This window comes from Anopheles moucheti, chromosome 3, assembly GCF_943734755.1.
Source record: "Anopheles moucheti chromosome 3, idAnoMoucSN_F20_07, whole genome shotgun sequence".
In the NCBI taxonomy this organism is placed as follows: Eukaryota; Metazoa; Arthropoda; class Insecta; order Diptera; family Culicidae; genus Anopheles; species Anopheles moucheti.
In genome coordinates, this window is record NC_069141.1 from 60,892,547 (window position 1) to 61,014,442 (window position 121,896).

The following is a 121,896-nucleotide window of genomic DNA, read 5'->3' on the forward strand; positions in this document are numbered from 1 at the left end:
TTATTTTCCGTTCCTGGTGGCAATATCGTATCGGGTGCAAGAAATAAGAATTTATTCCCCGCGAAACTGTTCCCATAAACGTGTGATAGTGATTCAGCTTATTACGCAGGCAGGGTGCTCACTCTATTGCAGAGGGTTCTTTTAGGGATGAGGGTAAAATAAGCAACACAAATTTGTTTGATCGGATAACGCAGTGCAATTCTTCAAATACAAACAAATGGGTTTTATGTTTGTGTTCAGAAAGTAAGCTGTCAACGATTAATATAATGAACTGACAAATCCATGGTTTCTTTCGTACGTGTTGCATCAGATTCATTGGCTTCTCTTTTAATTAATGCTCCAGTTGGACGATCAATATCTCGCAGTGGGTAATTGAGTTCCCATGATGTCCATCTGGGAAGTCGTACCTTCCTTGTTGGAATGAAGTTTTCATGTTTTTTTTTACCAGTTTTGGTCAATATTTAAATTATCCTAGAAATAAAATAGTTGCTTTTAAGCCATTGATGTTGCCATTGATTGAGCCATTGATTGAATAAAAAGTATGTTTTTATTAATTAAAGAAATTTTGAACCATTGTAGAGGTAAATATATGACTCATCATCAAGTATGAGGTCTTGCAACCAAATAACAATAAAATTAATAAGAATTATGAACATAAGAGTTTTATATTCACTGTAGAAATTTTGAAACTTTGAGCTCTCGTCGATGTAACTAATTCCTACATCTTCTAACTACTGTAACTAATCTAACTGTAACTAACTAACTTGTAACTAATCTTCTAATTCTTAATGCTTAATAAACCATATTTATTTACTTGTATTTTTTTTAATATTTTTGAGCTAGCAAATATTCTATTTTTCCATCGATAAACTTGGTAATTTGCATGATCGATATGCATGATTTGAATATCCCAAAATAACAACCCAAACAACTTTGACGAGTTGTCAAAGTGATGAAGAGTTGTCAATGGGCTCGGTTCTCCATACGAAACCCCGGAAATGGAAAACCCACCCTTTATCAGAACTTAATGAAATGCCAAATCATGCCCATAACCATGAAAAAAAAACACAACATAACACTGGAGCAAGTTCAACGATTTCGGATGAATTATAATCACATTTCGCTGCCCGACTCTCCCCCAAACTTCGCGCACTGCCAGTAAACGAGGGTACAAAGGCCGAAAAAATAACAACCTGCCCCAAACGACGACCGACCGCAAAGCAAAAACATGGACACGACGTTACGGGCGTTACCATAAATGGCCCACTCCCCCTCCCTGTTCGAATGGAAATTCACGACCTCGCGTCCATTCCCGCTCTTTATGATAGGTCCCGGTTGTTTTTTTTTTGACTGAGGAAGGACTTGCGTATCGGAGTGTTTGTGAGTTCTTTGGCGCGTTTCTTACCGTTCTCGTAAAGGGTCAAGGTTCCGGAGGTATTCTTCCTGCCAACGATTCGTCATCGTTCTCTGTTGCTCCCGGGAAGGAGTGGGACCTATGGGGGGTGGGTTGGTGTCAGGGAGGGAAATTATATTTTGCCCAACATGCGAACGAATCACGTGTAACGAGCCTAACGCACGCCAACAATCCGGTGCTAGTGGTGCGGAAAATCGGTGGTTATAAGAGATGCTAAAGGTGAGCCATGGTGGCAACCAGGCGCCAAATGCCCGGGAAGGTGTTAAGGGTAGGTTGATCGATGTGGTGGATTTACGGGGCCGGGAGGATTATTCCCTTATTGGGAGACATTCTGCTATAATTTGCGTGGCCTTGCGTGGTAGAGTGGAAAATTGTTGCTACACTCTAGTCTTACGTTGCAACGCTAGTTTTAAAATCACGAAAAAAAAATGAATAAAATTCCCCTTTACATGCGATAGCTTATCCCGAGACCAAATTTACCAAACTACCAGGGTAAAGGCATTTTGGACAAATAACCATCGAGAAAGAAGAAATGGAAAGCTGACATAAGGGAGGGACAAAATAAACCATTTCGTGGAAAAGCAAACAGCTGACGTAGCGTTGCGTTTGCTTTATAACGATTTTTCATACCGAGCGCCACACAGTCGCCCGCTAAAATCCATCAATTGAGTCAAACGGTTTGGGGAGAAGGAAGTTGGCCCCGAGTAGCTAAATGGTTGAATTTTCCATTGGAAAAAAACGGTATCAGAAGAACGGAAAAGACACCAGTGAAAAGTTCACAATTTGCCAGTGAAGTGCAACGGTGAGGTGCATTTTATTCGTCATTCATTCACCCGGGACCGTGCCCTTTTTGTTTTTATTTCGGACGTTAAATAATAAAAATAACATTCACCCATCCTTGCTGATCGATACAGAAATGCAACGCTTTGTGACTTCGAATATGGTTTTCGTTTTATTTTTCGAGCTATCGAATGAAGGATTCGTTATTGATGTTTTTTTCCTAGCAATTTCCTAATCAGCACAAGCAACAGTTTTCCTTGGCGTCCACGGGGTATTTTGGGGGCCGCTTCAATTTACAAGTTTTCAATTTCAGTACCGGTCCGTGCTGTCATACAAATTGGTGGGAATTAAATTTGACTACCTGCCAATCAGAAAGCTAATCGACGGTTCGTGCAAAAGTTTCCGCCATCGGGCTGGATCGGCAACTGGGGGCCGCAACATTTAATGTGGCCAGCGGGCGGCGCAACGGTGTGCCTTATAAATCAATCAGGTTCAAAATAAATAGCTATTGGTTGTTGGAACGCTGCATATGAAGGGAAATTGTAAAAAGAAATGTTCCCCAATTCAAATTAAAGAGTAGGGCATTGGCTAGGCCAATATGTTTGTTACTGGGAAGAAACATTTATTTGTTCTGCATTGTGACACGTAGCTATTAAAAAGAATATTATCAAAGGTAGATCTTCAGTACATATCTCTCTAGAATATCTCAAAAACACCGAACCATTAAGTTATGGACTGTATAATAAATACAATTTTCCAATCAAAGCTGCATAATGCACTATTCACAAACTGCACTTAAACCTTCCAACCGATCGACGTAAAACAAATACGCAGACGATAGCAATTACCTTAATCGTTAGTGTTAACCGCTTACAATAACACCAAGCGGATAACAATACATGCGCCAATTTCGTGTGTCTGTCGGTGGCGACACACTTTATCATCCGGAAGCGTGTGTCCGCTTTGTCCGCTGTTACGTGCCGCATTTGCGGTGGCCGGTTGCAAAATTTTCTCACCGCTCACGGTGGGAATGGTTTCGTTGTGGGATTTTCTCGGTTTTTTTTTTGCTTTACTTGCAAAATGGTACATGGATTTTATCATTCGCTACGTATCCTTTTTCCTGTTTCAACAAAATCGAACTGCACAGGATGTGGCAATCAAGAAACAGTGCTACTCGCTTGCCGCTTTACCGCCGGTGCGACGGAGGACTTAATTTAATAACACACGTTAACATTTGTCCGTCCCACCGTCTACACCGCACCGAACTCAAGCACGGTGCTCGAGAACGCTCCAAAGCAATTAAAAGTCCCAGCGTTGTCAAAATCGATATTTATTTTGGGACCAGCGTTCGTACGCTTCCGTACGCCATGGGATGAAAGCTCCGGGTCTGTGATCTGGGATGGGATTAGGATTTTTTTTGGTATTTATTTTAAGATAGATCTAAACCCCAACATGCATGAACACATTCGTCGGTAGATCGCTCAGTTGGTTGGCTGGAATGGATGAAACTGAATAGAACTGTTCGCATGGTTTATTGCCCTCTCTTCTAATACTCCCTTTTGACAGACGAGTCCACTGCTTATTGAAGATGTAAATTTAAAATTCGATTTGTAGTCACGTACGTACACGTACGACTAGTTGCAATTATTTTGTAGCCTCTAGCTCAAAACCTTGAAGTTCGAAACAATACTAGGGAAATGTGTAACTTTCTCACACAAATCAAGTAGACAAAGAGAAGAGAAAAGGAGCGACCATTTAATCAATCACTTTGAACCAGATTTGATTTAAAGCACGAGGAACTGAGGCAACCGTAGTGCAAAATGTTCGTGTGACGCTCTGGGGTGTAAATTATTGCTCACAGAAACGAAAACTTTCATGCCGGTGCTCACAGTACAAACGCAAATTTGTTCACCTGCGATGTAGCTGGGATGGCGTTTGAAGGGATATTAATCCGTGAAAGCAACACATAGACCAGAGGGCATCCAATATTCGCTTTAAGCGTGAGGTGAGAGTGAATTAAGGGTGGTTAATTAAAATGCATAGTGGATGAATATTTTGCTGGGGATTTCATTAATGGATGTAAATGTTTACAAATAGGCTGGGCTCTTTTTAAGGAGATTTATTTGAGTTACAAACATTTTTTTATTGTAAAAAATCTCTGATAATACTTGTAAATAAAAATACCCGATGAAGAATATTCCGAAGGGTAAAACAATTGTCAAAATACAAAGCATTATTTTATTTACGTTTAAATCATGTTTACTACAATTCAACTGTTGTTCTCATATTAAAAAATATGTTAAAACTTTTTAGATTTGCTTTGAAATGAATATTTTAAATTCAATCCCATTCAAATTCACTGAATCGATTTTTTTTACCAACAACGATATCTTTTAAAAAATTCGAACCAAAAATAAAATAGAAGAATTCTTTTTGCAACCTTCACAGATGGTAACACACACCCGTACACACTGAAAAACAGTTCCTGTAACGTTGAAAGGAACGCATTAAGCAACATTTGAAACGTTACAAACGTCAAAGTTGTTCTACTTCTTGCCCAAGTTTCCATCCCAATTTCCGAAAGTAAAACAGCAGGAAAAAAACCGTTTCCACACGGGCGAATGAATAGATGGAACGATAAAACTGAACCCCCCAGCTGCACCCTTCCATGGTTGCCACGGGGCCAGAAAGGACAGGCGTTGATAGTTTGTGTTACTTTTCAATAGTTTTTACACCAACGGACCGATCCTTCCTTACGACCGAACCGATTCGCAAAATGTTTCCGCTTTTATGTGCCTTTCCCCACCGTCATCCCGTTCGGGCTCCATCGTCCGCACACGCATACGGGACGGGGGAAGTGCGAAAAAAACCGGGTTCTGTTTTATCGAATCGATTCTAGAAGATGCAACTGCGCGAACGTTTACAGTTCGATATTCCACTCTTTGTAACATGTGCTGAACTCGAACAGGGTTGTTTTTTCTGGTGTTATTTCCTTCATTCGCGATTGTTTTCTCTCCTGTGAATCGTTAATATTTTATAGCTGCGCTGCTAGAAGACAAATAACGTTGCCGGTAAAAACAGAACAAAACACCAAACGCACACCAGCCACCACTCCGCCCAGTGGGGTAGTGGAAAAGCTTTAGCAGATGCAAAAAGCTTCCTTAGCCTGACACCAAAGTCACTTTTCTTTCTGCAACGGTACGGCACGGACAACAATCAACAAGCCGTGCCGCTTCCCCAGCCGCGAAGTAGTCGCCGCGTGTCGCACATTTTTCCGATTCACTCTCTTTCACGGTGCACCGGAATGCCGGTTGCCTGCATGTGTATCGGTGTGCTTTCGGCAACAATCATATGCGGCAGATCGGTTCACTTGTGCTGCTCACCGTTTAACCCTTGCCCCATCCAGGGCCTCGTATATGGGGCTGGGAACAGGGAAGTAGGAGTGAAAGCAAGTGGGGAGGGGGTATCATCACACTGGGGTGCATGCGCCATGTTGTCGCAATTCGCATTTTTCCGACGGCGCGTGCTGTAATGTCAAACAGTGAGTGATTTTCTCCCCTCGATAACGAATCTCGCACACATTCGCTCACATTCTCCTCACAGCGATGGCTCTCATTTTCACCGGTGAGTTACCCTTTGTTTCGATTTTCCACTAGTCTGCCGATGATCAGTGAAGGTACGGTGCGGTGAGAAATGCGAGAGACGTACAAACAGATGAAGTACAATTCTCTCCACTGCATACAGCGCCCTCTGCACGCAATGGGGAGAAGCAATAGACAGAAAATGTTTGGCATGAAGCTAATTTCGCGACACATTTTATTTGCTTCCCCATCATGTTTCACCCGTACGCTATACACTCTCTGCGCCACTCACCACGTGCCACTCACCACGTGAGTGAGAGAAGGGATGAGTGCATGTTCGTCTCGATCGAGCGCCGCAGAACTCTTTTCGCGATCTCGTCATTTTTTGCAGTTACTTGCCAGCGCATTCGACCGTTACCCTCAGTGCGTTGCGGATTTTCACCGGAAAAACATCCACCGTCCGTGCTGGTACACGCGGAACATTAGTCGCTGTCGAAGTTGGTCGAATGTTTCCGTGTGAGTAAAAGGCTATTCTGCATGTACAACGTTCGCGCTGTTTTTTCCAACGGTGTGGCAATACTGTGGGCTAGTACTAAATCTATCATGTTTTTTTTGCGGTGAAATGTGTCGAGCACAGTGTTGTAGTGCATCGTAATTTTTTCCCCACCGAAATCGGCTACTCCTCCATCAAACATCCTGTGTTTTTCGTGGGTTACCATCGGCATTTGTCGGTGAAAACCCGAGGCAAGGACCCGCTACCAACGGCCAAAACCTTTGGATGTTACTGGCTCGTTACTGACCGACACTCGCTCAGTCGGCCGAAGGAACTCGTTGCAGGCGTTCGTAGTATGCGCAACCAACGGTAGCCAACGTGTCCTACTGGCGGTGGGAAAACGCGTGTGTACGTGTGGTTTTGTGTGTTTGTGTGTGTGTACACGGTGCATGAAAAGAATGAAACGGGAGAACAAAGATCTACCGATCCAGAACCAGTTATGCAGCATTGTAGTGGTTCTTGTCTAAAAGCACTTTTTCTTGCTATTGTTGTTTGAAGTGAAAGCTAAGGAACCTCGGCCACAGTGAAGCACGAAAATTGGGGATACAATGTGATCGGAATTGGAATAAAAATTGTCCCTTGTGCCCTAAGGAGACGATTATTTTAACCAGCACATTCGGGGTACCTGATCGAGTAACTTCAAAATGACAGCAAGACTGATACTGCTACGGTATTGTGTGTTTGTGAGGGGAAACGAGTTTCAAGAATTACATAATTTGCTGCAAGAAGATGTGTGAACGAGACACAAATAACTGCAATTTGATACTTGTGGCACTGGTCAGAGACGTAGAACGTTGCTTGTTTTTTATAAACATTATGAATAGTGCATAAAATAGACAAACATTATTCTAATTTACGACAATAGTATAATTTTTTAGAAATGTCGTTAATGTTCATACGCAATGAGCACAGCAATTGTTTTCTGTATATCAGCTTCGCGAATTGTACAATTTTATGTATTTGCTTTACAAAATGGTTCACAAGTTTTCATATGTTTTAGCTTATAAACTAAGGAATTAAGCAAATGTACAAAATTTATAACTTTCTTATACATTTCAAACAATTTGTGCATTAAATTTGTGGAACAAATTCGATGTTTTTTTTTTATATTTGTTGATCGTAGTTTTTATTCCTTTTCGAAACCGTTAATAGATATTTATAGCAAAGTAATAAAAAATGGAAACGTACTACTGTACTACTTCTTAATTATCTGTAATACCACAAATACCTCTTAATTTGATTACAAATGACTGGAAATTGCTATGAAGACTACTTTATATAAAGATAAAGTTTACATTTTTGTATAAGGTTTATTCTAGGATAAATTAGCCGACTATTTGTATAGTATAATTTAGATTTCAAACGTTTTAAATTGAATTGCATAGCTTTTTGGCTTCTTTATTTCGTTATACGATTTATGTATTTTTTCATTAAATGTTTGGTGAATGAATCAGAGAATAAAAAGTGATTTGAATACTTTTTTTTGCTAAAATTTCAATTTTTAAACCATCATTCAATCATTCGTGCATTTGCAGTACATTAAACACAATCCTCACTGTATGGTAGCGTCAAGGATCGTGCAGGGTGATACAATTCCAAGTTAGACATTTGGTCACACGCTTCAACCAACAACTCCGTTCCGTGTGTTCTCTTTGGGGGGCCAGCGACGACAAACGCAGCCGAACAACAGCAACGACAGTAAAGGGGGGCATTGCAAATCGAAAAGTTGGGAAGAAAATTGAAAAGCCGCAAACCACAGCGGTCGAAGTTGGCCTTTGCTTTTCGCAACTGCAACAAAAAAACACCTCCCGTGCAGCCGAATGTGAATTTTCGGCAGATACCGGTGTGTGACTAGTGTGTGACGATCTGTGCATGTGTTTGTGTAGCTGTGTGCGAGTGTACGTGCGCACGGTGCATATGTGTGTAGGTATGTTTCAAAGCATCCGTTTTGGTCGTGCCTTCTGGATGGCCAACACTGTGTGAGTGTGCGTGTGTGTTTGTGTGTGCGTCCCTGCTCGGTTGGGGGTATTTGTTGTGTAAGGCTTCGGTTGTAGTGAATTTTTCTCGGTGATTGCTCAGTATCGGAAGCCGAAAAAGTTCGCACCACCAGCAAGCGTGTGAGACACCGAGATCCAAGCGGTTTAACGAATTAGAAGACGAGTGATAGTTTCCCTTAAAAAGTGAAATATTTGCAATTCAGCTTATGTGTGTGCATGCACGATCACGAACGAAATCGTAAATAAAATGTCCTAACCGTTAACCGATCGCGTATGTGAGTGAACGAGAGAGAGAGCAAGAGCGTTAGTGCAAAGTGGCGTAGAAAAATATTCTAAGTAAAACGCACTTAGAACGGAAACGGGCAGTAGCATCCGGTATAAATCGATACGCTAGGTACGCTCAGTTGGAGCAAGCGAGACAGCAAACGATCCCGCTCACGAAAGTTTGGAAAGGTTTTCCCAACATCAGGCGCACCGGTGCGAGTGTGTGAACTTGGTTAAAAGCGAGAGAGCGGAAACGAGTAAGAAAACAGAGCCAACTAGGATTGCACTTTTTCCCATGCCGATGTGCAGCTAGTGGAAGAATAGTTTTGGGAAGGCGAGTCCTTTTATTTTTCTTTGGTCCGCTGTTTGTGTTTCTGTTTGTGATTGTGGACAGTGTTTAGTGGTTGCCCTTGCGAAGTTGCGACCGTGCAGGTTCCGTTTCCGGGCCATTTGTGTGTGTATGTGTTTTGGTGTTTTGCAATTGCTAGAGGGTTGACCATTGAGAATTAGAAAGAAGAGTTGTAAGCCCGCTTGGAAGTAGACACGGCTGTCGGGGTAACGAACTGTGGCGCTTTGACACGACACCTAAGGGGACCAATTTGAAGTCCGATCGAATGCAGAACACGTAAGTATTAAAGTTGTTTTAGTGTTCTAAATAAATGATAAAAACGAGATGATAAAGATTGCTATATTCGACTAAATCATGGTACCTTAAATAACCCTCAATTTACCCTTAAACTCCAAAGGTGGTTGCTTCACATTGAGTTGTATGGTTTTGTTAAGGTTTTTAATTTAGCTTCACTTTGCTTCACCGTATATCCCTCTCAACCAAAAAGGGAAATGAGAACCTTATTTTAATGAGAATCATGAAAATTAACAAATGTATGAAAGCACCGAAGTAACGATCGTGCTTTACATGTACAACCTCTTCCCTTCTCTCAACACCCGTCACTCAGGTATTTAAGCATCACAATAAAATAAGAATGGGTGACATTTAGATTCCCCCCCCCCCCCCCAACCGACTTTCGATTCCCCTGCCCAATATTCATATTCACGACCACGAAGCAGGGGCTGTAATGAAAAACCCAACGTCCAACGTGTGACGGGATTGGCGAAGCCGTACGCCATTAAAATGTCGCATCGCAGCTACTTCGCGTGCGACACCACACCATGCCACGCATGTGAATGTCAATAATTAAAAAAAAACATCAACAACAAAAATAACATACAACCAGTGAAATGGGAGTATTTCCTCCCGTGGTGCCTGGTGCGTCTCACACACCTAGCGCTAATGTTCGCTTGCACGTATGTGCGAATTTTCCGCTAAGCTGTGTGTGGTGAGCGTTGCAACATCCCGAAGAAAAAGAGAGGAGGAGCAAAATGACAGAGAAAACAAGCTAGCTGACGGAAAATAAATAAAATCAAATTAACTCATACACTTAATCCGATTTGTCGAGTTTGGAAGTTGGATCTCTTCTTTTTGGGGGATGAACATACGGGTTGGATGTTTCCGTGTACGTCGGTACCATCGAAAACTAACAGCACGGTGTGTGCATTATGGTGCAACCAACACGATTGAGGTGTGTGAAGCGGATGTCAACGTTGCTTTCGATGGAACGAGGGACAAATTGGAAGTTTGTTTAAAAAGCGGGGCTGTATTGTTTAACTGTATTTTACAGAAAACGAGAAGAAAATACGAAGTGTTCAAAAATTTCACAAAGACATCCTGATCAGAGCTTTAAAACTAAGAGGAAAAACATTCAAATATACACTGCTGACAATGGACAGTAAGTCTAATGCAAACAATTTGCTTACTGCCACCCAAGAAAATCCCTGAGAATCGTTTAAAGCTTGGAGAATCCTAGTCAGTGGAGAGGGTGAAAACAAATGTAGAACAGTTGTTTCGATGCCCCCAAGGATTAGGCATTGTATCGATTTAACTGCATTTAGATGTCAGCCGCACCTGCTTAAGTTGCACTCACACTACCCCGTCACCTGGGTTCAATTGCTAGCGTGTGTCAAGGGATTAGGGTAAAGGTACGGTCTAGGGTGGACATGCTTTCACCTTCGCAAATCGGATTAGTTCCAGGTGATTTATGAAAGAGTCTTACACGCTTCTTATCTTACGGATCAGTTCGGATTGGATGCAATTGAATTAAATCGTTCGACTGTGCACTTTGCTTACCCGGTGGCAGTAGAACTGCACCGGTGGTTGCCCGAGTTTAAGCTGGCCCTGGGGGAAAGGCGAGTCGATTACTTGCATTGATCATCACCACAAGGGGCTTTGGCTTGTTCATCATTCCGTATCTTTCGAACAGCGATTTAGCTAATGTAATGGAAAAAAAGCCCTCGCTTTAGTACAATCTTCACCCACCGTCTCTGCTCAGCACGCCTCACTTGGGTTGGCATTCGGGCTCCCGGTTTGGCAGTGGTTTGGCAGCAACAGTTACCGTGGCACGAGATGGCACCAACGCAACGCAACAGTTATTTATGTTTATTTTAACCACGCAACAAACGCCGGCCCTGGCACGAACCATCCCCCGTTCGGATGCATTCAGACGACGCCTTTTGTTCACACTACAGGCTTGCGCGCTCGTATATGTGTGTGTTTTGGGTGAGTGTTTTGCGCTGTTGCACCAAATGCACACTATTTTTGCATACACGCCCGGTGCATAACGTGTCGAAACTATCAAGGGCGAGTTTCGTTGTAAGGTGGGAAAGAATGCTAAGGTCCTTTTCTTCCACCGGGCTTTTCACGGCCACGCCAACGACCAACGACGGCGATGAGCGGTGCATGTGGCACGGTAGAGAGCGGGGGCAGGCAGAAAGAAAGTACGTTTCGAAACAGTGACCGTATTCACAAACCGCTGCCCTAGGCAGGAAGGGATTACAACATATTAAAGCGTTGTTTTATTCTCGACCGCAGTTAGCGATGCCAAGGGCCAAATTTGAGACGCCCGGTAGACGGATTTGTTTTAGGTGAAGGACGGTGCAGGTGGTGCATTGAGGGAGGAAGCAGGAGAGCGGGTAAAGGGGAGGAATCTTACAGCAATTAAAATAAGTGCATAATGATGGTACAAAGTGCGGTTAAGCTATTTGAAATGAATGGATTGGAGAGGGTGCTTTATGGGTTATGTAGTGTTTAAGATAAGACACGGTTTAATAGAAGATAGCATAAAGAGCCCCCCCGTTCACCGTTTGGAGAAGGAAGTGTCTTCAAACGAACGTGAATAAGCAATACGGCCTGGCCGTTTTTCTTGAACTAAATAAATAAATGTCACGATTTGTTGTCCCTAATCCACACAAAATTCGAATAAAGGGAACTTGTTTTCATATACAAGCGAAAATTCATTTTTTAATAACAAAAATATGTGACATCGCGACAAAAATTGATGACGTAGAGACAACATTTAACGGCAACGACTGTAAAGCGTATTTGTACCACAAAGTTAAAGGGAAACAGGGGAAAAAATAAATGTCTTTTTTATTTGATATAGTTATACGAAGTTCCCTAGGTTTGGCTCAGCATATCAGCTGATTTTGAAACTATTTTGTAAGCTGCTAAATTCAAATCAAACGGCATACGTTCGTTGCATCGATATTGGAATAAAAAGCCAGGAGTGATTAGAAGTGTTTCCCAGATTTCACGATCCACTGGGAACACACGGAAACAACACACATAACGTGTATTATGTATTGTCATTGGCCAATATTCTCAGGACAAAATCTCAACAAATAAAAGCACTCAATTCATTTGCCGTGTAGCCTGAAATAAATATTTATTATTTAAGACATAATCAAATGGGTTGTGAAAAGAAATGCTTCTTAGACGAAACCAAATACCAGCAGGGAGCATTTCTTCGCAGTGCGCTTCAAAGCGTACACAAAGGATACTATTACTCAAACACTTTATTTCTCTCCGTCTCACAATAATCCGTACGAGCATTTGATAGTTTATGTACCCGTCGAATGTTCTGCCGGTGGGACACACGAATGCGAAAACAGTTCAAATTTCGCTTCCTTGAAGCAATAAAAAAGTAAGCACACACACACACACATACACACGCGCGCATACACTTTGGTTCCATCGCTGAAAGCTCGCTATGCACCGAAATGGGATCAAATTTTCGAGTGGAAAAGCTTTTCGAGCGCGTTTTGCTCTTCCGATACGCAACCATGTGCGACCGCGGGTAAAATCAATGTGCGCGATACGGGATACGGCGGCTGTGTCGACAGCCAGCTGCGACCGTATGAAATATTCAAAGCCGAAACTCGTCTGATGCTTCGCGTTCGAACGTCTCAGAATGTTTACACCATTAAGCGGATTTTCTTCGCAAACGCCAACCATTGCGCTGGGCCGGACGGCGGGATAGTGTGAATGTGGTGCAAAAATGAGCGGGCAGTGTGATGGTTGGCTGGAAGAAGAGCTGGAAGCGGCAGGATAAAATAGTCCTTTGTCGCCTGCCGATCCGAATCGTCTTTACATCCGCGTCGTCTGTATGTTTCCCGACGGTACGGTGGCGATGTTTGAAAAGGAAAGGGCAAGCATGAACGCCCCGAAATCACAGCACTTCCCGAGCACAACAGCATCCTTTTATGCATTTAAATGGGCCATGGTAAAGGCATGATAGTATTTGGTCCGGAGCGATTCCGACAATACAGGGGTCATCAAGTGGCGTTTTTCTTACTGGAAAAAGTTGTGATAAACTTTAGCTGCTGGTGTGGTAGCCTCAATGTGCCAATCTCAAGTCAAGCGTTCTGCGAAACTTTGTGAAAATTTGTTCATTTAACTCAGTTTCTTTTATTTCAGTTTTAATTTGTACAATAGATTGAACGGTACCTTTTTATGCCTCTGTTGGGTTTTTTACATTTTAAAGTTCATTGATGCCAAGAGTTTTGATTAAATAGATGATTTTAGGAGTGAGAATGTATTATCAACATTAGAAAGACGCTTTTTATTTATGGATACTTTATACGTAATTTCAACGAGAGATCTACTTACGGACAGGTATGTTTTAATATTTATTCAAGTTCATACTTAAAAGTAGATGTGTTACAGTCTTCCATCAGTAATAAAAAATAATTGTTTAACATCAATAATTAACAGGATTAAAATAAAGCAAACCAGTAGAAATGGCTGGACCCATCGATATGGTGTTCAATTTGATTAAACCCACGACATTCAAACTTTATTTTTGGAACTAAATCGAATGGATCCATCATTTATATCTTTCTGGTCTTTCAATTAAATTAAGAAGAACTTTAATAAAACATTGACACTAGATTCAGCTCTTTGATATCGTTTTTTAGAGTAGCCATCAATAAAAATCTGATCAAAATCAATTAAATTTCTATGAATCTATGAAAGCGGCTCAGGACACGGTCAAACCCAACGGTCACTCGGTTATGATTTGGTCTTCTACAGCTTTACAGGCTTCTTACCATGATCTAGAACCGCCAAAACCGAGCAAATAATTCAGCATTACCGATACAGATACACGCATCGCCTTCTTCCCACTAGCTGGTATGCGCGAAAATATGCGTTTCAAAAATGCCGTAACAGAGCGGCTGCAAGCACACCGTTATCTACCCTCACACCAACAGACAGGCAAACCTAGGACAAATGTCCGGGTGTGGAGGGACAATCGAAATCGGCTTGAAGTTGACATATTTCCGTTTGTTTAACCATTTTGCTAAGCTATTTGATCTTGGCTGTAGTGGTCTTGGCATCGCTGGTCGATACGGGCGGACCGATGGTTGTGTGTTTTTTTTCTATGCCTACCTTTTTCCCCTTCTTTTTCGACCACTGACACCAACGTGCGGCGAAACAAGGCTTAGATTTATTTTTATATACACTTGGTTACGTTTCGTTTCGCGCGCTCCACGTTGTTTTTATTAGCGGCTATATATTTCTCGCTCGCTCTATTTCTCTCGCACTCTCTTATTATTATACTTACTGGCTAAGTTAATGGTAGAAAAAGTAAGTCAATTTGCTACACCAGACCGATGAGACGGTGCACGAAACGGGTGGCAAAATGAAACATTTATTCTAATGGAGACGCATGGTACCGTTCGCTTCTGCACCGAACGATGGAGACGCCTGGTATTTCAGCTGGCAGGCTATGAGTGTTACACTTACACGATCCACATGGCTTGGAAGAGCAAGAAGAAAAAACAACCCCACGTTTGAACAAATTCATGTCTAGCCTGTGGTGCGAATGTGGATGGAAAGGGAGATACAGCAGCACCATGACAGTGGATATGGTTTTCTGACTGGGGCCGACTTCGAGACCCGGTGTAATCATAATTCATCGATAATGATACTTATTTTCGGTGCAATACCGTCCACCGTCTGCGTTGCGCCATGGACGAAATGTGGCGAAAAATAATGATTCCGAGACATAACGTAAAATACAACGACCCTGCCCGTCCAATTGATGTCTAGCAAACGGTGTTTTCACGAAACATCACAAATTTTGGCAATGTTTTCCATTTGCTTCGTTGAATGAAACTAAGAGGAATCGAAATGCTATCCGTTCGTATGATTCGCTTTTGAATGATTTTAGTTTCACACATATCATGTTAAATTGGGTTCATTAAACATTTTTTTGTAAAGGGAAAATAAATTTCTTTACATATATTTCTACTTATTTTAACATATTCTTTCAAAGTATATCCTTTAAAGGTTTTGCGTTTTTTGGTTACTGACGATGTTAATCTTTACTGTTTTCTAAGAAAGAAAAACCAGCTCCGGAAGAGCAAAACATTTTCTCGGTTTCGTCGAATGCGTTTGAATGTTTAACATTGTGGAACGAAAATTGTAAAATAATACATTGAACCGGAAATGCTTATCCGATTCCGCTTGAGCTCTGAGAAGATGAATATGGAAACGAGACCTTCGTTCGTTCGTGTTTTTCTTTTTATAACGAACGACATTTGACTGACAGTGTTTTATCCTTCGGATCAAATTGGGGAAAACGTTCCTTGACTGTTCATTTGTGGGTTTTTTTTGCCCCCCTTTCGATTTCATCTCGCCTTTGTGTGCAATTTGAATAAAAACGAGCCACAACATTAGTTTACATGTTTATGTTTCAGACAGCCCGCTCGTGTGAACACAAATACACACTCAAAGCGCCACGTAATTCAATATCTTTTTTTCTTGCATTCGTATCAGTATGTGGAATACGGTCGAATCGAATTACATACCAATTCCCGAGCGCAGAAAGCGAGCCTCCGAAAATTCGTTTCGGTAGTTTGCATTCTAAAATCGGTAGGAACAAAGGAGCAGCAAAAATGTCCATTTTCCAAGAATCGCTTGCGTAACAGTTGCGTCGTGAACCGTGGCGTGTTGAGTGGCTCGTTGTTCGGAGGCACGAACCCACACGCGAACAAATGCAACGGATGGACCACTGTAGGACATCATCAACCGCTCGTGCTGCTGGTAGTTGTAAGTCTAGGGCCCACACTCACGTTCACGTGCGGCCATCCAGCGTCCATTGTGTGCAACCCTGAACGAAAGGACCATGAATTGCTATGTAACGATGCAAAGGGTGTATGAGAAACCCACCAGCGGTGAGGCACTCCAACCATCGAGTTGGCGGGCATGTGCGGGTGACTCTATAAAATTCCATCACCAACTTCGGAGATTGAGTTGCCAACGTTTCGACAGGGATGATGTGGAAAGCTTGCCCGCCGGAAGAACAAAGAGCATTAAAACTAGGGAGCGTTGCTTGAAAGCGTCACCGGCCAACCGAGAACGTCCGATGTGCTCCCAAAGCTCATGGATGACTCATGGTTTCGCTATCTGCACAACTCCATCACGGGAGTACATTTCCGAGATCCGGTTGGCATCGGGGTCCGGGTTGTTGTAGCGAATTTTTGGCCACATACTTTCGAAACCGGCCCGACCCTTCCGATGCTTGTTGCGTTTGTTGGGGCCCATCGTGCACCATAAACCGTACCCATGGCCATTGGTGCTGAGTATGTGAAAATGATTTCAGTGTTTCGGGCAACGGTGGATGGATGGATGGATGCGGAAATTATTTGAACAAAGAAGTTTTTTTTTTGCCGGGCGCTGCATTTATCAGTCAACGAATCAGCAAGCCAATCGACGGTTTGCTGCTCGTCAGTGAAACAAAGCGCTCGAAAGTTTTCTTTTTGGCGTAGCTTAGTCCACTTAACCTTAACTGATTATTATGGAATTAAGTTTTCAGCGCGAAGTAGTAACGGTTGATTGTGAGTATATGTTTGGAAAGGGGGTAGTTTGAGCCAACCATAAAATGATCTGGAACAGTGATATTGGAGAGAAAACGGTCATTTGCATTGTAACTTTCAACGATGATTCGAAAATGCTGGAAGCATTCCTAGGAAAGATAAATGTTATATAAAGAAACAAATATTTGGAATCCGAATTTGACTTTGAATTTTGATTTATGAATTCCAAATTTGAATTTTATTTGATTGCAAAAGTTTAGTTGAAGAGATTTGCGATAATGTGATTAACCTCAAACGGATAATTATTACAAAGGGCCTGTTTTTCAAATAAACTTTTTAAAACTGAGAAACAAATGATCATGAGATATTAAAGTTTAGCAACTTTTTTCGTACATTAAATTCACAAATATCCTTCACTGAGTTTCCTGAATAACTGACAACACATACATAACAAATATTACATTTATATTGAAAACTAGATGTACACACAGTTCCCGAAATACATTGTACCTTTTACAAGCGAAATTGGCGTTACACGGATCGCGGAATTCGTAAAATAAATTAGATTATTAGAACTGAAACCTCAGGAATCAAGGTAAACAATTGGTCATAACTATTTCGAATTCCATTAGCTACATGGAAAGCTTAACAAATATAACTTATTCTATTTCGTACTAAGGCTTATATGAGGCTCATTTCAATAGGAGAAAAAAATGGATACGACTGACTATCCAGCTACAAAGCCACAGAAAGCCCGAAAGGGCTGTACTAAACCTCTTGAGGTTTTTGCGTCGATAAAGAAGAAGAAGAAGAAGTCGCATATTTAATTACTAGACTCGCAAGACAACAATACAAAGAATTTGATCCATATTCTGTTTAAAATCCAACGTTCTGTCGGAGGGGTTGTAATTTTGGTATATTGAAGCCTTGCAATGGGAAAATAATGTAAGTTGAAATTGCCTGCTGTTATGGTGAAAAAATATTGTTTTGAATATGTGTGTATTGTTTTGTTACAAAAAGTCGTTTGAAATGTTGAATAATGTAAGGAGAAAGCCAACTATGTAGCATTGAAATATAAACCAGATGTGCCGATGCTACATGGAGACGCCTGGTGTTTCGTACTACCGAACGAGAAAAAGTTGGAAGAAAATCAATTACGAATGGGACGTATGGAACTGATGTTGTGTTTTAAATTAAATTTGTTTTTTTGAAACAATTTCCGTAGCATGTACGCATTATACTACCATTGAAACCATCGTGAAGCACGAGGATTCGTCATTATCGGAAATTCTAGATATTTGGTTAAAAATACGCGTGTATTTCGGGCACAATTTTGCAAATTCGCGCAATTTGAGTTTTGGATTTAGATATCACAAAACAACGTTCGGTTCAGTTAACTTTAATAAGCTAATAATTTAAGCGCTTCATTATATGCCATAAAATTGCTTCAACCCCTTTTTAGACGCTGCCAGTCGCATTGCAATAACTAAGGCAACTTTATTGTTCATTAAGCGTAACCTTATGCCTTTTCGTTAATCCGTGTTGAAAAGCAAATTTAAAGCCGGTATGACATATTTCCTGGAATTATTACAAAATTCTCTCGGTGTCTCGGTGAGAAATACGAGATATTAAACATCTTAACGGGCACTCACCGAGTCACCGATCGTTCCTAAATTCCCTTTCCCAATGCGATGCAATATGATCCACGACAAGTATGTGTGTGAGTCTGTGTGTGTAATTTTAATTTTCCCTTTACGACATCGTTATGTGCCGCTATCGTTCGCGTTAGCTCGAAAATGTAACGCAGTAGTTTGACGTGTCTAAACGACTTGCGATTCGGTTTTATACTTCTTGTCCTGCGGTGTGCTCTGTTTAACTGGCGCCTGCCAACACATACCGCTCATCGCTGTCACGAGCTTTCCATCGGCCGTTTTAAATACTACATGAAGGCGGTAGCAACTCGCCAGGGGCATGCAAAAAACGGGTTGCCCTGGGAATGCCGGGTCGCCGGAAAATTGCTATTGAAAATTTAATGGGTGCATTAGTTTTTATGCGTTATTGATTAGCGATTAAGGGTGCGAAACTCGTTCGACGTTTCTGACTCCCAGCAGAAAGGCTCGCATGTTCACGTGTGTGAGTGTGTGTGATTCTGCAACGCATTTCCGCAACGTATGGTCGTTCAAATGATTCGTACGATGCTCGAGCAATCGATACTGGGCATCATGTAGATCGAGCACAGGAAATTGCATCAACATCGTTTGATAATAGGTGGTAGCGGGGGAAAAAAAGGGTGTTGGGGTTGATGTTGTTGTATTTTGTTGTATTTTTCCCGAAAAATGCATCCACCGTTGGGATATCACCGACATGTCGAAAGGGTCGTGATGCAAGATCGAAAGGAAAAATCAATTTCGATTATCTTGCTCGTTTCACGGATTGGTAATTGCAGATGCATCTGGAATTCGTTTATTTTTCTCTCCCCGGTGAACGCTGGTGATTGTAGCGTGTGGCGTGATGGACAAGCGTTTTGATTAGATTTGATCGAATTTGCAACAATTTGCATGTTCGTAGTGGGGATTCCTTGAAGGAGGATATGATTATGATCAGGACATAACAACCATTATTAAATAAAGATATAATTCATATTCCTAATTTCGTTAATGATTCCGTGCAATAAAGTTTAAAGGCATAATTTAAAGTGACATTATTTTAGTAACATGTTTTTAAAAACAGATTTCTATTCTATTTCAAAACCAGAAGCCAAGCGCCTCGCTAAATTGAGCGAAATGGCGAACGTTTACATTAATCAAGTACGCATTTAGATACCTCCCGATAACCTCTTCCTAGCTTGTTTAAATGTTTGATAAAGTCGTTTGCCTTCCGACGATAAACTTGTTCGATAAAGTTGGCTTCCGACTGCTCAATTCTCTTATCGAGCAACCCAGCATCATCGCAGACGATGGTACGGAATGTTTCACCCCTCCCCATCGCATCGCAACAACTCCCCATGAGCGAACGAGAGAACCGGGCAACAAACAGTCGGTTGAAAAATAAACACAAACCCAAACCGGCTTCTGGTGGGATAATTCCAATCTTGCGTTCTTGCGCCACCAATCCCATCCCACAGCACAACAAAGACCGGTCCACCGAAGTGGCTTAGTCTGAATGTTGATTAAAAGGCCCACCGAGCGGAACGGCATAAATGGAGTTTATGCTCTCTGTAGATACCTTTTTTCCATAAATTATCTTTCATCCCTCAAGGGGACATCACTGGGAACGGGGGATGGATGATGCTGCGCTGTGGGGAACGGGGTGCCAAACGCCCGGGTGCTTCGCGTTTGCCACGATGCGTGCAAATTGGATGAATGTGTATCTGTTTCTACTCGCGCCGTACAACGTTGCAACGCGGGAATGAGTGGCGAACCGGATGGGTAGCATTTTAAAGGATGTCTTGGATTATGTACAAATTATGTTGCGTTTTACGGTTTTTTACGCTGCTTCAACTGCGGCGTGGTTTGAAATTTTCATCCACGATTAATGCTTTGTTTTTCACGCGCGCAAAGAAAAATACTTTACTTTAGGGCGTGTAAAGTAATGGTTAATGTTGCAACAAGCAAACCAAGGATATGAAGTAATACACAATAGATTTTCCATTTACACAAATTTAACATTGTCATAACATAAAAAACCAGCTTACATTGATTGGACAAGACCGGAATATTGAAATGTTTTATATTGCTATGGAAAAATTAAATTATTATAAAATTAAGAAAATTAATGTCTTTACTCCACAAAACACAATTAATGTTGTTTAACTAATAAAATGGTAGCATAATGCGTACATGCAACGGAAATTGTTTCAAAAAGCAAATTTAATTTAAAACACAACATCAGTTCTATACGTCCCATTCGTAATTGATTTTCTTCCAACTTTTTCTCGTTCGGTAGTACGAAACACCAGGCGTCTCCATGTAACATCGGCACATCTGGTGTTAGTATTTATTTACCTTCTATTCTGTCCCTCGGCGAGGTACTCATGCTTTCACTGGGAAGTTGATTCTTTGCCAAGTTGAAGAAAAAGTAAATACAGCCTGGTCGGAATACATTTTTCACAATTGCTACCCACATTGTTATTTTTCCGTACCGTTCTGGAGCTATTGCTTTTTGTTTCCCTTTTTTGCCCTTTGTTTTTTTTAAATGTTTTACCATTGTTTGTTCCCGATTGTCATTGAATGTTTTAAATTGCTGTTTTGCTGGGTCGACGTGTTCGTGAGAAGAGTTGAATTTTTCACTGATGACATTGTTTACCCAACACTGCGGTCTAGTTTCAAACATGTGAAACACGTGTAATGTGAGCAATTATTAGTATCTGTGAGAGTAAATTTAACCATGCTACAGTAGGATAAGCGGTGTGCATCAAACGGTTCTCAATCATTCTTTTTTTTTTCTAAAACAAAACAAAAAGTACAAAAAACATAACCCCATGTTGAACATCGATTTAATAACTTCTGCTTGCCGTCAGAAAAGAAAACTGTCATTCGTGCTTAATTTCCACGAAACAACAGTGCACGGAACCCCTTTCTTTACGGCGTACCGAAACCGGGGCGCTTCCCCGCTCTCTCCTCTCGTTTTCTAACCTAAAATAACTCCACAAGGCCACATTAACCGACAACCGAAGGTGCCGGTACCGTTGGCACTTCCAGCAGATTAAAAAAAACCCGACACACGAACCGGTGACAGAAAATTGATTCGCTCAATCAATCATAGACGGCCTCCAACATGGAACGGGTTGTAGTTCCCTTGTGTGTGTATGTGTGTGTGTGTGTGTGCTTGTGTTCACCCGTGCTGTTGGTTGTCTATTTTGGAGCCAAAGCCGAGGAAAACTAGCTTGTTGACATGTGTTTTTCTTCGACTGGCCTCGTCAGCCGTTTTTCTTTGGCAACGGACCCTCCTCCGTTGCACGTGTGCCCTCTCTCTCTCTTTCTCTCACGGGGTTCGAGTTCGTGTCGAGGAAGGTTTTCACGCCTTCCTCATTTATGGATGACGATCAGGCATCAGGCTGATGATGATGTCCACGCGAACGATCATATCGTTCCGGCACGGCCATATGATGCATTCGACGTAGTGAAGGGTTAAGCGTCGAGGGATTTGCTTTTAGATAACATATGTGGAAAAGAAAAACAGCTCGTTTAATGTTTTAGGATTGGTATTTTTTTTATTGTCTTAGTTCGATGCCATCTGATCGTTTATAAATAATACATTAACATTTTTCGGCAATAAAATAATGCTGTTTGCAACATTTCTCGCTCATCACTGGCCAGGTGACGCTAAAAGTGAAAATATTTTAAAACAACTCAAACGGTAGGTCATGCGCATCTGGGCCAACATTATACTCGCGAGTATTGGGCTAGGGGTTTGCTAATGGAGGGTGAAGTCGCGAGGGAGTGTCGCAAAAATTTATATTTAAATTTCATCCGTCCACCACCGCGTGCGCGCGCCCAGTCACCCAAAAAGACTGTAAACGTGTGTTGACTGTTACGGTGTGTGTGTGTGTGTGCATGTGTGAATACTTTTTTATCATTTTCTGCTGGTTTATATTAAAGCAGACGGGTACTCGAATTGCCTACATGTGGCCTTCTATACCTCTCCCCGCGACAGTATTCATTCTCATAAATCCACCACCTGCCTGGCTTTCGCCTGGCCCACACCAATGGGACACACACCGGCTGATGACACGCCGCTACTTGCTGCTCTCAATTGTGTGTGCACGATGCCGTGTGAAATATTTAAAATCACCAACCTGCCATTGCTGCGAAAGTGGCCACCAAAAAAAAAAGCAAGTGTGCAGCGGTGGATCAAAACCAAGTGGGGGATGGGGGTGGGTACGCTTTACCCCATCAACGGTGCACAAAGAAGAAAAAAACAACAACAGGCGACTCATGAAACAGGGCCAATGCTAATGAAAATGCTGCTCACTGAAACTGAACCGACAACTGTGTGCAGAAACAAACACAATTGAACGAAACTACACAAAAAAAAAACACAGCATTACATACGAACGGGAAACACACGCAAAAAAGCAGGATTGTCGGGGAAAAAACCCTTGCCTCGTTTGCCAAAATAAAGACAAGACAAAAAAGTCGAACACGATGCAATGGCACGAAATCCCATCGCAGCTGCAGTCGGCGTTCCTGCACTCATTAATGAATGCCTTTCGGATGCATTCGCAAATATGGGTTAACGCGGGGTTTTGGGGTGTTTTTTTTTTTTCACCGTTTGTTCTGTTCGCCTGTGTTCCTTTCATTCCCCGTGAAGCTTTTTCTTCCAATCGTCCTATGATGACGATGCAATAATATTCCCTCCTATCCCTTGTTCTTTAAACCGGTGTTTCGGGATAATTTCACCTCTTACACGTCCGCCGGTTTACTCTTTATCTCCCTTGTATACAAAGGATCCGAAGCAGATAAATGGAATATCCGGCATCCGGATACTTGTTGTTTGTGTGCTCTGTGTGCAGCATGAATCGTAATTATCTCTTTGAGTGGAAAATTTATATCAATTACGGGAGAAACTGTACGTGACTGGAGGTATGATATTGGTTTTAATGGTGTACTCTACCGAATGCTTGTCATACATGGTAGTTAATGTGTCGCGGTGGTAGCATACTAGTATGAAAAGTATATAAAAAAACACTACTGAACTCTTTAAAGCGAATGCTTCGCTTTCATGAATAAATAAGACATTAAATTTCACGAACTAAATTACATCAAGGACATTTGGAATTTTCAAAACTAGTGTAACAAAATTGTGGGTGATTTCCATTCAACTGCTTTTACCATCTTTTAGCATATTCATTAATGGCTCTTAGACAAAGGAAATGATTCTACCTGAGACAAATTTTAATCATAACCCGTTTTATTTGTCCATTTTCTTTCCCACTCTTCGTCTTGCTGTCTTGAATCTCCAATTTAATATCGATTCTCTGCTTTTTTATACTTTCGGCTTGCTTCTTTCGGGGTACATTTTATACTAAATTTTCTATTTTCTTTTTAATTTCTTTTTCTCTTTCTTTCGTTGTCTTTTAACAGTCTCAGTAAGTTTTATTATACAATTTATTTTCTTAACATTTATTTATAGTTTAATATGTTTGTAGTTGTACTTAGTGTTTTTTTTTTAAATTTTAATTATTTATTTATTTATTTATTTATTTATTTATTTATTTATTTATTTATTGATTTATTTATTTATTTATTTATTTTTATTTCCATTAGAACGGCTTTCGCCGTATTATCGACACCGTAGTGGAGGGGTTTACAATTTTACAAGGCATTTTTTCCTTGCAATTTGCCTTATCCCGGGCATACTCGGTTGAGTTTGTAGTTTATTACATTTATTTTATTTTTCTGAATAGTTTATATTTCATTTTCTTATTGAACTAGAAAACTTATATAAATTGCTATTTAAAATTACTATATTACTACTATTTTTACTGAAGACTACTAGCAAGACAATTATAACTTATATTATTTGTTTTCTGCAGTGTGAAACACTTTAAATCATAACGAATACAGTGATCAAATATTGTACGTTTGTTACCACTGTCACACGCCAAACTTTTTAATGGCATAAAAATCTCCCAAAAACCTTTTGCAACACCATTCGCAGCCTGTTTTGCCATCTTCTATTCCGAGGGTCGAAAAGAAGCTATCATAATAAAGGAAACAAACATAATTCAAAACACTTACCGTCGTTAAGGAAAATTGTACGAACGCCACCGCCACACACGTTCGCCGATTTGACGAGTCGTCCGGTCCCTGGCTGTTTTCGATTCACCTTTTGTTTCCCTAGCGGCCTTCCACGTTACAACCAGCCCAGGGTGTTATGTTTTCAATCATTCTTCATGAATAAAACATTTCCTGTCCCTTTTGGGTCGGAAAGGTGTGTCCGGTGTAACTCCCAAAGGAACACAGAAGTACACACACACATACCCACATACACGTAGAAACGCCCTTTAAGGACACCGGAGGTAATGCTGTCTTTAGGTAGCTGGAAGCGAAATCTCACGACATTCACGATTCCGGATGGACAAGCGACAGCGTATCTGCCGTCAGCTGTCCCGGCGCACGGCGCTCAGATAGGATAAATCACACGGGAGCATGTGTAACCGGTGAGGCAAGCAGGAACTGTCATCCAGAAAAATATGACCACACCATCAGCCGAAAATTTGTCACCGAGTGGCCCGGCTAATGAGGACATGTGCCTGGGAAAATGTACGTCCGGCCAGAGGAAAAAAAAATCCCTGAAAGTTCACAAACCAAGGGGTCGATAGGGTACATGAATCACTTCAGTGCTCCTGGTGCCTCTGGGTGACCGTGGTACGAGTGCGGCACGGGAAGGGAAGGGAGCGGTTTTTCCGTGACAAAGTTTTCCATTTTCATCGAGGCACCCATTGAATCTCTCACTCTGCGGTGCTTTTGCCTCCGTTCGACGATTGCCCGTGGAATGGCCTTCCGGCGGGTGACGGTGAGAAAAAAAAATGATGCGATTAAATGAGTCGGGCGTATCTGGTAAGAATTTTCCAACCAAAAGTGGTTAGAACATGAGAAACAAAACCGGAGGAGAAAAAAGCTTCGAAATTGACCAGAATGGTGGACGAACAAAGGAGAACGCTCGAACCTTGCAACGTTTATATTACCGTGTTCATTATCTTTCATGATGTTGTTGGGTGAGAGTGAGAGTTGTACACGAGAACAGCAAGACTAATGTAGGGTTGTGGCCAGCTTGTTCAAACGGGGCGTAGAGACATTTAGATTAAAGGTAATTTCACTACCATTGTCTTTCGCTTGTCTATGTACAAACTAAAATTTAATAATCAATTTGAGTTGTTCTTAAAATGATATGAATCAAAAGGCTCTTCATTTCTTTTCTGGAAATCGGAATCTTGCTTTAAATCATTGCATTTATTGAACGCCACATGAGCAAGATAATTAAAAGATAGCTTACCATAAATAAATTCCTGCTCCAGATTAAACTATTGGCTCGGCTGCGGGTACGAGAGCTATGCAACATTCCTGTACTTACTCACACGAACATGCATCCCGTAGGCAACCCAATACTTTCCGCATATGCAGTGCTTCATAGCCACAAGAGAAAAAAAAAGGGATCACATAAATTGTCCCCACCCGGCATTGTTCCGTTCTCTGCACTCATAAATGTCAAGTCGAGGTGCTCTGCATGCAAGATAAGAATATGGTTTACTCGATAAAGAACAGAACAAAAACACCCGCCCGAGCACGAGAAACGAAGAAAAGCATCAAGGCAATTACCATAAAAAAGCTTCTTCCGTTTCAACAAAGAAACCGAACGTAAAAAAAAAACAACACCAACAAAGAAAAGTCTGGACAATGTTTAGTCCAATTAAATTAAATGCATATCATATCGTGTTGGAAATAAATTTGCTCCCCCCTACGAAAGCTCCACGAACACGCTGGCGCAGAAATTTATTAGCTGGAAGTAAAGCAAAAAGCTTCATTTCTTTTTTGTTTGGCCGGTATGACAGTGGACACTGCATGTGTCGCTCAGTTTTCGTACATTGTTTATCCGCAAGGCCATCGCCAAGCGGTTGCAATTATGTGCCGTACAAATTCAAGGTTTATAGAACAGTATTTTTATCCCTGGCAAAGGTCATGCGGCAGTTTTGGTTGGAGAGAGTGAGGTGGGGAGGGGGTTCTGCAAAAAGACAAGCGTGCTTCGCTGCTCGTGCTGGAACTATATAGGGAAGGTCCTCCATTCCTATACTTAGCAACCGTAACCATACCTAAACGTACAGCAATCCGTTGCTACGTTATTACGGCGACGAGAGCGAAATGGTTCATTCGATATTTATTATTAATTACACCGTCGTTCCACATGTTGAGGGGCCGTTCTGTGATTGGATTACGAGCACCGCAGTGCACCGGCTGCACACAGATGTACGGTGCGTTTTGTTAATTTGCATTTATGGCCACGTGCTGTTGGAATTATGGGTAGCCCGCCAGGTCTTAACACTATCATCAGCTGTGGAGTGCCCGCCCGGTAGACGGTAGTCCGTCTTCCGGCGGCTCGGTTCCCGTTTCCGGGTATCGTTCCGCGTGCGGCGTCCTTGTTGCTGCCACACCGCACGATGGTGTGGAATAATCGTCGGATCTTACTATGCAACTACCGTGCACCACGATTAAACACACGCACACCCGGGCTCCCGGTGTGAGTTGGTAAAAAATTGAATTATTTCGATCAACCTTTCGGTATTTGCTTCGTTTCGGTCCAACCGGTGGTAACCGACTTTCTGAGCACCAACCGCTGCTAACGAGAAATCGAAAGAGTGTGCTAGAACTCTGGCGGGCCCTCGCAGGAAGGTACGCCCTGCTTCGTATGCTTTCGTTTTTCATCGGTGCAGAAAAAGTGTAGGTATTTTCTGCTCTTCCTTGCCTGTGTTATGGGACGATAACACGAACTAATCGTAAATTTGTAGCAGCACTACGGTCCTACGGTTCAACCCAGTTATGCTAAGCCGGGCTGCCATGCCTCGACCTGAGAGCTTCTTCTGTACCGAATTAGACTAGTCCCGTACAACCCGGGGTAAAGGGAACGGCCCTGTTTCTTTAACCGTGACATAGTCGAAAGTTCGTGCAAGTGGGAAAGCCACCGAGCAGTAATAATTTCCCTTACCCACAACCCCAAAAGGTAACCCCAAATGCCGTGCAAATGCAGTTAGACATTGAATCCTGGTTGATGGTTAGGGTTAACGTGGGATTACCCGTCGTTCCGTTGAAACACATGCACAGCGAGGCAGGATTTGTACTAAAGTTGGAAAAAGGGGAAAACGGGATTCTTTTTTCGTACGGGGCTCTTAGAACGGCACGTACAAAAGGAGGTGCCTGGGAAAGGAAAGGCCCCGACCGTAAGACAATCGGACTGGCTGGAGCCAAGTTTTGCGGCAGTAGCTGGCGTCTGGTTTCGGGCCCCTAAAATCAATATGCCCACAACGATGGTGCCTTGAAATAGTGCCACATTCCGGAACGTGTCCTTAGCACATACATACTTGCCATCCGTTGCGGTTGACCTAAACGCAGGGAGATTAGTTTCGGGTGCAGGGTTTCACCTTTCGTGCTGACGAAAGAAGCGTTAAATGATATATTCTTCGTCATTGTTTGTAGATTATTTTTTGTTGAAACGATTCGTTTTGAAATACAAACTATCTACATGCAAACGTGGTCTACCCACTGATACAAGTGGTGATACTTTCAAGCCCATTATTAGCGTTGACATTGACATACTCACGCAGCACGATTTATGCGAACAACTGGCTATGAAACTATTACTTTCGTTACACATGCAATTTGTTTGTGCTGTTCTAGCATACGGATACGGGAAGGGACGATTTTCTCAGTAGGTACACCTAGTTGGCACCCGGTACACTTTGCGTGATCGTACTGACCTCGACCCATAAAAATTTGAAACAGGCAAATTTGATGCTGAGCGAAAGGTGACACAACAAGACCCACGATGTACCTTGAATTGGGTGACATGTACATGACAATAATGAGATAGTATCACGCTTTCACTAGCGTGTTATTTGAACCAAAATTATACCCTGCAAGGTTACGTGAAACATGCATTTAATTTATCTAATTTATTATGTGTGTTTTTATTTTTAATCTTGTGCCGTTGTACAAAAATCTCGCCAACAAAGAAGCAAAAGATTTACATTTTGTAATAATCATCTTCAAAATCCCAAACTGGTTGTACGAGATATAATAAGGCTACAATGAAATGCGCTTTTCTGTTTCAATCCATCATTTTTTCGTACTGAGACGTTCCGTTTTAGGTTCCCTAGAAATAATGCTCCAGCGGGGAGTAGGATTTAAGATGGAGAAACGTCCGAGTACGCGCTTGCTTTTAGAATTATGATTATGAGTTTCGTTGTTTCTTGTGCCCACTTCGGTGCAGCCGTACTTTATTCCCCATTTTAATGCGTTACATTGCCTGTACAATCCCTTTGGTTGCGGTCCTCGGTGGGTTGTTAAAATTTTACACCCCACCAGTATGGTGCGACGTGCCCGGTCTTCGGCTGGTGGGACGATCCATTTATTTAACAATTTACGAAAAATGATAAAACAAAATGGAAGTATGTTTTTTTAACTTTGCCATATTTTTATTTACTTATTTCATTCCATGTAACCAATTTTGCAGTATTATCAAACTTTTCCATAAATTTTATTATTTTTAATGAATTGATGGAGTTTGATCGACACGTTAACTAACTCTCCTGATTTTATCTTATTAAAAAAACATTAATAAAAAAGCAATCCTTAAATATGTTAAGCTTGCTTAAGATGATCTATGTTAGTAAGAGGATAAATCATTCTATTTTCATAAATTTTCCTTAAGTTTTCTTTTTATTTTCCTTTCCTTTATTAAATGCTGCTTAATATTGCGCTGCCCCAAAATCAATTTAATGTTTCATAAAATCATTCATCTTCACGCATCCTTAAATGATTAACTTTTCTGTGGTGAACAATCTTTTTTTTTTTTTCTTTTGCCTTTCCGCCATTATCCGGTACATGAATCACAACCTTAAGGTTGATTTATAAACTTTTCTGTTTCACCATGTTCACCTGTTCTGTGGTGTGTCCAGGAACTTTTCGATTCCCTCATCAAAGCCGCCTAGTGCGGGCGAAAACTTTGCAGTGTCTTTCAAATTTCAAAGAACACTCGTACCAAAATGATGCTCGTTAGCTGCTATCTTCAGCGATGGCGCTGATTCGCTGCTCGGAACCACAATTAAGAAAGTACATTACAGACGAAGAAAAAATTACACGCACACGCGGGAGGGATGGTACATGTCAGCAAGGTCCTTCGGAGTGAGGCGAACAGATGAGCAGCAGCAAGAAAAATGGACAGCACATTGAAAGGGAGGATGTGCACCAAAGTGAAGAAAAAAAAATTGTGGACAAAGCAACAATAAACAAGAAATATTCTGTACACCAAGGACCCAGGGATGGTCTTTTTTTCCATGTGCCATCTCGAGCGAAGGTTTTATTTCATTATTATTTTTTACGAAGCTCAAACGCTAGATTGCACAAATGTGCCCGGGCTCTGGATGAAGCAAAACCGGAGCAGGAAGCAATAAGAACAAACCAACAGCACGGCACAGAGCAGAATAGTGAAAGTGCTCGAATGAGTGGTGCTACATAAAAGTCCTTTCTTGCACCGGGTATTAGATTTACCCCCCCTGGAGCGAATGATGAACAGGAACCGGATCAACTGCACCACCATCACCACCACCACCACACACCTTCCCATTCTCGCTTCCCTATCGACAGTATGTATCCGTTTTTTTTTGTTTCGTCTCGACGCTCCACAAACATGTGCCCGGTACCACCCACAAGAAGCGATATAATGAAATATATACAAAAGCTTCTCTCATTCATATTTTAACCATCCTCGCACCTTCACGGCTACAGGTTTCGGGATCTTGCCTTTTATTTTCGTACCCGACTTTCCACCTAAAACCTTCACAGCGGAAAAGGCAAACAACCGTTCGTTTCGGCAAACTGTTTGTTCTAAAAGTCCACAGGCTTTGCTGGGTGGTAGCGAAGTGTTCGGGGTGCAAATGATCATAACTGAGATGAAGGGCGAAAAGATGATTTGCCACACCTCCCCAAGGTTGAACCAAACGCACAGTGGAGTTGAGGCGCTTTTTTTTTTTGCTTTATTCCTTCCAATTGCGTTAAGGGAAACGTGAGGGTTTGCTGCAAGACCAGCTAGTGTATATTGCACATTACGACCTACACGACGCACGGCAGGCGGACAAGGCTTGCCGGCATTACGAAGATACACGTCGTCCGGTGATGTACACCTCAACTCCCTCCCCACCGAAAGTTCACCAAAAATGGCTGCCTGCCAAAAGCTGTCGATTGCACCATTGTTCTAGAACCTTAGTGCCTAGTGCCTTCCTGACGGAGCCTTCCAGAGCATAGAGATGCCCAAAATATGTGACACCGATACCGGACACGCAAACCAAACCCACAACGCACCGGGACGTCATGGTCGGTGTGGATGAAAGTTAAATGTGCAAACATTATTATCTCTCCCAACCTGATGGGCATGATTCTTGGAGTGGGCACGGGTGGTCCTTTCGGGAAAGGTCTCCCGATCCCTTGGATCACTTGGAGCGGTTGAACCGAAAAATGGCTTCCCTGTACCATGAGTGGCCAACTTCTTCAAGTATTCACACCTCCCGGCGGGTGGAAGATCGCTCGCTTTTTAATGATGAATTGTTAGAAAACACGTCCAAATCCCACATTCCATTACCACGATGTACGTGGGACGGGCAGGGCGGTTCGGTGGTACAGCTGTGGGACAACGCCTGGGCAAATAATTATGGGAACACATTTTGCTGCGCCGTGCCGTCCGTGTATGTGTCTGCCGGCAGTTGCCTTCCGGTCTTACAGGTCCTCGGACAATCGCTTCCAATTTAACGTTGGTTGTTGGCTCGGTGCAACATCTTCATCGTAATTACGAGCCTACACTCGTGTGGTGGTGTGGCGTAGGCATGGCCGCATCGCATCGCAAACCATGCGACGTGCAACAGGAACATGAACGGAGAAAGATATGAAGCATCTCGCACAAGAGGAACTTTTCGAGAGTAATTACCGGCAGTGTTTACATTGGGTTTCGAGGTTCGCCAGGATAACGTTTTCGCTTGCAGAAGAGCGGTTTTTTTCTTCTTTTTGCTGATGCTTTATTTTATCCAAAATCATTTTTTCTCCTTCATACCGTTTGTTTTGCATCCAACACCCTGCTGTGTGGTATTACTTTGTGTCGGTGTGTATGTGTCTCTTGTGTGTCTGATTTATTTAATGCTCCGTATCGCACAACACGAATCCGTTAACGATGGTGTCTCTGTGTTTTTTTTTCTGCATTCATTTCTTTGCAGATATGCACGGCCCAGTTGCAAGCGCGTTGTTTCGGTAAGATGGCCAAGCGTGACACATTTGCCTTCACCGTAGGATTTACTTGTTGGTTTAGGTATAATAATGCTTTCGCTTCGTGTAATTGCAAAACTTTTGTGAATTATTATCTCATTGTTTCGTTACCGATATCGGAGGGTTGCGCGCTTTTCATTTGCATAAGATGCGTTAAAAGCGCAGTGTGCTTTGTAGTTTGTTTTTCACAGTACGGTTTAAGAATTTGCATTTGGCGTTTTACTGATTTTATTACAAAACCTTTAGCTTCAAATATCCGACGGCTTCTGTTGGTCTCGAACAAATGTTAAATGCTTCCTGAGATAACATCTCTCAAATTCAACTCAAGGATAAGGCTGATACGCCAGCTTACAATACTAAAGCCAACTGTTTGGGTTGGTTATTTTCTTCAAGAATTTGATAAATTTGCCTGAGGCTCAGTGTTTTTCGCACGAAACAATCGACAATAGATTTGAAATTATAATCAGGTGCACATTAAGCCTTGCAGGTGGTAAAGAAAGTCAATGCAATAATTTCAAATGCAGCTCCGATCATTACATTGATCCTAATTTCCGAATTGATTTGCTTTATTTAAACGTTGGTATTTAATTATAATCCTGATTTATAGAATTACTTTTCCCATAATAAAGAAATCTATTCTGGTCTGTTGTTTTCTTTATGATGTTCGATGATTTGGTAATTGATTCACTTGTTCGTTCAGCTTAAAAATTCTTAGAACTCAAAAGCAAAGCAAGAAAGAAGTTGTAATTAAATGAGTTTTAAATAGTTATGTTTTGATTTTTGTGTAAAAGGATTCCTACTGGTTCCATTCATCCACCTAGGCATATTGGACAACCAAAAACATATTGCATATTAATTGAAAAGAATCATCATACTTCTATGTTGCTTCGCATAGATAAATAAAATAACTTAAATGTTTTTCATACGACGGATTTTATCTATATTTTCAATATTTTGATCCCCATTTTCCATATACCCTATTTGAACGATAATAAAACCATAAAAATCATAAAAGCTTTTGTGTTGATAAGCTTGTCAATCCCTCCTACCTGTTGCTATCGCACAAAGCTCTAAGCTTTCAACACCGAATGAAAAAGATGGTCAGTCAAACAAACGAACATAAAAAAAGCTAATCCCTCACGAAAATGATCAAACAATGCGTATCCCTTTTCCTGGGCCGCATTATTGCGGCAGACACGCTTCAAACTGAAGTCTGCCAGCTTTCTCGACACATGATTGATGGTAAGGAAGCAATAAGTCAACCATGACACTGCGTCTATGAGTGGTGTGGCTATGAAACCGCATCGAGACGAGTAACAATTTCTTCGAAACATAACCTTCCCGAAAAAGCAAAGCGTTCCCTCTACAGCGTACAGCCAATATCATCTTCACGCATGACAAGACCGAAAGTGACAAATGTTGTGGCTTTATAGTTCGGTAGCCGAACGACATGATGAATAGGTTAAGGTTAGAGCCATTTATCAAGTTTGCTCCAGTGTTTGGTTAAATAATTGCATAATTGAAGTGAAAAGTGTCACAATTTAGCGCTCCGAAGAGCTACTAGCTTGTAGATTTAAAATATGCATTTTGATTGTCATAACTGATCTTGTAGACATTGATTTATGCATAATCAAGCGATTTCTCTCGATGCTCTGTCCATAAATCAATTATGATTCTTTTCAAACCCATGCTATTTAAAATCGAATTTTTGACATCAATACAACAGTCTCATCTATTTTAGTCGTAAGAATAGAATTACAGATTAATCCTAATTGTAAAAAAGCGATACAAAACGGTCCATCAATGATGTACATGGTGGGCATTCAATTATGGAAGTTTCTCAATACTCAATACTCGATATGGCAAGTTCTGTGCTAGATTATTCATGGACGAAACATCGATAATGCTCTTTCAAACTGCGTCAATGCCAGATAAAACTCTAACCATCAAACTCAGGCTCGCTGCGGCGCGAGGTGCAGGTCAATGATGGTGCAGTTTCAGGTGAATTTAAACGTATGAAGTTCGCGTCCATGCCTCGGGACGATCCTTTCAGTAGTTCGGCACAGTAGTGTTGAATGTCGGTAGCCAACGCTTTAAGTTGTCCTTCGGTGTGTGTGATGACGGTAGCGAAGGTGTTCTGTGGCTCGTTTAGATTACTTCGGTCGTATCGCTGATGCCTGAAGCGGATGGCAATTAAGTTTTATGGAAGCTATCCATTGAATTATTAACTCACACGTACAGGGTCCCTGGAAGGTATCATCCCCAGTTCGTGGTACGGTGAGATGGGCTGGAGATCGATTAAATCTCTTGTAAGGCTTACGAGTACGAGGTGCATAGAAAAAGTTTTGGTTTTGTCATGACACTAGGAGGGTTTATTACTAACCTCGCAGAAGTTTAAAATTGATGCATGAATATGGCAACGTCTAAAATCGTTTTAATAGAAATGAAGCAATTTAATTGTAAAATAAATTAAACGAAATCCTTTCCAATACACACTCCCTCCAATACATTCTTGATGTAAGTCAATAATCCATTCTTTTTTTTGTGTCTCTCTGTGGCATGTCATTGTGATACTCCTTGGCACTTTTAACAATCCACAAAGGATGTGACAGCAGCATTCTCGAACGCACCGAAACTTTCCCCAGCTCACGTAACATCCGAATGTCAATACACTCGCTGCACGTGAACGTTTCGCCGCGCTGAGAATAAACTCGTATGGCTTTCGCAAACTGCCACTGACGGAGAGGCACTTTTTTTTCATTTCCATTCTGTCCAGCCGTTTGACTCCGATTTGCCTTCTGTTTTGTCAAAAAGCCTCGAGGGCAAACTTTCAAATGCAGAGTTTTTTTCCCTCCCTTCACTGTGGTCCGGTTGGAAATAAAATAGGAAGTTGTTTCGTTTTTTTACAGCTTTTTCCACATACTACTACGAACCATCGGTGGGATTTTTTGGATTTTAGTGAAACGCAAGCTTGACTGCAGTGCACAATGAACGAACAGGTTTTTGGGGCCCGTCCCGCTCTGTACTACGACAATCGTGACAGCCACTTCATCATTGCTGGCTGTGCTGGCAGCGCTTTCGACGTACACATACACACACTTTTACAACGGGCCAGCCAGCCATCGGACTGCCACCGACCATTGCCAACAGCAAATCGACCGTTTTGCCACAAGCAGAAAAGATGGCGACGTTCCCAGGGTTTGCCGTACCGGCCAAGCGTGTTACTTACGATTCGGGCCCGGAAGTTATGGGGTGGAATTTTGTATTCCTCATATTTTCTCGTGCTTCACTCTTTTCCGCACGCTCGCTTTCTGGCGGATCGAGCGCAGAAACGGCACGCAACTCTGGATGTGATACAAAAATTCGCAAAAACGTTGGCTACATTTGCGACAGTGAGTGATGGAATGGAATTTTGACAACCACTGGCACTGGAAAGAAAGCACCTCCTAATGGGCATTGCATGAAAATGCTTGAAGTAGTTGCGTTGTAGCTAGTCTTTCGTCTCGAACAAACATTATTTCTCTCGAAAACAGTTTTGTGAATCGCAAAATAAATTAAATAGATTATTGTCTCTAACTACGGTGATTAATGTTAAGTAATTTGTGCCGTAAAATATACAAAATAGTGTCAAAATCCTACATGGAGCCATAATATCTAGCTAGTTAGTGAACTTCCTTTCTCCAATGTGAGTGAAATAATTCAATTTGATTTACAAGAAACACTAGTCCATCACGGATTTTGATTGATTTGTGATCCTTCGGTGCTATAAAACCTAAAGCAAAACGACCAATAACAAGCAACCGAATCCCTGTAAAGAGCTATTCGAGGAAAAAAAGCCTCACTCACACACACCATCACACCCCTTATCACACATCCACACCCAGCAAATCGAAAGCGGCGGCATAATGTCAAACTTCTCGCTCGATATCGCACGCAAATATGTCATCAAAGACGGTCGAAAAGACGGAAGCCGCCGCCCATGGGGTCAGGAATTTCAGGCGTGAAAGCGGAGAAGTTGTAACGCTGGGGTCCCTAAAAATAGGGTAAAAAAGGCAGCAAGCCACAGGAGGGAGAGCTTTTCCCTGGCGCAACCTGACACCCCTAACGCGGCCGTCCGACCGGTCAGGTAACTTTCAATCGATCGAAACTACTGCCACGTACGCGGGAAATGTGATACGTCGTTACGTACATACACACACAAGCACGCACATCGAGGAGCAACAAGCAGGAACAGGATTCGGGGTAGCAGGGGAAAACTGTTTTTCCACACCGGTACATACATTTTCCCAAAACCGTCGTGTGCGAAGGTGCGTTTCTTTTTCACCGCTGCCAAGTGTTATCTTTTTTTCATTTTGGTGCTCTTCAGCACAACACTCTGCTGTGGCCCTTTCAACCTGATCCCGATGGATGGATAAAAGCTTCTGTCAGAGCGTGTGTGTGCGTGTGTGTGTGAGTGTGTCTAAATTCTTCAAATTCTTTCCCGTTCCACCTGTGACCCTAACCTTACCAGAGTTGTGCCGGCTTCGTTGCTGCGTGCCTCATCGAATGGTACACCTTTCGGTCGGGTGCACACAGTCAATAGTTTCCCACTGAACTTCTGCTCCGATCCGCGGCTGAAGGTCACTCGTGAGGCTTCTCTTCAGCGCTGACTCATGTGTGCCGTTTTGATGTGTATGTGTGTGTTTTTGTGTGCAATGAACGATTTGGAATACGGAACACGCTGGTGAAAAGCTAAACCCTCGAGTGGAGCCACCTTCGGCAGCATGACGACACCGTGTGGCGACAGTGCGATGGCGAATTGGCTGTGGGTAAAAAAGAACCGTACCAGGACGAGCCGGGCTGTCTGGAGTGAACGCGGTACCGGACATTGACGTACGTGAACCACCATGTAAGCTGGCTATTAATACGCTCGCCGTTTTCCATGCCTCCAATCACACATATGCACATATCTGCCAAGAAACCGAAAGGGTGTTCAAGTACGTACAAGCAGTTCGTTAATATTTCTGTCACTCGCCGTACTTTGCCGACTCCGGTTCGGTGTCATATTGGATTATGATGTTCGTCGCTTATTGCGAGCTATGGCGAAACAGTACGCGGTCAAGATGGTTCAGATCAATAACGTCTTGCACCTTTTCGCACTTTCGCTTCTTGCGTTTCTACTGGATTGTTGAACGAATTCCTGCCACTGCCCGTACTTTGTGCTCCACTTTTTCTTCCTTCTACTCCACATTTCCCCAGTCTCTTCTAACGCATATCGCTGCCATAGTGTTTCGTGTTATTTGTTTGTGAGTGGTTTTGTTTTGCTTTGTTTTTCAAAGTAATTACTTCTGCCCCGAATGTCATGCAACTCCCCTGGGACTGCGATACCGGCAAGAGTCGGTTCTGTTAATTTACCTCCTTCGCTGCCGCGTCACTTTCATCAATCTCTCTTACGGTACGGCCCGGTACGGCTCCGCACTGCTGCCTTGCCACCAAATGAATGATTTATGAGCACAAACACCAGTGAACTTATGCTTTCATCTGGTAACTTTACGCCCCGTTTGGGGAGGGCGAGAAGTTGTCGGAGTGGCCAATTTCTCCAGAGTCTATCAACGAACAAGTGGTACATACAGTCGGGCATTAGAATTATGTGGGAAATGTTTTGGTTTTTAGAAAAAATGAATGTGTAAGAGTTGCAGAAATATGTTAATGTAAAAAGAGATTATCTTTGAATCTTTTGATCTTTTTGAAGCACAATTTAAGAATTAAATATGCACTAAAATGTGAATTTATTATATATTTCAATTTTATTATTAATACAGTACATAATAATTTAAACAACCGTGGAAACAATGCTTGAATGGAACAATGGATGAACAATGCTTGGAAAAACATAAACTATCCAATTATGGCTACAGCATCAATTTTAGGAATAATGGGCTTAATATTACAATTAAAACGAACTATTTTTATGTAAAAATTATATTCAGCCGTTCGCATAAACTGTCAGTAAAGTAAAAAAAAAAGATCATCACATCACAGATGACAGACATCAGACTTCCAAATAACTTATAGCATCACCCAATGTTACTATTATTTTATTTAAATTATTAGTATATTGTGTTACTTATTCCATGTGAAAAGCAAATAAAAGGCATTTCAAATTCGCCATTCTCTTCTTTTTTTTATTTATTTCCTCACTATGCAAATCCTCGTCTCCTCATTATCCTCGTTATGCAAATTGCCCACACTTGAATAGGTGTCCTCATAGTTATGTTATTCTTTATTTATTTAATTTCTAGTATGACGGCTTTACCGCATTTTCAGTAGTTATGTTCGACAATGTACAAAAACAATTTTTACTAATATTATCATAAACATTAGTGAAAGGTTGTCCATATTTTCTGTCGATTGTCGATTTTCTGTTTTTTTTTTGTATACAAAAACGGAGGTAAGAAGCTGCCTTGTATAAATCTATATAAATTTATTGTATGTATTCGCAATAAATATAAAAAGAATCTGCGCTATTTGAGGTAGCTGTCCCTTACACTGATGAGCATAAATCGTCATCATTCTAAATGCGTTTTAGTGAATTTTTAATGGCTGGCTTTTTGTCTTTGGATACATCGAACGTACTTCTATCACTTACCGACTTCTGACGCAATCGAGAGCGGGTAACGAATAGAACAATATTCCATATTTATACCGCACGATGAAACTCCCATCTGCTAAACTCACCGAGCTTTTGAATTATGAACAAAGTGACCGTTCCATATTGGTTCGCATTCATAAAACACTTCAATGCGAGAATCATCCGGTTGCCTGCAGGAGCAGCAAGAACATCAACCAACCCGCCCCTATCGACATCGATCATTGCGGATCGTTCGCTTTTATGTGGGGAAATGTGTTCGGAAAAGTTTATGATGGCTGCCGGTTTGACCGGTCCACCTAACCGGTCACAACATCAAGCACCATCAGCCCGGTCCAAAAAGGGTTTCGAAATGCGAAGGATCGGTATGACATATCCTTCCGTTGCTGCTCACCTTTTGGAGCATGAATAAATTACTTCGCTATTTATGACGATTCCTTTGCGCTCTAAACCTGATGCGCACGGCTAAACACATCCGGCACACACGTCAAGGGATCGGCCACTCGTTCAAATACATGCCGCAGTACATCAAACCCCTTAACCATGAGCACAGTGTCGGTTCAACAAATCGTTTACGTTTTTTGGTAACGATTTTAAGAGCTCAACTCACACACAAAAGGCAGTAAAGCAGGATGTTCTTCTAGTGACAAAAAAAAATCGACTGTTCTGCCAGCATTTTAAGGTGCGGCCTTTTTCCTACCACGGATGCCAGGCAAAAGGGGGAAAATCGCTGGCTAAAATATCATCACCAGAGGAGCGCCAGTTTGCTATCCATTCGGACGTGCGTCGCACTCGGTGGTACCATAAAAATAGACAGGATTGTGACTGACCCCATCATGATGTCCTTTACCGCGAGCGGAAAATCCGCAAAATCGTCATTTTCAATTCATTCCACGGACCGTCATTCAGTGGCCCGACCGTCTAGTGGCAGGCGACCGTAAAATGGTGGAAGACAGCTTTTGGCCAACCAACATCCAAACCAAAACCAGTTCAGCCGGTCACGGTATTGGTAAGTTGCGTTGCGTTCAACTTGTCCGAACTGGAAATAGCTCCTCGCCCTCCGACTGGAAATAGGTCGATAAATATAACGGCCACTGCGGTCGGCCAATCGATAAATGACATAAAATATTCAACGCCCAATGTCGGACCGGGAGGGTTCCGTTTTGATTCCCGAAGGAGAAGGATTCTTGTATTTTTATTTTTTACGTTATTTCCAATGAACTCCCACCATATGGGATTTGAAGAATAAAGCTAAAAGATGGCATAAGAACGTTCGAAATGGGGAGCTCGAGAACCGTTGGCTTGTGTGCGGGGGGAGGTTGGAAATGGTTGAATCAGCTAATTCCACCACTCGTTGTGATTTTAAACCAATCAACAGCAGAGAAAGAGAAAAGGAGCAACTTGATTAAGGTTCGATCGAATACTACAAAATGTAATTATTTCTGAAAAAAAAGTGAACCAATCATCGGATTTTTTGTTCACTCCATGAAGCTCACACATACTACGTCACATAAGTGACACACTAAGAAAAGTTGTGTGTTTATATGTATATGAATTATACTGAATATACCTTTTTTATTCAACGAACTTTGGTTGGTAGTTTTTGGTACAATTAAGTTTTCTGATATTTCCAATTCTTCATTGAATCCTTCATGTCCTTTTTTCAATTTATTTTGAAAATCAGTAACAGATTCCCAACCGACCATTCCCGCGCGACCCGGAAAGGTTTATTATTCGATAATTGATTGCATTTTTTGTATGCTTCCGAACCCTAAACAAACTCGTCGAACTTTTGCATGGTTCGCAGAACGTTGATTGATGGACATAATTTGTCTTCCTTACCGATGAGTTATAGCGAGCTAATTATTTGTTGGATTGCTTCCGGGCGACCCAAATTGTAAGCCCGATTCAGATTCAACCGGCGCTCGGATACGGACCGTAACTCACCAGCAAACCAAGTTGGGTCCATTTTTCACACCCTTCGATAAGGATTACCGACCCACCGTACCGGACTCACCGCCCGCCACAGTGCCACAAGCACTGCGTGCGTTCGGTAGACGAGTAATCAAAATTCAACTCATAAACAATTTGTTTCAATAAAACATCCCGATTCCGAATCAACGAGCACCGGCAATGGTCGGATGCGTACCATGTCCCGCAGGATGCTCCAACCGGAATCCTAATATCCCGCTTTGGATTGGCGCCGATTTGATGGCGGAGCAAAACACAAAAATGCTACCAGAAAAATAATGCTCAAACCTCTCGCCCATGCGGAAGTTTCTTATCGCGATCGCCATTTTGAGTTGGTTTTCTTTTTTCTTCTTTGCCTTACGTTTTACCGGTTTGCGCGGGAAAGCGTGTAAAGCACGATGGAAACAAGCGTCCAGTTCCTTATCGATACCGGTCGGGGTGAATTCATCCCTCGCTGCACGTGGCAAGCGAATCGGACGGAATAATAAACTTGTAACGATTCATGAATATTAATTAAGTCACATCGAATGGAAATGAAGCGTAACTGAATCAGTGCTGGCCGATGGTTGCGCTGTCTAACGTGCTGGAATTGGAACCGGTTTGGTTTTTTTTTTGTTCGCACCCTCATTCCCGCTCATTCCGATTGACGATAGCCATCGTCTGGCAGCGTGGCAAGAGATTAAATATGAAACAACGATGGAACGATCGCGCAAGAAGAAGCACAATAGCATATTTATCGTGCTTCGGAGCACCGTTTACGTATCGGAGCTGTAGGAAACATTAAAATACATTACTCGGGTGTACGAAACGTAACAAAAACATTGCCAACAGTTCATGAATATTGTCAAGGTGAAATGAGAAACCAATAATCAATTCATTTCGAATGCAAGGGAACGTATCGCGGGGAAATGTCCGTCGCAAATAAAAATAACTGAAGAACAACATTTTAAAATCCCTACAACAATTTTATCAAAAGTATTACAAAAAAAATACGATTGCAAAAAATTACACTATTTCTCTGTCCATTTTGAACCCTTAAAAATTGTACTTTGAATAACAGACCCTTGGACAAATTTGTTACATATAATGTGGAAAAGATTCGTGCTTTTAAAAGTGTCGAGCAAAGATAGAGTTTTAAGCACACCATAATTTACACTTGATCCCCAAACTTTACTCACTCAAAAAGGCTTGAAAAACAAGCTTTCCACACACCCAACTTTTTAGCAGCGTTGCGAAAATTTAGCCCCAAAAAAAAAAGCATTTCGTCCTGGGAAGTCGTTCGTAAAGCAGAATTTCATTAGCGGCACTTCCTTTCACGGAAACGATCCTTTTCGACATTGCTTTCGGTCCTTTGCGATGTAATCTTTTGTACTATCGAAACTTTGGGCTTCCGAGATCGAACACCAAAGTATCAAATCATCCATTTCGGGCTGGAAAAGATTCCCGGGAAGCTTCGGTTAATCTACTGTACGACAAATTAAGTCCCGTTTGGACCCTTATTGATCCATCCGTGCGAACGAAGCAACATAACCACGAACGAAGTCCAATGCAACTTAGAACCAGAGCCTAACAAAACCCATGTGTGTGGTCGGTTGAATCTTTGCCCCAACTCAAACCCATCGAACGGAAACTTTGAACCTTTTCGAGGGAATGTTGCAACTAAGCAGCTACAAATTTAGCGTAAATGATGAGGATTTCTCGCAGTGGCGCACGATGAAAAAAAACAACGGAACCATCCATAGACAACACAAATGCAAAGACGAAGTTGTGGGGTTTCCACCAAACTCGAACTTCGTTTTACTGATTTCTAGACTTATTTGCTTGAAACACACTTGAATGTTGGCGAGTTTCGATTGCCCGTCCAGTTTTGCGCCAATGAACACTGCTAGCGGTAACGATGCATGCGAATGTCAAATATGAATCTGCTCGAAAGTTCACACGTCCAACTTTGGCATCGGTTCCGGATACGATACGTCCAGCGATAGAGAAAGTTCCTGGGCGTCCCTCGGTGTGCGTGTGCGAACGGGGCGCAAAGTTTTACCGCATCGAAGATTAAAAGTTTTTATTATACGTAGACGAGACCAGACGCGACACTATTCGATAGGACTATTCGACTTCCGTTAAGCCGGAAGTTGGCGACAAAATTACAACTGTGACCATCAATAGCAGTCGGTTGGGTGGTTCGCGTTGCGGAGGGTTTACCAGCAGCCCGGGAAGCAAATTGGGACAAGCAGATTTGTTGTATAAGTTGTGATTGCAGATAATAAGCATAATGCTGGTTCGTTAACAAGCAGATTGCTGTACGGTAGATTGATGATGGTGCTTGTCGATTGTCAAAAGTTTTAAACAAGCATCTTCGTCTATCTTTGCGGCGTGAAAGGGTGATTAAAATGGAAATTTCTTAAATTATGGTTTGAATTGTAGCATCCTTTAGTTTTCCTTTGTGTTCGAACTGTGATTAATTGCAAAAGACTTTTTTTTGTTTTTCAACAAACATTTCGAACCCATTATTTCCATTCAGAGTATTTCGTTCATTTTATGTTGCTCAGGAAAAACATTTAACAACGTGTATAGAGTTGTAGCGCGGAATTATAATTATTTTTCTGTCTCTCTGTTATGTTCATGTTTATATACTTTGCACTTGCTGGTTACTAACCAATTGACAGCACGAACTTTTGATAGACACGAGAATGGTTGTTGCGAACATAGATATAAGATCTTGTTCGGTCCTTGCTCTACCACAATTTATTGGCCATCTCTGGCATATCTCTGTGAAATATGGCTTTCATCTCGAAAGTCTCCAAAGTTGAAAAATAGTTCTATGCACCGTTTAATCCCTTCCGTACCGTGGTGACAATAAAAATAATCAATCCATTTGTTAAATTGACGAATCAAAATAAATTTTTCTTTATACTTTTTGAGTTTCAAATATACACTGGTTTATTTAAAATTAATGTTCAAGTGTCTGCAACCGTGATAGTAAGCAACGGGAGTGATAACTTTGCATTAACTATGTAGTAGGTAGGCTTCTTTGAGGTCGAAGGTAACAAAAAAATAAATCTTTTATTTTAAACTCTCTTAACTTATTCGATATTAGAACGTTCCGATTTCGATGTTACAATCGCTCGAGAAACTAAAGTTCGATTCTCGACTCCTGATTTTTGACTAAGTTCCTATTGTCCTCTGCATGTACTTTTATATTCTCTGCCCTAATTCGTTACCGTCCCATCGGCCAATCAGCTTCGATGATTCTGTCAACCGATGTCGTCAGTTACTACGGTGATTTCGTCATCTACAATGCCACAAGCTGGGGGTGTCCATAGTGTTTCCACGGTATGTATCTTCCGGTATGCGTCTTCTTCCGCTATGCATTCTCTTCCGGTGATCGATACGATCGAGGGGCGATGTCTTCTGTGATCGAGGGGAGATTGCTCTTTCCGTTGATCGTTATAATCGAGAGGCGATGTCTTCTGTGAAAGAGGGGAGATTGCGCTTTCCGTTGATCATTACTTGACTTCATCCGCATTCACAGAGGATAACCGGGAACAGAGTACAATTTGATAAAGTTTAGCCTTTAGATCAATAGCTTGGTGTCTACGCGAAGTACCAAGAAATTACCGTGCAATACTGGTTACAAGGACGTTCAAGACATATAAACAACGATAACTACGAGTTTGACGAGTACGATCGCCAGTTTGACTGAATTTCAAACATTAATATCATTGCCACAGACACAGATCACAGACTTCTTGTTGCCGAGCTAACGCTAAACAAGTGCTATGCTATGAAGAACATTCCAAACTGTCAAAGGGCACTTTTAACATCATAGAAATCACTTTCCTCATACTATCTTCACTCGGTATTCTAGAAAATAGTGATACTCTTGTATAAGATTCACTTCTTTTTTTACAGATCAAATTTTTACAACATTATGCATATTTTATGTATATTGGAAAATACGATGATCACGAATTTAGAGGTTCCCAACTTTTTCAAACTTCTATTTTAAAAAATTAAAATACATTCACTCGTCACAAAAACCTACTCTTTGGCATGAAGCACATGATTAAAATCTGAAATTTTGCTCAAAACATTGAATCCATCAGTAGTTCATCCTCGTTGGCTGTCACATCTTAAGACACATTTCATTATTCATCATGCTACACAGTGCCACACCGCATAAGCTTTCTGTGGCCTTGCTTGCAAATTTTCACTAACAGCGCGTGTGTGTTTTCCTGCCTGTACCTCTCACACCGTGCGCGTGTGTGTGTGATTGATGAAAGTGAAAACCGTTTGCTCGCATCCAGTCGCATTAGTGCTAAGCCAGCGGTTGACAGTAATCGTAGAAAAGCGCCACCATCCGACCGGCAGAAGGTGTTTATACATAGTTTCAAAGATTGGACTGGCTGCAGTTTATACAACTGCTGGCTACCGACCCCATCTCGTGGCACCCAACAAGCATCTTACAAGCTTCACTCAGCGGGAAGATGGAAAAGATTACCTGAGCATTTGCAGAATATCATTTTCTACGTGCGTTTTTGTGCGGCAGCACTGACGCAGAGCTTCTGACGGAACGGAGCTTAGTTTGTCACGCGTGTTTGCAGGCTTACTGCATTATGATGCTCGAGCACGATTTGTTTTTGCTACGATACACAGGCTTAGGGCGGATAAGCCGGGGTGTAGATGTTTTAATCGATTTTCCTTCTTATCAATTTTGTTTATTTGCGAAAACGACCCAACCGACATTGCGAACAATTATTTTGCTTGACATTTCGAGGTTTTATGCTGGCCTAGCGTTGTTCCCCATAATTGAATGTGTAAGGACAAGAATGTTTCTAATGTTCAACTTAATTCGAATGTTTATAAGAATTTTGAACTTGACGCGTTTTGAAAGCTTTATTAATGTTATCTTTGTTTATTTTTTATTTTTTCCCTAATTCTTCAATCAATAACTCTATGGTAACAAAGTAAACTCTTTAACATTTCCTTCGCCTCTTCCATTTCCAACCATTATCACATACAAAAAAGCACTCAGAAATTGTCTCAAAATCCTCCGACTCAACGCCTCCTATCGTATGGAAACGCACGCAAATCCCATTGCTCGATTCCCGGGAGAATAAACCGGATGTTTTCTTCCTTTTAACCAGCCTGCAGCGAATGAAAAGGGCGTGAAAAGGTAAACGAATGTAGAATCAGTACTGCTTCGCCTTGTATTTGACAAAAGCCTCCACCGGAAAGTGTACTTCCGAACTGATATGATTGATAAAGATGGAATTTCTCCATTTGACCAAAAGAAAAAAAAACACCTCGCCAAAAAACCAGCACAGTTTGAAGTAACTTTCAAGCGAACCCTACCGTGTGTTAATCTGCTCGAGTGGGAAATTTTGTGAAAAAACAGTGTGTAGGTAAGCGTGTGTTGTGTATACGACTGGGAAAGCAACTTTTCTTTCCCAGCGTGTCACGCGAGATGCAACCGGGAAAACAAGTGAAAAGCACAAGGGATAAACAACCACCACTCACTGTCAGCTGGAGAGCTCCAGCCTTCCCTGGGCTCGAGCGTCCCCCTTCGCTTTCGCACGTTGTTTTGCTTATCGTGCTTGATCCCGAGCAGCTTTCAAGATTTAAAAGAAGAGCCGTTAACTAGCTGATAAAAAGTGAAAAGCTCTTCAGCTCGGTTGGCCGGTTGTGGTGTGGGCAGAGGTGGTGGAAGGATTAGAAAACGCCGAGGGCGGTGATCGAGTATGTCGGAAGTGGGGATTGCCTGAAGATGTATTTGTTTGCACAATGGTACGCTTTGAGCGACCCAGTTTGAAGGGAGGTGGAAGGTGTAAAAAGGGCGTGCCAAGGCGAGGGATTTTCAGTTCCGGAAGATTTATGTTACATTTGACTGTGACTCGTTCGCCGCTTTTCGCTCGCATTGTGCTCGTGAAAGCAACATTTCACCAACACGGATTGAAATGGGTCAATTTCGTGTCAATTCCCTATCGAAAAACAATGTCGATGCACATGAGACATGAGCGGTAATGGGGCTTTGTTTTGTGTTTGGGTTTGGGTGTGGGTTATATTTATATTGTTTGTCGCATGCTGCTGATCTAGTCGATCGGACTGTTTGACACACTATGACCAATTTATAACACCGTTGGGAGATATCATAGCATTACTGCTGGGTTTGGGATAGCATAGATACCTGTTTTATGATGTTTGTCAGCGCGGTTTAATTACGGCCCAAGCTCGTGTCAGTATATCATTGTGCTTTCGATTCCTTTGTTAGTTTGCAATGAATGATCCTATTTTAATATGATGATTTCCCACGAGACCGTTTTTATTGCTTTTGTCGAGAATAAAGAGCAGCTAAAAAAACACATTTAAATCGCAAACTAAAAGCTTTATGTTGTTTCTTTTCAGGTTTCATTAACCGTATGAAAAAGGTAAGTTTCGTGATGTTTAACGATCACTAAAAGTATTCATACACACCATTAGCCCTTTCTCTTTGGCTGGTTACTCGTGTACTTGATAATCTATTCCTTGGAGAAAAATAAATTGTATGAAAAACTGTCCATCATTTATCAACATTTAATTTAATGTGCAGGAAGTTAATCACTCAAAACTGGCCCATTTGCGTAACTAGCAGGTTTGGACAAATTCGCTTGTTTTGTTTTCACTTGCCGCTCGCATACAATTTCATTTAAACACCAATTCCATTGGGTGCTTTTAAAATTTAATAACAAGAATCGTTTTATCAGCAGCCCGCGTGTAGCCACGATATTTATCACTGCCGCAGCACACCGTCCGTGAAACGTCTTTCTGATATTACGAATTTTGTTCTGTCCGGTTGCCTCTTGTTATTCTTCCTGTTGAGTTCGTTGGACACACCCCGCCCGAGAAGACATTACCAAGAAACCATACACTCTGGCGCCAGACTATTCAGGTCGCCATTCTTTCCGTCTTTCACATCAGAAACTCATATTAGACACGCTCGTCAGAACCGCCCCGGTCATGTAGTGGGGGGGAGGATGCTTACATGGATGGGGAAAAAAAATCGACCCAAAACTTTCCGGAGCATGGCAGCAACCAACAGGCTGATGATAGGTCGTCAGGCAGGAAGGATGCATGTCTCGCCAACTCCAGCCCAACATCCCATGTCACGGGGATGGATGGGTGTGAACAAAAGCATAAATTTGATAGCCAACAGTCATAAAACATCATTACGACGGGCAAGATGGCGACCATGGGACGGTCGTGCGTGAACATAATACAAATTTAAAAGTTTCAACGAAGCGGCAAAGCACAACAGAGAAATGAGAAAATGGTCCAACAAAGCCATAACAATACAATGGTGTGCGGGTGAAGGGAAAAAATCCGCTGGGATAGGGAAATGGTGCAGGAGGAAATATTGGAAATAATGTTTGACACGAAGTGGTTTATTGGACTGGAATTTATGCTGTCGTGTGAATTTATTATTAATCTGTTTGAAATATTTTTTTATTTCATTCTGAGTAAAACCTTTTTCTTTTGCAAATTCCATCATTAACCCATTAGGAGAGTTAGTAGTATGAAAGGCCAAAACTATTTCGCATGTATAACATTCTTTATCATACAATTCCATGAATTTCCTCCATTGCTTTATAAACATGTACAATTCTTCACACTTATTGAAAACAAAGTATGCATTTTTGGACATTATTGTAAAGTTATTTAAACAACTTCCGAACACAGCTGCATTCCACAATCAGGTTTCTTTCCAAGTGCAAACCAAAAAAAATCTTTAATTAATTTCACATAACAATCAGCATTATAAAAGAATAGTTAGAAATATTACACCACCAATTTTCAAAAGTTTGTTATACCAGAATACTGAGCATACAAACACTAACTTTTTTTGCAGTTAAGCAAGTAGAATTCATCTTTCGTTGCTAATTTTCGAACTCATGCATTCTATACTTCTTTATACAAGCAGTTGTTAAAAGTTGAGCATTCGATAAAACTCGATTGATTCGTTGAAACTTTTGGAGTAACTACAGGAAGCTAAACTCCCTATTCGTAGCGTGGGATTATATTCAAAAGCTGTTATGTTTGTTTTTTTTTTGTATAAATCCAAAAGCTTAGTCATTATCAATCATTTACAGCAGAATTCAAATTAATTTTGGCATATTTTTTTCTCTATGTACGCTTGGATGTGCATAAAGTACTAGGCGCCTCCATGCCGTACGATGAACAGTTGTTAGTGAGATTGTTCTATTAATTGTGTTAGATGCTTTCTGTAGGAAAACAGGACATTTATTTTTTTTGCGCTTAAAAATTGCATTACAGTTTACACAACTTTAGACCACAAAATAGTCATGGTTAAATAGTAAAACTTACCATGATATAATTTAAAAGGTTTATGTCGATATTTGTTGGTATTCACTTGATATATATTTAATATAATAATGGATATTGATATGGTATATCAACCTTATGTATGAAGTAAGCTTTTCATAATTGTTCATGTTGTAATTACACAATATAGCTTATTGATCGCGGGCCGGTAAAGCTTGTTTGATGGGGCGGTCGGTCTTCACACGACCGGACCAGACCAAAATCCCATCCGAACCAATCCCCCGTAGCAAGGACTGACTATCCGGCTACGCGATAAAATAAGTCAGAAATGGCAGACAAGACCTAGCAGGTTGTTACGCCAAGAAAAGGGAGAGAGAGAGAGAGAGAGAGAGGGACCTTATTGATAGAAATATTCAACTGGAAAAGGTTATAAAAACATGAGGGAAAATTAATTATCTTGCCCATTCATGTAACATATCAACAGTCAACTTCGCCTACCAATTTCGTTGTCTCGAAAACTCCAATAACAGTGGCGTGCCGAGTAATTAGACTCGTAAAAAATTATGTACCAACAAATATACTAATTTATTACCTTCAGCTACCTTCAGCATGCTTGGGGGAAACCGCAACATGTTCTACTTAAACCACGAAACATAATGCTTACCGGTAGCATATTGTTACGCTTGATCGCTTCGTTTCGCCCGCCACACTCGCTGATCGCTGAACTCCAGCTTCACCAGCGAGCTGATCCTGCTGCAACCGCGATGACTTGCACAGCCAAATACGGACACAATTAATTCGGCCTCATTTAGCACACTTTGTGACAGCTCATCTCGGCTTTCATTTTAGCCGCAGTGGAATACTACACATCTCTCGATTCTGCTGTCATCGAGCGTTGCGGTTTGAGCATCCTTTGGAAGTGTGGCGTTGGTGTCACCGAGCCAGGGGAAACGGGCCAAGAAACAACAATTACAATTTCACTGACCATTACCCTTGAAAGTTGGCTACTCCCGGGACTGTAGGTTGTTGAAAAGAGAGAGAGAGACCATGGCCGTGCGGCATGTTCCACCGGGGCACAGGATGCATTCGATGGCGCTGAGTGGGCTCATAAATTACGATAACGATACCGGAAAGATGTATCTTACCGCTACCGAGAGATGACGGCGATGGCTTAATCGTGAAGGGTGTGTGCGAGTGTTGGCGGGAATAGGCCAGAGTGGGAGTGTTACTGCTCGTAAAACAATTCCTATAAAATGGCCCCAAGTTGCGTGTGCTAGTGCGTGCCACCCGTGCGTCCCGTAGGAAAGCTTGAAGCGAAATTGAAACGGTGTAAGATTAACTTAGGAAAAAGAGGATACAAAAAAAACACTGCGCTATACTTAAACGAAAGGGCATTTTTTTCTACAAACTGAAAGGAAACACTATTAACCTAAGCCTGCGAAAGGGCTTCTCCCGATGTGCTGCCGCGACGACATATTGACTCGAATGGTGGTCGCACTGCCATTTAGGAAGATAAATTGCTCCATCGATTGGAGCAGTGTGTGGTTGGGGCAGAGTGACAAGTCAGTTGACGCACCTTGCGTAACTGCCGCTTCTCTTCGTCACGTCCATCTGCACTGTCGGAAGCTGTAGGAGCTTTCCGAGCGCTTGCTATCGATTCCCTGATTTGCCAGCCCGCCATGTGACATACCGGCGCATAAAGAGGCGGAAGGATGAAACAGTTCAATGCTTCCGGTGCGGGATGAAATAAGCTTCCTTTCGCATCGAAAGAAATCCGAAAGACATTAAACAAAGCAATCGACGAAGAAAAAAAAAAGGAGAATGTGAATATCCCCACCGAAAACCGAAGAAAGTCGCGTGAGAAGATCGCTTTTGTCGTCGGGACATTTCCCGGAAGGACCCGAGACATCCGACGACGTGGTTCCGTGAGACATTACTTGGTGACGCGCCCCCCCCCAGTACCCGCAACCAGGAGACGGCTTGGACGTGATTTCCGTGCAGAAGTATGTGGCACGACACGTTGCCGCCGAGATCCTTATTTTCCATGATCGACTATCGTCAGCGTGGAACGATGGTGCGTGTGATTTGCGGTTCGGAAAATGGTGACGAATGTGGTGCACATTTCTTCCTCCCTCTTGGGCTGGTTGCTTTATATCCTTTCCTTTAGCGAACACGGACGTTAGTCGTTTCCCGTGCATTTTGATTTGATGGTCTCCAACTACGTATTGAAAGCTAAACTAAAGGAAATGGGCTTCGTATACTAACCCGCTCCTTCTCTCTCGCATTCTTCATATCTCGCTTCCTCGTGAATCATTCCGATGGACTTGATATCTGCGTGACTTCCACACACTTTTCTTTGTCTTGCTTTGCCTCTCTTCAACTTCTTTCCCACGGACGATATCGAACATCGCGTCAATATTCTCTATATTGCCCATTAACATAATCGAATGTGGTTTCGAGATTATGTTTCACTGTACGTGCCATCCCTCGTCACTCGGTCGCTTCGTTCCCTCCATTCGGGTTCGGTGTGGATGGGATGGTGATAAAGAAGATATAATTATTGCTCGATGCCATTTTTCCAGCCGGCACACGAAGCCGAATCGCGTCGTAAACAGGCCATTGAAGGAAGAAGTTTGTTTAAATTATTATTCGAACCATTACGCGTGCCGGGATCGTTAGCCGTACCCGTGGCTGGACCATCTCCTGCTAATGGTTGCGCGTAATCGTGGAAAACGTGGCAAATGATCCTGTCATCTCAAATATGCTATGTGTGTGTGTGCGTACTTGCCAAAATTCGGCAGATTTCTTTTAAATCGGCTATTACGAAAATGGTTGATTGACAGCATGAATCGAACATGAACTGTCCGTAAATTTATTTTAACGATTTGCTATAAAATGATTGTTTTGTTTGGGAAATTACAGACATTCTTGATTAAAGGTGTTTATGCTAATATAAACGTTAGGCAGCTAATTTATTTTGGCATTCAAAATGGAATAAATGTTTTTCAGTACGTTTTTCAGTAATAAATGTAGTATCTTTGCAGTAGATACTCGTTGACAATGTTTAAGTTAATAAATTATCAATGTAATTTAATAAATTATAAGCACAATTCTTGTTTAAAAAGTGTACATGTTATAAATCAACAACTAGATTGAAAGAGATGTTTCATTTCAAGCCATTTACATCCAATTAAATTGTGCTTCGACTTACAACTCAATCAATGTAGCCATTTTTCTTGGTACGATGATTTTTATGGACAAAAAAAGGTCCAATTAAAGAACCATTTTTAGAAATTATTTTTATCAAACTCCTACCAATCTAACGGGTCACTGCATAATGATATCTAGGCGCTAAAATTAGCAAGCAATTGCCAGTATATTAAATTATTGCAAACTCCAACCGATCCCCTCAGGCACTGATTTTACCCTATCAGTTAAAGCGCGCAGAAGAAATGCTAATGTTCACTTCGCTTTCCCTAATTAGCACAAAGAAATGTCGTTAATTACTGAGCCAAGCTGAAAACCGTTCTGTTCTTCCCCGCCCATAGTCGATTTCACCCTTAATGATTCTGGAAAATACAAAGATTTGGAACATTTTTTGTTTTGGTTGTTGTTGCGAATAAGGGATACATGGCTGCCCATTAGCCGGGCCTCCGCTGTGCTGCCACGCAATGCGATCGCACGCAAAGGTGCTGAATATTAATTATTTCTTTCTTCTCCGGGTATGCCATACCCTTAAACCAAGCTTCAGGATGTGGTGCTGTTTTGCCATCAATCAGCAAAATGTTGGTTGTAATCCCCTTTTTCACCGAAGAAACAGTATACAACCCACCTATGTCGTTGGTTTTTTCTTTGCCTGTGGAAAGGAATGGGGGATTTTGAATCCATTTTACTCGGCTGCCCACAAAGCCCATCATTATCAAACATAAACTGTTGGTTTCGTGCGCTTTGCAAAAGTAAATGTAGTTAGGCAGATTAATGGCTTCAAATGGATCGCAGCGTCAAACGAAGTTGCGTCTCTCGTCCGTCAGGCCATTTTTTCTGTTTTATGTCTCACTTGGATAGCTCCCTTCCATTCTCTCTCTCTCTCTCTCTCTCTCTCTCTCTCTCTCTCTCTCTCTCTCTTTTTCTTCTTTTTTGTTTGTTTTCCACAATTTCGTCAGTTTACAAATCCGCATTGCGTACAGGTGAGCAGGAAGCCGAATTAATTCACCCATGCCTCTCACCATCCACGGTGCAAACTCTTGAAAAATGGAAATAAATTAGCTCAGATAAGATTGATTAAAGGTTTACTTCCCTTACGTGACTCGTGTGTTACCATTGCGTATGCCCACCTGCCTGTTATGCCACCATGCGTGCTTTCCTCGACCGTCCCAGTGCGTCCCCCGTGTGAGCTCGTAAAGAAAAACGCCTGAAAATGGCTGAATCATAATGATTTCACCCATCAGCATCACGCAGTTCCCCGTGCTTCGCACCGTGCACTCTCGTTCGCGCACACGCATGCTTTGACGCGATCGTCCAGGGAAACACGGAAGGCATGTTAGCGTCTTCACTTTTCAACAATGCCCGTGCCATCGCCTCGGTTCGAGCGTGACTGTGTGGGACGTGAATCCCCCCGACGGTCTTAAAAAGCGAAATCCTTTCAACGAAACTAACATCAACATTATCGCCGCCTTGTGTCCTCGATTTTCACGCTCCTGTGCTGGGCACGACCACGGCTAAGAAGCGTTATGCTTAAGCTTCAAAATTTGAGCCCTCCTATTCCGGTTTTTTTTTTTTGTTTCGCCTGCTGTTCTGCCGTTTTGGGGGAATGAGCTTCAGGGAAATGGGCCTGATTTGATGTTGTCGGTGAGCTTTCGCGTACCGGGCCCTTTGTTTAACCTTTATCCAGCGATGTTAGTACCGTACCCAGGTAAGCCCGGTGGAAGAGACAGCGATGGAAAATTATTTTCCACCATCTGATGCGTAAAACATTGTTCATGATGTGTGTGCTGATTTGATTTTCATGTTTCGTCATTTAAGCAGCTAGCGTAGGAATTGTTACGAAATGTAAATACTGGCGTAACAGTATTATAACACTTGCTTTGTTTATGTTTCAAATTCAACTTAATACAAGAGTGAAAGGTTTTCATTTTTATGGATGTAATTTACATGATTTTCGATCGGTAATTTATCGAATTGTTCCCAAACGCTACAGCCATAAAACGATCTACTTCGCACTCAATCCCATCCAATGTTCGTAATCACACCGTTAAATTTAACTATCTGTGCGCCATTTTTAGTGATGAGTTTTACGAAAACAAATTACCGAGGCAACAAAAAGCTACACTCTAGAAACAAAATAACACCCGTGCATTATCATTACTACAGGGTAATGCAAGAGCTTTTAATCAAAGCGATTAATGCTGATTGCATCAACATTATCCATTAAAAATAACAGACGCTGACAAACAGACAAACAAATTGCTATTAGCATGACGTAAACAAATAATATATTGAGTTTACAATATGTTGGCAAGACACTTACAGGCCAAATTTTACTCTTCATAAAACAATTAGCAATTTGAAGCGAATTCGAAGCGAATCAAACGAATGAGTATTACTGCAGGAGACAGAATTGAATTATTTCATGAGACGGAGTTTAAACAAATATTAATATATTATTATTTTTCCTCATGAAGTCCTTTAATAGTCTCCTGCTAACAGATAATTATTTCAATAGTGTGTTAAAGATGTTAATACAATATGTTAAGTTATGTTATATAACTGTCTAATGTTCTATTTTGATGATTATTAAAATCAAATAAAGTAACCCAAAAATCGGTCTTTGCATTCCATTCACTAAAATGGTGACCATGTACTTCCTACTGAATGCTCAACCACTCTTAAGAGAGCAGCACTATAAAGACCATCTGTTGCAGGCTTCTGTCAATGGCAGCGGATGCTTGTTAGCATCGCTGCAAGGCAAGCAGTTTCAAACGATGCCAAACGAATCGCGAAACAGCGTGTCCACGAGAAACAACTGCAACCACTGCTGCAACTACGGTAGATTCGGTCGTTGCTTCAGGCCAACACGCGGCTGCATTTTCGCGGGATACAGTTGCACTCGATGCAGTGCAAGGATGCGAGGACAAACTGTGTGCTTCTGTGCACTGAGCGAACATGGCTTCGATTGTTTCTTTCGCAACGGCAACTGTGTTCGAATGGTTGCTGTGTAGTTGCATAATGGAACATAAATAATGCGAAAACAAGACTTCCGCACGATCGCACTGGAAGTATGTTACAACAAGCAGATATATTTTACAATGCCGGAAATGTATTATGCAGATTTGTAGAATATTAACAAAACCCGTGCTTTTTATTGATGAATTGTTTATTACTTGTATGGGAGATTTGATAAGGTTTAATTTAACAACAAATACCCACATCAATAACAAAAAACATTATCAGAATTTCGTATTTTAAACAACCGTTCCATTAGAGTCAGTGGAAAATGAGTCAGCTTTCGTCGAATGTGCTGCACACAGCAAGCTACATTTATCAATCCCTTTCAAGCGCAACACAACCGCCCCAAATATGAATCATACACGAGTCGACATCATCAGCCAGTCCAGCACATCATCATCAATTACACCAGCAGCAAACGCAACTGTGGGGCCTGCATCAGCTCGGTATCAAAGATTTATTGCACCGTCTCACACATCGCTGCCATTGGTGGGTTGTTGTTTGTTGACTTTACCCATCACATTTGTTCGGTGAAGTTGACATACTGGAGAAATGCAACCAATTTCACTGCTGGCGGATGTCGCACCCGTTCCGTTGCGGATGCACTTGCAGCGGTTGCCGGTACCGTGTCATCTGCAGAGTGCCCCTTTGGCTTTCCACCGTGGCAAGCTGTCACGCAGTGGTTAAACTATTAATGAGCCCGTTAAAGCGAGAAACTTACGCTCACCGCAAAAAGTACACGCCTCTTGCGCTCGTCAACGCAACCTACTCAAAGATGGCAACCGTTGAAGGTAAGCCGGCTCAAGAAGCAGCACCGATCGCAAGCAGACCAAAGTTTCACCACACCACATATGGTGTTGCTGAATTTGAAATGCTTAACATGTCAGGCTTTGGCGAAGGAATTACTTACCCTGCTCCAGCCCCGGTATGCCCAGCGTCCCAGCGTATCTGATGAAGAATTTCTACGATGCATGCGATGGAGCAAAATGTTGTGCCACTACCATCATTCAAAACCCGGTGCTAAAAGATGAAATAGAAAATGAGCCAAGCAGGGAACACATGTGACGAATGGCTCCAACTGGTGGAAATTTAGTTTCCGATGCTAATTATTCTAACAAAGCCGGTGGGACGTAAAATCGCTGCTGCATAATAAGTTTGACGAGAGATAGCTGGAATACGGAATGAATTTAATTGGGTTTGAATGGGCCGAACATTGGCATGATTGTGATCTTGCGCATTCCGGTGTTAATTCTTGACTCTGTTATTCTTGTACGAAATATGCTTGCGCTTGGCAAATGGGTATGAAAATTCACGCTAATCAACTCTGATTATTTAATATGAAAAAAACTTCCCACACATACCTTTCAACATGCACACAAATCATGTTGCCTATTGTGCTTATGGGTCGATCATCATACTCATCATTTCACCTTCCGGAATGAAAGCTCATTTTTGAATAACAAAAGCACCGCTTGGCGTTAAGGTTCGTAAAGTTGATTTCAACAAGGGAAAATCAACCACGAAGTCAAATCGCTTGAATCGTGCCCTATTGTAAAGCGGCAAAGCGAGTTTAATCATGTAAAGTGGTTCACCCAAATAGGTAATATAAAAGCACAAAACCAGCACCTTGAACATCCCTGCACACTCACAAACAAAATAGACCCACACACACAGTCAAACAGAGAATCAACAATCCAACACCCTGCAGGCTCGATCGAGGAAATTCGTTATGAATGGGAAAACGTCCTGCTTGTTGCTTGATGGTGCCGAGCCCTCAACATTCTCATATGCCCAGCCCAAAATACAAGCAAACAAAAAAAAAATGCAGCCTCCCCGCTGGGTTGCGGGAAAAGAAAAGCTACGATTTATCATCAACCAAAAAGGAAACCCTGTGGCGACCGATTGTCGGCGGAATGGTTTTTGTATTCTCTCTTTCTCTCTTCCTTTTGGTTGCTGTTTTCGTTCGCATTCCCATCAACATCAATTCATGGAAACTCATAAATTGACGCACTGCTCGCTGGGAAGCTACGAATGTTGCGGTTTGCCGTGCATGATGGAGCACACGGGAACGCTGGGGCAACAAAATGGGCATTAAAAACTCTGTATGGAAGATTGTTCTGTTTTTTCCTTTTCCCCCCTGTTCCTGTATTTCCTCCCCCCGGTAAGCCAGAGCCAATTTGTGACCCGGCGTACAATAGCAAATGACCCGATTTTACGAACGATTGGGCTCGAAGCATTAATTCAAGAAGAAAAAAAATATCCTTTTGATGTTCGATCCGGGGCGGTCAGCAGTAAAAGCTGAGGCTTGCGGGCTACATAAAATATGAAATGCCTCTGTTTCCTGTTATTTCTGTTCCGGTTCCCATGCGCAGGGGCAACAGAAGCATCAAGCAGTAAGCACAACGAAGATAAGGATCAAAGGATGAACAAAACCCGTCGGTTTACGCCTGCAGGTCTGCGGAGTCTGTGATAGAGAAATTCAACTTCTCGCAAATAGTGTTTCACAGTGGATGGAAATCGGTATCTTAATTTGTTTACCGTTTAAAAATCTCGTGTAGATTAAATTTTAGAACAGACCCCCTAAAGCAAGCTCAGATGCAGAGATAGAAATAAGATAAGATAGAAATTATGTGACAGCATCTTAAAGGTCTTAAAGACAAGAAGATCATTGCACAAATAGGACGTTAACACTGTGTATATATAAATTGAATGTAATTTGTAGATTAAATGAGAGCAAGTCTAAGCCTAAAAAAAACATAAGTTTTACAGCAAACTAGACACAAGAATTAATCGAAAAAATCAAGGATAAAGTTAAAACCCCGTTTTGAATCATTTGAATTTCGTTGCTATCTGCCACTATTTACTCTTCGATAAGTATCCGAAAATAGTTCCTACAGTATCATGCTTACATAACGTTCTAAAACGTGCCTCGAACCTACTTATCTGCACACCAAATAGCGTCAGCTCCCTTCAACTGACTGTGCTGCATGTCTGCTGCACTGGCATGCAACTGCACGCTGTCGATGTTTATGTTCGAACGATAATCCATATTCATGGAACTCATTTCCCTCGGGTCTCATCACCACTCACCGCCGCTAGTTTGTCATAATTTTGCCACGTTCATAAACCCGACCGATTCCAATCAACACCCCACCCTATCGACGCGCTCTCGGCGGCCCGAGCACGGCCCGATCGGGTGCAGCAGTGCGAAGCATTAAGGAAACAATAAATCATCAACCATGCTGCCATGTTGCTGCATCCCAGGCAAGGTGCATCGAGAATGTGAAGAAGCTGGTCGCACGCCAGTGACAAATTGCTACTTTCCGGACAAGGATTCTTTGGATGCACAATTTTGCGTGCGACCAGCTGCTGATTTGCATTCGGTTGTACGGCTTACGTTTCCTGCCCGGATGGATGTTCTCGTCCGGCATCTACACTCGCCAGACGTTCCAGAAAAGACTGCTCCAAGAGAATTGTTCAACTGCTGGTTCCATATTGAGGCGGCTATGGCAAAGGTCTTCGAAAGGGCATAACTTGGTATTGCGATAGTACCGGTATTAGATGGTTGAAGCTTCCGAGCTGTTCCCTATTCCCAGCTCTCGTTTGAATCATTTGTATTTTTCTGCACTCCATCGTTCTTTGAAGACTCAACACACCCCAAGATGGACCGTGCTCCGTGTAGAACAAGAACTTCAAATTCGTTTATGGTTCCTCGTTAACAGCCGGGTCGAAATCTATAGACACGGACATTTCATAAACAACCATAAAGCTGTCGGAATCGAACGCAATTTTCGCCGATGTCGAATCGAAATCGATTCAAGCCGCACGCGTCCTGCAGCGTGGCGAATGGACGCTTGTGCAAATATTTACCACCCTATGAACTAAATTAAATTTCATTTCTCGGTCTACAAAGGAGTCCCGGACTCTAGTCTTGAACGCACGGTGGACACCCGCAAATCTTGCATGGTATGCAATCGACCGGCCGGCCGGTTATCCCTTTGTACGACGATGGGGCTTTATTTGCTCGGAACCATTTCGTATCATCTCGTCCGATTGCTTATTTGTGTGTTTATACGTCCGTGCGTTTGACTTCATATTGGCTTTTGCGTTTGGATGGACATTCTGTAGCGTGCGGAATGGGATGTGCTTGCGGATTGATTACTGTGGTTCTGTGCGTTGACCGTCCAGTTGACCCTTTTTCTATGTTTGCCAATAATATCTTAAGGCTGTTGAGAACCGCAGGACCCATAAAATGTACTTTTGGTAAAGAGCTTCTGCAAACTTCCGCTTCCAAAGCGTGTTCCAAGCTTTTTTAACAGTACAACAAAACAATTAAGCTGATGCAAAGAAATCAACAATATCCATGTCGTTTTCTAGACAGTATTAACTGGAGTAATGTTTGATCAACATATAAAAAATCCTTCACGCGGTTCGCTGTTTCCAAATTCCTTAGGCACTCCTCACTTCCTCCCTATGCCGTCAGGTGCCAACTCTTAGGCGTAGAATCCCTAGAGAGGCGCAGAGCTATCGCTCAAGCATATTTTATCGGGGCATTGCTTCACAACCTGATCGACTCGCCAGCCCTACTCTCCGGTATCCTCTTTCACATCCCGCTGCACTTCCTACGTCCTCGTCCACTTCTCGTTTTACCAAAGCGGCGAACTCCTATCGGACATAACGACCCGGTTGTGAGAGCGATGAGACGCTTCAATTCGGCTTCCCATTTGTTCGACTTCCACCTATCTCCCTCCTCCTTCAAACTCAGCCTTCGTAATTCTTTCCTTAACCCTGCCATCACAGAACCATTTCCCTCGCTCACTTTCCCTTATTTTAATCCCCACCCGCGCTAGCTGTGAATTAGTTCATAAGACATTAAATTGTTTAACCTATAGGGCCAACAACATTGAATTATAAATAAATAAATAAATAAATAAATAAATAAATAAATAAATAAATAAATAAATAAATAAATAAATAAATAAATAAATAAATAAATAAATAAATAAATAAATAAATAAATAAATAAATAAATAAATAAATAAATAAATAAATAAATAAATAAATAAATAAATAAATAAATAAATAAATAAATAAATAAATAAATAAATAAATAAATAAATAAATAAATATTAAGAATAGTTATTTCAATGAATCTTCAGTATAGAGCCATTCTAATCATAGACCTACTCATCACGTGCTACAACCACTTTGCGTTCTTAACCTCCAGCAGGAGTCCTCCAAATCGCTTTCGGTCGAGCACTGTCGTCTGACGAACGCCTCGAAACCATCACTCCATCTCAACTTCTGCTTATCACATCTTCTCAGTCCAAGTGGACGACCTAAAAGAATTATAGGGGTAGGGTCGATCGGTGTCATTTGCATGACATGATCAATGTATCGAAGCCTAGCGAATCTAATTCACTACTCGAATCACCTTTAGATAGATAGATGAACCTCTGATTAGATGAACCTCTGGATAGATGAACCTCTGGATAGATGAGCCTCTGCTTAATTTAGAATTCACTTCCAGTGTCGCTGGTGGTGCCACCATCAATTTGAGTTTTGCCTCTTTAAGCTCCAACCCGTGATTTTCCGCCACCCAATGAATTCTCTGGTAAGCATGTCTGAGAGCTGTAGACCAGTGATAGTGGTATCATCAGATTAGAAGATAGTCCCCTAAAATTCCACCTCCAAGTCGCAGGTGGCCCTCTCTAGCGCTAGGTTGAATAGTAGACAAGCTTTCCCAATCGTCCAGATGCCCAGAGCTAAGGGCCCTGAGAGTTTTTCATCTATCATCACCTGACATGTTACGATGCTCATTGTCACTTGTACTAGCCTGATAAGGTGGTTTGGATCGGAAACGAATTAAAGAATCTTGGGCTGACTCTCCAAAAATTCAATGTTTGGGTACGGCAAATGAATGATCTGGAGTTCATAAATTATTGAAAAATCATCATTAGAGAAACTTATTCATCTCTAAACGTAGCAGATTCTGAATTTCGAAGATTCAGGAATCTTAAAAGCCTTATGATTCTGAATCAAGTTGACCTAACTCTTGCAATAATAATTAACTATTGAACAAAAGTACATGAACTCTCCATAACTTTATACACTAAAAGCATCTTGCCGATTGCTCCGGAGTCCTATTAAACAGAACCTTTCTAGTTGCTACATATGATAGCTTTTACAGAAGACATTCTGTTTACTTACCAAATATCCATTTCACTTCTAGCCTATAGAGTCTTTGCTGTCGACATTTTTTCCCCCCGATCGTACTCTTAAAGCGAGCGTACCATTGTGACGTCCCTCGATTTTCCCCCTTCCTCGTATGTAACGCTTCGGAAAAAGCAATTGGAATGGTTCCCGAAAAGTAATGAAAGGTAATTCAATTACGCTCCGCTTTGTTGATACCTTTACGGATGGGAACACGGGGCAATGGAACGGGAACGGACCATTGACCCGACTCGTGAAGCCGTTACCGTTCCCGTTTCGAATTGGACACCATCTGGGGTCGGATGTCCGTTTCGGAAGTGGCCCATTTTGCTGGTGACTCCGTATTTGCCGTTGCTAATTTTTCTCTATCCGCTTCATTGTCTCACAATGGGTGACAGTTTCCTGCAATCGATTTTTGCCCGCTGTGCGACGCGCGCAAAGACAGTGAGCGGTATGGAACGTTTTGTTTGGCAAGGATGCGTCTAAAAACGAGAACTCCCAGTGGTGAAAAGAACATCGGTATTTTCCATGCCGGGTCGCTCCAGCCAGCCACCCGACGGCGTCGTAGCCATCTATGAATTAATAATGCTGATTAAGGAAAACGTGCAATAATTACGACATGATACCGAACGACCCTGAACTTAGTGTTCACCCACCGTGACACCCGTCTAATGGTGAGGACAGGGATGCGTCGTTGGAAATAATCATAACAGCCACCAAAAAAAGGAGGCACACGAAAGATTGACCCGCAGCAAAGGTGCGGAAAATGGATGGCATCCCTTTTTTGTGTTTTTCTCCCTCCAGGAACCCATCCTTTTCCCTTCGCCGGGCTGCACATTGCCACCAAGCAGGAGATAATCCTTCCGGTACTAATTACCGGCCAACCGGGTCGTGTTTCTGTCCCCAACAAGAATGAATGTTGTCGCTTCTCTGATGCCGTAGTGCCCGAGATGGTACCAAGTGTGCCCCGAGGGCAGTTTGTGAGAGCGAAACGTGCAGCAGCACACCCATGCCATGCCAATCGGGTTGGGTTTTGCTGGGTTCTAGTTTTAGCATCTGCCATCCGAATCGAGCCGTTTCCCCTTTTTCACCAAGCATTTGCCTTTTTCTTTTGCTGCTGTGTGCCCAGGTACAGCCTTAAGGCGCTGCAGTAGCACATTTTTGCTGCATCCTTTACCCATCGGTATTAGGGTTGGTGCTTGTGTTGCACATGTGTTGCTTCCGGACGACCGGCTGGAGTACGCCGGGTGGGAAGGCAAAGGCAAAAACAAATGGAGGAACGTTGTTAGCTTTCGCACGCAAAGAGTTCCATCAATTCGCAACAGCGCTACACCTGGAAAGGGCCTTTGGGGTGGAAAAAAAGAAGCACCACCGCTCGAGATAAGAGTTTCGAGCAAAAGGCAATTCTTTTGACCCACCCGAGGGCATCGAGCTTAATGCACGAATGGTTCTAATGGTTCGTCTGGAAAGTTCCTCTCGGAAGTGTAGCACTGTGTGTGTGTGCACTGGCCTTTGGAAAAGCAAACCAACCCATGCCCATTTCGTTATGCGTTGTGTGTTTGAACGGAGAAATGCCATTTTTCGCAGCTGGAGCCGTAGAGGAAAATCATGATGTAAGACTAATTCGATTTGATGAAATACACATACTGGAATGTAAGGCAGCATCAGCAGCAGCACCATCGATGTAAGCACATCACATATTTGATTATCGTTTGCACTGTGTGTGTGTTTGAGTGGTAAACAATTTAATTGAAATTTCATTCACCTAATGCATGCCGTACGTCGCAAGGCACAGAAAATCTCCATGAATGTATTCAAATTGCATAAAAGAGAACGAAGGTGCAACAACTACCACTACTTCTGTTCGGATGTGTATCCTTGAACATTGAACTTGCTGTGTTGCTTTAATGCAACGTAAAGAAAAACTTACCATGATTAATATATATTTGCCAACCCGACACACTCTTCAAGCTTCATGTTGGCCTTTGCATTGTACATTTTATCAGGAGTGTCCCAATTTCGACCACTTCCCAACTCCCAAGCGCTTGTCGGACGAAAATCGCAACGACGTTGAACATTAATTTTCCCTCAACCATAACGATCAACTTGCAGCGTTTCACATTTCGGTCAACGGAAACGAGCATACATGCGATCAAACAACAACATCACTTTACCGCTGCTTCAGGGCTTCAGGGGTGCTGGAGACCACAGAATCTGCAACTTTTGACACGAACTCAATCAATTCAGGGTGCTTGCCGAGAGTGGGAAAAAAAACCTGGGAAAAACTCAATTTATTTACCGAACGTTTGCAATGATTAATCATGCTTTTAATCGAATTTGGGTGTATGTTTTATGTAATTACTGCGCTCACAGCGGTGTGAGGGTGCGCAGGTCATGAATAGATTGGCTTCATGAGAATGTGCATAAATTCTATTTATTTTGTTGAAATGCATGCAATCTCTTAACGAAGTGGTTATTTTTCATTTCGTCTATAACATATTTCACCAAATATACCAGTTTTGTTTTGTTTTTTTATTTAATTCAAGGATGACATTGTTTGACTTATTGTAAGTCTTTTCATAAATTTTTATATTATGTTATTGGAAATGTCGAGAAAATCATTTTTATTTTTTTCACAACCAAAGCCACAACCCAATAATAAAAAGCTACAAATGCTTAATTAAGTTAAAGCATGAACATATTTTTTTTATACATTATGCTAATAAAACTGTCAAATTCGTATACCAAAGGTTTTCAAACTTTAGGCAAACTATGAAAAGCTAACGAGGTAGTAACCTTCTTAGGTCTCTTATTTCGCTTTTCCGCATCATTTCAACACATCTTCGAGTAAACTTTCACGCAAGTCACTTGCTGCTGTCCAAGTTCGGGACAAATTTTGTTCCATCGTTAAGGCTTCCCTTCGATCACATGGAGTCCTGGGGGGCAAAACGAACAGCAGGAAAGCATAAATTACAAATCCCACTTTTCCGCTACAACAGATCTTTCCGCCCATTCCCCATAAATCCCCACCAACCAACATCCGTAGTTACGGGAATGATAATATTTGTTCGTGCGAGCCTTCACTTCGCTTCCTTCCGTCGTCACTTTTTCTCCGCTTTCGTTACGCTGATTTAAGCCCTTATACAAACATCAGAACCCAAACAGTCACACACACGCGATGACTCCTGACAGTGTGCGATAAAGCCGTATTTTGTGTGTGTGTTTGAGTACGTTATTTTCCACCGTTCTTACGCGGAAGACATTTCGTTATGAATTGCCATTTGCCAGTCAAACATTTCCCGCGCTGAAACAATCTTCCGCTACGCCGTCATTGCCGTTTCCTTTTCACTCGTGACGGAAAGTTTCCTGCATCTTTGAAGGACCGCCTTTGTCCCTGGAATGCATTGGGCGCGTTCGCCAGTATGGATCGCGTTCAGTGTGCGATTTGTCGTTTTCTGCTAAAATCGAACGCGGAAAATGAAATTGACAGCTAGGGTGGTGTCGTTTTTTTTGCAATCCATCGATGGATTCGTACAGGAGACACGTGTTAAGAGCGCTGGCGCCAAATGGGCACTGTTAGTTCTATACGTCTTGCATCATTCTACCCTCGTACAACGTGGAATGGTAAACGAGAATTTATATACTTTCGAGTCAAGAAGGTTTAAATTTTGAACAAAAAAAAAAACAGCTCCAAATTAAGTTCGTTCAAGGAACAAACTCCCCCGTGCCATCTGGCGTAGAACAAAATTGGATGACAAATGATGCTGGAGAGATGTCTGCTAAGGTCTTAAGCTTCTAAAGCTTATAACTCATGCTTGAAATTAGAAATTACAGATCCTTTAGCTTGTTTATTTTCCCCTGGCATAATTTCTTCTGAAATATTCCTTTTTTTAGCTCGCGTAGTGGAATTTTTCTTTGCAACTAGAATGAATTTATTTTGTGTAATTAATGGAAATTAGTATTAAATAACTGGGACCAATATACAGTGGCGGTGCTGGTCTTCACACGATAGGATTTTGCCATCCTTCCCACCCGGATTTTGTCCTCCGTACGCAGGACGGACTATTGGACTAAAATAACAATAAAACTTTGTCGTCTTTAACAGCTATTGCAATATTCCTTATTTGCCATATTGGTTTAACAAATAGAAACCATACACATTTTTGGCATTTGAGTTATTTTGACCAATGTCTTAAGAAATATGAAACCCTCTTTCATGCATTCTCCAACTTTCTATTTATAATTTCCGTTCCATAGAAAGAAAGAAAAAAAACCCGAAGCTTAACAATTTGTTCACCTGTGTGCACCCTGCCTAATTCAATTCGGTTTTCCATCACGGGCTCTGTTTGTTTGTCACAACAGTTCGGTTTCGTCTCTTCCCAGAACAACGTAAAGCAAAAAGGGAAACCCTCTTCGCTTCCTGCTAAATATGTGCCGAAAATGAATGTAATTCCACAAAGCACATTGCCAAACAACTTCTCAAAAACAACACAGTAATTGGAAGCCGGCATTCGAACATGTTCACGCTTACGGGTCCACACAGCGTGTCATCACCGGCGTGTTATCGATCGGACCCAGAGCAAACCATTAACCTTGGTTAATTTAATCAACAATCGAGCTGAACGGGGCCTCGGTATTATTTTAAGAGAAATGTCCTAGCACGTCCGAGATCCCGTACTCGTCGTTGATCTTGATTTACGGTGCAAGGAGTTTTCAATGCGTAAACATTTCGGGCCTACAAGCGCTGTCGTACGATGCCGTCCGCTTTACACAGGTCCCGAAAATTTCGCCTAAGAAGCGGCTGAAGCGAGAGATGGCACGAAAGGAAAATTCATTTTCCAACATCAACATTCGATGGAAAGTTTTCTTCTTCAGCAACAATATTTAGGTTGTCCGTTCCAATTATCTTTGTTGGACAACAAAGTTTTCTTGTTTTGCTGGAACAACAAACAAATGGTACAACCGCATAGTTTTGTTTGTTCTTCATTGCGGAAGCTTAAAGTGGTTATGAAAGCCTAGAGCACAAAATCAGTTGGTTTTTTGCACAGTGAAATAAATGACAAATAAATAAGAAATGTTTTTTCAACAGAATATGTTTACTTGATATTTAATGTACATTTGACGATTTCTTTTTTAAATTGATCTTACAAAAGTAAAACCCTAACCCCAAAATAGAAAGACAAAAATAAAACAAATTAACACACTTCGATCAAGAAATAACAGAAAGAGGATGTAAGATATATAAAGATATAAGATAAATAAGATAAATAGTAAGATATATAAATAAGAAAGAGACTTATTGCTTAGCTTTCATTATCTCACGGTCGAACTGTTAAATACATTTGTTCTTCCACACGCACACACCCTCAAACACACAATTGTTGTGTATCTCCCAGTTCCATTTCCGCCTCTTCATTCGTACGACCCTTTTTCCTTTCATTTCTATTCGTGATCATCGTACATGATTATTATTGTGGGGTTTATTTATTTGCTTTCCAACCGCGTGCCACCACATGCAATGGAAAGCCGGAAGAATGATCTCAAATTTAAAGGATGCTTCAACTTTCGGTACCCTTCGCAGGGTTGAACTTTTCGCCCATCCCTCCGGTGCGAGCTTTCCACATCTCTCAAGCACCTCTTCCAGCACCCTTAGAAAGGCGTAGTGTCGGCATGGTTCCACCATGTTTTCCAATTGAGCCGCGGATTCGTGGAACCGCTTGTTGTAAGACGCCGAAATTTATTGCCTCGCCGAGATAATGCTAAATTTATGATGCTCCAGCCATTGCCAGCATCGTCAGCCAAAAGCAGAAAATTCGTTACCATAATCATCATTAAAGTGAAAGGTTTTTTTTTCTCTCTTGGCGCTATTCTTTGTTACTCACTCTTTTCGCTTTCGCTGTTGGTGCCGCTTTTCTACGCCCTATTTGCTACTGCTGCTCGTTGACTTGGTCGGTCGGTTTGTTGATTGTGAAAACTACGACAAGTCGTTTCGGGGTTTTGCTTGCTCAAATTCCATTCTGGGGATAGTGTTATTTTTCTATATAAACTTTCCTTCCAGCAGGAAAGTATTCCCACAGGAAAGGAACAAAAAAAAACACTCACGGTAGTGCAAAGGTTTCGCTCACTACGTACGATCGACTTTGTTCTGGTATGCATTTAGCGTTCAATTTCTTTCTTTTTTCTGTTTTCCTCAACGCAAACATCGCTGCCACTATTGCTATTGGACAATGTACCAATTCAACTTTAAGCTAAATGGTTTCGCTTCGTAACCCAGTTCGAGCGGAGCACATTTTTATCGGAGTGGGTTTGCAATAAAATTGAATTACCTCATTGCAAGTAATTAGATAATTTACTTTCAACGATAGAAAACTTTGTTGCATCTCGAAAGCTATCCCTTTCTGTTTGCGATTGGAAAAGATACTAATGAGATGTATAAAAGAAGTGGAAAACAGCTTACCGCATTTGTTGTTCTTCTACCAACGGGTGCAAAAGCTGCGCTCGCTTTAACGCCCTACTTCCCACGATTCGAAGAGAGCTTTAAGCTCCCTGCAAACATCGGATTATTCGACCCCTTTTAGTGATTAAAGGAATTCCTAATAAGCCTCCAGGTCAGTGTGCTACTGGATACAGTCAATTAATACCGCTTAACGCAGCGCCTAATCACACTTACTTGGGATGATCCTGACCACGATGCCCAGCACCGGCCGGTTGGATGACGGATTAGTTTGCTACTGTGCAACTAAATAATGCCGCACTACGCCTCCCAAACCCCCCCCCCCCCCCCCCCCCCCCAGGCGGCAGTTTTTCCTTTTCCCCCATCACCCCATTCGGTGCGGTGACTGATGGACATTCGATATCGACGGATAAAAGGATAATTGCCAACGGTCGTAAAGTCTTTGGTCACCTCGCAACTCCACTCGTGTCGGCGCCGAACCATGCCGGTGGTTCGTCCATTATGTTGCCTATTTTCTTCACTCGAGAATGATGCATTACGTGACCGGAATTCGATACTGATCCGGGCCAGAAAGGAAAACTCCCACTGATAGCTGTACCTTTCCCAAGAGCTGGAAGTCATCAATTTATCTGTTCTCGGGAGGAATGTGACTTTGAGTTGATTCTACCACAGACAGAAGAACAAAAAAAGGGCAGGAAAATGGGAAATGGAACAGTTGCTTGAGAAAGGCATGATTTTCATGTCTGCATCATGTTCTCCTCTTCGAGTACAGTTTTCGATAAATTTTCTGATCTTTATGTAATTTCACTGAAACAATACTTTAAATATGGTTTAAATATTCCCTCAATTCACTGTACAACAGTTGGTGATAAGCGTTAACTGAAAATCGTATCTCCAACGCCATTACAGAAAGTATCTTTGCAAACATCTTCATTATTTATGCTTGCTGGCGCTTGCAGGAAACATTAATGCCCAGAACAACACGCAAACTCGGTACCATTTTAATTCATTTGCACCGGTCCGCCAATCCGACAAAAAAAACGAGAGAAAATATCAACAAAAGGTACGAATGCAAAACTTCACTTTCAAATGACGCTGCTAAACCTTTTCCCACAGCAGCAGCATACAAAAACAGAAACCTGAAAAATTACCTGAAAAGGAAAGCAAAAACCCACTGGAACGGCACGGAAAAACGGAACGGAAAGGACATTTACATTCTCGAAAGTACACGCCGCCACGCCGGTGGAAATATTTACGATGCAAAACTTTCTCGCCACGTCGGTTAAATTTGACTTGGTAAGCAGAACTTCAGTTTCCACTGAAACGAAGCACCGGCTGACGGTACGGCGCAAACTTCTTTTTGCGGGACAGCTGTCCGAATGTCTTCTGGACCTTTTGTCTTCTTTTCCCTGCAAAGTGCAAAGAATGTTTCACTCGTCTTCATTTGCTACGATAGCTTTCCGTCCGCCCGACGGACTTAATACGCGGTGGTCAACAGCCGGCGCGCTGCGAGCGTGATACGGCACGAGCCGGGCTACTAATAAAGCAAATCGCTGTCACTGTCAGCACAATCGGGCCCCAAAATAGCTCGATTCAATAAATTCATAACAAAATAAGCACTCACCCGACACATTTCGGTGAGTTCTATAAGCGGTGCGAAAGCGTTCCGTTCCGTTCGGTTCGTCGTTTTCAAAGATTTATTTCTGTTTGCAACGATCGCTGGCTTGTGTCGCAGCGTAAGCTGTCTCCTGCTTATATTTTATTCTGTTGCGAATCTCAGAACGCGTAAGCGCAGCTGTCAAAATGTATCCTTTACTGGGCCACAAGCGACACAAAAACCCATCCTCAGTCGCGTGCGTACCGCTGGAAAATTGTAAACCCGTTTCCTCCCCCCGAGCCTCTCGCGAAGGTCTTTGACCTGTCGGAAGGATGGGAAGGAGTGCATGGAGTCATGCGAGAGTGTTTTGAGTCGGCGGAACTGCCGATTGTAATAAATTAGCAAAAAACCACGGCAAATCCATCTCGCACGCTCGCACGAAAACGAATGTTCCTGGGAGGAGTGCCGATAAATAAAACATTACATTATCCAAACGGGGCACTGTACAATACATTATTCATTGGACTCTTGGAAGCTCTTGACATCGGGTCGTTACCGAAAAGCGAGGTGATTGCTAGAAGCGCTTAACGGTAGCGTGAGCAGGAAGTTCTAAAGCAGCCTACAATATTTTTAATCATAATGTGATTTGCTAACGCGAACAATTGTATCCATATGATTGCAATGAATTTACTTCAGCCAATTCTTACATTCAATTACATCCATGGTACTTCGTTCTGCTAACAAATCCTACCAATTCAAATCGGTTTAAATACGCATTTTAAGCAACTCTAAAAAAGAAAAAAAATCCAAATAAGAGGGATAGTTTAGATGCATCTAACACTGAGTATTCTTGCTAATTTTAAACTCTGTAAACCCTCTGTACGAAACACAAGTATCAGTTTCGAATTCCCCATCTATTCTGACAAAGATATACAAAATTTCAAACATTCTCTACCGGTGAACCTACAACAGTTCTTTTGCTCTTTGATGGATGATTTAAGAATTTTCAACAAGTTTAAAGAGCTCTCAACATAACCCAAATCTTACAAGGATTTTGAGTCAAAGTAGGTATCTTGAAACTTTTAGATTGTTTGTACCTTCTCAGCTTTCTCGATCGTTTGCCAGTTGATATGGATTATCTGGTCTCTTTTCTCGGCCAACACTGTATTCTTCGCACCGACTGTTATCTCGTTGTCAAATGCCGGAGGGTAAAGGTACGGATTTACCATTCCACCTGGTGAGAATTCTTGAATTTGACTCAAGACATGACACATTCAAACACATTAACAACACTTAAACAAACGTTTCAAGACTGGTGTTTTAAATTTCAGTATAAATCGACTTAAGGTAGAAGAGAGTGTCTATAAAAATATGACTTCAAATTGTAATTAAACGAGAAATTAGGAATTTTCCTATTTTCATCGGGAAATCAGTGAGCAACAATAAAAATCCCATTACGGGACTTAATATTAATGCTATTATTAAAGATAATGAAAATCTTATTTTAATCGATTAGTTTTGTCTCGGCTGTTGAATATCAAGGTCATTGGGTAAGAACATCTCTCAGAGACAAGAGATAGAATGAGAAATCTCAATTGTCTAAAACAATTTTTTCCGATATTGATGGTGATGAGCTTTAACGGTACACATTATCACACTCTAATAGTTCCATGTTTCCCTTTCAAACGTTTCAAACTCTACGCCATCCGCCGTACATCACACTATCGAACCGTCAACCACCAACAGCTTGAACATAGCTTGTCAACCCATCGCGTCAAGTGCAATCACTGTCAAAAGCGTAAGACGAAAATTCCGTCACAAGCAGGCCAGGCCTTTGCCACTGTCACGTTCGACCTGCCATATGTCCAACCATCCTTAAGACCATCACGTCACTGGCAGATACAATATTCCACCGCACCCAACACGGGAACGGGTTTTTCGGGTGACGATTTGCCTCAACGTTTGCCAATCGTGCAACAGCCGGAACTGCATAATTTATCCATTGCAGTATGGTAATGCTATAATTAAAATTGAATAACATCATCACATATTTGCCGTTTCGCGTTGATCGTTGGTTTTTGATCATTGAAATGACGCACCAGAGTGTGCTGCTCACTATCATTGCCCAAACGCATACGCACACTGATTATGATTCATTTAGGGAATTCACATAATTAAGGGCCCGGTCGATGAATAACTATATCGCTTGCCCTACGTTGCCCTTTTTTTTATTGTGCAACCAAACAAATAAATCACGCAGACCGAGGGCTAAGCGCGAAAAACAATGTTTGAGTTATCATTGGCGTTTTTTTTTTTATTTCAGTACTCAAATAACCGCGGTAGAAGAGGTTTAGTTTAAAATAAATTCCACACCATATTCGGCGGGGATAATACTAAGGGAAAAGCATTTCATTATGCTAAACAATATTTTACCCACGCCGAAAATAGCTCATTCCGCAATGGTGTACACCTTCTCTTCCCTTTCTGCCCTTTGTTGGTGCTGGGTGATAATTAATTTCACCACTAATTTCATTACGCGAACGCCACGAGACATACAGAACGGACCCCTTCGGCCTCGTGCCCGATTCGGCCAATGCACCCCCGAATGTGTTCTACAAAGCGTCCCATTTCCAACAGGACCATATTACAAATTAATCGTTTGATTAATGGGTCTGTATTTGCTGGTGGCGTCTATAATTTCAGTCTCTCACAGCCCGATACACTCCACCGCTCGATGACAGTGCAAACTTTACACGGACCCGCAACACCGGACGGTGATCCGAAATTTACACACGACTCACCATCTCGACCGACAAATTGATGTCCCGTCCCGGGGGCACACATCCGCAACATGACATTTTCAGCTTGCCCGATCGGTATCGGGCAGATCAATCTTTGGGTCAGTATGAAAAGAATCCACTTGCTCCCCCCAGGAAGGGAGGGTGACGTACAATCTTCATCATAAATCTTGTGCCCGACCACCTTGTATGATATCTGACATCCGACACCGATTTGCCGGATCGGATCGCAACGATAAAATTAATTAGATTGAAATTGCCGTCCAGGCCGGGGTAGTGTCTTCTGCCTGCAGGATGACTCTGACCTTGCACGATGCGCATTCGAAGGACATCATTTGCATTTGAGGAGCTTTTTTTTTGCTCTAGTCTTGTCCCTGCTTTCGATTAAACTGAAACGGCCGTGAGATTGGTTTGGCTAGTTTCCTGTCAAGTCATGGAGCGTTGGAACTTTCCGGTCGATTACCCTTCGGGGCGATCATAAGAATCCATGATTGTAATAAAAGCTGTAATTACACCGTAATTACTGTTCCAGATTGTTCCTTGGCAGAACGTTTTTAGATGGGAACGGCACGGAAGCAGAGTCCGAGGCAATGGATTTTCATTGTAATGCAACAAATTAAAGATTTTATCTTTCTACTCGTTCGAACAAAATGGTCGGAAGCACTTCAAAATATAGCTTTTGCCGCGTGCCAAAACAACAAGGGCAGTGTTTAAAAGTGTGTTTTATTATTTCGTAACCGAGAACAACAGACATGCAAAACAGTCTCGTTTGTGCAAAAACAAACAGTGAACCATTTTTACGATTCGTTCGATCAAACAGCAACGGACAATCAAGGAACGTTCAAGGTAAAGGCACTCTAATCGATCATCAGGCGAACGGACGCGGTTCGGATGACGGGCGCGATGACGATTTTCGTTCCGTGTCGTTTTCGATTCCCGCAAAGTAAACGGACACATTCGGTGAAAAATGCTGCTTTAGCGCTTGCTTTTGCGATGGAACAAAAAAAAATGTATACCCGTTATCGATCGCTTGTGGTATTGATGAGCAAGAGAAGAGCTAAAAAGGCGTAATGTTTTTGGAACGGTTTGGACTAGAGAAAAACGGAAACTTCATTGGCGGTTGGCTTAAAGTTGAGATACTTCGGCGTCTTTAAAGGAAAAATTTAATTAAAAAGCAATCGAAAACCAACTTAAATATTGGATAACTTGAAGAATTTAAGTAGACAACAAGGAGAAAAAATAAAACTAAGCGCTAAAGCGATATTTTTGTTCGCCGTTTTGGCTATAAAACAATCAAACATCAATTTCAGTATTACTACTCTCCTCTGACACTGGCAAAGAACAGATGTCGAAATTTTCAAGTCAACCAGTTTCCAAATTTGCATGGAATTTTGAAAGAAACTCATAGATTATTGAGAAGTTCGTTATGTCTTATCAGATGTTTCTGTGACCGAATTGATTGATTCTTTCTGCTGAAAATCGTAATTTGTATCTTGCCTTCAAGCAATATTTCTGCGTTGCTATGCTCTCATAGACATTTTGCCTTTTTTGCATTAAAAGTAAATTCCTCCATTTTAAATCGTTTATGCGCGGTACGGCAAAAAACAATGTGATCATCCTTTACATGTTTACCTCCACCGTAATGAGATTTTGGTTATTAATTCGTTTTTGATATAACATCATTCACCCCACACTGCGCATTATTGATTAGTGCTCTAGACACGGTGCTCCCCAGCACGGTGCTCCGTAATCGTTAATGAACATCGTCTTAGCTCATTGCCTCCGTTGTTAGTCTTTGCTTTTATTCGCTAACGACACAACACAAACGCTGACATTATAAATCCAACCCGAAATTGCGCGAATCGCTCGTTGCGAACGTAATCGAATCGGTATTAATATGGAATTAATGATATCGATCTGTGTTCCCTTCCTTGCGGGTTGCCTGACCTAGAGCGATGGGTTGGCCGATGGCAAATTTGCTGCGACTCTTCAGCAAGACCCAGCTGTGGGTTTCGAGATTTTTTACAAATTTGTGTTGAATATTTAACTTCGTTTATTTGGGCCCGTCATTTAACCATTGATTATGGGACGTCCTTCGCTCCGTCTGCTTGTCTCTCTCGCATTCAACAATGAAAAGAAGCAAAAAAAACTTTCTTTCTGACAAACTTTTTCTTTCCCATTTCTCTTCCTCTCTTCGCTGCTACAATCACGTACCTCTGCAGATGTCATAATATGGGTTATTCGTGCGAAAGTGCGCATCTACAGTATCGACCAGTACGATCGGACCGCAACCAGCGAAGTTGGTCAACCGAGCCTCTGCAGCTGGACACCGGAGCAGCCGGTGACATCCGTCAACCACAAACCACGACCGCAACCGACCGCAGCAACCGCACACCGCCAACCCAACCGCCCGCTCACCCTCCTTGGGTGGCACCGACCCCGGACATCGCATCGAGGGTTTCTCCACCGAGAAGCACCTTCAGCCTTCCGCAAGGGTTCCGCGACGAAACCGAACCTACCGAGAAGGAAAGGATCGTCCTGGCCACGCTTAAGAAGCGGCGAAGAAGTCTCTCCCCCACCGATCCCACCAACCCCGCCACCATTCCCCGGTGGCACTCCTCCTTCAACCTGCTGCGTCCTTCGGCCGTGTTTGACGGATACTCGACGATCGTGCTCGAAAAGCTGTCCCGCTTCATCAGCCGCCATGCTGCAGTGAGTGGACGGCCACTCGTATCATGCCGCCAGCATGCCACCCCCCCACAGCATGGTTCACTCCCAGGCCCGGCGTCGTCCACTAGCGCCAAGAGTCGTCGACCAATGACGCGCATCACACCGTCCACCAGCTCCAGCCCGGGCGAGCAGCGAAGGCATGCCGGTGGCGAGGACGCACACTTTTGCCGCGGCGGAGCGCGACCGGAAGCGCACCGTGCGGAACCAACGCAATTCCACGCCCGCACTGTGCAGCGGGACGTAGCGGTGGCCACTAGCCGGCCCGCCAGTAGCCACCATCTTGTAAGACATTCACTTTGTTTATACGCAGCCTCTAGTGTACTACTAGCGTTATGTTATCTAACGATACCAACAGTTGCCTCAGACACAGCGCACCCCATGTAAGTACCGTCGGCGGTCGGTCGAACTGTCCGGAGCTGGGCTTAGCCGCTTAGCTACCTCGCTGTCTCATCCGTCATTTTGTGGCGGTGGCCATCTTGCCATCAAACCCACCATCGCCATCGCTCTTCATTTGCTCATGCAGTTTCCCGTGAACTCGTCCACCGTAAGCGCCTTTAATGTGCAGAGTTTTCCATTTCAGCTTTTAAGTTTGGCGAAATTTTTCAAAGAAAAGATTACTAAAAGCTAGTTCTTAATAAAGTATTAAATTTAAACCCCCTGCTAGCGCTAACGTTATTGAAAACTCTGTGCTTGGCATTCCTTCTCATCATTATTTATGTTCTCGTATTCATTCATGTGTACCGTGTGTATAAGTTTTAGTTTCTGGTAAATCTGTTTGTACCCTCTGCCAGCTTCCATCGGTAACAAATACAGATTCCCACTTACTAAATGCTCCCCGGCAAACAGCTAACGAAGCCTCCTCAAGCTCCAGTGGCTCAAGATTTGCAAACAGAAAACAAAACATACGATCATATTCGCGCTCGTTCCATAGCTCTGCCAGGCAATGAAATGATACTGATAGAGTACGCTAGGCCGCTAAAAGCAAACGCGCAATTGAACATCGAAAAAGCCACCATTAAAACATTACTCCTCTAGGTACAATTGTAATTGAAACATTGCCACAACTGTTCTAACCATTCTGTTTCTTCACGTCAACTCCCATTAACGTAACACTAGCAGAAGAGGAAGAGTTCGGTAAATACCATAATGTCTAGACTTATTCACAACCTAACGCAGACTCGTTTTTTCGCATCACCCACACACACACGTACACACGTACACACATACCAACACATTACAATACAAACGAATGCAGTAACGCGTGGAGCAATATTCAACATTTCACAAAACATTTTGCCTAGACTAGTGTGTTGATAGAACCATTTTTTGATAGAACTGTCACGCAGGACGTAATTACTTCTGTTGCATCCAGAGTTGCGAACCTGTGACACCGTAATGACACGAGCGTCCGGTTCCAATGTTAACCTTCTTGTGCTCTTTGCCAATCGTCTCAATCGATTTTCTACAGTTACAGGTTTTAAAATGCATGCGTTTCAGTGTTTTTATTTTTTTTTCGTTCGTTTTAATTACTGTTGTCACTTCTCAAGCAAACGACCACACGTCTACACACACACACGTGGCACGACCAGGCGCATTAACGCATCTTTCCTTCTCTATCATTCGCCGCAGATTCGCCGAAGGGAAGTCGGATAAGGAAATTTTAGACCATCTGTTAAAAAACTCCCGTTACGATAAGCGTTTGCTACCACCAGTGGACGGTAAGTGTTTTTTGTTTGTTTGTTGGCGGGGTTCGTCTATGTACGATTGCGAAATTCCTTTTATTTTCTGCCGATTTGCTGATGACACCTTGCTGTCTCTCATATCATATCACTTTTGTTTTCTTGGTCGAAAAAGAGTACGTTTTGTTACTTGTTTTCTATCGAACAATTAGATGCTTGCTTCTATTGTTTAAACGATAGTTTTGGGTTTTGAATTTTTAAAAAGGATTTTTTTTGAAAAAATAACATTCTAAACTATTTTAACTGTCAAATCATAATACGCATTTGTGTTTGTACATGCGATCATACCAACTCCCTTTTAATCGTGCACTTTCTACTTTCATTATTCTTTCATTTATGTTTTTTCATTCACTTATCAATCTTTTCTACTTGTTACTAAATGAATTTATGTATTTGCTTTTATATATCCTCCATTAAACCTTAATTAGCTTTCTTATACAATGTTTCAATTTTTTTATTGTTCCATCCTTTATCCTTTGACTTCGTGATTATTGATTATTATTATCATTTATTTATTTTGCTTGTACCACTTGCATGAATATCAAGAGAAACGTTTTGACTGTGCCAATATGGAAAGTAAAATGGATGCTAGTCAACACCTTTCTCCGCACTTTCAGTCGCTTACAAACGCTAATTTCATTCCGTTTTTTTTTTGTCACGCTTACACAATGCAACTGTCATTTTCTTTTCGTTTGACACTCACCTCAATGTCATTCTGCAACAATTTCCTTCCTCGTGCAGTGTTGTCCTTCGATAGTGCTTGCCCATTCAGTATCCAGTAGTGTTGCATACAACTAGCAAAATTAACTACTTAAAACCCCGTTCAGCTTCTACGATACAAAACAACCACAACCATGGTATGGTGACAAGATACAGCATCACGAAACAGTCGATGGACGAACCGGCAACCAGTCTTCCACTCTCTATCTCTCCCTCTCGCTCTCTCCTTCACTCTCTCTCTCTTTCTCTTTTTCACTATTCATCTCTCACTACACAGTAAAGTAGGGCCAGTTATACAAGGGGCCAACCTGACAGCAGCCAAAGGGACATGTTTGTAACAAATTCCTTCAAACAACTCTGTACTCTCATACATACACAGGGCAGAATATACTCTCATGATAGCTAGGACAAACACACACACAGTCTAAAATTGGTAGCTCCAAACAATTTTCAAACCCCCGAGCTCCCCCCAACAACCACCCCTTTAACAGAAACCCCCCCCCCCCCCCCCAACACCAACTCTCAACAATCCGTGGCTAGTCGCGTGTTTTTTGCTTCTTCTTCTTATCTCTCTTCCTCTTTGCAGATGCGGATTTTTGCTGTGGCATGCACACGCCGGAAATGGCTAAACACATACCGGATATGCGTGTTCCAGGACGACCCCAGAATCGTGGTCCGTTTGCTTTCCCTTGTGCTCCCTTAATTTTGTCTGCTACCAGTTTCGTCCGCTACTACTACTACTACTACTACTCTTTGTTCCTCATTCCTTTCCGTTTCACCCCATTTCGGTTTATGCGTAATGTGTGTCCATCCGTTTTCTTTCATTTTATGTTGTGATCTTCTGTTTTGCTGTTTTTTTTACTGCGTATGCGTCCATCACAAGCATTACTGTGCATGTGTGTGAATGAACCGGTCAGCTCGTCGGTTTTTATCTTTCATTTGCCTCTTTTGACGGCTGTATCCTTGCAATGTGTGCTTCATTGGTATTGGTGTATCTGTTGATTTCTGTTCTACCCATCGGTAAACTTTCTGTTCACTATTTCTTCAGTTGCGTGCTTGCTTTTCACGTCACCCATATCCGGACAAGGAACCGAGATTCATCACCATAACTTTATTTGATTTCATATGCAAATTTTATGCCAATAATTATAATTATTAATATAACTATGTATAATTATAATTATAACGCATAATTACATTACGTTGTATTTCAGCACACTTTGATGTGGAAATTTTTCGCACCAAAGTAGAGAGTTGTGTCAATGGTTACTAATATTATTACAATTAGTATTAATTATTAATAGTAAAACAGTAAATACAGCACACAGTTCTACTGTTTATTATTTAAGGTTATATCTTTTTAATTTTTTTTCCATTATCAAACCAATCTAAATACATTAAAATGATTTTTATTAGTTTTAACGAACACAATGCTAACACAAATAAACATACAAATAATTATAAATTTTAGTTTACAAAAACACACATGAACTTGATGCACCTTTTTTACTTGTCAAGTTTTCAAGGGCACCTTACGAATATGCAAATGTTGTTGGGTTTTTTTTCGGTAGATTGAGCCTATAAAGCGTCCCATTTTTCTTTGTTCAACACCCGTTAAACGTCGGTACGTACGTACGTTAATGGGTTGAAGTTATTTTTTCGACCACTGGTTTTTGTTGCTCAACTTTTTCGGTTTGTTTTGTACTTATAACAGCAAACATAGCAGTAGACCTAAGCAAAACTTTATGCTAATTGCACGCGGACGATGCAGTTTCAATCTTTTCAATTGATAGTTTTAATCCCAAAAGCGAACGATATGTTTTGGCTGTCGAATGGCACAGCGAGTAGCGGAATAGTATCGCCAAATGCATTATACTGGCCTGTGCTTTATCTCGTTGCAGGTACATTGACTGTGAACGTTAGCGTTTTACTATTAAGCTTAGCGTCACCCGACGAATCTAGTTTGGTAGGTGTACTTGGAAGCGAGAACATTCGAGAAAGCTTGCCGATGGCAATGGTTAAACAATTAAAATGTTTTTTTTTAAAATACCTTTCAACTCTCTCCGAACAACAACGCAGAAATATGAGGTGGAATTTCTGCTGCAGCAGCAGTGGTTCGATCCGCGGCTCCGATACGCAAACCAGTCCCAGTACGAGTATCTGAACGCGATACACCACCACGAAGACATTTGGTTACCGGATACGTACTTCATCATGCACGGCGACTTTAAGGATCCGATCATACCGATGCACTTTGCGCTCCGGATATACCGCAATGGAACGATTAATTATCTAATGAGGTACGGCGCCAGCCGCGGTCGGGCAGTGTTTCTGCAATGCTAATGTTGTTGCTCTCGTGTCCATCCATTTCCAGGAGGCATCTGATACTGTCCTGCCAGGGACGGTTAAACATTTTTCCCTTCGATGATCCACTGTGTTCTTTTGCCCTCGAAAGCAGTAAGTAAAATGCAACCGCCTTGTATCATTCATCGTTTCCCTTCAATATCTCTTGCTATATATTTTTTCTCCTGCTTTATACAATCTTTGCATACAGTATCGTACGAACAATCGGCAATAACGTACGTCTGGAAGAATGACGAGGACACTCTCCGCAAGAGCCCTTCGCTGACGACCTTAAACGCCTACTTGATACAGAACCAAACAATTGCCTGCCCCATCAAAGCAAGCTGGAGAGGTAAGTGAATCTCTTGCTGGGTCCATTTTGTACTGTTAATACCCACAAGTATTGGGAAATGAAGACCCATTCTGTTGCTTCCAGCAAGGGGAAACTTTTGTTCCAGCTGGGAACACTGGTGTATTCAGTTCCGTTGTGTTAAGATTTCTTTCATTATGATTTTGTTTTCTTCTGGATTGTTTCGTGTACCATTTCCGTTTCGGAGCCGTAAAGCGTTTGCAATGATATTTGTAATTTTGAAATGGTATTTTATGCATTTTTTCTACATTTTTTGATCGAATATTGCATTATGCGCCTTAATTCTGTTCCGATTACGTTTAAGCGCCATTTGTACTGTGTTATACCGAATAGTGTATTTCTTGAACCGAACCGAATTGTGGTTAGATTGTTCAACTCTTTTTATTCCATTTTATTTTTATTATATACTCTACCAATTTATAGCAATTTTTTGCAATTGCACCATTATTCCAATGTTTTGCATTAGGTTTTATCTTTTTTGTAAATTGTTTTCACTATTCTGTTGTTTCTTTCCTGTGTTACGCTTCGTGAAAATATTTACTTTAATGTAATTTTTCACGTAATTTCTTTGCTTTCCATGTTTCGTTCCTTCCCCTTGTATGATTTGGCATGAACCATTCCAAACCAAATGCTGGAAGGAGCTTGTTGGAAGCATCCTTCAGATGTCTTGAGATCCCACGCTTCCCATTAACACCTCATTCAGCTGACCGTGTGCAAAACTCCGCCCAATGTGCAAAAAAGCTGTGCGCCTCCTCCGCGTTAGAGTGCGCCATTAGTGTAATCGGGCGAGAATTGCAAATTATTGCAACGTCCGTCGCATACGGCGCGTGTCGCATTCTGCTCAATCACAATTAAAACCGTTCAGCCCGGTGGCCCCGAACGGCCGACACCGGAGAGGGATGTAAATCAAGTGCCTCTTTCGCCCGTTTCGGCTGTGACCAAGTGGCCAACCATTCGGTGCCACGCATCAGCGGTGGCAAAAAAGCTTTCATTTATTTAATTGTTTATTGTGTGCCTTTTGTTAGTTTATTATTATCTTAAGGGGGTTTTCCTGCGCTACGCTGTTATTACAGGCTCAAGTCCGGGAGATCAACATGTTTCTGTTCTCCCTTACCTTCTGGTCTCTGTGCTGCTCTTTCTCTCGCGAGCGATTAAATTATTCGCTCCACATTACGTGCAGTCCTTTTCATTAATTAATGAGTGTGATTAAGTAGATTGCTTGTGTTGGAGTAAGAGACAAACCCGGACCCGACAGGAAATTGAAACATTGCGTGGCTTGGAGCTTGGACATTCGATGCAATGGGTGGTTGGTCTAGGTTTTGCAAATTACTTGCATTATTTAGAAAACATTAACCTTGGTTTCGTAAAGTGACTTTAATCAGATAAGGTTAGGTGAAATTTACAAACGTGATAACGTAATTATTTTGTTTATTACTTTTCAACATGATTTTGCCGTCCTGTGTGCGTTCCATTTACGTTTCTAGTAGTTACAGGGTATGCCACTACAATTTATTTGACATTTTATTTACCGGGCCTTTTATGAATATTTCGAAAAGTTTTTTACCATAGTTCTGAGCCAACATTCGTTATTCTGCAGCATTTGCAAACTCTTTGTTTAATATAAGATTTTTCTTCCAAAAACAAACTAATATTTACCGTACATGTGCACTATAATATATTCTCACACTATTTCAACTTATTTCTGCTTCGCTTAATACCAGTTACGACTCTTCACGATCAACTTCAATGATTAAGTTAAGAATTTCTAATTAAAAGTACAATAATTTCTTTACTTTACTTTCTTCATTGTTTAATTCGAAAGCAAACCCCTTTGTTGAATCCTTTATCCATCATCCCCCACCATCCCACTACCACTGAGTCACGATCGTGGTGTTGTCCCTTCCTTCTCCCAAACCCCTTCCAAAACATCACACCCAATTCATTCCCTACTTCCCTACTTACGCAACTTTCAAATTATCTGTGAAACAACCCACAATGACATAATGCACGTGCAAACATTTTCTTCATCAGCCGAAGGACAAACGTTGTCGGTAGAAGACGAAGAGTTTCTTTGTAATTTATGTCAGAGACGATTTGAGGAGCAAGGTACATACAAGCATTCAAAACTATTTCTTTCCTTCCCGTTTGCAAAAACAACAAAACGTATGCCCACACACACACAAACACACACTCGCTACCCCCTCAAACTGCTCTCACTCACTCCCTTTGGCCGTTTTTATCTCTTCGCTAGCTCCGGTAGATACTCGGTTCGTGCGTGTTCACACTTTGTGTTGCTCTGGTTTTCGTATGATTTGTTTAGTTTCTACAGATTATGTTGTTTGAATTATGTTCTCTTCTCAGCTAGCTCTATCTAGTTTGTTTTATTTTTTAATTATTATTCTCTCTCTCTCTACTTTAGCCACTTCTTGAATAAATCTGTAACCTGAACCTTGCACAAAATGCACTGCTTCTTCGTCCTGAGTAATCTGTGTCAGATTCATAATACAGTATGCATTTTTGAACTGAATGAAGGAATCTGAATGTCTGTGCAAAATTTTGATTAGAAAAATCTTTAAATCTCTAAAGCAAACTTTTCAGTTTTGTGAACCCTCAGAATCTGCAAACTTTCATGAATTCTCCCAGCTTCATGAATCCCGCTGAAAACATGATGTTAGGCTTATTTTTATATTTTTTGTCGATGAAATAAAAATATAATCATGTTGGGTGTATTTCATAGACAACAATAGGTAATAATTGTTTTTTGAAGATCCATGGGTCTTTTGAGATTTGACTGATGATTTGAATGGCTCCTTATATTGATTCATGTGAATGACTCCTCTCAAAAGATTCATCAAGCACAACAATAGTCTTGAAAATAACGTGTTTGGTAAAACATCCAAACTACAGTGATTCAATGTACGGATATTTAATAAAACCTGGTGCATTTCTAGTTTCAATTGCGTATTACATTTAAATCAACGCGGTGTATTGTGTTTCAAATTGTTTTTTTTTTTGGTTTTTTTTTCTTGCTGCTGTGATCTGGGCATAATTTCATTATTTATTTATAGCTTTTACTATACCGTTTAACAACTTTAATATAACTTTAAAACAACTTTGAAATCAAGATGAATGACAGTATGTTATAAATCGTAACGTCTTGTCGTGCAAAATCCCACAAGCCATCGCAAGCTCCTTCCAATTCTTTTATTGTTTTACTGGAGTTTTATTGTTAAACCAGAACTGTTAAACTGTTATTTCATAATAAGGCACCTCTTCACCATTTCTTCTCTATGTTTGTTCACTGTTTTATATAACCAGCTGATTTTTCCTTATTTACATCTCAATGGTTGTAAAGTGATAGTTCAACTTAAAAGTTATGAAACAAGAAGCATGTAAGGGAATTAGATTATATTTTTATTCCTTTATTAGACATGTTCTAGTTTCCTACGCGCCTCATAGTACTTAGAACTGACTGATCTATCAACTCTTCCGGCTTTCTACTTTGTCTTCCCGTGCATGGCTAAACAAATGTAGGATGTTAGTTGTTTGGTACTATTTTTTGCTCATGATTTACAATTCCTTCGAGTTAATTTTTCTTGAATGCGTGTTATTGTACCTCGATGCGTACCGTAATCCCCAAAACATTCCTCTCTTAGGTAGTTGCAATATGTCTTGCCCAAATGGCTCTCCCTTTTCACCTCTGTTCTGAAATGTGCTGTATGTATTTTCCTCTCTAGTTTTATCCTGGTAGTGCAAAAACCGAACATTACAAAAACAAAACAACAACAAAAAACCAATTGCATCCGCAATTTTGCATAAACCAATCATTAATCAATGTAACCTCATCAATGCAGCCGTAATGACACGCAAGCAAAACTGGTTGACCGTAAGAAACCTCTTTCTTTCTTTCTTTCTTTCTCTTTCTCTCTCTTTTCAAATTTTCTACCAAAAAAAACACCCAAATGTCGTTGTGCTGGGTGTTCATAAATTTGTGTTCGTATATGTGTGTGTGTGTGTGCGAGTGCGCCCGTGTAGGAAATTACAGTTGTTTGAAAGTGGATTTAATATTTACACGAGATCGAGCGTTCTATTTCACAACCGTCTTTATACCGGGCATCATACTGGTGACGTCATCGTTCATCACCTTCTGGCTAGAATGGAACGCCGTCCCGGCTCGCTCGATGATAGGTAAATGTGGCAAAATGTGCATCCGGCCGGTAAACCGAGTGCTAGCAATAACAACAACAAGAGAAAAACATAAACAAACAAAACGCTCCATAACTGCATCTACCGATACGGAAAGGGGAAAATCGATCCTAGACCGAGTAGTAGACCGAGCCAGACCGACGCACCGCATCCGCCCCCTCTTACCATTTTGCTTTCGGGGGTGGATCGATAGGCTGACAAACACACTAAACTAGTTTGCTAACAAGCAAACAACACTCGGACGCACTACTTTGCTAACGTACGGTGCTGGCTGCACGGAAGCGGGCAAACAGAACCAGCCCCGGGCAGCAGGGCTAACTCGACGACGAGTGCCATGCTTGTGCCCGCCGATGAAACACATTCGAACAATTCCGTTTTTTTTTTCTGCCCATTCATCCTCATCATTGACGCTCAAACGTTACACCAAAGACGTGCAAACATGTTTGTACCCTTGTCATCAAACTGCATGAATCGAGTTCGATTGTACCTCCACTCTGCTCCATGTTTAACAGCAAACTTTCCAATGTTTCCATGTTTCGACGCTTGTGGAAACTGTTGCTATAAGTCACAGTTCATTTTATGAAGTCGCATTTTTTGTTTTGTTACAAACGAATCTTTATAAAACACCTCCACACACATGCATATTTTCACTATTACAAAGCCAAAACTGCATGATTGTTTGCCGCGTGTTGTTTCCATTTCTACCATGTACCGGGCGTCTCCATCTCCTTTGTCGCACGCGTATTTGCTCTGCCTTGTCCTGTGTTCGCATCGTCCACTCCTTTATGGTAGCGGTAAATAATGTTGGTAAAAGGTAACTTTTAAAAACAAAACACTCATGTTCTGCTCAGTACCACCTTTCTGATTACGGTAAGAATTTATCCATGTGATATGTGGGTAACATATGTCCGTTTGAAATTGTTCCCCCTGCTCCCACGAGTACCTACATCCGACGTTGATCCGATGTTTATTGTAATGTGTAAGAATGTTAAGTAAACAGTATGGTTTTTATTTCATTTCACCATTATGAGCGTTTACGTTTTGCTATTATATTGACACCTAAATGATCTACTCCTTGTTTGAATATTGTTTTACTTTGGTTCCATTTTTCCTGAAATGAAGAAATATTTATTTACACCACATTGGTCACTGCAAATAATCGGTATATTGGGAATATAATGATTTATAACATCTAAATCTTCTTCTTCAAATTGATTCTAATCAAATGCATTGCTTAACATTTTCGTTTTCATCCCCATTCTCTTCTCTTCTTCTCTTTCTCTCTCTCTCTCTCTTTCTTCTTTTCTTCTATTCCTCTATTTCTTTGTATATTTCTTCTCTCATTACTCTTCTGGATAACGTTTCCAAATGTGTTAAATTACCGTGCTAACACACTTGTTACAATAAAAATCTTATTCTATTCCCAATTCCCTTTGCTATAACAATTGTTCTTAACTCGTCAATACAACCCCCACACACTCTTTCACACACAAATTCCTCCATTTGTTACAATCTTGCCCAATCTTCATCACCATACCATTCGAACCTTTCGGGACGAAAAACAAAACTGCATCTCTTGCCGCCTCTACGGTACGATTCCAACCTGCTGATTCTCGTGAACTTTGCGATCAACAACAACAACAACAACAACAACAATAGGTAATTACAGTTGCCTGAAGGTAGATCTTATGTTTACGCGGGATCGAGCCTTCTATTTCACGACCGTCTTTATACCGGGCATCATACTGGTGACCTCATCGTTTATCACGTTCTGGCTTGAATGGAATGCGGTCCCGGCAAGGGTCATGATAGGTAAGCGAACATTATCACAAGCGAAAACCCCTACCCACAACCTATCTGCGTCACTTCTAACGCTCCTCCAGGTGCTCTCTCCACACCGAAGCGGGAGACGAATGTGTGCAATGTGCAATGTGCAAATGTTACTGATTATGTTGTCGTTCCCTGAATCCCTTTTCTGTCTCAAAACGCACTCCACCCATGTTCCACCGTCGTGTTTTCTTGTTGTGTGATGTTTTTGTCTATGTTTGTATTCCTTACCCGGTCGCTTCTACTCACCGCGCTTGCAGACATTTACTATCATTGGCTTATTGATGGTTTGCATAAAAATATCGTAACGTTCCATTTTTTATGTCGTTCTTGAAGAGGGTACTGAGCAGGTAATATAAACTAAAAGTTGCCACTGCAACAATTCAACACATTAACCATTACGATAATGATCCTGCATCTGTACAAAATGTTATTAAAAATCCATAATTAAATTTAGAAAATCAAATGGACAATTAGAGCGTTTATAATAACCATAAAACAAACAAAACAATAATTGTTTTACTGAATTAATACATAAACATATGAAGCATATATTAGTCTAAACGTAGCTGAGCTAAATTCCACAGCAAAGCGCTTTCTAGCATTATGTGATGTGCTGCACCGTACTACAACTCTGGTGGTTGTTGGTTTTTATGTAAAATGTGCTCTTCTAGGTACTAATGTAACATTTCCAGGCACTCGGTCGTTCGATTTTACCGATATAAATAACTGATACACATGAACTGAAACCAACACATTCATCGAAACCCATGCCCTACCACCCAACACCAGGGAGTGCCGCACGGTGACCTTCACCATTGCTATGGCCAACGCGAACAGAGAAAAATCAAACGACCGAGTGACTGTACAGCTTTTGCTGACCAAAACCACCGAGAGAAGGGTGCACTGTGTTACATGGAAGGGTGTAGCCATTTCCGGTTGTTGGCTTTCGGCCGGCTGGTCCTGGACTTCCCCGAACTGTGTCAAGGATCATGGCCCTGCATATGGCACCGAACGATGGCAAAATGGTCATCATTGTTTGTTGTAAATGTGCCAATGTTTGCTTTAATTGGATGTGGTTAAGTGGTCGAATCAATTTAGATCTTCCCAGTAGATGACACTTATTCATAGGACGTGCACGTTAACCTTTACATTGTATTTGACACGTTGATGTCATACACGTAAGTGATATGAATAATTCTATTCACATCCTAACAAACCTAACATACAGGAACCACAATACAAAATAAGCTACTAGGTTTGATTGATTTTTTGACTAACTTTAAAATTAAAAAAAGCTAAAATTTCGTTTGGAAAAAATTCTGTACTTTTTAATATAAAATAATAACGATACGATCTATTAAACATTGCCCTGTAAAAAGCTTAAACCATTCACCAACACGAAACTGCGTACAAGAAAAAATCAATAACAGCACAAACACGCACCTCGTGCTTAATCGACTGCATCATTTCCACCCGATCTTTTCCGCCCGGTCGGTTCACGTTAACCCCTCTGCAGCAATCGCTCTGCACCGCTGCAATGATTCATGCCATTTCCGTGCAGTGATGCATTAATAGTTTGCGCCATAATTTCTATGTTTTCACCCTCATTTCACCCATTTCGCCTACACACGATACATGGCCACTATTCACTTGAGTCATTAAAAAAGCATATACCAACCCTTTCAGCGTGACTTGGTGTGTTTGTATTTGGTATCGAAAGCCCGAAAGAATCGCCAACACGATCACTGCGTCAGCTTCATCCGTTATGCACAAATTACTTATACAAACACGGACACGCTGGAACGTACACCTTCACACAAACACACTCTCTCTCTCTATCCCTCTCACAATCACAACACACACACACACCTTTACGCACTCGACCATTAGGACGCGTGGACTTCATTGCGAGGACTCAATCCAACGACTTGGCACGGGACCTACTGGACGGATTCATTAAAAATGCGACGTGCTCATTAAAAATGCATCTCGCGCTGACCGCGACCGTTTGAATTGCATTTTCTCATACCGATTTCGTTCTCTTTTTCTTCTTCCCCCTGTACGTGGCCCCCCGCGGATCGGTTGGGGTCCTGCATGCAAATCAACCGTGTCCGTGTACGGGCGACCTGGCGCCTCCATCGATTGGATGCAACTTGTGATCGTGAATGCAGGTGTAACGACCATGTTGAATTTTTTCACCACCTCAAACGGTTTCCGCAGTACACTTCCGGTCGTGTCGAACCTGACGGCGATGAACGTGTGGGACGGCGTGTGCATGTGCTTCATCTACGCCTCGCTGCTGGAGTTCGTCTGCGTCAACTATGTCGGCCGGAAGCGGCCGTTGCACAACGTTGTATATAGACCTGGAGAGAATCCAGTTACTCAGGTAATGTACGACTAGTTCATTTGAAACCCCTTTCGAAACATTTCCTCCCTTGCGAAAACAATGACTCCTTTGCGTAAAGAAGTGATAGTAGCAACACAGAACAACAACCAAAGAAAACAAAAAGCGAGGGAGTAAAAAAAACAGCCAATCCCATCCACCCCAAACCCTCGTTTTCACCCAACTTTCAATTCCACCAGCAAGGAAAAGGAAAACCTGTTCCTCAAAACAAAACTTTCTTGCACACAATGTATCGGTATGCACATAAAACCTAAAACAAAAAAGCGTTGAAGCTGCAGCAAGAAGCAAACGCACGCACAACAAATATCAATTATCTCTGCAGAAGAGCGCTTGTCGAATGGAGCGAAAACGACTCGCATCATGTTTTGTGTTTTTGTTATTTTTTCCGTTCGATTAGAAAAAAACACAAGCCCCCTCTTTCCCCCTCCCCACACAGTCCCCACTTATTGCTCCCCCTGTTTCTCCGCACATCCGCACACAAACCGATAGCTTTCTTCACCAACACCAAGGCCTTCCGATGGCCACAACGACCAGTAGCCGATACTGTCCTTGGCGAAGTTCACTGCATTGCACACACACTGTGTTCCGTTTTTGATACGTTCTAGCGACCTGTGTTCATTTTATTACTTATTTGCTTGGTTTGTTTTTTTAAGTTGTCTTTGCCTACCTTTTTGATCCTTTTCCATTTATGCTTTCCTGTGTTGTAATATCCGTCCTACTCTTTCATTCGATTTCGTTTTGTTTCAAATTTAAAGCCAAATGTATATTAGCAAATTATTTTATTTCATCCTACTTGCCTCTTTTTTGCTGTTAATCAATCTTTTTTTTATGTTTTGTATTTTGTTCAACCGAATCGATTCTGTATTTCATGACTTTTCGGAATAAAATGAAACGAATTCGCATTACACAACCAATGGGAAACTATTTCAGCTTTTTGAGCCAGCCACGGGTTACTTAGACTAGCACAGTCTGAGCTAATGAATGCAACAAAATTTTATCTATTTATAAGAACAAAAAAAAACATTTACCAACTTTTGACAAAATGTATCGCCCGATCTAGAAATATGCAACAGTTGATTGTTTACACAAATCAACATAACTCATGCGCTATAAATGCTCTACTTTAACTATGCAACTGTTAAACATATGTAACAACAGTGAATAAGCCATTTTTATAAATCATTTCCACTTGAACAGCTCGCCGTTTCATCTTTGCTTTAATTCGTATAACTCTTTTTGTCATGCTTTACTTGTTGCACACATTTACCATTCTTTACTGTCGGTTTTGACTTTTCTATCTCTCTCTCTCTCTCTCTTTCTCGCTCTTTGTCAGCATCTTACTTTCATGTTTCACGCAAACAGGGTTTCCCGCTTGTTTGATCTATACTTCACTTTCCATTGAACCCTTTTGTACGTGCACCACGTTGTACTGCCTGTTTGTTGTATGAGTGGATTTGTTGTGCTAGTGGTTTCCCCAGCATAGTGCATTATTATCACTAAACTCATTCCATGCGCTTCTGTTGATACATTATTTACCATTATTCATAGTCTGTTTTAATCTTTAATTCGAATAGAATATCTTTAAAACCAGAAAAAGATCCTCTAAGTTATAGCGTCAATGTTCTCAATAGAAATGAACTCACTTTTAGTATCGATCGTTCTACTAAACATGTGATGAATATTGAACCTTTCCTACTGGTAGTACTGTTCGGTGTCTCACGATACCCTCAAACCCACAAACACACACAGCACCGTATCGATCCATGCATACCACAAGTCACAGTTCACTGAACTCTCCGTGGGTTGGGTGATAAACGTGTTGGAAACGGGGAACATTTTCCCTTCCCGAAGCGATTCCTTCCACATGATTACAAAAATGAAATCCATTTCAATAATTAATCCATCGCATATCGGCCACGGTTTACCACGGCGGCAAACATACCTGCATAAACACAATTCATCACAGCGTCGAGCTGGAGTCGAATTTTTAGTCGACCTACTTTCCATTCGAACAGTGACAACAAACGAACAAACTCACCCCACCGTCATTGATCCACCAAAATTGATTTCCGATCAATACGGTTAATTATAACAACACATTTACGGATTAAATTTGGAACGGTACGTGCCGTGATGTAACTATCAGCAAGGATTAAATTTGTTTCATAAATCGCATTGCGTTAAAAAGCGGAAAAATACGACTAACATAGCAGATTAACTTACTTCAACGAGCGCAAAGATTAATCAGCATTTGCTAGAAACCTTTTCCGGTATTAATTATATGCCAGGCGTCACAATATGTTGCTGCCAGTGATTAAATATGCATGACTGCAAGTAATCGTATTTCGTGCCCGAAAGACAAATTATCTTTACGGTCACACTGTTTGGTACCGCTGCTGCAACACTTGTGTGATCACGAAGCTCCGGGGTTTTTACCTGCTGCATTACTATGTCAATTTACATAAGCCGTTGTATACATTTTTGATGACGCATGTCATTATTATAGCATGCTAACCCTAGAGCTTTGAGTATGCTGCATCTACGGCAGTACACGCTTATGAAAGAGGATTTAATTGTAAATCTTTTGATTGACTTTTTCGAATGAAACATTCAAAATTTTTCTGTCGAAAAACTTTTAATTAAATTCGATGCACTTAAAGTGCTTTACTTTCCTGGCTCTTTGTAAACAATTGCTCGTGGGTGTGATTCAGTGACGCGAAACATCATCGACAGCCTAACGAGAAACCTGTCCCGCGGATGTTCTCATGAATTTAATCTTCCACCTTTCAAACGCCATACCGATGCATCGTAGCGTACCTTCTGATATGCCACTCCGACTCATGTCAGCACATAGCAAAGCTGGCGCGCAAGGCAGCGGCATGACCCGTATCTGACAGTTTACTTCTCAGCCGCAATGTGGTGAAGTGACCTCAAACGAAAGCCCATCATCTTTACTGCTGGTGATGGGTTTTTCCGCTTCCCGGCGTTGCCGGCCATTCAATCGCATCGGTCACATCCTTGTGGTTGCACGATGCAGTTCATGTGTGGAATTATGGAACGACTGCACCAACCGTCATTGACAATACGTAGAAGCGGTGCATGATCCGAGCGAGTGACCACAGCTCCCTATCGTTTGTCTACTCAGGTCACAATCGATTTTGAGGTTTTACAGAACAAAAGGATAACATGGGTAAAAAAGGGAAACATTTGGACAGCTTTGAAAGGTTCTCTGATAGAAGCTTAATTTATATAGTTCAATATGTTTATTCACTTTGAAAATGTTTAAAATTAGAAAAACGGTAGCTGTGAAACAAATCCAAATTTACTGATCTTTATTTAATCATCAGATGGTATGATAAAATAGGAATAAAAGGTCGACAGAACCCAATTCTATTGCTAAAATACTTAAGTAACTTGGTTCACACGTCAGAACACATTTTCAACAATGCAATTTATGTATTATTATCTTCCATTTTTCGTAATTTTTCGCTAAGTTCGCTGCACAAACTCCTCGCCTACATTCGACCCATCGCAAAACCACTGCCATGTACCAGATTCACTGTATCACTTCGAAGAAACATCCATTACTATCCGCTTTTACCATCACCATCAGCCATCCCCGGGCACGTTGGCTTCACGTTGCTGAATCGATATTTATTATGTTTTATTGATGTCAGCTTCTCACAGCACGGTGCCATAAGCTTTTGCCCATCGGTCGCGCGGGGCAATTCCGTGCCAGAGCAGCTATCAACATTCGCCCTAGCCTTTGGCACTATTAAACGTCATGCTTTGCCCTCCGCCCGGCGTTCGGAAAGCCAATAAACTTGCCCGTGACGAGCAAGGTGCCAGACGAACCGAAGAGAATCATTCATTGCAACCGGAGGCAACCGCGAAACCGGTGGGAAAATAAAGAAAAAAAGCACCAAACAAACACACAAAAGCAGCGTTTGCACCGGTGATAAAGCATCGTGCAACAAATCTGCACCAAGCAATTTTACCTTTTGGTGTAAAAAGGGACAGGCAGCCGGTTGCTATTCCCACCACTCCAATGCGTCCCTCCAGTTGGGTTGGAAACCGGTGTAATGTTAGCAACACATTTTCGCCAAACGAGAAAGAATTCACTGCTCACCATCGAACTTTACCGTCATTCTTATCAATTTCCTTCGCTCGCTCTCTGTGTGTGAGTGTGTGTTTGCTTTTCCTTCCTTTTTTCGCGATGTTGCCAGGTGTAATCAAGCTTTGGAGCACGATTTTTCCGAAGCTTTGTGTTATGCAGCACCGGCATCGCCGAAGGGCACAATATGGAAGCCGGAACCAACGATCGATGGACGGTACAAGACATATCGGTACCACCCAAAAAATACATCCCCTCGCAAACCATAGCATGACACAACAAAACCAATCAAAACAAGCGCGAATGGGTCACTGTCTTGCTTTGTTTGGTTGTTTGTTTGTTTGTTTGCTTTTTTTGTGTGTTGTGTTGTTGTGACAATATGCCTGCAGGTGCCAATGTAAGAAAAGCTTATGAAAAGCAGTCTTTGCGAGTGGCATGCACAATGCCGTTGGGGTTTTATGTACAATATTTTGAAACAAATCGTTAAATATGCTAAACCTGCACAGCCACAGTCGGTGGCCAACTGTAACGTGTTCGGTTTCTCTGTGCTGTTTGATTGTTTTTCACCTCCACCCTGCACTCCCTGGGGTTGGGTGCTACATACGAAGGCGTCTTTCAGTCGATGCCGAGAGTATATGGGAAAAAGGTGCATGTTGCACGATATGCAATTTACTGCAGGTATTTGCATTCGAGAACATATTGCGCCATTAGCAATCGAAGCAAGCATTCAAATTTTTCATCGTTAAACAACGATTTGCTTTTTTTATGAACGATCTCAGAATTGTTATTTATATTATCGCTTATATCAAGTTTTTAGTCCTATAAATTGTTATAAAACTTGCTGTTTTCATACCATTATTAAAATTTCGGCTGATTATAGATTTTTCAGTTAATTGTTGCCGTTTCTAGGTTTTCACTTAAAAAAAGTTACTTAAATTATATCTACTCATTATCTTAACCAATTTAGGATTTTCTAAGCCATTCTGGTAAAACTAGTTGGCTAATTATTTTCCCTAGCTGTCTTTATCATCAATGAACTTCAGGATTAGAAGTCGGTGGTTATTATAATCGAATTTATAACTCAAACAGCAACTCAAAATTCCTGATAAACGGTAGTCAATAGCCTTTCTGATCGAGTTTCTCGTAAATAGGTTTTGTTTATACATAATTTTTTAATAATATTTTACGTTTACCCAACCTCATACTATTTTTTATTTTGTTACTGAATCGTACTTTAACAACATCCACCTCACCTCAGCCTAAAGCTTACCTTTTTTGCTTTATCTTGTTCGCTTCTTTCCTTTGATATGAATCTTTCTTCACTTTTCCTGCGGTATTGTTGCTTTTTCTTCATATATTTTTCTTCTTCACAGTTACAAGCAAACGAAAAGGCTTCTTTAACACGTAACTTTCACCATTGCTTTGAAAAAAAAAACACACACTATTGTTAAGTTTTGTGTTTATAGCTTGTCTGTAACGAATGATATAGTTGATAGAAACTAAAAGAAAAATACACACATATATATACTTTTTTCCCTTGCTGCTAGCGATGACTTCGACAAATTATTATAGCCGATAGCAATCTGGCTCGATTGACGTGTTACAAAATTAATGTTAATTATCAAATCTAATACAATAGGCCCAGCTAGCATTTACATACCATCACAGATACAGTCCAAACCTGTAGTAAAACGATTACCTTTCAGTTACCAACTTTCGTTCTATCCTTCTTTCTCCCTTCAGACTGTGTTTGTTTTCTTGTATTCGTATTTTTTTCGTTTCCAAACCCCAAAAATACCTATTTCCTTACTTATAAACAATTGAAGACAGACTATTCTACGATGAGCATTGTTGTACGTGTATTGTGTATGTTTTAGTATCAACCAATTTGTGTAATGTCATTTTCCAGCGTCTTCCAGCTGTCCTAAGCAGGATCGGAATAATTCTCGCTAGTCCCCTGGTAAGCTATCTTATTTATTCAACCATCAACTACTAAAACCCAACCCCGCCCCGCCCCCCACTGCCCCAAACTAATCGAAACCTACCGCCTCCCAGACTTCACCTACTTCCTCCCACCAAAAAAAAAAAACCTCTACTGACCAGCAAAATGGCTCAATATCGAATCCTTCATTTTGTTTTTGGTTCAATGCATCCCCTCTTTTGTCCGATTCCCGAGGAAATAGCTAGTGCAACGTGCGGCAACCTGGCCGGTGCAATTGCTGCCCGTTCGCTCGTACCACTGCCTAACGCCTTTACAATACGCCGCCTAAATAACCTCCGTACCTGTACCATAGTGGCTAACGTATAGCGCCGTTACCCGGTGGCTCTTAATTGTGCTGAGCGCTGTCTTGCTACTGCTGCCTGATTGCCGATGGCGCTGATAGAGCGACCCATCTACGGTCCCCAATTTTCTTTTCCTCCAATTCCCACGTGTGCTGCCTGTATGCTGTTCGATATGATGGATATACCGTGCGCTCTTGCGAATGAAGGGAATGTTTTTACTGCTACCCCCCAACGTGCCCAAAGTCCTTTTCCTAACCATCCGATTTTTGCTTCTACTTTTGTTCGCTTTCAATGGTCAAATGTTCCGAAAACACTCAAATGAGTTGTTGATTAGAAAAATACCACTTGGAGAGCAAACTAACTATTAAGTTCAAAAATATATAGCAGAAATTTTTTAGTACAACGGAAGGAGCTACTCAAACGTGTAGAAAAAAATCCCTCAACGCTCCAGTGGCTCATGTCGAGCTCTACTTCTACCTAATAACTGTTCGATTTTGTTCCAATCCTGGCTTTGGTATCCATCAAAACCCCATCAAACACATCGTACAGAAAGATCGGAAACGAAGCGAACTAACGATCGCAAAGCATCTTCTAAATTTCATGTCCATTCCATCTCTTGTGCCTTACTCATTTCCGAATTACTCGTTCTTCTCATTTCTTTCTTTCTTCTTTCTCTTTCTTCTCCTTCTCTTCCACTGTCTGCTATCACTAATGCCATACAATGTGCAACCGAATTTAAATGCAATCAATTTAATGTAATTCTAAATCACTTGACTCAATAACAAATCCTCTAAATGGCATGTTTGAAACATTCGTTATAATCAAATCATTCAAACTAAATCCATGAACCTTCTGAACTAAACTGTTTCAAAATAAATGATCCTCACTCCATTTGCTGGAGAGGCGAAATATTACTCTTCTTCTAAAAACAAACATACATTAAACGCCCTGTTCCCTATTATTACGCTCTCCGATTTGCGATCCATGCCACGTGCTGCAAAACCGTTTCCAATTTCTCGATGCCCACCAGTCCTCGAGACTCTTTTCGGTAATTTCCAAACGCTTCTATATAGAAAAAAAACATCGATAGTTGCTGTTTTGTTTCACTGTTTCGGTTGTACCTTTTCTTTAATATAAAAAATGCAGTTTGACATAATGCGTCCTGTTGCGTTACCTATAAAATCGCCACCATCACACGCCTGTCGCTATCGCTACTGTTCCTACATTCTTTCCATTCTTCTCATCCTTCGTTGCGCTCTTTTACTCTTACCTGCTGGACTCTTGTTGATTGTTTGTTTGTTTGTTTGTTCGTGTTCTTGGTTGACGCTTGTCAGTGGTTCGTTCGTTAAGCCCCCGCCAGTAGATTGCGTGCCGTTCGGGCTGCCGTAGTAATTAGTAGCTTGTTCGTTGACTGTCTAGTTTGTTATCAAAGTGAGCCGTTAATTTATTTAACATTAAACAACTGTTAGCGATTTGATTTCAATTGTACAGGCTTCAATATTTTGTATCAAATAAGTTTTAGGAAGTTCTATACTAATAACAAATATTCAAATAAATGCATAAATGATTCATAATATTCATGTTTAACGTCCAGCTCATTGTTCATAATATTCGACTGATTGTGATAAAGTTGTGATAACAAACTAATTATTCGCAAAATGTTGCATTGGCTTTCATTGTATACAAATTTGGTTGTAAAGTGTAGTAAATCGTTATGGATGCAAAGTTGGGATAGTTGTAAAAAGAAAAGCTTTTTTTGTAGTGTAGAAAAACTGTTATAGAAAGGCTTTTTTTAAACAAACTATAACTTAACGACGTAAATAAATGCATTCCTGTATCGCATTTCGAACATAAGTGCTACCACATACACATATTATTAAAACATTTTCCATAATTTTTATTCGGGTTGTGTTGAAATATTTCAACAATAATTTGAAATGGAATAGTTACGAATATTATAAGATTTTTTTTCTTACTGTACACGGACATTTTGTTGACATTTTTCTCAACATTTGTGTGTGAAGTATAATACAAAGGGTTGATAGAATATAAAATGAAACAGATTTCCCTTACGACACAGTAATGTCCAACACAACAGCCGCTTGTTTTGCAGCTGATCGTTTGCTCGTATACATACTGACTCATTTGTCCGGTGTATCGAATGCTAGTTTCATCCAATATTCAACCCACAAGCCTGGAACCTGGAAACATGTGTATTAGTCAACCGCATATCCCAAAAACTACATCTTTCAACCAATGCGCTCGATACCAGCTCAATACAGGTCAACCAATACGCCTAAAACTAACGAGCTCGCCATACTAACCCTTAAACGGCCGTAACCGATCGCAAAACTGAAGTTTTAACCCAACTCGAAACATTGTTCTAAACCGAGCAGGAAACAATTGACCGCGAGTTTCACACCGCCATTGCCGCGGAGAAGACTGCACCGGCCACTGGCACGGTCTCCTCTGCCGCTGCCGCTACTGTTGCCGCCGCCGCCACCACCACCACCACCGCCGCCACTACCGGTCGCATCGCGCAAACGCAACCGCATCGCAATGTACAGCTAGCAGCAGCCACAGCAACACCTATCGCCACCACAGCCGCAGTCGCTTCTGGTGCCGCCGCCAGTCAGCGACCGGCGCAAGCCACTGTGGTGCTGTGCGAGGAAGGACTTTCCACCGATACGTCCGCCGAGCCCGGCCTAACCCGCCGCCGTCCCACGGTCGAGACGAAGCTTAACGAGGCCGGCCTCATGGAAACGAGCTTTGTAAGTTGAACGGTTTTGCTGTGAGCTATCGACAACAACGCCACGCAACAAACCCACCGAACAAATCTGGCTCCCGTGGCAGCCGCGAACCGGACTCGCGATTCCGGGAGACAGCATTTCGGATGTACTTGCTCCAGTGGATTTTGTTTTTTTTCTTTGGTTTTCCAAAAGAGCATTGTGCTGTGCTTGTATGTGTGTGTCTTGTGTGACTAACTGCAAAAGTTTTTTTTTTATGCTAATCCATTTATGCTGCGGCGATGCCAGCTGCCGCTGGACGTTGGCGTTATTTGCTGATGAAAAATTCATACGAAACGCCTTGCATGGCACAGTTTGCCACAGGCGTGTTTTCCACTCACCAAATCACTAACCAACTGTTTGGACCACCAGCTTACAGTTAAAAGCGAACACACCGTTAAGCTGCATCGATTGCAGTGGAACGGATTATTTCCACATTAGTGCTCTTTCGATCGATCGACTGCAGTGCCACCCGACAGTTTTTAGCTCTGCATCTGATGAAGAAAACAGGAACGCACACACAAAAGCAGTTTTAACTTTAATGCCATCATGCATGGAAGTTTGAGGTTTTAATGGTATTGTGTGGACCAATATTTACAACAAAAAACACATGTAGATTACGTAAACTATTGCGACTAGTGTTGGATGAATCTGAATCAGATGAATTCTAATGAATCTTTGGACTAAATGAAAAAATATGAAACTATGTACCAAAAATTTCAGGAAACCTCAGAAATTTACAAACACACTGAGATTTATGAATTCTTAATGATTTGCGAATTTTAGGAATATTTCTATTCAATTTGGATCCTGTAATAGGAACATCTATACACTCCGCAACATAGCCAACAGACACCTAGTCTTTTGAGAAAGCAGACGAACAGAAAAATTAAAAACATTATATAAAAATGTTCCTCAAAGTTACAATATAGTAAAAGTTTTCCTGTGGGGTTCATCAGGAAACCAATGTCTGGGCTTCATCGAATAATTGAAATATCTAAAAATCTCTCATCAATCCCTAGAAATCGTGATTTTTTTAGGATTGATGAGCCTCTGAGGATTAATTAAATTGAGAACCCATCTTGCCGTACAGTTACTGTTACGATTTTGGATACCTTTCTGGATGAAGAATTCTTTTTGTATCGAATGATCAATTTAATTATCGTCACATCAGCGATGTTGAATTCCACATTGCTGCATTTGGTGGTTTTAATGTTGGATGCATAAAATATATGACCTTGGATGTTTTTATATATATGACCTTGGATGTTGATTTTTCTTGGATAATATTATGAACCAATTTTCTGTACACAAACACATTTTAAGAACATTTTAGTACACTTACTATATTCCGATGGAGACGCCTGGTACTTGAGAATATTGCATATTTTAGTACACTTTTAGTACAATTCAATGGAGACGCCTGGTACGTCATGGCAGTTCAACGAGCTGCAATATTAATATTCTTCCGTTACTGATCGCCATCTACGTTTGTACAGAAAATTTTCATTTCGATGCATATAACTCCCTTGATACCTTCCTATTCTGTGTACCTTACAGTTTAAAATATTCAATGCAAGCATTTCTTGCCAAGAATTCTTAACGTGTACCCTCCCGGCATATTCACATTAAGTTTTCCGACTCTCGCTCTACGTTGTAACAGCTGCCCAACGGCTCTATGTAGTGAACATTTCTACTCGAACTGGCCTGGGTCACATGAAGTTTTGTACATTTATACCTGCGCGCTTCACTGCAATTATCTTTAGCATTTCGTACCAGCGTAGCCAACACACGTGGGCACACATCGTGCCCACGCAATTGAACTCTCCTCCGAGAAGGGCACACTCTGTCGGCCGTGAATGCCACAAAGCTCTCCAAACAGCCACACAAAATGCAACAGCTCTCGCTAAATCAAGCCTCAATACGAGCGTTGTCTTTCCGTATGGCCTTGTACCATACCCGCAGCTTTCATAATCCAACATCACTCGGGGGTTTATTTGCCAGCCGTCCGACGGTGGTTAGCTGTTTGTCGATGATACTGCTGTACCGGGCTGCCCCGGTTGCTCGATTGTACCGTGACGAGTTGCCGAGCTCTCGATGCCTTCCAATCAACGCTCTTGAAATGGGGGGGAGGGAGGAACTATCGGCCTGGCTGGAAAATGGTATGGCAATCCCGGAAGTGCTTGCTTCCATTCGGCTTGCAAATGATGCTTGTGCCCACATGTTTGTGCTCATCCTAGTTTATGTTCCGCCCCTTGGTCGAGCTTGGAAGCAAGCCAAACCATTAAAACATTGAACGGGCCTTTAGAAAATATGATCGGATCGAGTTGATTATGGAATTTTGGGTGCCCATTGTTTCTGCTATTGCTATTGTGACTGCGAGGGTACTAGACTTACGTTCCCGGCGTAACTAGGTTCACCTTTCGGGTTCAAAACGGTTGTGGTACTACATTCGCTACATTCGCTCTATCTAACCATTCCCCGGCAAACCGGCAAACAATCGTTCATCATCTTTATTGTGCCGCTTGCACGGAGCAGGCTTTTCCCGCTACTGACTGCTGCTGCAAAAGCTGTAAATTCTTCTCAACTCAGTTAACGACATTTTCCGTGAAAACAAGATGAAAAAAAAAACTTTGATGATTACCGTTCACCGAAACAACCGGCGGCAAAGGCAAGGGCACTGGCTGGCTACAAGTTTTGCTGCGGGATGGTGACAAGGTTAGGGAGCTACACCGAAGCCCATTAATCATATCCTTGAGCCGTGGCAGTAGGGAAGGATTTTGGAGCAGTTTTGAAAATTAAATTCTTAAAACACAATCAAAACAAAATGAAACCTTCGCCCGGGGGCATTGAGAGTGGACATAAAATATCAGCCAGCAGATTTGCAACCAAACGACCAACAACATCTATTTTAGATTTCCCAACATTAAATAGATTTACAGGCAAAATCACACTTCTCAAACCTTACTGAAAACTAAACGAAATATAAAAAAGGATACTTTTGAAAATTTAACAATTGTACAACACCAACAGAACAGCAACAGAAATAACACCCACAATGTACATACATTTCTGCTTGTCTTTTAATTTATCAGATCAAAAACCGTTGCTTCTAATTTGTGCTTTTTAGCCCCGTTGCGCAAGCTTTCGGAAGCCATCTTACCAACCAAATATGCGGAAATAAAAGCTACCCCACAACATGAATCCCATCCACCAGTGACGCGTTTGCGGTGCATTTCTTTTCCCTTTCCCGTTCCCGTTTCCTGTGTTCGTGCCGTCCATCAGTCCATCGGGCGTCTCGTGTCAGGTTGCCTCTACCTGGTACCACTTTCGAGGGGGGAGGAGGAGAACCGCCTCGAGTCATCACGAACGCCGTACACGCTTTTGCCTTCCGTACTAGAACGCACCTCCGGTTGGCGGTTGGTTGATGGATAGTTAGCTAATTGCATTCTGTAATGAGTAGTCGTTCTGGATGGTTCCAAATCAACTCTGCGACGCGTCTACGATGCAAAGAGCGCGAAACGAAATCATACTCCGTGCTTTCTTTCCTCACACACAATCACACAAACATCCCAACATCCCAGTTCCTTCCAGTTCCCATCTGTTTGTTTCCCGTTCTGTTTCTTGTCCCGTGCCAGTCGTTAACAATTCCATTGCGCACACAACCACTCATAATCTAGCTAGATAGAAAGAGCATTCCGCACATCACCAACTGCTAGTATGATGGTATAGCGAAAGGCGAGGATACATCCACTTCACGGCGTGGCGTGAACTAAGCTATTCATTACTGTGCCCTCCTGCTTGATTGGCATTTAGTACTAAAACATATCCGCCTAAATGTATGCAACGACGCATACATATCGCACGAGACGAATGGGAGCGATCGCACAGAGTCGATCGTTTTTCGTCGAACTTTTGGACATGGAATTGATTAAATTATGGATCCTTGTACATCCACGCTGAACAAACGGAAAAAAATGTATCCTCGCCCTCGATGCTACCGACCACCTGGCTGTTAAACGTTGCCTTTTACAGCCCCTCTATCGAGCGATGCCTGCCCCCGTCTAGCGCTGAACGTGTGTAATAATTAGTTTCATGTTTTATTCTCTTCCCGTACCAAACTAACCCCCGCTCGACGTGTATGTATGTATGTGTGTGTGTGTACGTGTATGTGTGTACCCTGCTGTTCCACAACCATCCGTATCGGGCTGACGTTTCTTGTGCCGGTGTCAAAAATTCAAAAAAAAAAAAACCACCACCCCATACACATACACACCCTTCCTGCTCGTGTCGCTCTTACTGTCGTACCTTACCCCTTCACTCTGGCTCAACGGTGGAACCTAACCTGAACAATCACACGCCTCTACCATACACCTACAAATACTGCATCCAACATCATCGCATCTCCAATCATTCCTGCTAATGCTTCGTGGAAATGCCTTTCACCTATCGTAGCCGGTAAGTGTGTCCTGTTATCCACCCGAAACGACATTACCTCCGCCACAAGGAACCTTAGGATTAAGGACTATACACACACACACACACACACAAACGGACTCCCAATAAGCCAGGGTCGGTTAAATGACAACGACCCCATGCCCGAACAGGGCGGGTGGTTTTGCCCACTCCACCGAACAGCTTCAGATAAAACAACGAACAAAATGAACGATAACGGAATGAAGCGAGAAACGAACATTAAGATAACATTGTCCGCCCATTCTCGAGCGTGTAGTGCAAGTGCTTTATCCACTTTATCCACAGAAAAGCACAGACACACAATTCACACGGTGGATTCACAGTTGCCTTTCACCCGTCAGCCCCCTTTTTTCTGCAACAGTGTACCGTGCATGTTCGTAGCATAATTGAAATACCGTCAACGAATGAATGATTACCTGCAGGAGGTCCTCCCGGTTGGGGTGTGGACAATTTTATATTCACCGTACCTTCCGGTGCATTGTATTATCACCATTCGGGAAAGGGGGGTTAACACCCGTAAAATCCGCTTACGCTTCCCTCCATCCGGGGGCATCCCGTGTCCCGTGTGTCCAATCGCCAAGGATGACAATTTTAGCATGCCACTGGAATATGTAATTTATGGACGGGTTCTTCATCCGGCGACACATCGGTCTCCCTAATGGTACCTCGGGTTCGGTTAGCTCGTGTTAGTTGTGTCATGTAGAAGTGGATGAACTTTTAAAGACGACACGATAATCAAAACACTTTCGAAAGCTTTAATGATTTGGGGCTCTTTTTATTCAAGCCCTGGCAACACTTGTTAATTATAACTTTAAACCTTATCCTCTGATTCAAGAAGATAACCTGAAACCCTAAATGAAGTGATGCAATTCAAATAAGATTAATTTGCAAATTACCATAATAATAAACTGTTCGAGATTCTCAGTATCTCCCTAATTCGTCTGACATATAGACTTAAACGAACTGTACATAATATGAATATGTAAAAGAACTACTCTCACTACCACTCTTAACACACGCTTATATAAAACAGTTAGAGTTTTCATTTGATTGATTGTGTATTGTCTTTTTGTTTTGTTGTTAAAATGTTTACGTTTTGCAAATCTAATTTAGACCGTCGACAATAACTAGTACCATAGCGCACCCATGCTCCAAGAATGTACTCCGTGCACGTCACTTTTAATGTCCCCTTTAGAAATGCTGTCTCTTTCTACCTATCTCTCTTTCTCTCTCTCTTTCTCTCTTCCCCTCTCTCTTCCTACGTTCTCTGTGCCTGCGTCTAGCAGATGATAAGCAAAATACCTTTATCGACTGGGAAACTAGTTCTCGGCTGCCTGTTTCTCTATACACACTCACCCATAGAGATACCACAACTACTCTTGATAATTGTATACCACCTGTTTTTTTTTGTACAACTCACTAGGATTGTATGTAGCCTAATCCTAGAATTGCTTTCTGTACGCCAAAGGCTTGATCGATGCACATGCGATGAAAAACTTGCATTCCAAGCATAACTAGTTTGTGTCCGTGTGCGTGTGTGTTTCGTGTGTGTTGATGTGTTTGAGTGTGTTTGAGAAGGCGTACGTGTGTTTTGTAGCGTTCCCCCGAGGCACAGATGCAACGTTTGATCGTGTGAGAACATTTGCGCAATTTTCTACATTTTCTTACGACCTCTATTATTATGTCGCGTCGCATTGTTGCAGTGTGATGCTCTCCCCCAATGCTACCGTCGTGTCCGTCCCTTTTGAGTGCATTTGTCTGTGTGTTTGATCGTCTGCGTCCCCTATATGTCCCGCGTTACCCAGTACGCACGATCACACCAACTCACTGCCGAGCTCTTGCGCAATCTTTACCCCCAAATAGCTCTACCCCACCTCAGGAACCCGGAGTGTATAGATTGACGATTTCATTCTATTTAGCATACAGTTTCGTTTGACTTTTTGGTTTTTCCTAATCCATTTGATTTACGCTTTTGTTGGAACTTGGTTTTCTTACTAATACGTTCACAAACTTAGCAAAAACCCGACCGAGTACGAGTTTCTTTTCTCCGTCGTGTGTCCTTTATCGTTTGCTTGTTCGACAACCCACTAATGGTGCTCCCTTTGACAGGGTGTCAAGAAGCGGGAATCCGGTGGACCGAACGAGATCGTCGCGTGTACCAGTTGTGCGGGCGGTACGAGCCCCTGCACACACTCGGCGAACAATGGCTGTGCAACAGAGGTAAGAAGCGAGTTAAATGTGACTGATTATTTAAATGTGACGCAAGCCGATCGCCGTAAAGAGAAAGAACATAAAAAAAACATAGAAGAGCTTTTGTTGTGCTTAATAAGTCTTTTGAGGAACTTTATTCAAATGAATCTTTAACGAGAAGTCATTTAAATCAGGAATCGACGTTTACCATATTAATAAATCCTCAAATATCCTCGATTCCTCATCAATTATTGCCACGTTGCGTTGCCTTTAGAGTATTTTTCTCGGCAAGGTGCCTATTTTTTATCTATAAATATTTAAATCATCCTATGAAGCATAGTCAGAGACTTTCAAATGGACCCCATAGAAAAATCATATTTAATCTAAAGATAAAAATAAAAATAAAACTACCATCATATTTCTGGGTCAAAATTACCCGACAAGGATCTCATCAAGCCTGAAAGAATGCAATCATTATATCGATCATAAAAAATAAATAATGTAATGTACTTAGGCTTCAGTCAGCAAACGAGGTTAGGAAGATTTTAAGGCATTTCTGTAATTTAAAAAATTTGTCACATACCTTCAGGCGTGGAAATTCATTTCCACTTTTATAAGGATTTTCGTTAGCACTTATTTCCCAACATTTGAGATAATAACATAAAAGTTAGCACAGTAAAACTCCTTACTTTAGGCACCTTATGTAACGAATGTACTCATATTTTTAAACTCGTACTACCATTAAAAACAACTTTGAACAGAATTAAGACAAATTAAATCGACAATTGCTTACGAGTGTAAACAGTAGAATAAACTATATAAAAAAAACTGCTATTGCAATAACTCATGGCTCTATTTCTCCTCAAATCATGTCAAACAAATTGTCTTCTTTAGCCTCTTTTAAAAGTATTCTAAAAAAATAGAAGTCACTCTAATTTATTATACTCGCATTGCATTCGCTCTCTTTCAGACGTGCTTCGTGCAAGTGCGCAAAAAGGAACCGCCGCATCCGATACGCGTCGCAAAGACGATCGACGTGATCGCGCGCATTACCTTCCCGTCGGCGTACGCCGTGTTTTTGATATTTTTCTTCATCCACTACAAAGGATTCTCCTAGAATACGATCCAGAAGTCACTCATCCACAAGATCTACACCAACAACCTGCTGTAACGGAGGGTGTCCTGGCGACGGTGCGGCCTTTATCTACGCGTTTGTTGGCACGGAGAGTATGTGTGATGGGTGAGAAAGGATCGATCTGTCGATCCGAACCAGTTTTGGCAAACATATGAACATACGCATACACATCACTCATCCGGATGCTCTCTCTCTCTCTCTGCTTCACTGTGCTGCAACACATCAGCTTCGAGCTGCTAACCGATACCCGATATGTTCCTAAGCATAACCTCGGATGCCTCGGAACCTACACCCAGCGCAAAGCTGTTCGCCATTAAACCATCGTTTGTCGTTTTGTGTGCGGTGTGCTGAAGTTTGCTGGGACAAAGTCCCTCTCCCGGTTAGCTTCAAAAGCATCCGGTCCAAAACCCCCCCGGGCAGCATACCACATCCCCATTGGAGAGAAGCAAAAAAAAAATACCACTCAAACCACCATCATCGCACGATTAGTAATCAAACGATGGCTAAATCAAACCAACAGATACTGCCTTTTTTCATAACGATAAAGCACCGGTAGCGCCGGTGCCGGGAAACCGATTCCGATTTCGATTGATTTGTGATACGAGGAATGAATGGGGCGCACTCAATTAGACCGCAGAATGGTGATCCGCCGCCAAAAACCGCAACCGCAAACGTACAACTCATCGTAAAACCCATAAACCCATCAGCATCATTATTGCAGGCAAACTGTTTCCAATCTAGCAACGGTAGTAGAGACTATAAAAAATAACAATAGCTGCGAAAGCGAACCGGACGCGATCCATCACGGTTTAGGGGGTTATGGGTAACCGTCTGAAAGGGATCTGATTGCTTACGATTCCTTCATACCGGTGACGAGTAAAAAATGGAGGATTATTGCCTGTAATCGATACACAGTTTTTGCATAAAGTAAAGCGCGAATAGAGTCCGTTTATTCTTACACAAGCACAAATACGATACAGATAGGTTGGAGAGTGGAGAAGATGAGATATCCTTATTAGAACTAAGCTAGCTCAGCTAGGCAGTAGACGGTTCCAACAGGACAACCAACCATTAAATTACACCTATGCCAGTAATGAGAGGAAGAAAATAATATGCAAGCGTTTCATGCTACGCTTCCCGGCATCCGGCAAACAAGCAAACGATGTGACAACAGCAATGATGATGTAAAATTATGCTGTTTGAAGAATCTTTGTACCAGTGTAAAGTATAAAATGCCAATAGCAATATGAACGTAAGCAACAAAACACACACAAAAAACATCCTCACACACACACGCACACACACACTCACACTTTCACTATTAAATAGAGTAATTTAAATATTCACAAGCGAAATATTTCTTTCATTGCATGCTTAGGAAGATGCAAACTGTACGAAAAACAAAAAAAATAACACTAGGCTAGCTAAACGATGTCCCCAGCAGGGACTTTAGGCATTAAATGAATCAGAGATATTTTAGTACGTTCATCAAAACAGGTAATTTATCGAGCCCAGAACTAAGCAGCAATGCGACACACGAGTAATGTACCAAAGTTCCTTGCTAAAAGCTTACGACCAACCACCAAACAAACACTACACACACACCCACTATTCTTCTCTCGTTTCAATACAGCTTGGTTGGTGAAATGATTCGGTTCGATCGGATAGAAATCTGCGACCGATCCAGTCAGTAGCTCTGGAACCGTGCAACCAGGGTTTGCACATTATTAAAAAGCCTTTCCAATATTTGTGTGCTTCAGGCAATTCTGTGATCTCGTTGACCAGTTGGGAGAATAAAAAGGGAAAAAGAGGTTACGATTACAGAGTATCTTCAGGAGTAATTCTATTTTCTTTGCAAGACACACATTCGTACACAAGACCAACTAACTTGCACATAAAATCACCTACCACGGAAAAACGTGTGGCAGAAGGAAAGCGTTACTCCTGCATTCTTTTTTTGGTCAACCGCTAAGCGTAAATATTATTTCCCGAAAAGGACACCATAAAAACCCCGGTTTGTCGATCGCACCTTCAACATAACTGCTGCTTGGCTTAGTGGCGTTTAACGAACTCGCGACAATTGATTGAAACCGGGTCGGGTTTTGCCATTTGCCTTCGATAATGTTTGACATTCGGACCAACTTAGTTTAAGATCGCTTCTTCCATCACGCAACGCAACAAAAAAGGCCAACCAACTATTTAGCACTACTTAGATAGCACAGTTTTGGTTCCCAATTTTAAGCATTAGGCAAATTGATCACTTTTGGCCTTAAAGTGTTTGTAGCCAGTTTTTTCATTCAACTTCTTCCGTTTTGCACTCGTCTCTCGCGATGATAGGTTTTTGATGTTACTGATGTAGCTAGCGAAAAAGAAAAATCATTCATAGTGAGTGAACAATTTTTCCCAGGTTTCGATTTGTGAGGACAAGCAATAAATGCTTATTGGCATTGGTTTTTCCCTTCCTTTGCCCGGGTGCACAAACCCGCGGATATTTGCCTAAAAATTTGCGACTTACCTTGCTAACTTGCACTCAACGCCTGCTAACTGTAGACCGGATATGAACGGAAGCGTGGAACAAACATCGATCGGAAAGTCTGAACCGTGTAGGGATGGGGAGCTTGGGGTCAATTCGCAAGCATGGAAAGCAACTGCACCACTGTTAGTGCATGGGAGAATAAAACGAATGAAGATCGCTCAACCTCGACCATAACTATTATTTCCTTTCTCAATGTGACATCCACATTATACCAAAACAAAGAAACGAACAACCAATCTCATTCCTATTGAAGTAAGAACCCACAACTTAGAACAGATGATGGAATGTAGGAACAATGCGCTGAAAATCAATGCATCAAACATAGAAATCGGCGAGTAAAATGGAAAACAAAGCGAGGAAGAAACAAAATATGAATGTAAAACACTAACTAAAACGCTGAAACCAAGTGCTTATTTTGCATCATTTAACATATCAAAACGTAGTGAAAGTGGAACAAAATAATGCTAGTGAAAAAAGGAAGTGGGGATGGTAGTAGACGGAAAAGGGAAGAATGGAATACAAAAAAAAACGCAAACATTGTTTAAAAACATCACAACCATGAAAGAGGATATTGAACATTAGATAACCAAACAAAAGCAAAACGAAAAAAAACACACAACACAAGTAGGCAAAAGCGGAATGAATATAGCAAACACTGAAGCAACAAACTACTGAACGCCACTCTAAAACAATCTATCGCTTGAATGCCTTTGAACAAACAAACAAACAAAAAACCTATCGTTATAATGCATACAGTGGTTAAGCCTTTTGTTGTTGATTTTTGTTTTTTTTATAGAAAGTCACATAATACTTCATGCATATTTCCTTTACATAAACTGCTCAACGAGTAAATACATCTCTTTTCTTACTAGTCTACACGTAACTGCTAGTGAACGTAACTATTCTAAACTAATTCTAAACAGATCGCGAAACAATAGGTGGGTAAACGATGGTGGTAAATAGAAACATTGTGAGTGTTTAGTTTGCTAACTCGGCGGTGAAGCGTGTCCTATGCGATCTGCGTTCGATGGTCGCTATGGTAACCTTATTTAATGCTGCTGCACCGTGCGATTTGTAAATTACGTTTCAAAAAAAAAACACTACCATTTACTACATCCAACGCCTACTTTCCATTACAAACAAACACCGAAAAGACATTAACGAATAAAAATGCTTACTAAAAAAACGAATAAATTGTTACTCCAAAGTGTAGCAACAAACCCAAAAACAAAAGGAAAAAAAACACTCACTCGCTCGAAACCATTTGAACCGGCTACTGTACGTATGTAAAAAAAAGTATTTAAAGCAAACAGAGTTAGCTAAGTATCGTGTGCATCCAGGTCGAAAAACGGATGTACCGTGTATTTTGTAAAGTTTATCATAAGTATATAACACTACACTCCTTTACACCCTAAGTCACCGTTACACATGCACATATGACACAAGGGCAGTCAGAGCTCTTGAAAAAACACTGCACTCTCCTCCCAAACGTACTGTTGCTTTTTTGGGTAACTAAATTTACTACTATAATTAAAATCTTCTCGTTATGGCTCCAGTTTTTATGTGTCCTATATTCCTTAAAAATGAAACTTAAAGTCTCTATTATGGTTTACACAGCTATTTTTCGACTCATTTTGGCCGGTAGTTTCTAAAGAAAACCAACCTGTTCCGCTTACTTTAAGCTTCTCTCTTTGGTAATGTTGGAAACGCTCACAAATTCACACATGTGCACCACAGTCAACCAAACACAAAACACACCTCACACATCCAAACAGCCCATAAAAAGCCATCTGTACAAGCATACACGGTTTAAATAATGAATATAATAAACGAAAAAAAAACAGCTCAGCTAAGATTGTGATTTACCAAAGATGATGATCGCCGAAGAATATGTAGCGAGTAATAAATCGTAAAAGCGAAAACAAACTGTGCGAACACATTTTGCGAAATCGCCTCCTCGGTATACGTGGTTGATGCACGTGAACCCAACACGACCCAAAACCACAAACACATACAAAACTCGCCGGCTTAATAACAGAAGCGCTTTCAAACGAAAAGCAATTGGATGTGGCTAAATGCTAAGAGCACAGCCTGAGCCTCACGTGCAAGTTGAAACTAGATAAACTAATTGATGCACGTAAATAAAACAAAAGAAACAAAAAAAACCGATGGTACTGCAAAGCTGAGAGTAAACGTAATAAACTATTCCATTGAAATAATAGGGACAGATTTGCTGTTGGGTACATTTAACATGATTGGAAAACTTGGAAATAAACAAAAACAAAACATAAAATGATAGAATTATGTACTTGGTGATTAATCCACTAACACCAGCATAGGTGGTTAATTCAAAACTAAAATTTTTCCCTCCCAGAATATCTTTTTTCTTCGTTGATTTCACAAAACAGAAACAGTTTAACAAATTAGACATTCGGCATTACTTTTGCGTGCAAAGTGAAAGCTATGAAAAGAAGCATAACAATTAAGCAACCGGGCCGCAAATCAAAGTAGGCGGTTTATTTATCAGTTATCTCATCTTTATTTCCCCTCGAAAACACTCCCAACTTGCATTGTACAGGCAATTTATCGTAAGCACAATTGTTGAACAAAAGTTGGACGGCAAAGCGGCAAGAATTAATCAATTCAGGGTAAAGGTTTTATACGAAATTTTGAGCAAACCACTTGAAAAACAAAGCAAAAACAAATAAGTCAAATTCTCAAACAAATAAGCAGCATTTCTAAAACCCAAACGACAAAAAAAAACAAACAAGAGTAAGAAAAAAAACAAACGTAAAGAAAGCAAACGAACAAATCCGTGCACGTTACCACTTGTACATTAGTAACACTTAAAGCCGAGCGCTCAAGCTATACAAACAGTGAGAGCATCGAGTTGATAATAGAGTAGCAAACAAAATGCGGAAGTAAATAAGTATCACCATCACGTTGCGCTTCTTTAAACATGTTAAAGCGAAAAGAAAAACGCCATCCTTGTAGTCAACTAAGGGCACGGTTTGAGGATGAAACGGTGAAGCGGAATCATGTCGATACGCATCGTTTCTTATACGAAAACAAAACATTTCCAAACAGACATAAAGCACACCCACACACACAATCACACAAAGAAAGTAAAACTCAATATTTTAATAATTTAGTGCATCATTTTGCCCGCCAAACTAAAGCCAGCACAGGCAAGGAAGTGTTTTTATTTTTTTATTTTTGTTTTCAATACAATAAAATCAGTTACAAAAACTCAAGCATAAAAATCACACACACACACAAATATACAACACTATGAAAATGTACTAACTAACAAAAAAAAACGTTCGAACAATATGGGTAATAAGTAAGTGCGTAGATGTGCGAAGCCGAATGCAAGCGCGCATCTTTAAACGCTCGAATTATTGGGACTGGTTTTGGGGAGAGAGAGAAAGGTTAGGGACAAGCTGCTAAGCAAAAGTTGAAAAGTAAACAAAGTTGTACTGTAGCAAAATAAATTAGCTGCAACGGGGTACAGCGACACAAGACAAAATGGCTGATTACTAAGCTGAATTATAAGCGAAAAAAAATTAATTGCTATCGAAATAAAAAAGAGAAAGAAATAAAACGAAAAGAAGTATAGAAACTCAGAACAAAACTCACAAAACATAATCTTTGCGCATGGCACGGATGAAACAAAAGCAAACAGAGCTGAGCTAAGCTTCAAACTAAAGGCACGGAAAGGAAAGAACAGAATAAACATAAGCAATGAAATAAAAAAAAATGAAAGGACAAAACACTGGGACAACTTGGTCAAACACAAGGTCAACTTAAGGACTAGAAGACAATTTCACATGAAAACAGCAACCAAAATAAAGCAAACTTCTTTCGTAATTACGAAAAAGTCGAAATTTGCTGATAGAAAGACAAAAAAATACAAAACTTTGCAAAAATTACACACAGGCTACTAAAGATATTCGTGGCGAAGGCAAAACATCACCAGCAAAACTACACAAAACAAGGGCAGGTAATTAGAAAAGGTAAAAAAGAGCGACAACTCCTACATACTAGCGCTACGCTATGATCGTGCTATGATTTTTTATACATAAAAGTATATATATACACATATATATATATACATAAACATATACATACTTATATCATAGAGTAATGAACTGTTCAAAATCCCATTCAGGCTGTCGAGGTTTTAGTTGGGACAGGTAACACAGAAAGATTGCAATAACCCAACAACGTACTGTAAAGGGCAGAATGTAAAGGGACTTTTTTCAGCACAGTTAGTTAACCCACTAATAGGGCTAGGATTCGAAGCTCTAGCAAAGCAAACCAATGTATGCACGAAGACAAACAACATACATAAGTCACACAAACACTTTGGCATTAGGAAATATTTACGCAACCAGTTCACTAAGTTGTAAGTAATTTTCAAACACTATAAAAACACCCGGCTATTTATTTCCCTTTTTAAAACGTTTTTCGTACTATTTCTTTCACTAAATATGTACAATTCTATCAACATTTTTACTACTTTTATCGCTTGTACCGTCTTGTTGTACCTTTTACTACCACGAATGAAACAAACAAACTGATAAACTTGTTTGTTTGTTTTTTTTTTTCTCTAAACTTTGCCTTTTTTGTCCCACACAACGTGATAAAACATTATACACAAAACACACACAAACCAATACGCATACAAAAGCAAAGCAAACCACCCCTGGCAAAAGCAAAAACAACAAACCGACCACAAACTGTTAAACAAAACGTTACCACAATCAGTTTTCAATCGTCCGCAGCGAACTGTTGATTATTTGATAAGTTTTAGCAGCTTAAACTTGTACTGCAACTTTTACTACATTTATCGAAACAAACAAAACTGTCAAGCAAAGAAAGAGGGGAGGAAGAGAAGGCAAATAAGCAAAAGAAGTCCTAAACTAAACTAAACAAATGGTGTAAAGGTGTAGCGAGCTAGCAAGAGTGTGTTGCGTGAGTGAGAGCGACTGTTTTTCACGGCCAGGAATGGTAGCAAATGTATGAAACGTTGAGCATTGAAAAACGATAGCAATTGCAAAGCAGCTACAACAAAGCGCGATAAAATAAATACATACGTAGTAGCACTATGGCGATGCGAAGCTAAAAAGCGCGGAAAGCAACACAAAACAATTGGATAAAAAAAAACAAAACAAGCGCAAACGTTTCATAGTGCGCTACGTAGCGAAAACATATGACAAAGGAAGAGACAACAAAGGAAGGGAACTTAGAAAGCATAAAATGTTTAATGAAACACGGTTATGAGGAATCAGAAACATGAAACAGAGAGGGGGAGAGAGAGAGAGAACGAGAGACAGATAAAGGGAGGAAAAAAGAAAGAAAGAAAGAAAGAAAGAAAGAAAGAAGCTAAGTAGGAAAGAGACAAGAAAACGAAAATTATATATATATACACAAAATATACATATACATAAACGTATATATATATATATACATAAATAAAGAAAGGAAAACAAACAAAACAAGCAAATTGAGGACAAAACAAAACCAAAAAAGGGAAACCCAAAATGTTGTACGTCACGTTATGTTTTTAATTTTATGATCCTAAATAAACGATTTTTTGATTGAAATAATAAAAATGGCATTCGAGAAGGATTGAAGACATGTACTCTATTTACGTTCATTTAACAGTTGCTCTTATGGTAAGTATAACAACAAGCAATACCTTAAATCACTTCAAATACAAAGATGTATATTACGCTAACTAATCCAACAATACATTCGCGAACAAAATATTCAAATGAAATGTTGCGCAACATGTCTGTGGACGTGTATTTCCTTTAGTTTGTATCTCATTAATAACAACATTTTAAGTAAATTTCTATCACTTCTAACAATGCTATTTCGAAGCTAATTTACTTTAAAACTAATTAACATCAATCGAACACAACGAGTTCTAGAAATAAACAAATGTTTGACATAAAATGTTCAACTACTACTATGTGGGCACTTAAGAGATTGTTGCAATACCAGCTGGCGGTGTTGTTGACGATCCTCCTTCCACTGTGGCCGCTTCCGCATCCTTTGCTTTCCTTCGTCCACGTCGGAACTGTTCCTCAATCTCCTGCAAGGTACGGTTTTTCGTCTCCGGCAGTATGACATACAGCAGTAGCGTCCCAAGCAACGAAATTACACCGTACACCAGGAACGTCCCATTTATCCCGACAGTCGCAAACAGTGTCGGGCCGGTTTTGATCACGGCGAAGAAGCAAACGAAATTAAACGACGATGTTAACCCCGAACCAAGGCCTCGCGTTGCCACCGGGAAGATTTCGCCCGTCATGCACCAGGGCAGTGGAAACAGACCAATGCCGACGAACACGATGTAGCTGATGAGAAACACCAACGACAGCCAGGAGTAGTTCCGGTACAGCGGGATACTCGTTTGGAAGTACAGGAAGATCGACAGTCCGATCAGCGACACGGTCGTACCGACGCCGCTTGCCATCGCCAGTGGACGACGACCCACGGAACGGAGCAGAATGCATGCCACCAGTGACGTTACGACGCGCACCAAATCCACGATCAACATCGCGAGATACTCGTTCAAATTATCGCTCCCGATCGTAGTCTTCATCAGTGCGATCGAGTAGAACGCGACAATGTTCACGCCCGAAAACTGCATCGTGGCGAAGAACACGAGCAGCGTGGCGAGTGGCATAAGAAATTCCCGTCGTCTATAGGGAGAGCGATTCACATTCGAAGCCTCGCGTTGCGTTTCGATGCTTTTATCGTTGCTCTCGCTCTTTTCCGTTCTCGCTACCATCGCGTCGAACTCTTGTCGACTGGCCGGATCGAACCCTCGCAACCACCGGAACGATGTTTCCGCCTCGGAACGGGCACCCCGGGCCAGCAACCATGCCGGACTTTCCGGCGAAACAAGCATCAGCAGGTACGCGACGATCATAAACAGCGAGCACAGCAGAGCGGCCGTTTGCCACCGGAAGAAGGTCCCGAACAGATGCGCCAGCAGTATGCCACCCGACACAGCGAACGTTACGCCCGCCAGCAGAATGCCACGGTAGCGTGGATCGCTCGTTTCCGCTATGTACACCGAGGCAGGCGGGCCAACCAACCCGCAGCTCAGTCCGGTGATGAAGCGCCCGGCAAGAATCTGTGGATAGCTGCCGGCCATGGACAGTGCACACCAACCGACGGCAAACGATATGTTCAGCAGCAGGTGAGCCGACTTGCGGCCGCAGCGTTCCATCAGCAAACCACCCAGTATGCAACCGAGCGCCATCGGTAAGGGTGCCATTGAAGCGATCCATGACGCTTGATCTTCCGTGATGGATAGTTTGCTGTCCGGGTGCTGGAGCTGTGGCAGTAAAATGGCGGAAAACCCGTTCGTCATGCCAGCTGCTGCGCTGCTGATGATGGGTCCGGATGCTGCCAGCACCTGCGGAAAGAGCAGATAATTGTTAAATAACACAACGAAGTTGACATACTCTCTAGAGATTGGCATTCTTTTGCTGGCATATCTTTGTTCTGGCACTGGCCTTATTTATCTAGCGTTGTTCAAATTTAATATTAGGAATTTCAACATTCAAGCTTTTCCAGCAATAAGCATACTAGAACTTCAAAGACATAAATTTTATGCTAAACTACGATATGAGTCCAGTTTTAATTCAAACAGTTTAGAAATATTTTTTACTCATTAAAAACATTATTTATTTCTAAGGTATTCCAAAGATTTCCATGTTCATATTGCATCTCTTTGTTCTTACATAAATTTGCATCGTACATTATCCAAACAAATACTACAACCCGTTCTTATCTAAATGAAAATACCACCATTAAACAGAACTGTTCCACTGTTTAATTTGCTGTCTGGCGCACGCCATAAATAACGCTCTATTTGCACACTCACCTGACGTGCCAGCGGAGAAAAGTGTTTAACTACGTTGCTCTCGATGAACGCGTCATCCGTCGTCGGTGCCTTCTTGATGACCATCTTGATGCGAAGGGAAAACAGCGTGCGAGCGGATTTGTCAAGTTCTGGCGACAACCGAGGCAAATGAAGGCAAGATCATGAAACACAAACAAGCAAAATTAGTTAAACAACACGGATGAAATAGTGTGATAAGCTCCGTCCTGAGATTAGCCAAAGAATATGTTTGACCCACATTGATAAGGTTTTGCACATTGCAGCGCTACCAGTGTACGAAGTCAATGACTCGCGGTTAACGTGATAAGGTGACATTTGGTGTCGTTGGAGAGGTTTGCGTGTGCATAAGACACATTTGCAGTTTGCCGATGGACGGGGACTCATGTGGGTCAATCAATCAATCAATTGATGAGCGGAAGAGTCGTGTAAGATCTTCGTTTTTGTGCATGTACAGCAACTTTCAAATCCTTCGTAGAAAGTTAAAAATAAATGCTGATTCTAATTTAGAGCAGTAATGTGGCCCTTGAAATGTAATAGTTTTACTTAACTTCCTACGTTGATGAAATAAGCGGAGTTTATGAAATTTTTCAATTCTCTATATTTTCACGAATAATTCATTCAAGAGAAATCCCCATATCTCGAGTTTTCCTCTGAAACATCGTTTATATGTCGCATTAAGGGATCGAATACTCATACTCCCACTTTACAAAGCCAATTCTAAATTAATATGCATGCGTTCCTTTTAAAAAATGACAGCAAATGCTATGAATATATTTTTTAATAATAAACAAACATAACATTTTTTTTTAATTTGCAATTTAAAAATTTAATAAAAAAAAATTTTAAAATCGAAAATCGCATAACTCTGGTATCGAATGTAAAAACGACTCGCTTAGATCAGATTGTGTGTTTTTTTTTTGTTTGGGTTTTCACAAACATACACCAATCTGTAAAGGCAACCAAAAGTTAAGGGCTTTAATCGTCTACGTCTCTCAGTTGCGTAATTAAAATAATGAATCACGATTAGAATGCAGCACACAACGCAACGCAACCAACCCGGAACGGACATCCTCTCCAGCAAGAGATGTCAAAACTCATTTGCCTAATATTCATTTCACGGCCGGCATTTCCGTCAAAGTGCAATGTTTAAAGGCAACGCCAGTTGGAACAGCAAACAGTCGAAGCTGCTGGCAAGCGCCTTTTTGCCGATCATTAGTCGGACTCATTTACGAAACGAGCGTACATCAAAGATAATGATAGATAAAGCATTTGCATGCCTCTGTTTAACAATTCAAATTCTTAGCAACGAATGGTTTAGCTGCAAATGAGCGTTGTAAAGTGCACAAAAAACATTTATGCAGCTTTGGAAGCATGCAATAAAGAGTTTTTAAAACCAGTTGTTTGCTAAAAATTAATGAATAGTATTCAAAATCATTTCTCTAATCAGTGTAATAGTCAATAGCACTAACACACTGAAACTAATACTATTGACTGTGCTTGTTAATGCAACAAATAAAATCAAAAGGAAAAACCCAACACATTTCCGCATACATAAACCACGTGTGAATAGAAATAAGATGCATCGATTCCACATCTATTTCCCAACGCCACATAAAAACCACTCTCTCACGTATGTGCAACATCCCGCCTGAAAAAAAAACCCCCAAAACAACAATTAACTCTGCCGTCACTCAATCACGTTGCCACCGCGATCGTTTATCCACGAAAAAAGTCCGGTTCGTCGCCCAACGTAACGCCGAAATCGCTGTCGTCTTCAAAGTAAAATGAGGTCACCAGAAGAGGTGCCCGGTGCCGAAAAACGGCGTCTGCACCGAACAAACGAAAATAAAAGTTGCTTTCTCTCTTTCTTTTGCCCTGCTGCTGCACGGTTCCTAGTCGCGCCATTTATCGAAGTTCGGGTTGCGTCGCCATGTTGTTGTTGTGTTGGCTTATATAGACTTTGCATTCGTCTCTTTCTGGTATTTTGTATTGTAAAACCAAAAAACGAAAAAATTAATCGTTGGTATAATTAGACCTGTCGGTAAAGGTCGCTTTCTTTAAGAAATTTTAAGAGATTGGTTTGGCATGTTGGATTACCGGATAGTGTAAAATCAATGTTCGGAGAGATATTATATTTAGTGCGTTGTGCTGTGTAGCCGTAGCAGTCTGTTAGTATATTGTGATTGTTGTGATTGTTATTCCACAGTAGCAACAGAGTGGAGGGTCAGATTTGTCGATTCTATATCGGTGAGTTAACTCTTTGGTCTTGGTTCGATTGTGGTTTGCGTTGCACCTCTTTCAGTGGAAGAAATTTGGCGAACAGTAACTGGGGCAATTGAGTGTGTTTTCTTAGTGCGGAGAGAAATATCTTGAACTTGATGATGTTGTTTGTTCAGTTTCCGTTTCCATGGTTTCCGTTTCAGATTTGTCGTTTTCTTCTGTGTCAGTTTCAAATTGAAAGTTATCAATTACGCTGGCTTGTTTTGCTAATTGTTGGCTCATATTTTGTATGGTTTCATTCATTTTATTAATCTGCATGTTTAAGATTTCGATAGTTTTTTGTAAGATTAGCAATAATCGTATCTTTGTCGTTGTTAGGAGAGTTTTGGTAAAGCGTTTCACTTCTTGTACGTTTTGTGGTTTTAGTTCGGTCAAGCTATCGTCTACTTTAATCTCACGGAGGTCAGGGGCGACGATTACGCACGAGACAGAGTTTAGCGAGTTGTGCGGCAGAATGCTAACTTTTGTACCATCAATTAGGCAGTTTAGCTCTCGCAAATTTTTAAACTGTTGGATCGAGCGTGTTTTGCTCAGTAATTTAGATCCGTCGTCAAATCTGCTTCCAGATATTGGAAGCTCTCCACCAAAATTTGTCAAACTCTTTCCGATAGCAAATGTGTTTTTCGGCAACACGTTGTTTTCTGTTGCTTGCAATACTAGGAATTTAATATTTCCGTTTAATCCATTTGTGTTTAACCAAGCCGGTATTTGCCTTTCGTTTTTCGGGACAGGGGGCCCAGGCATTTCTGGAAGCTCACTCTCGCCCTTTCAAAGAATCGATCTCTTTGTCTCACAACAAACTCTAACAAACATACCTTTGTGTCCTATCGAAAGGTAAACTCTAACGTATTCCCCTTCTTACACTTCTTACCAACGTAATAAGATAAAAGTGGTTTTACTTATCGGGGTATGAAGATTTCGAAGTCGGAGGCACTATCAAACACGTCTGCACGGATCGACGATCGAGACAGAACTGGTTGCGTCGCTATCATTATGCTTACCGGTATGTATTTTAAAGGCTACTAGATTCTACGCCTGCAGAGGACGGCGCGCTGCAGCATCAGCTGTCCCGTCAACAACAAGCGACAACTGCTTCTCGTGTCACTTTTCTCGTGTCACACTCACTCACTGCACTTTAGATGCATTTTGTAGTTGCAACCGCGACCTCTTGAAGGTTACCGCCGAAATCCTTTCCGCTCCCATGCGTCACTGAGCTAAATCAATGCTGCTCGTGCTGTTGCTCACCACCACTTCCTGCCCGGGGTCACTTTTCGGCCACGGACGCTGGCTCAGCGTGTTGCAAGACACCGCAACAACATTCCACAAACACCGCGAGCAACTGTGGAGGTCGCCAAGTGCACCATACACTTTGCTGTTGTTATTATGTTACTGTTTGGCCAACAATGGCGGATGTTTGTTAAGTAACGTACATGCACATACACTCACACTCCCATGCATCTACCCATGCAACACCTAACAGTGCGTATTGTACCCCTTTTGCGAACACTTCAAGCGTACTCAAATCAACACACCACGGAGCGAGTGCTTCTCGAGCTGAATATTACAATTTTCTTATTCTTCTATCCCCATGCACTACAAACAACATTCAACGGTTTATTCTCTTTTCTGTATTATTGTGTAATATTAACGTATTATGCACCCCGTAATGCTTTTAGCTCCACACGGCACGCACTTTTTCATACTCGCTCAACACGTCACGACGCACCGATCCGATCACCTTTCGCGATCGCTCAACAATGAACTGACCATTCGACGCAAACCACGGTCATATACGCGAGCAGCGGCGGCCGATGCGTTATCACTGCACACTCTCTCCCCAATGCTGCAGCATGGGGAGTCACGCTCACCTTCTCGCCAACAAAACCCACACGGGCCGTACTCGTACGGGTTCACTTTCTCAAACACCGTGTGGCGCTTGTTGACACGTTTTGGGGCTCGCTCGATTTTACTTGACAGCCGAAAAAAATGGCAACACTTTCGACGCGTCTTAAGTGAGGAATGGTCTTTTGTTTTGTGTTTTACCCCAACATAACACACCGGGATGGAAATGGTTAGAAAAAGTCTTCGTCTTAGAGGGGAGCATCGATCGCTGCTCGAACGTTTGGAAGTAAAAGTGAACTAATCCAGTGAGCTATAATTGATTACTTAATCAATCTACCGTACCACCGGATGCATGCAAAGGACGAATGTGAAACGACCCATTTTTTCACAGTAAACCGATGAGTAATTAATATAATGACTTTTATAGTGCTTTAGTTTATAATTGGCTTTATATTTCTAACAGTATTTGGAAATAAAGTGCTAATGTTTGTTGTAAATAAATTTTAAACAATTTATTCAATTGACAAGACAATTTTCTCAACATTTTTAAATAACATTTCAACTCTATCCTTGCAGTATAATACTTCCTGAGGATCACTGTTTTAAACATTTTCTTAGACGTTCAGGGTTAAATTGAATGTTAGCTAGCACCAATATTGTATTTAACAAAATGATAGAAATGTTATTCATTCTCACCTTACCTGCATTTTTTCTAAACATACCCTTTTCCGGTTTCGAAACCAGTTCCATGGCCTCAATTCTAATAACTTATGCTAATCGAAAGTACAAACTTTCATTATTGATTTACTGTGATACGAATTAACCACGCTGTGAAATCGCACACAGTGAACAACTGCACCATCCCAACAAGCTTGCTCTCGATGTAGAAAAAGTGTTAATGCTCGATAAACATAAATAGTTCGATATGTTTACACCCACATTGCTTAACATTAGCTTAGGAAAAAACTAACTGTTGCCCGCGCAATGGTCGCGCAATCAGGAAATTCCACCACCCAATACCACAGGTGGTGACGTTCGTTTCGATTCATTGTATCAAGCACGCGCAGCGCCCGCGATCGCCAATCTTCTTATTTATTTTGCCATAAATATACGTCCTACCTTCATAACGAGAGATTTATTGCTAATCGATTTTACGCCGTTCCGAACCGGCTACTTCGCATAACGATGATAGCAGTAACAATTAGCACTTGTATCTTTTACGGCAAGTATCACATTTGTGTCAAGCAAACGTAAATGTTCAATTTATATAGATTTTTCATATTTCATATCACGCTTTTTTGTTATAGAAATTCAGTAGAATTTTTTAAGCAATCAAAAGATTATTATCCGACCAGTTCAGCATAAAGCATAAAGTAACAATAAAACCTCTAGAGAACCACGAACAAAACAGCCTTTTAAAAATTTTGGCCAAAATATACCACTACATTACCCCGTAGTGTATGAAAACATGTTTCAAAATTTTGAATGAAATATTTCACGATATTTCATGAAATGTATCACACGCGCTGTTCAAGTGTTGTGTGCAATGAAATCGTTCCAGTGAAAACGAACGTTTACTAACGTTTCCTAGATTTTTATTAATTAATTTCAATTCTGTTTATTTAATTTAGAATTAAAATATGCTATTGTAACTGGGAGGATGTGAAGTTTTTAGTTATCTTATTTAACACATTTGTGTATGGTACCCAAAGATCGCGTACAGAGCGATTAAACGTTTGAAGATAACAGCACTGAAGACAACGAATAAAGCGACAGTAATTCAAACTTAATCAATGCTAAATTAAATTGCACAAATCGTAAAGATCGTATTCGATTTTGTAAATAATTAAGCAATTGGGAAAATGTTCTTCCAATTTACGCTAATAAAACAAATCATTATTGATTCTATGTTCTCCACACTTACCACACTTCTAATCTATCTTTGATCACT

General features: G+C 41.4%; 2 protein-coding genes across 3 annotated transcripts; one reads left to right on the top strand and one right to left on the bottom strand.

Annotated features, from left to right (window-relative positions):
• Positions 1–9,083: 9,083 nt before the first annotated feature.
• On the top strand, positions 9,084–105,485 carry LOC128304847 (gamma-aminobutyric acid receptor subunit alpha-4). The gene is made up of 17 exons (XM_053042087.1): positions 9,084–9,214; positions 46,834–46,856; positions 74,257–75,144; positions 75,881–75,898; positions 76,394–76,482; positions 77,810–77,896; positions 79,125–79,189; positions 79,303–79,523; positions 79,598–79,680; positions 79,778–79,918; positions 81,968–82,042; positions 83,972–84,124; positions 88,144–88,358; positions 94,400–94,450; positions 97,170–97,544; positions 104,145–104,255; positions 105,196–105,485. The coding sequence occupies exons 3-17, from the start codon at positions 74,267–74,269 to the stop codon at positions 105,340–105,342; spliced, it is 2,709 nt and encodes a 902-aa protein (XP_052898047.1). The 5' UTR covers positions 9,084–9,214; positions 46,834–46,856; positions 74,257–74,266; the 3' UTR covers positions 105,343–105,485.
• Positions 105,486–113,455: 7,970 nt separating this feature from the next.
• Positions 113,456–119,340, bottom strand: LOC128305677 (facilitated trehalose transporter Tret1-like). Of its 2 annotated transcripts, XM_053043245.1 has the most exons (3): positions 119,105–119,340; positions 115,806–115,933; positions 113,456–115,334 (listed from the first exon to the last, which is right to left on the bottom strand). In XM_053043245.1, the coding sequence occupies exons 2-3, from the start codon at positions 115,887–115,889 to the stop codon at positions 113,886–113,888; spliced, it is 1,533 nt and encodes a 510-aa protein (XP_052899205.1). In that variant the 5' UTR covers positions 115,890–115,933; positions 119,105–119,340; the 3' UTR covers positions 113,456–113,885. The 2 variants fall into 2 exon arrangements, with proteins under 2 accessions (XP_052899205.1, XP_052899206.1); XM_053043246.1 differs by lacking the exon at positions 119,105–119,340 and having other exon boundaries at positions 115,806–115,935.
• Positions 119,341–121,896: the final 2,556 nt, after the last annotated feature.

Excerpts from the sequence above, each read along its gene's own strand:
- LOC128304847 (XM_053042087.1), top strand. The coding sequence starts at position 74,267 with ATGGGTTATTCGTGCGAAAGTGCGCATCTACAGTATCGACCAGTACGA. Across the intron at positions 79,919-81,967 it reads CATCAAAGCAAGCTGGAGAG|CCGAAGGACAAACGTTGTCG; the intron begins GTAAGTGAATCT and ends TTTCTTCATCAG. Across the intron at positions 104,256-105,195 it reads ACAATGGCTGTGCAACAGAG|ACGTGCTTCGTGCAAGTGCG; the intron begins GTAAGAAGCGAG and ends GCTCTCTTTCAG.
- LOC128305677 (XM_053043245.1), bottom strand. The coding sequence starts at position 115,889 with ATGGTCATCAAGAAGGCACCGACGACGGATGACGCGTTCATCGAGAGC. Across the intron at positions 115,335-115,805 it reads TTTCTCCGCTGGCACGTCAG|GTGCTGGCAGCATCCGGACC; the intron begins GTGAGTGTGCAA and ends CTCTTTCCGCAG.